Raw genomic sequence first — 144,179 nt, 5'->3', positions numbered from 1 at the left:
TCTAAGTCTAAGCTAAAACTCTAAACTAAAACTAAACTAAACTAGAACTTCAACAAAACTCTAAACTAATTCCTAAGCTAAAAACACTAAACTCTTAACTAAAACTGAACTAAACTTCAACTTTGACAAAAACTCTAAGCTAAGACTCTAAGCTAAAACTCTTAACTATAACTAAACTAAACTAGAGCTCTAACAAAAACTCTAAGCTAAGACTCTAAGGTAAAACTCTAAACTCTTAACTAAAACTAAACTAAACTAGAAATATAATTAAAACTCTAAGTCTAAGCTAAAACTTTAAACTAAACTAGAACTTCAACAAAAACACTATACTAAGACTCTAATCTAAAAACTCTAAACTATTAACTAAAACTAAATTAAACTAGAACTCTAACAAAAACTTTAAAATAAGACTCTAAGCTAAAACTCTAAACTCTTAACTAAAACTAAACTAAAACTCTAACCTAAGTCTCCAAGGTAAAAAAACAAACTCTTAACTATAACTACAATAAACTAGAACTCTAACAAAAACTCTAAGCTATGACTCTAAGCTAAAACTCTAAACTCTTAACTATTACTAAACTAAACTAGAACTCTAACACTAACTATAAGCTGAGACTCTAAGCTAAAACTCTAAACTCTTAACTAGAAGTAAACTAAACTAGAACTCTAACAGAAACTCTAAGCTAAAACTCTAAGATAAAAACTCGAGACTCTTAACTATAACTAAACTAAACTAGAACTCTAGCACAAACTATAAGCTAAGTCTCTAAGCTAAAACTCTAAACTCTTAACTAAAACTAAACTGAACTAGAACTCTAACTAAAACTCTAAGCTAAGACTCTAAGCTAAAACTCTAAACTCTTAACTATAACTTAACTAAACTATAACTTTAACTAAAACTCTAAGCTATGACTCGAAGCTAAAACTCTAAATTCTTAACTATAACTAAACTAAACTAGAACTCTAACTAAAACTCTAAGCTAAGACTCTAAGGTAAAACTCTAAACTCTTAACTAAAACTAAACTAAACTAGAACTCTAAAAAAAACTCTAAGCTAAGACTCTAAGCTAAAACTCTAAACTCTTAACTAAAACTTAACTAAAGTACAACTTTAACTAAAACTGTAATCTATGACTCTAAACTAAAACTCTAAATTCTCAACTATAACTAAACTAAACTTCAACTCTAACTAGAACTCTTAGCTAAGACTCTATCGTAAAACTCTAAACTCTTAACTAAAAATAAAATAAACTAGAAGTAGAACTAAAACTCAAATCTAATACTCTAATATAAAAACCCTAAACTCTTAACTAACACTAAACTAAACTATAACTATAACATAAACTCTAAGCTAAGACTATATGCTAAAAAAATCTAAAATCTTAACTAAAAATAAAATAAAATAAAACTCTGAGCTAAGGCTCTAATCTAAAACTCTAAACTCTTAACTATTACTAAACTAAACTTCAACTTTAACAAAAACTCTAAGCTAAGACTCTAAGCTAAAACTCTAAACTCTTAACTAGAAGTAAACTAAACTAGAACTCTAACAGAAACTCTAAGCTAAAACTCTAAGATAAAAACTCGAGACTCTTAACTATAACTAAACTAAACTAGAACTCTAGCACAAACTATAAGCTAAGTCTCTAAGCTAAAACTCTAAACTCTTAACTAAAACTAAACTAAACTAGAACTCTAACAAAAACTCTAAGCTATGACTCTAAGCTAAAACTATAAACTCTTAACTATAACTTAACGAAACTATAACTTTAACTAAAACTCTAAGCAATAACTCTAAGCTAAAACTCTAATTTCTTAATTATAACTAAACTAAACTAGAACTAACAAGAAATCTAAGCTAATACTCTAAGCTAAAACTCTAAACTCTTAACTAAAACTAAACTAAAATAGAACCCTAACAAAAACTCTTAGGTAAGACTCTAAGCTAAAACTCGAAACTCTTAACTAAAATTTAACTAAACTACAATTTTAAGTAAAACTCTAAGCTATGACTCTAAGCTAAAACTCTAATTTCTTAACTGTACCTAAACTAAACTTCAGCTCTAACTAAAACTCTAAGATAAGAATATATGGTTAAACTCTAAACTCTTAACTAAAACTAAACTAAACTATAACTATAACTAAAACTCTAAGCTAAGAATCTAAGCTAAAAACTCTAAACTCTTAACTATAACTAAACTAAACAAGAACTCTAACAAAATTTCTAAGCTAAGACTCTATGCTAAAAAACTCTAAACTCTTAAATAAAATTGAATTAAACAATAACTCTAAGATAAGTCTATAAGCTAAAACTCTAAACACTTAACTATTACTAAACTAGATTAGAACTTCAAAAAAAACTATGCTCAGACTATAAGCTATAAAATCTAACTCAGTTATAAAACTAAAAGCAACAAAAAATCTAACAAAAAAACTATGAGCTATTACTATATGCTAAAACTCTAATCTCCTTAATATTATTAAACTAAACTTCAACTTTCAATGAACCTCTATTACAAGACTCTAAGCTAAATCTTCAAGCTATTAACTAAAACTAAACTAAACTAAAACGTCAACAAAAACTCTAAGCTAAGACTCTCAGCTAAAAACTCTAAGCAAGAAACAATAACTAAACTAAACTATAACTCAAACAAAAACTATAAGCTAAGACTCTAAGCTAAAACTATAACTAAAACTTTAAGCTAAGACTCTAAGCTAAAAACTCTAAACTCTTAACTAAAACTAAAATAAACTAGAAATATAAATCAAACTATAAGATATTAAAATTTGATAAAAAACTATATGATATGTACTAAAACTAAATTAAACAAAAACTCTAAGATACTATTCTAATAAAAAACTATAAACTATCAACTAATAATAGACAAGACTTCAACTTTAATGCAAACTCTACGATAAGACTATGTGCTAGAAATCTAAGCTCTTAACTATTACTAAACTAAACTAGAACTTCAACAAAACTCTATGCTAAGACTCTAGGTTATAAACTCTAAACTCTTAACTACAACTAAACTAAACTAGAACTCTAACAAAAACTCTAAGCTAATAATATAATATAAAACTCTAAACTCTTAAATATTAAAAAAATCAACTTCAAATCTAACAAAAACTATACTATATGACTCTAAGCTAAAACAGTAAACTATTAACTAAAACTGAAATAAATTAGAAATTCACAATAAACTCTAAGCTAAGACTCTCAGCCAAAAGCTCTAAACTCTGAACTATAACTAAAATAAAATAGAACTCTAACAAAACAATCTAAGCTAAGACTCTAAGCTAGAACTATAACTAAAACTCTAAGCTAAGACTCTAAGCTAAGAACTCTAAACTCTTAACTAAAACTAAACTAAACTAGAACTCTAACAAATACTCTAATCTAAGACTCTATTCTAAAAAACTCTAAACTCTTAGCTAAAACTAAACTAAACTAAAACTCTAAGTTAAGACTATAAGCTAAAACTCTAAAATCTTTACTATTACTAAACTAAATTTCAAACTTTAACAAAAACTCTAAGCTAAGACTCTAAAATAAAACTCTAAACTCTTAACTATTACTAAACTAAACTTCAACTTTAACAAAAACTCTAAGCTAAGACTCTAAGCTAAAACTCTAAACTCTTAACTATTACTAAACTAAACTAGAAATTAAACAAAAACTATAAGATAATATTAAAATATAAAAACTCTTAACTATAAAATATCCATACAATATAATAGAACTCTAACAAAAACTCTTTTCTTTGACTACATTATAAAACTAGTAACTATTAACTATTAATAAACTATACTACATATCTAACAAAAACTAAAGGCTCTTAATAAGGTGTAAAATTCTAAACTCTTAAATATAACTCAAAAAAACTCGATATCGAAATCAAACTCTAATATAAGACTCTAAGCTAAAACTCCAAACTCTTAACTAGAACTAAAATAGACTAAAACTCTAAGCTAGGTCTCGAATTTAAAAATAAAAACGATTAACTATATTTAAACTATACTAGAGCTCTAACAAAAACTCTAAACTTATACTCAATGCTAAAACTCTAAACTCCTAACTATTACTAAACTAAAATTCAACTCTTACAAAAACTCTAAACTACAACTCTAAGCTAAAACTCTAAACTATTAACTAAAAATAAAATATAATAGAAATTAAAAAAAAAATATAAGATAAGTCTATAATCTAAAAACTATAATCTATTAACTAAATCTAAAATAATCTATAACTCTAAAAAAAATTTTAAGCTAAGACTCTAAGCTATAACTCTAAACTCTTAACTAAAACTAAACTAAACTAGAACTCTAACTAAAACTCTAAGCTAAGACTCTAAGGTACAACACCAAACTCTTAACTAAAACTAAACTAAACTAGAACTCTGACTGAAACTCAAAGGTAAAACATCAAACTCATAACTAAAGTTAAACTAAACTAGAACTCTATCAAAAAAACTCTAAGTTAAGACTCTAAGCTAAAAATCGAAACTCTTAACTAAAACTTAGTCAAACTAAAACTTTAATTAAAACTCTGAACTATGACTCTAAGAAAAAATTCTAAATTATTAACTGAAACTAAACTAAACTTCAACTCTAACTAAAACTCTAAGCTAACACTCTATGGTAAAACTCTAAACTCTTAACTAAAACTAAACTAAAATAGAACTTTAACACAAACTCTGAGCAAAGACTCTAAGCTAAAACTCTAAACTCTTAACTAAAACTTAACCAAACTATTGCTTGGTGCTGGAGCATTCAAAAAAGCAGTATAGTAAAGTTGTTGGTGAAAAGGATGGGTACTTCAATTTTTAAAATGGGTTTAGGACTGACACTAGAAAAGAACTTGTTTTGAAATGCCTTTTAAAAGTATTGCTTGGTGTTGGAACATTCAAATAGCAGCAAATTAAACTTGTTGGTGAAAAGGATGTGAACTTAAATTTTTAAAATGGGTTTAGAGATGTCACTAAGAAAAGAACTTGTTCTGAAATGCCTTTGGAAAGCATTGCCTTGTGTTGGACCATTCAAATGTCTGCAAAGTAAAGTTTTGAGTGAAAAGGATTGGTCCTTCATTTTGTAAAATGGGTTTAGGAGGGACATTAAGAAAAGAACTTGTTCTGAAATGGGCTTAAAAGTATTTGTTGGTGTTGGCGCATTCAAAAAGCTGTAAAGTAAAGTTGTGTGTGAAAAGGATGGGTACTTCAATTTGTAAAATGGGTTTAAGATTGACATTATGAAAAGAACTTGTTCTGAAATGCCTTTTGAAAAGTATTGCTTGGTGTTGAGCATTCAAAAAGCTGTAAAGTAAAGTTGTGGGTGAAAAGGATGGGTACTTCAAGTTGTAAAATGGGTTTAGGACGGTCACTAAGAAAAGAACTTGTTCTGAAATGCCTTTTGAAAAATATTGCCTGGTGTTGGAACATTGAAAAAGCTGTAAAGTAAAGTTGTGGGTGTAAAGGATGGGTACTTCAATTTTTAAAATGGGTTTAGGAGGGACATTAAGAAAAGAACTTGTTCTGAAATGGGCTTAAAAGTATTTGTTGGTGTTGGCGCATTCAAAAAGCTGTATAGTAAAGTTGTGTGTGAAAAGGATGTGTACTTCAATTTGTAAAATGGGTTTAGGATGGACATTATGAAAAGAACTTTTTCTGAAATTCCTTTTGAAAAGTATTGCCTGGTGTTGGGGCATTCAAAAGGCTGTAAAGTAAAGTTGGGGATGAAAAGGACGTGAACTTCAACTTGTAAAATGGGTTTAAGAAGGACATTAAGAAAATAACTTGTTCGGAAATGCCCTTTGAAAAGTATTGCTTGGTGTTGGGGCATTCAAAAAGCTGTAAAGTAAAGTTGTGGGTGAAAAGGATGGGAACTTCAACTTGTAAAATGGGTTTAGGAAGGACATTAAGAAAAGAAGTTGCTCTGAAATGTCTTTTGAAAAGTATTGCTTGGTGTTGGAGCATTCAAAAGGCTGTAAAGTAAAGTTGTGGGTGAAAATGATGGGTACTTCAACTTGTAAAATGGGTTTAGGATGGACATTAAGAAAATAACTTGTTCTGAAAAGATATAATAAAGCCTAAAAAAGTATTAAAAAATGGTGGCTCAGGGGACCCTTTGGGGTGCCGGGGGACCTTTGGGGACCGATGGCTTCCTTCAGGTTGGGATAGGGGGATCGGAACCCTTTGGGGTTGGGGTAGAGGACCTCACAACACTGTTCAAATACAACTTGTTTACTATAATGACCACAGAGTTTCACCCTCAAATTCTCTTCTAAAACATCTTCTAAAATCATCTTTTAAAATGTCTCTAACTGTTTCACCGAAATAATTCCCTAAAATGTCTAAAACGGTTTCGCCCAAATAATTCGTAAACGTAATTTCAGTGAGTTCCTTTTGTTTTTGGCATCCCTGTGCTCTCACATTTGAAATTACTAAGAAACCCTTTCGCGCGCTAATCTATTCATCGCTAAGATTAAAACATTCGCCAGCAAGCAATTCTCTTGGTAGAACTCCAAACACATTAATAGACATTCGCTCGGAAACAATTCTCTTTGGAAACAACAAATTAATTCCCCTTTCGTCAATCAATAATTCTCCTTAGAAACAGCAAACTAATTCCCCTTTCGTGACAAATCAATCAATCATGACATCATCTGTCAGGTATTAATAAACATTCGCCCGGAAACATTCTCTTTGGAAATACATCAAAGACATTAATTAACTTGACGTCATCTGTCAGACATTAATTAACTTCCCCGGAAACAATTCTGACAGGTGATGTCAAGATTGATTGATTATAAATCGACCTTGGAAAAAGAGGTCATTGACCCCATTAGACTCGATCAATAATCCTTGAATAAATTATGTAAAAAAGTTGTAGGTGGCAGCAGGGGCGAGGGTCAGGACTGGCACCCCCCTTTCTACTCTAGTAGCAGCAGCAGAGTTAACTTATTGCATTTACAATAAGTTGCAATAGAAATAGTAGAGGAAGTGGTATTAGTAGTAATGAATGTAGCAGTGATAGAAGTATTAACCCGTTACGGCCCACTGTCCTATTTATAAGACAACTTTCTTTTAATTTTTTTGTGGCTAAATTTACACTGAGAACAATTTTCTTTTAGTGATAAAGGTGTCCCTGGTGACCAAGCTATCTAGGTTAATTTTTCTAGGTCAGTTGATCATTCAATATCAGATCAGTGGCGTTATTTAAGTCACAATTAGCATAATTGCACAATGGTAGTTTTCAAAATTCGGTAAAAAATTGTTAGAATTCCCCTAGACAGTAGTGACTTTGATAGCAGTTAGACAACTGTATATTTAACCGTATTCCTGAATAAAAACAGTCCTGACAAGTAAGTTCATAGTTTTACGCCTTTTTACGTTGATGTCATATTTATAGGACAGTGGGCTGTAAGGGTTACTTTTTGTACGTGAAATTTCAAGGATTACGTTTTTTTGCTAATTTCACTTGAGATTAAAAAAAAAATTTTAATGAGTCTTTGGTTGATTCTTTATTGTGACAACTTGGGGAAAACTTTATCTACGCTTTTTGGTTTCAGTCATAATTCTCTCTGCAATTTTCTTCCGAGTGTTCACTTATGCGTTTAGTTTACTTGTGATATCCATGTGTGTTTTTCTTGTTTTCTCTTATTATTAATCCGTTTTTCCCAATTTGATCGGGTATAAGTAAAAGTAACAACAATAATGTGGGTTCTTTATCATCCTTCAGCTTTAGCCTATTAGTCGCCATGAAAAAAATATCTATACATTTTTCTTCGTCTTCCAGATTTCTGAAAATAAAACCCCTGCATTTCACTTAGCAAAGCTCTAGACCTCCTAGAAGACGAAGAATTTGCATGTGTAGATATTTAGGTTGTTGTCCTGCCTCCTGATCCCAATCCAGCATATGATGAACATGAAGAAAATGACAACAAAACGGTGGGTCCGATTGTAAATGCCGTCCTGGGAACTGTTGAAGTAGATTTCAGACCATGTACTCTCGAAGAAGAATAATTTGAAGACATCGACAATATCATCCTCACAGAAGAAGAAGGTACAGAAACTTCAAGAGGTGGGCACAGAAGAGGTAGTTCAAAGCAGTGAACCCGAAATGGAAGAAGCAAAAAGGAACCTTTCCTTGGCGAAACTTGGGCGAGGGAGCAGCTAAGGCGCTTGAGAAAACCTGAGAATCAATAGAAGGAAAAACATCAGTAGAGGTTTTGGTTTTGTTTCTAGACGATAAATTTTTTTACCTCATTTCTCGTGAAACGGTTAGATATGCGACATCTAAGGGAAACTTTGACTTCACTACATCAGCTAACGAAATACGTGTGATCGTGGGAATACTGATTTTTTTGGGCTATAATAGATTGTACTCCCAAAGAGCTCATTGGTCAGTCGATGAAGATCTTGAAAGTGACCTGGTCAAGCAAGCAATGTCCAGAAATTGATTTATGAAGATAAAAGAGAACATCCACATTGTGGACAACAATACAGTTCAAAGCCTCAAAGATCAGCGGGATTTCAAGGTGTAGCCACTCTTCAACATAATTAACGAAAACTTTATGCAGTTTGGAATTCTCTCTCAGCATCTATCTATCGACAAAACGATTGTGAAATCCTGCGGGGAACACAGTCTAAAGCAGTTTATCCGAGGCAAGCCCATTCTATTCGGATATAAACTATGGGCTTTAGGCACTTCGGATGGCTATTGCCTTTAGTTTCATCTGTACTCGGGGAAGGAGCCTAGTGCCCCATCTCAGACTGCTAAATAAGGCCTAGGGTCTCGAGTCGTGAAAAGACTTCTGGGAATTGTTGAAAATGCCATCAGCCACGAGGTATATTTTGACAATTTCTTTACAAGTCATCAGCTTTTGTGTGATCTGAAAGGAGCTGGCTTTCGAGCGACTGGGACGGTTAGAGAAAACCGATTGACAAGGTGCCCTTTCCCTTCCAACGAGGATTTTAAGAAGGAGCAACGTGGAGCATATGATTATCGGTTTGATGCAACCAACGATATCTTGGTCGTAAAATGGCAGGACAATAACGTTGTCTCTGTTGCATCCAACCATCTCATCATAGATCCACTAAGACCGTTTGAACGAAGAGCTAGGGGACAGAGGGAAAAGACGGCAATGCAGCAGCCACATCCACTCAGGCAATACAACCGGTAAATGAGTGGAATTGATTTAAATGACTGGCTTGTCAGCAAGTATGCTGTGTCTATTAGAGGAAAGAAATCGTTTTGAGCTCTGTTCGGGCGCCTGTTAGACATGGCTGTCGTCAATGCTTGTACACTATTAATTATGGTGGTTGACAAAGAAAAGGAAATGACTCTTGTAAATTTTAGACGGGAGGTCACACGAGCCCTTTTAAAATAAATTGCGGAAGAGGGGAACCAAAGTCTTCAATGTTAGAAGGAAGAACAGTTTCTGTGCCACCAGTCAGCACCCGATAGATAGAATAGGACACTTCCCAGTGAAGTGCAAAAATCAGTGACAATGCCAAGGCAAAAACTGCAAGAATAAACCACTGAGCTAATGTGAGAACTGTGACGTCACCCTGTGTACGGGCTTTTTGCGTCTTACCACACTAAGTTTTGATTTCTTTTGGTTTCGTGTTGCACTTAATACCGTTTTTGGCATTAAAAATATACTTGATGAAATCGTGTATACTTTGATACCACTAGAGCCCACTGTCCTATAAATAAGACAGCTTGTATCTCAGAAACCGGAAACAGGAAAAATCTATAAATGCATTTTTGGCTTACTTATGTGATAAAAAGAAACTGGTGAAAAGGACAACTAGAATCTCCGACATTTTTTTCTTGGGCCTTAACGGGTTAATAGTAGCGTGCACATTTTGCCTTTTGGTCAGATGATTTTCCCTTTTAGTATTCTCTGGAAGTTCCAACTTAATAGCAACATCAATTCTTGAGGTACGCTCTTTTAACAATGTGCACGCACATAGCGTCTTTTGATTTAGTTCAAATGTTCTCTCAATACTGTAAATGGAGTAGTGCATAAGTAGTAGCAGTAGTAGTGGTAGCAGTAGTGGTAGTGGTAGTTCTTTTAGTAGTGGTAGCATGCAAATATTCCCTTTTTGATCATCTCCCTTATCATTTCCTGAATATTCCAAATTAATATATCCATTTATTCCTGAGTTACATCCTTGTTGACAATCCGTATAAACTAGCATGTTCTGATTTAGTTCAACACTTCCCTCAGCATTCTCTGAAAGCCTCACCTGAATTTTCTTTGGATTTTGGGAAAATAAAGTTCAAACATGCATGCCATTCTGAATAACATAAACTAAATATAAACAATGAACAAATTGCCTGACTTGCAGCCATTAACCTGAGGACTGTGGGGAGGTTGACATCCCCAAAGATATCATTACTGGACCTTTCACCAATTCTGAACAAAATAGTTTTCTTAAAAATATTATTAGATGTATTTTGGGGAATGATAGGCTTGTGGAGGAGGGGCGTGTTGCCCTCTGTTCACTTTTGACTCTTAAAAAGGGCACTAGATCTTCCAAATTCCAATCAAATGAGCCATCCACTCCATAAAAACCTTATTTTCGCGGGGCATAGCTTACAAGCCTTTATCCTGGGCTCTGGAGGGTTGTGTTAACCCTGAAGGCATTGTTATATGCTCTTTGGACTATTGTGGACAAAATGGCTATCCCACAATTATGATCAGATGCGTTTGGGGAAAAGAGGGTGTCAGGGAGTGAGGCTAGTTGCCCTCTATCACTTTTGACTCTTAAAAGGGAAACTGAACCCTAAATTTCTGATCAAATGAGCCTTTTCTAAAATTCACACGAACACCCCTTCCATAACTAGCTTATATGCCCCAGGGGCATACCTTGAAACCCTTGCCCCCAGACTCTTGGGGATTGTTTCAACCCCAAAGACCTTGTTACTTGATCTTTGGACTGTTTTTGAACAAACGCCTACCTTAGAATTTCTAAAGGATGCATTCGGGAAAAATATAGGGTAAGAGGGATCATATAATTAATAATTGACAATTTTGCCAGTGGTAAACAAAAAAATAGCACCCAGGGATAGTTAAAGTTATAGAGAATTTTTAAAACACGGACGCTGGAATGTGTTTTATTGGAGGAACAAATTTAAAGGTGTAAAAATACCAGCCACTATGTAAAAATATATAGGGAAAAAAAAGTCATAAGGACCATTATGCCATGATACTAAAAATTTTTGTAATTCTTCGATAATTAAGGCTTATTTTCTATCCCCTCCTGAATGGTGCATAATTGAAAGAGGTTGAAACTATATTTGATGTATGAAGTGGGAGCGGGAAGAGGGTGCTGGTGACTGCATGCAGGGTCGCCAATCCAGTGATTAAATATTTACTAGACTTTAGCACAAAACTGAACTTAGTGGGGTACTATTTTACTAGATGCTGCAAGAATTCGCGACACACGTGAGGCCCTAAAAAAAGAGACAAGTTACCTTCATTTGTATCGACTTATTTTAACTTGGTCATTGTGTAAAGATGAAACATGGCAGCTTCATGTGTACTCGAACATGGCCAAGGGCAACTGACTTGGGGGAGGGGTCATGTGCCCCCTTATCCTAATGAAAATCCAGGAAAAGCAAAACCATGGACTAGGTAAAGAAAAAATGAAAAGGTACAGCAAATCAAAAAAGGCAAAATGGCTTCTTCTCGAGTCAATATAAGATGACTCAAAAGTCAATATAAGAGGTCTACAGATCCAATTATTCTTAGACAATCGGTTTTTTATTGCAGGTTACTCTTCCACTAAAAGTGGAGGCGTTGGAAAAAAAGAAGAAACAAGAAAATAGTTGGATCCACTGTTCCTTTTTTAACTGCCTTTCTTGAGGACCAAGTTTCAATATTTTGTTTTCAGCTAGGACACACAGCAAAATTCAGGTAGAATCAAAAACACTTAAAGACCAATCCTATGTCTGACTTCATTGAGTTTTTTTCCAAACTTAGGAGGGACTCTTACTCAAACAGTTGGACAATCATTTCTCGATGACGATACAGTTCCAAATATTTGCTATTCAAATCCTTTTAACTTATCATTTTTCTCGGCTTACGTTTAACAATTCCTCATAGCAATGTTTTTAAATCTCATAGAAGGGGAAAAAGTGTTATACTTCTATTACTTTGACATATTGCTTTCTTTAGTTTCAAAAGATCCAATCGCATTCTAGTATGGACATAGTCTGTAAGTTCAATAGAATAGGAAACGCACGCTTTCCAGGTGACTGGAATCCATCATGGCTTGTCCTCTCCTGACAGATTTTTCAAATGCAGCTCAGTATTCATCCAGAGTGTCAGGTTTTGAACTTGACAAGATTGTCAGGAGTGTATCCAGTCATAGTAATAGAGTTGTCTTTAATCTTTCCAGACGAATGAAGCTCAAAAGTAAGGGATTTTCGGAGAGTAAAACCATTTGCTCAAGGGAACATCTGAAGGAAAAGCTTTCTTCTCTCAAAAGCAAGCTTCATTATCGTCCAATCGTTGACGAATTTAGATTTCTTTCATCAGTCCCGTCCTTAACAGAGATTTGATTAGTGAACTCAGTATCAGTGTTAAAATGACAGCCTCTGGAATATTTAGGATACCTTTCTGAGATTCCCCCAATTTCAAGCGAATCCCAAAGTCTCCCCTCCAGCTGAATCACATCAGCATTTCTGTCATTGTTCAACGTTTGAGTCGTTCTGAATTTTAACTCAACAAAGTCTGATCCCTTTTCCTTTATAACGTAGAATGGAGGTATCACGGGTTCCTGTAGATACAAAGCCAAAAGCTGAGTGGCGTCATTCATACAATACGAGCTTTTCAGTACCACAGCAGCACGGATAATCGTCCACAAAAGTTTCGGTGCAGTTGAAAAATCCTGCTTAAATGATTCTCTAAAGACTTTTTCAAATGGGCGGGTGTCAGTACGATGATTCCTTAACTTCATCAGGAATTCCTTGTCGAGCCACACAAGGTTCTATCTCAAACCCTCATGAAACTTGTTAAGTTAAGAAATCAGTAGGTAACGTTGATAGCGGTCTTTTAATAAATGTGAGGCAATGCAATTTTGTCGATGGATGTAGCCATTTTTGATTTCCCCATCTCCTGGTGGCTGGTAAAAAAAATGTGTTGGCAACCTTCTGCTACTTCAATAGCTCTTCCTCGTGGAAAGAGCACTTGCTTACCCTGACCAGGACACATATAGCCAGCCCGCTGCTTCTCAGACAGTCATATAAATACAGAACATCTTTCGTAAATTTTGGGACTTGGATTAGTCAGTAATTTGACCAAAATAGAGTAAGTTCATCATCTGCTATTACCAATCACACTATAAATTATTGATCATGTTCCCTGCACAGTTTTTTTTTTCTTAAATGATGGTCTTGAAAAAGCTGTTTGGACAATGAAAATTAGATGCATTCTAAGACTGCACATATTATGCATAACGTATGACAAACAGGAAAAATATGTAATGAAAAAAATAAATAAATAACAGGGAAAACGACGGTAATATCAGCCAATGGACAATGTTCAGTTTCTGTCCTCTGGCTGATACTACCCTAGTTTTCTCGATTTTTTTTTTAATTAAATGTTTATTTTTCTTTTTGTCGTACAATAAAAATTAAACCTTACTGTTCATGGACCCTGAACAAAGGGCAATAAACTTAACTAAGGCTAAGAATCAAAGGGACCCTCTAGCCCCTCCTGTGATCATAAACGTCCCACCAGATTTTACTAGTAATGTAGGTATGTTTCCCCTTGCTTGAAGCTAAATCATACACAAAGTTTCAATTTGCGTAGCAAGAGGACCATGATAGCTCCCTGTATTCTTGATCATCCCCACTCCCCTTTAACAGACCAGTGTTATAGTAGAACGAAAGGCATGTTTAATCTTGCTTGAATGCACAATCATTCAACGATTTAACCTGTATGACTGGAGTACTGAAATACACCCATGACGCTTCTTGCGCCCCAAATTGCTCCATCAGCCCCCGAATTTTTGCAGACAGAAAGGCTTGTTTCGTCTCATAGGTTTTGTACAATAACCGCAAACAAACATTAACATTCAATCTCATACGGCACCCTCTTATGCGTGTTACCAGGTATCCTTTCCACCATTATTCGCCAGTGAAGCCACGCAGCTAGATATCCGCCAAACTTGTAGTCAAACAATTAGGCAAACTTTGTTGGGAATCGAGCGAGTTTCAAAATTCTTTTCATTTCCTGGAAGGAAATCTCGTGTATCTGCAAAAAGAGAGGGAAGTAAGAGCTAGTACCCATATTTTAATTTTGACCCGTTTGAGCACCTATGCCAACTTGATCAGGAAGAAGAGGAGGTACTTAGATTTTTCTCATCAGTATATTCATCAATTGGTGTTGTCGGAGCACAGCTTAATGAGCTGTTAGAGCTAATCTTGCTGCTGCTAGAGCTTAAAAAAAGTAGCAAAATAATAATGCCGACAATTCAGGTAAAAATTATTTTTTCTAAATATTTCTGGCAAGGGCAACTAACTGACTAGCCTATTATTCGTCAATGCCAAAAATCGTATTAAGAAAATAGAAGAAGAATGACTTTAGATTACTTTTTTCATTCAATTAGTGCAAAGTTTTCTATAAGAAAAAGAAGAGAAGCATAAAAAATAAAGAAATTAAATCTGGTTACGACGCATTCATTATCAACAATATAGCAATAAAATTCACGAGAATAGGGCTATTTACACTGTAGTCGTTTAAATGGAACCAATTAAAAATTCAAACAATGCACTGTTTTATCCTTTTGTTTATATCGACAAAGGTCTTATCTATTATTAAATGTACAGCTTAATTTTCCGATGACACGATGCTTAAGTTTAGTTCTAATATGCTTGAAGTTGTTTCACGATTGTTGATGTAATTTATTAACTGAGTTAATTTCATCAACCAGCTTCTGCCAATTCTAATTTTCTCAGTCACATTTGTCTAATTAATTAAAAGAAAAGTTGTAAACAAAGTATTTCCTCATTTAATTGTTTAAAATATGAATATAAAAAAGTTAAATTCAAGGGAAAAATTCTTAATCACAAACTAAGTTTAAACTATTAAGGGGCAGATTAGATTAAAAACAAAATAAAGGAAATAATTACTTGACAAATTACTTGAAAAAATTAGGAAAAAGAACATCGTTTTCGTTTAAATAGCCTATATTTTCATGTTTTGATGGTCGATGTAAAAAATTTCAAAGTATTCTTACTGCCTTATTTTTTAGTACCTGTAATTGTTTTAAATACGTCCAAAAGGTATTAGGATACACAATTGAGCAGTAATTCAAGTACGAAGCAATTAAAGAGTGGTAAATTATTTTTAGTATCGAAAATGGAAAAATAATTTTCACACGGTACATCGACCCAATATTTTGAGCAAGTTTAACCTTTATATGATCAATGTGATTACGAAAAGACAGCAATGGACCAAGAAAAACTCCTAAACAACGATATGACTGAACCCCACAAATTTTATTCTCACCAACCTGAAGCTCCTGACAAGAAATCAATTGTGTGGCACGTTTTGACAGACCAAAACCCATAAATTCAGTTTTAGTGAAAATTTGGTTCTAGATTATTAGATGCAAACCATAGATTAAGCGAAATAACAGTTACAATCAAATTTTCAATTAATGTAGTTGGATCACTCGCTTTAACAGATATAGTTGTGTCATCTGCAAATAGAATAGTAAGACTAATATTCTCCTACTCACTTTGCGGAAGATCAATAATATAAATAAAAAATAAGAGGGGACCTTGAAATACTGAACCTTGAGGCACACTAATATTATTAAGGTTCTTTAAATTAGCCAGTTTTCCATCGATATCTACCGCAATACTACGTCCACACAGGTATGAATTAACTAAGTCTAATCCTATCCCTCTAATCCATTTTCCATTTTGTCAGAAAGAATTTCATGGTTTAATTTGTCAAATGCTTTCTTAACATCGTAGGAAACAGTAGCAACATAGAAATCATTATCTAAACAATCATTTAATTCAAATAAAAGAGCTGCAACTGTATGTTGTGTCGAATGGCGTGCCCTAAATCCAAACTAATAAATCCAAACTAAATCCCCTAAATCCAAACTAAATCCGTTGATAATATATCTATCATATCAGCTATCTTCTTCACTCACCGTTCTAGACTCCCACCCAGGATATTTAGTAAGTTTAGTTTAATTAAAAGTAATCCAACTCGTCGGCTGGATTTAGAAGTACATAATTCACCAAGTAACAAGTATATTTTTCCCCAATGATTTTTCCAGTACACATTACTTTCTGGGTGATTTTCAGCTGGCGGTCCTGAACTGCCGTGGTCTCGTTGGTAAATTGGACAATATTTTTTCTTTTATTTCGTCTAGTGAATTGGACGTATTTGGTTTGTGCGAAACATTCTGAGTTCTATAACTAAAACGTTAGTTAGTCCTCCCGGTTTTAAGTGTGTAAGAACCGCCAGAATAATAAGCAAGGAGGACTTGGACTTTTTGTCAAGTCATCAATACCTGTTAGAACTAATAGTGATGATAAACATTTGAACGTAGAGATGCTGTTTGAAATATTAGCGGTAGAAATAAAGGTTAACCATGAGCTAATAATTTGTTGTGTGTGTTACTGTCCTCCAAGTGGAAGTGCTAAAAGGTATACTGAAATTTTACCGTAAGGTCTTGATATATTGTCGCGTAAATACCGTAAGTCTATCATTATGGGTGATTTTAATGTTGATATATCTTTACTGCATAACCGTAGTACGAGTAATTTACACACTTATAACGTAACATCGGAAATGCTGTCTAATTCTCTAGCCACCGGATGTTTCCCTGCATGCCGTATAATGACCACAGTAACCGAATCGTCCCAGTCTCTTATTGACAATATTTGTAAGAATATTCAAGTTCGAACATGTAAAGTCGTCGTAGACGACAAATCAAATCATTTTATGGCGGTGTGTGATCTAATTATCGGTATTACGCCAACTATTACCAGGCAGCAGCGAAAAGTTAGAGTTATGGATAACTAAAGGAGTTGCTGAGGGACGCCGATTTTTAACCCTGTTATGAGTCCGAAGACCCCGATGAGGCTACGAGGAGGTTTTTAGAAATCTTTAAAAATGCGCTTGACCAGGCGTGCCCTTACCGTTTTATTACAAACAGAAGACAAAAACAGCATGCAAAACCTTAGACTACATCAAGTATAGTCAAGTCTATTAATGTAAAGAATAAGCTGTATCGAAAATGCGTATCAAATTCGACTGAAGAAAATCAGTCAAATTTTAAGAATTATAAAAATACATTAACAAAATTAATTTGGGCATCGAAGCAGAGTTATTACAAACAAACATTCCTGAGGGTGGAAGTGTCGCCGAGAAAGACATGGAGACTAATTAATGATTGTCTGAACCGGATGAAACAAAATGAAATCCCCGAAGAAATGACAGCAACAGATGGGACAACTGTGAAAGGGAAAAAAAAGAAGTGATTGCACTACTTAACCGCCACTTTGCTACTATCGGTGAAATGACTTCAGCACCAACAGCTGTATTGAAACCAGCTGTAGATACTGATTTCAAGAAGTATTTACCTCCATCGAATAACCTATCCATATTTCTTTCTCCTGTATTGGCTTCAGAGTTATTGGCAATTTCCAGGCTTTGGAAAAACGGGAAGTCAGAAGAGCCGGATGGATCTAGTACAAATTCACTGAAGACGATTATCTCAGAAACAGCGGAGTGCTTAACAGATATTATTAACCTTTGTTTGAAGTACTGCAAATCCCCCGATTGCTTTAAAGCTGCTAGAATAGTCACATTACACAAGGGAGGTGATTCAAAAGATCCAAAAAATTAATGTCCAATTTCGATTTTATCAGCTTTTTCTAAACTTATTGAACGTTGTTTATATAATCGTCTGGCTTCGTTTCTCGGGAATATTAATTTCTTTCTCGAGTCACAATTCGGTTTCAGGCGAAACCATTCTGCTCAACATGCGGTTTTAGTTGTTACTCAGTTTATTCATGATGTTTTGAATAAGGGTGACATTCCAGCAACTGTGTTTTTTCAAATCAAAAAAACATTCGACACTATTTCCCATCGTATTTTGGAACATAAACTGCATCATTGTGGGATAAGAGGGCCATCCTGCTCTTTAATTAGGTCGTACTTGACCGGACACAATTCGTTGCCGGTTGTGACTCCACATCAAGAACAGTGCAGCAGTCAAACAGACTGCTCGAAGTTCTGAAAACTTCTGAGTTCTCAGTAGGGGCCTCCTCCAGGCCACTCAGCGTGTCCCCAGGTGACGAATAGGGGAGCGCCCTACAGATATGTAGGATACCTCATGGGTAGTGAGGCACGGACCAAGGGGGACCCAGTCTCTGGGGGTCTTGAAACATAGCTGGAGCACCCTCGTCTGGGGGCCTTAAATTCAGACAGAGGAGGAGGATGACCCCACTAATGTGCACTGGGCAGGACCCATCGGCGTATGGATACGTCCCGTCAGTCAAAAATCTTCCCCCAGCATTGGGTTAAAATTGCTGGTGTTGCAGGACACCAAAAGGGCGCACTATCGGTAATAGATACAGTCGGCCCCTGCTAGGGACAGAGAGGAGTGGCTTACCGCTGTCCCGAAGCCAGCCAAGAAACCCCTTCTTTAATTTTAATGATGAATATAAATAAGAGATCAAATATGAGAACCAGTGCTACCGCGTCCGGGGTAACCGACGATAATGCGTTAAGAGCTACCGCGTCCGAGGCAGCCAACGACTCGACGACCGTGAATCGCGCAAATATTTCTACGTTGCCAACTCCAACCCTGGAGGCTATTGTTTCTCCAAAAATAACTATTTCAATAGGTACCCTCAACACTAGAACCCTCGCTAAACAAAGAAAAATAGACCTACTACTAAGAAAGACAAAACGGTACAGCTGGGACGTTATTGGTCTCGCCAAAACCCATCTTCCAGTCACTTGTGAAGATAAACATTGAGATGTTACCCTTCTACCTTCGGGACGTAATGATGGGAAACATCGACAAGGTGTAGGTTTCCTACTGTCTAATAAATCCAGAAAATCCTTAATCTCCGTAACCCCTCTCACGGAACAGATCATCATGATCCGCCTGAAAGGTTCACCCACCAATCTCACAATTATCCAAGAATACGCTCTGGATTCCAGCAAAGACGACGAAGAGTCTGACAACTTCTATCTCCACGTTCAAAGTCTAGTTGATTATTTCCCTAAAAAGGACATAATCTTTGTCATTGGTGACTTCAACGCCATCGTTGGAAACAACCACACAGAACACGAAGATGTAATGGGCAAATTTGGACATGGAAAAATGAACAGAAGAGGAGAACGCCTTATCGAATTCTGCATAGACAGCGATTTAGTCATTACAAACACACTGTTCAAGCACAGACCTCGCCGTAAGAAATCCTGGACCTCACCGGATGGAAAAGCTAAGAACTTAATAGACTACATCCTCGTGTCTAGACGTTGGAAAACGTCCGTCCTAAACACTGTCACGCTAGCTGGTGGTGACTTTGACAGCGACCACTCGCTTCTCATGTCTGTGTTCAAAACAAGACTTAAAACAGCATCAAATTTGTCTAAGAAAACCCCCAAATTTCGAGTAGATCTACTGAAATACGAGAATACACGTATGACCTATATCACCATTCTATCTGAAAAAATTTCAGAGCTCACGTCAAGCTCTCCACCTATCCTGTCTAAGGAAGATATTGACAACCTGGTGACTAGCAGCACAAATATCATATGTGATGTCGCTCTTTCCACACTGGGTACCCAAAAAAACAATTAGAAACCTTGGATAACAGACGAGATCATCTCCCTCTGTGACGAAAAGCGCCAACTCACGAACAAGCAAGATAAAGAAAGTAGGGAGCGAAACAAGCAACTCAAACGAGCTGTAGAGAAAACCATCAGACGTGCTCATAGTGCTTTTATTAAAGAAATGTGTGATCAATTTTAATCGGCCTTCAAGAAAGAGACCCCCACTACATGTATAGAAGAGTGTGGGAATTGGCCAATAAGAAGGACATCAAAGCGTGTTCCCTTCTCGACGAACATGGAAACCAAATACAATCCACAGACTGAATCTGCTCTCAATGGAAAAACAATTTTCAAAATAAACTGAATCTGGACATCCCCCCAGACCCAACAATTCTCGACACTTTCCCCATAGCCTCTACAGATCCAAATCCCCCCCCCCCCTCTTCACTCTGAAATAGAAGCAGCTATCAGAGACTTGAGAACAAAAAAGCTGCCGGCCCCGATGGAATCCAACCTGAACTACTGAAAGTAAACTGCAAACCACTCCTTGACCTTTACCACAAAATTGCCACAGCTGCTTGGGAGAAATGTCACTTCCCCTCACCCTGGTGCGAAGCCACGATAATCCCCCTGCATAAGAAAGGCTCTAAAGCTGTCTGCGACAACTACTACCCAATAAGTCTTACCAGCCACGCAGCAAAATCCTCACAAGAATCATGCTCGGGCGTATACGAGCCATTTCCTCAATGGTAATTCCGGAATACCAAGCCGGCTTCCGACCTAATAGATCAACAATTTATCAGATATTCACTGTTCGGCCGATCATGGAAAAGTATAGCGAACATGGCCGCAGCATCTAACACCTTTTCATAGACTTTAAACAAGCTTTCGATTGGATATGGAGAGAAGGTCTATGGCACATCCTTCTTCACTGTGGCATCCCATCCAACCTGATCTTGCAGATCAAAGACATGTATAAGAAGTTCAGAAGCCGTGTCATGACTGGAGAAGGACCTAACGAGAGCTTCAAAACCTCTACCGGAGCCCCTTCACTCACGACCAACCCACCCAGCGCCCTTGTCGGACGAGTGGTGATAGACGAACTATCATATGCTGATGACATAGACTTAATAGCCGTGTCACTTCAAGATCTACAATCTCAGGCTAACAGCGTTCACTAGTCCACCAGCCTCTTCGGGATGGCCATCAACACCTCAAAAACGAAAGTCATGCGCTGCTCACGCAAGCTCGATTCACAGGTAAATCTCAGCCTTCAGCTGAGTGGAGATGCCATTGAGTGGGTGGAAGGCTTCACCTACCTTGGGAGTGACTTCACCTACCTTACTTACTTCTGATAATAACCAACTCAAAGACATCAAGAGACGCCTGACGTTTGCGAACTCCAGTTTTAAAGCTCTAATGCCTATCTGGAGGAATAAGAACTTAACAACAACTCTCAAAACGAGACTTTTCTACTCCCTCATTATTCCGATCGCCATCTATGCCTTTGAATCCTGGACGCTTAAAACAGCCGACCAATGCCATCTAGCTGCCTTTGAAACCAAATCCCTACGACGCATCGCTGCTATCGCCTACCAAGACAGAATCTCCAACTCCAAACTTCTCCATAATCTGAAAGTCAAATTTACAATACTGGACAAAATAAAACTACAACAACTCAAATGGCTTGGACATACCCAACGCATGGCTAGCACTCGTCTCCCGAAGATAACCTTCGATGGAAGAGTACACGGTTCTTGCCCCAGAAGTCGCCCTCCGAAGAGATGGAAAGAAAACTTCTCATGTTACAACCTGACACAACTCTGCCGCCTGGCCGACAACAGAAGCACCTACAGGAGGCATATCAATGAACTGGTTAAAGAAGAGGCCCCAAAACGACCTTCAAGGACGGATGGGACATAAGTCAAGTCAAGTAAGTCACTTGACCGGACAGAATACATTGCCGGCTGTGACTCCACATCAAGAACAGTTCAGCAGTCGAACAGCGTTGGGGTCCCTCAAGGATCTGTACTTGGTCCCTTGTTTTTTTTGGTTTTTATCAATTACTTGGGTGAGTCGTCAAAGGATCTAGGAATTACTGTGTTGTTTGCTGATGATACGGCGTATAGTGTCTCTGGACCCAATGATCTGATACTTTGGCAAAATTTGTCAGTCAATTGATAGAATTTTGTTGTGGTTTAAGTCTAATCGTCTGACAGCAAATTCTAAGAAGACGAAATTTATTATTTATTCTCGGAGTTCAACTTCTTGTTCTGGACTACAGTCAGTACAGGCTTCAAACAATGTGCGTATTGAGCGTGTTAGCTTTATACATTACTTAGGAATTATCATTGATGAAAACCATTGAAAGTCATTCAAGCACTATATTAGCCATCTTCAGTTGAAATTAAGCAGAAATATTCGAATGATGCGTCACCTGAAGTTTATTTTACCTTATAATACATTGAGGTCCATCTATTTTAGCTTAGTACATTCTTACTTTAATTATTGCCCACTTGTTTATTTCAATATATTTAGGATCCACTTACTGCTATTCCAGAGACAACAGAATAAAGGATTACGAGTACTGAAAGAATATGTTCCATCTCCTGTTTCGTTACCAAACAAATAAAGTACTCAGAGCATGTATTTTATATGAAATGTCCTTCCAGTTAACCAGTTTGTAATTTTTCAGTCGGTTCTGTTTATTGTTCAGTATCGTAAGAAGTCATTGCCTGCGTATTTTTATAAATCTGAGCTGTTACAGGTATTGGATGAGGTGGATTCATGTTGACAGTCCAGGAGCCGGTGGATGGTCTGTCAGCCGCTGGTTAAATCCGAGAGATGGCGTTTTTCACTAAGAAATAGTTTAGTTACAGTATGGAATAAGTTTGATAAAAATTGTGATCTATCTCTTCCCCTATCAACACTAAAAAATTGAATTAAGGAATGCTTAATGAAGATTTAATTTGTTATTTGTTAATAGGTATTTTTATGTGTACTTATATGTATGTGTATATTGGTATATGTGTGTGTATGTGCTTGCACATACATCTGTACACCTTCTTTTGTATGGCGTGTTTGGGGATGAGTTGGTCGTTTTCCCTTGTTGATGACTTGAATAAAGTTAGTAAATTTTTTGGATTTTTTTTTTTTTTTTGGTGGACTGTGGTGTCTGGAAAGGTGAGTTTCCTATTTTATTATTATTACAGGCTTCACGGCTCCATCACAGATGATGATTTGCCGCTAGTCCTGGTAGTTACCTTATTTTCAAACACTGAGGTACTTTTTATACCTTCTCTTGAACGCGTCAAGGGAAGGACTTTCCGGGGTTACCTCTGCCTGCAATCTATTCCGTGTGACAACCGATCAATGGGCAAAACTCGTTTTCAGATATTCTTGGCCGGGAGTACCCTGCTCAAGATAGTCCTGACGAACCGTACTTCTTCGAATTGTTCGCAAGGGCTTTGCTTTATTAGGAACGAGCTTCAATAGCTCCTCTGATGGAGGGTTATACAAGTACTTATAGTAAACCGACATGGACGCCACTTCTAAACATTCCTGGATCAGCTGTGGGGTTTAGTTTTCGTGTTACCAGAGGCTGCTGCACGCGCTGCTTTGTTTTGAATATGTTGGAGTGGCACGATGTGGCTTTTTGGTGCACCAGCGAAGAGAGGACATGCATATTCCATGACAGATCTGATGCACGAATCGAAAAATGGCAGAATAGAATCATTAGGGAGAAGAATTTTGCATCTTAGGATAACTTCTAAATTATTGTTGCGAGAGGATATAGTTGCTTCCTGTTGCAAGATGGACTGATGCTCAGTCCATTAGAGATCCGAAGAGAAATTAACTCCAAGTAGGCACAGTGTATCAATTCGCGTTATTACCTCTCCTTTGAAGACGAAATCAGGATGAGCCCTCATATTACGTGCCTTAGAAATTAGGATCTCTTTCGTTTGTATGTTTTAAAACTTACAAGCCATGCATCTGCCCAGGCCTCAATTTTCTCGGGGTCAGCCTAAAGCTCCTTGTGGGGTTCACTGGGATCTTCGTCTTTTGTGATTAATGTTTTTGTTGTTGTGTCATCCGCAAAGTGGTGAGGTTTTTTCACAAGCTTGTCTCCTAGGTCGTTTATGAACACTAAGAAAAGAATTGGCCCAAGAATACTTCCTTGTAGTACTCCTGATAAGACTGGGTGGTCTTTTAAAATGGAGTCATCGAGGATAACTTGCAACGATCATTGACGAAGAAAGTCAGCAAGCACGTTAAAAAGTCCAGCATGAATTCCATGAGGTTTTCAGTTTACAAAGAAGTCCCTCGTTTCATACACGATCAAAGGCTTTTGCGATGTCAAAGGAGAGAAGGCGAATATCGTTCCCCTGAGAAAGGACCTCAACCCACTCTTGATAATGTGCAATCAGACAGTCTAACGTAGACCGTTTTCTACGAAAACCATATTCTGTGTCTACCAACAACAGATGTGACTCAAGGTACTGACAAAGGGTAATATTAATGACGCTTTCCTAAACTTTACTTATGCAGGACCGCAGACTTATTGGACGATATGATCCTACATTAGTAAGGTCAGACTCTGCCTTTGGAACAGGGACCACTTGAGCAGTTTTCCAGGCTTTCGGGGTTAATTCCGCTGCAAAGCATTTTTTATAGAGAGAGGCGAGAGAAGCAGCAAATTCAGGGGCACATCTTTTAAGGATGAGATTGGGAATGTTGACAGGTCCTGAAGCTTTGGTGACATCCAGCTGGCTTAGTGTTCTGACCACCTTCCCAATAGTTATGTTAAAGCTGTTGATTTTTGTATCTGTTCGTGGCGAAAAGGGGGGAGGGGAGACTCCGTCCTCATTAAGTTGGGAGACCTTTGAAAAGGCTTGTGCAAGAGCATCCGCCTTTTTCTGGCCTGGCTGAATCATCGTCCCTTCAACATGAAGCGAGGGAATTGATGTTGACTTAGATGACGGTAGGGCTTCTTTGACGACCCTCCACCACCGCTTTGCAGGGGCACTTTTCAGTTTGTCTACAAACTTGTGCTTGTAATCGGCTCTAGCTTGACGCACAGCTTTAACAGACGAGTTTCGAGCGCTAATAAAAGCAGCACAGTCCTCGTTGGATTCAGTTGAATTCAGTTCCTCGTTGGATTCAGTTGAACGTCATTTCTTGTGAGCCTTTTTTCTGGCCCTGATTGCTTTTCTACAACCAGCATTGAACCATGCCTTATTTCAAGATGAGACTTTTACTGTTTTTGATGGGACGAATTGCTCAATAGCCTCTGTAATCGCTTTTACGTAAAGTGCCGCTGCTTTATGTGGGGCTTCTTGTGGAGTAAAAATTTACTCCACAGCTTTGCCGATAAGAAGTTTCGCAGAACATCCCAGTCTGTGCTGTGATACTGCCTTATGATCCACTCGTGCTTTACAGATGAAGGTATTTGAGATTCCTACGAACTGTAACTGCCATAATGTCCCTGGCAAAAGAATAACTTTCAACACTAAAGGAATCCGAATGATCAGCTAAGAAGAGATCTAGTCTGGATGATCCATGAGGGCCAATGTAAGTGTGGAATTCAACAAGTTGTTCTAGGCCGTAAGTAAGACTCAGGTCGAGCAGAGCAAAGCCATCCGCATCAGTGGTACGACTTTTCAGGCAGTGGCGATGATGAATGTTGAAGTCTCTTTGGATTATTATACTTGATTTAGGGAACTTTTGCTTCACAAATTTCAAGCGATCTTCCAGATGCTCGGTGATTTTCATCTTTGGTTGGCTATAGACTGTACCAATAACAACCAATTTGTTTGATAAGTTTACTTTAACCCAAAGGACCTCCTTATCGTTAGGAATCGAAAGTGCCAAAAAAAGGATGTTATTTTTAAGGTACATAGCAACACTACCTCCACCAAAAGTCAAGCTTCTCGGGTTTTGCGATCCAGCCTGAGCAGATTGTAACCAGGATTACTGATCATAGGCAGCGCGCTAGCGCTGCCTAAGTAAAGAACGATGTGGGCATAACTTTTTTTTCTCCATACCCGGGCACTTCGTATCGAAGGAGTTGTCGTAGAAACTTCGAAAAGGGCTTATTCGATTTGAACTTGGATTGGCTAGTGCCCTTTTTAATAGTCGAAAGTGATTGGATGGCAACTAGCCCCCCCCCCCCCGCCCATCATTCCCCCATACACATCCAATCAAAATTGTGAGATAGCCATTCTGTTCAGCGTAATTTATTTCCAGATAGAAAATATTTTTTTGAGGAGGATAATCCCCCAAAACCCTCAGGGCAAAGGTTTTAAGTTATGCCCTGAGGGCATATAAGAACGATGTTGGCACAATGTATCATTTATTATTTTTTGCCTTTAGAGCAGGGCACTTCAAATGGATGGGGTCGTCGTAGAAACTTCAAAAGGAGCTCATTCGATTAAAATTGAGACTTCTAGTGCCCTTTTTAATAGTCGAAAGTTATTGGAGGGCAACTATCCCCCCCCCAGTCCTCAAAACACATCCAATCAAAATTTTGAGATAGCCATTTTGTTCAGCGTAGTTTATTTCCAGATAAAAAATATGTTTTTGAGGACACAACCCTCAGGGCAAGGGTTTTAAGTTATGCCCTGAGGGCATATAAGGTTTTTATAGAAGGTGTTGTGGTAGAAACATCAAAAAAGGCTCATTCGATTGGAAATTCAAAGTGCTAGTGCCCTTTTTCATAGTTAAAAGAGATTGGAGGGCAACTAGCCCGCCCCCCCACGTCCATCATTCCCCCAAACACATCCAATCAAAATTTGAGATAGCCATTTTGTTCAGCGTAGTTTATTTCCAGATAGAAAATATTTTTTTCAGGAGGACTCTCCCCCACAGCCCTCAGGGCAAGGGTTTTAAGTTATGCCCTGGGGGGATATAAGGTTTTTATAGAAGTTGTTGTCGTAAAAACATCAAAAAAGGCTCATTCGATTGAAAATTTAAAGTGCTAGTGCCCTTTTTAACAGTCGAAAGTGTTTGACGGGCAACTAGCCCTCCCCCCCCCCCACGCCCATCATTACCCCAAACACATCCAATAAAAATTTTGAGATAGCCATTTTGTTCAGCGCAGTTAATTTCCAGATAGATAATATGTTTTTGAGGAGGACACTCCCCCAGTGCCCTCAGGGCAAAGGTTTTAAGTTATGCCCTGGGGGCATATGAGATTTTTAAAGAAGGCGTTGTCGTAGAAACTTCAAAAAAAGTTCATTCAATTGGAAATTCAAAGTGCTAGTGCCCTTTTTAATAGTCGAAAGTGATTGGAGGGCAACTAGTCCCCCCCCACACACACACAAATCATTCCCCCAAACACATCAAATAAAAAGTTTGAGATAGCCTTTTTGTTCAGCGGAGCTGATTTCCAGATAGAAAATATGTTTTTGAGAAGGACACTCCCCCATAACCCTCGGGGCAAGGGTTTTAAGTTATGCCCTGGGGGCATATAAGAACGATGTTGGCACAATGTATCATTTTTTTTTCCTTTAGAGCAGGGCACTTCATATGGATGGGGTCGTCGTAGAAACTTCAAAAGGAGCTCATTGGATTAAAATTGAGACTTATACTGCCCTTTTTAATAGTCGAAAGTGATTGGAGGGCAACTAGCCCCCCCCCCAGTCCCCAAAACACATCCAATCAAAATTTTGAGATAGTCATTTTGTTCAGCGTAGTTTATTTCCAGATAAAATATGTTTTTGAGGACACAACCCTCAGGGCAAGGGTTTTAATGTATGCCCTGGGGGCATATGAGGTTTTTGTAGAAGGCCTTGTCATAGAAACTTCAAAAAAGGCTCGTTCGATTGGAAATTCAAAGGGATAGTACCCTTTTTAATAGTCGAAAGTGATTGGAGGGCAACTAGCCCCCCTCCCCACCCACGCCCATCATTCCCCAAAACACATCCAATCAAAATTTTGAGATAGCCATTTTGTTCAACGTAGTTGATTTCCAGTTAGAAAATATGTTGTTCAAAATGACTCTCCCCTACAACCGTCAGGGCAAGGGTTTTAAGTTATGCCCTGAGGGCATATAAGGTTTTTATAGAAGGTGTTGTCGTAGAAACTTCAAAAAAGGCTGATTCGATTAGAAATTCCAAGTGCTAGTGCCCTTTTTAATAGTCAAAAGTGATTGGAGGGCAATTAGCCCTCCCCCCCCCCCCACGCCCATCATTCCCCCAAACACATCCAATCAAATTTTGAGACAGCCATTTTATTCAGCGTAGTTGATTTCCACATAGAAAATATGTTTTTCACGAGGACATTCCCCCACAACCCTCAGGGCAAGGGTTGTAAGTTATGCCCTGGGGGCATATATGGTTTTTATAGAACGTGTTGTCGTAGAAACTTCAAAAAAGGCTCATTAGATTGAAAATTCAAAGTGCTAGTGCCCTTTTTAATAGTCGAAAGTGATTGGAGGGCAACTAGCCCTCTCCCCCCACTCCTATCATTACCACAAACACATCCAATAAAAATTTTGAGATAGCCATTTTGTTCAGCGTAGTTTATTTCCAGATAGAAAATATGTTTTTGAGGAGGATGCTCTCGCATAACCCTCAGGGCAAGGGTTTTAACTTATGCCCTGGGGGCATATAAGGTTGTTATAAAAGACGTTGTCGTAGAAACTTCAAAAAAAGTTCAATCGATTGGAAATTTAATGGCCTAGTGGCCTTTTTAATAGTCGAACGTGATTGGAGGACAACTAGCCCCCCTCCTCCCCACACAGACACAAAGTATTCCCCCAAACACATCCAATAAAAATTTTGAGATAGCCATTTTGTTCAGCGTAGTTGATTTCTAGATGGAAAATATATTTTTGAGGAGGACACTCCCCCCCAACCTTCAGGGCAAGGATTATAAGTTATGTCCTGGGGCATATAAGGTTTTTATTAAAATCTTTGTTGTTGAAACTTGACAAAGTGCTAATTCGATTTAAAATTCAAAGAGCTATAACCCTTTTTAATAGTCAAAAGTGATTTGAGGGTAACTAACCCCCCTCTCACGCCCACCTCTTCCCCAAACACTTCCAATCAAAGTTTTTAGATAGCTATTTTATTCAATGTAGTTGAAAATTTTGGAAATTAAATCTTTAAGGATGACAACCCCTCACCCACAGCCCTCAGGGCTGTGGGTTTATATGCCTGGGGGCATATAAATTTTTTATTGAAAGCGTTATCGACTTAAAAGCGTTAGAAACTTCAAAGGGCTCATTCAATTGGAAATTCAAAGGGCTAGTGCCTTTTTTGATAGTTGAAAGTGATTGGATAGCGACTAACTCTCCATCTCACGCCCATCATTTTCCCAAACACTTCCAATCAAAATTTTGAGATATCCATTTTGTTCAAAGTAGTTGAAAGTTTTGGAAATTAGGTCTTTTAGGATGAAAACCCCCTCAGTGCCTTCAGTTCAAGGGTTGTAAGGTATGCCCTGGGGGCATATAAAGTTTTCATTGAAAGTGTTGTCGTAGAAACTTCAAAAGGGCTCATTCAATTGTAAATTGAAAGGGCTAGTGACTTTTTTAATATTTGAAAGTGATTGGATAGCAAATAACGCCCCTCTCACGCCTACCATTTTCTAAAACACATCCAATCAAAATTTTGAGATATCCATTTTGTTCAACGTATTTGAACGTTCTGGAAATTAGGTCTTTTAGGATGATAACCCCCTCAGAGCCCTCAGTGCAAGGGTTGTAAGTTATGCCCTGGGGGCATATAAGGTTTATATAGAAAGTTGTTGTATAAATCATAGGCAGCGCAATCGTGCTGCCTAAGTAAAGAACGGGGAAACTTGAGAACGAGACATGAAACGGGGACTAAGTAAAGAGGAGGACACTCCCCCACAACCCTCAGGACAAGGGTTTTAAGTTATACCCTGGGGGAATATAAGAACGATGTTGGCACAATGTGTTATTAATTAATTTTAACCTTTAAGGCAGGGCACTTCGTATCGAAGAAGTTCTCGTAAAAACTTCGAAAAGGGCTCATTCAATTGGAAATAGAGGGGCTTGTGCCCTTTTTAATAGTCGAAAGTGATTGGAAGGCGACTAACACCCCTTCCACGCCCACCATTTCCCGAAACACGTCCAATCAAAATGCTGAAACAGCCATTTTGTTCAGCGTAGTTGATTTCCAGATAGAAATTATGTTTTTGAGGACAGTCCCCCACAACCCTTAGGGCAAGGGTTGTAAGTTATGCCCTGGGGTCATATACGGTTTTTGATAGAAGGCGTTGTCGTAACAACTCCAAAAAAGGCTTATTCGATTGGAAATTCAAAGGGCTAGTGCCCTTTTTAATAGTCAAAAGTAATTAGAGGGCAACTAACCTGCCTCTCACGCCCACCTTTTCCCCAAACACATCTAATCAAGACATTGAGATAGCCATTTTATTCAATGTAGTTCTAAGTTCTGTAAATTAGGTCTTTGAGGATGACAACCCCCCCCCCCCCCTCCCCCTCAACAGCCCTCAGGGTAAGGGTTGTAAATTATGCTCTGGGGACATATAAGGTTCTTATATAAAGTGTTATTGCAGAAACTTCAAAAAAGCCTCATTCGATTAGAAATTGAAATGGCTAGTGCCCTTTTTAATAGTCAAAAGGGATTGGAAAGCAACTAACACCCCTTCCACGCCCACCATTTCCCCAAATACATCCAATAAAGATTTTGAGATAGCCATTTTGTTCCATGCAGTTCAAAGTTCAGGAAATTATACCTTTGATCGAGATACTCCCCCCACAGTCTTCAGGGCAAGGGTTATAAGTTATTCCCTGGGGGCATATAAGGTTTTTATTGAAATCTTTGTCTTAGAAACTTGAAAAACGGCTCATTCGATTGGAAATTCAAAGGGCTAGTACCCTTTCTAATAGTCGAAAGTGATTTGAGGGTAACTAACCCCCCTCTCACGCCCACCTCTTCCCCAAACACTTCCAGTCTTAATTTTCAGATAGCTATTTTATTCAACGTAGTTGAAAATTTTGGAAATTAAATCTTTAAGGATGACAACCCCTCCCCCCACAGCCCTCAGGGCAAGGGTTGTAAGTTATGCCCTGGGGGTATGTAAATTTTTTATTGAAAGCGTTATCGACTTAAAAGCGTTAGAAACTTCAAAGGGATCATTCAATTGGAAATTGAAAGGGCTAGTGCCTTTTTTAATAGTTGAAAGTGATTGGAAAGTAACTAACACCCCTTCCACCCCCACCATTTCTCCAAATACATCCAATAAAGATTTTGAGATAGCCATTTTGTTCCATGCAGTTAAAAGTTCAGGAAATTATACCTTTGATCAAGACACTCCCCCCACAGTCTTCAGGGTAAGGGTTACAAGTTATCCCCTGGGGGCATATAAGGTTTTTATTGAAATCTTTGTCTTAGAAGCTTGAAAAAGGGCTAATTCGATTGGAAATTCAAAGGGCTAGTACCCTTTTTAATAGTCGAAAGTTATTTGAGGGTAACTAACCCCCCTCTCACGCCCACCTCTTCCCCAAACACTTCCAGTCAAAATTTTTAGATAGCTATTTTATTCAACTTAGTTGAAAATTTTGGAAATTAAATGTTTAAGGATGACAACCCCTCCCCCCACAGCCCTCAGGGCAAGGGTTGTAAGTTATGCCCTGGGGACATATAAATTTTTTATTGGAAGCGTTATCGAGTTAAATGCGTTAGAAACTTCAAAGGGCTCATTCAATTGGAAATTGAAAGGGCTAGTGCCTTTTTTTATAGTTGAAAGTGATTGGATAGCGACTAACGCCCCTCTCAAGCCCACCATTTTCCCAAACACATCCAATCAAAATTTTGATATATCTATTTTGTTCAACGTAGCTGAAAGTTCTGGAAATTAGGTCTTTTAGGATGAAAACCCCCTCAGTGCCTTCAGTTCAAGGGTTGTAAGGTATGTCCTGGGGGCATATAAAGTTTTCATTGAAAGTGTTGTCGTAGAAACTTCAAAAGGGCTCATTCAATTAGAAATTGAAAGGGCTAGTGACTTTTTTAATAGTTGGAAGTGATTGGATAGCGAACGACGCCCCTCCCACGCCTACCATTTCCTAAAACCCATCCAATAAACATTTTGAGATATTCATTTTGTTCAACGTAATTGAATGTTTTGGAAAACAGGTCTTTTAGGATGATAACCACCTCAAAGCTCTCACTGCAAGGGTTGAAAATTATGCCCTGGGGCACATAAGGTTTAAATAGAAAGTTGTTGCATAAATCATAGGCAGCGCGATCGCGCTGCCTAAGTAAAGAACGGGGACACTCGAAAACGAGACAAGAAACGGGGACTAAGTAAAGAGGAGGACACTCCCCCACAACCCTCAGGGCAAGGGTTTTAAGTTATGCCCTGAGAAAATATAAGAACGATGTTGGCACATCGTTTGTTGGCAAAACTCTCAATAAAAATCATATATGCCCCCAGGGCATAACTTACAACCCTTGCCCTGAGTGCTGGGGGGGGGTGTGTCATTCTCAAAGACCTGATTTCAAGAACTTTCTACTACGTTGAACGAAATGGCTATCTGAAAGCTTTGATTGGATGTGTTTGGAGGATTGGTGGGCGTAAGAGGGGGTTAGTTACCCTCCATTCACTTTCGACTATTACAAAGGGCGCTAGCCATCTCAATTTCGAATTGAATGAGCCCCTTTTGAAATTTTACGACAACTCTATCTATAAGAACCTTATATGCCCCCAGGGCAGAACTTACAACCTTTGCCCTTGGGGTTCTGGGGGTTTTTCATCCTTAAATACTTCATTTCTAAAAAAAAAACTTTTAAAAAAAAGTTTTTTTCAAAGGGCTCATTTGATTGGAAATTGAAAGGGCTAGGGCCGTTTTTAATAGTTAAAAGTGACTGGAGAGTGCCTAACGCCCCTCTCACGCCCACCATTTCCCAAATCATATCCAATCAAAATTTTCAGATAGCGATGTTGTTCAACGTAGTAGAAAATTCTTTAAATTCGGTCTTAGAGGATTACAAGTACCCTAACAGACCTTAGGGTAAGGGTTTTAATTTATGTACCGGGGGCATATAAGGTATTTATAGAAAGTGTTTTGGTTTCAAGAGGGGATCATTTAATTTAAAATTGAAAGGTCTAGTGCCCTTTTTAATAGTCGAAAGTGATTGGAAGGCTTGACATTTTTATACTAAAGATCGATATTGCTATAATGTATTATTTTTTGTTGTTGTTGTTGTTTAGACCAGGGCACTTCGTATCAAAGGAGCTGTCGTGGGAACTTTGAAAAGGGCTTATTCAATTGAAAATAGAAAGGGTTGATGCCCTTTTTAATAGTCGAAAATAATTGGGGGTCAACTAATCCCCCTTCCACTCCCACGCCCACCCTCCCAAGCCCACCCTCCCATTTGCCCATTATGTTTAAAAACTAAATGTTGCCTTAAGATTAAATGAAAATGCACTGTGATAATGCTAATTCCCAATAAGGCATCTCAGCAGTATTCCAAGCCCAGGAACGACTGAGGGTATTATGTTCAACCTTTCGGGGCTACTTCTGCTCTTTAAAGTTAACCAAATCAAAATTACTTAAGTTTATCCAAGCTATCAAAAAAAGGAAACAGATTTCTTTGCAAATGGTATCAAGTTTTCAATTTCAGGTCAACAAGGGGAGGTATGAAATTTAATTAAACACTACTCTTTGTGTCCAGATTTTTAAAAGAATGTGTGTAGTTAAAAATTCCTGAAAATGTTTCTCCGGAATACAAATAGTAGGTCAAGCTATAAAGTCTCAAAAAACGAAAAGCTTTAAAGTGATATTTTCTTTTTCCCTGAAAAGACTATGCCAATATAAAACGAACAGAAATTAATTAAAAAAAACTTTTTCCACAAAATAGGTTTTGCAAAGAAAAGTAAAGAACTCCATTTAACAAAAAATGAGCAAAAATAAAATCAAATAATCTACCAAGAGTGAAACTACCACAAATCAGCATCGATAAATAAAACCCAAAACCCCAAAATGAAACCCAAAACGAACAGAAATTACAATAATTAACCGAGTCAAACTCAAAATGAGCAGAAATTAACTTAAGTTGGGCGCAAAACCCCTATGCCTTCCCAAGGCCAGAACAAAATTTTTACTTTACGGAAAAAATACAAATGAATGTGCATTTTCAGTTTAATATACATATACTGAAATTTAGTAATCAAAATGTTAATATTATTTGATTTATTAAAGTTATAAAAGTAAAAACATTTATATCTTTCACTGAAGTGCAAATTTTGTTGAACTTTATGCGCTTGGACATTACGAAATTGGTTCGTCATGGGGTAACCCTGCATCCTGCATTAGATTAGACGTGTCATCCGGGAACACCTTTCTGAAATCAGTGTTCGTGTCAAATGTTGATAAATCCGATGGTACTAGTATGGTCAATGGAAGGGTCATCTCTGTCAGGGCACGGATTGATTCCACCTGAAGCAACTAGATACATTTTACAAATATTAGATCCTCTAATGCAATTGTTCATTTTTTTTTCCTTAGGACTGCATTATTACATATTGATGGGTCTATTGTGCTAATTAATTTAAAAAACTATTTCCAAAATAAGTTTTTCAAAGAAAAGTACAGAAGGTAAAATTATTATGCATATTAAGTAGTAAGAATTGTTTTCCAACTTCACACTATCAAAATACTTTACCCCCCCCCCTAATGTGCAAATATATATTCCAAATTATATATTTTCCATCTATTCTGTCACTTCTCTTTGTCTTATCTCATGCTAAGCTGAAAGAAACTAACGAAAAAAACGGTTCTATAATGCGTCAATTTATTTATTTTATTCAACACAGGAGAAAGCCATAGGCTTCTCCTAGTACAAATACAGGAAACGACAACTCAAATGCAATACTGCGAAATACAAAACAAAAAATATTCTTCAGTAAAACAACTATACAACTAACTATATTACAGAAACTGTTTTTCATAGAACTCAGGTTCAACAAGAGCACTCTTAAATGATTGCACTGTTTGAGCAGAAACTACGGTATCAGGTAAAATATTCCAAATTTTGTCGTTCGGTTAATAAAGCTACATTGACCAATTTTCTTGTGCACTCGCGGCTGATCTACTTTATACAAGTTTTGTAGAGTGGCTGAATAATGACTAAGCTTGAAGAAATCAACCCAGTTCACATCATCAACACCCTTCATAATACAGAACATATTGATCAGGTCAATCCTGTTCCGTCAAAACTGCAGGGAAGGAAGTCACAAACATTTCAGTAGGCGCTGATACGGTAAATGACTCAAATATGGCAAAAACTTTGATGCTCGATGTTGAACCTTTTCATTTTGCTGCGAGTCACGTTTCCATATCGGATACCACACAGAGGAACAATATTATACCACCGGGCGTACTATTGTCTCTTATAATGTCATAAAAGTTGGAAGGTTAAATTTCCTGAAACTTTTCTTAATTCGAAGCAGACTATAATTTGCATTTCGCTAAATTATTGACACATGCTTGGGAAGCTTCAACTGGTTGTCAAAGTGAATACCTAAATCCCTTACTGAATCTGCAGATGAAACAGGTGGATCACCAAGAAAATAACGATAAGTCGAGCTTTTCGAAAAGTAATGAAGTACGAAACATTTTTGATGGTTTACGAACAAGGAGTTCGATTTACACCAATAATTTAGGGCATTCAAGTCCTCTTGAATAAGGATGGCGTCTAACGGGGAGGTGACACTTTCATGCAGTTTTACATCGTCCGCAAGCAGTTTGACAGTGGAGTGACGAATTACTTCAGGCAAATCACTGACAAACAAACAAAATAACACTGGGCCCAAACAACTGCCTTGTACCACTCAAAATTGGGCTCTCACTTGAAAGTGCACTACCGACTATAATTTGCTGGAAACGGCCTGATAAGTAATCTTTAATCCACTCTAAAGTTCTACTGCCTAGCTCATACTTTTCACATTTTCCAAACAACAAACTAACTATAACTTTGTCAAACGCTTTACTGAAGTCAATATACAAGCAATCAAACTTCAAACGGAAATCAACCATATGTTGGAAATCTTTTATAACTTGTAGCAACTGCGTCTTGCATGACCTGTTTTTTCTGAAACCATGTTGTGACAGATGCCATAATTTATTTCGCTCGAAATAATCATGTATCCAATATACAATAGTCTTTTCAAGAACTCTCGAAAATTTTTAGGTGTTTGACATTAGACGATAATTTGCAAATTGGGACTTGAGCCCCCTTTATGGAGTGGCTTTACGACCGCTTTTTTCCACGTTAAGGGGCATTTACCACTCAATAGACAACGGTTAAACGAAAACGCAAGAGGTTCAGCTAAAAACTGGGCTGTCTTCCGAAGAAAAGCGTTAGAAATACCATCTATATCTGGAGCTTTATTAACGGAAAGGTCATGGAGAATTTTTAAAACCTGCTCTGAAGAAATATCAGAGTCATCGAAAGGCACTTATCTGCTGAAACAAATTTGGTAAAATGGGGTGCACTGCGTGCTTGAACGTCATTCGGATTTACAAAAACTGACAAAAACACTTGATTAAACACAACAGCCTTTTTCTGATCATCGCTTATTAATTCACTAGTAGCTGGGTCACCAAAAATACACGAATCAGTCGAGGAATCAGCCTTGTTTCAAATAGCATACTTACAAAACTTCTTTAGACACCCTCGAATGCTAGTAATGATTGACGATTCGATTGATTTCCGATTTACGCGTAGAGATCGAGTGGCACGACTCTGAGCCCTTTTATACGCACGCCACGAGTCTTCGTTTTTTTTTTCCAACATATACCATCTCCATTGCTTATTTTTATCACTAATAGCATCAATTACAAATTCGGTCGCTTTTGCCTAGAGGTGGCAGCATCTTATGAACTACTATGTCATGTGGAGATTTCGTGATCACAAAGTCTAGTACATGGGGAGTGGAATCACTGGGTGCTGATCCAGTCGAGTGGATCAGCAACATACTTGTACAGAAAACTATCCTGTAAGGTTTGCACACGTTTAAACGCAAAACTCTGGCCCGTCCCTGAAGTAGCTTGGGATGGCCAGTCAATATAGGGCGGATTGAAGTTACCAAGAGCAAGAATTTTTGAGGAAACAGACAAAAGGTACTACAGATAACTCGGCAGGCGGTCGTCATCTTACATACTAAATTCATTTCTAGATGGGCTTCGATATATGCCCACAATCCTAACATTTTGGGATACCCCCGGCAACTCAACTTCCACACTAATTACTTCACTTAATTCACTAGTAAACGAAATATCAACTTCATTTCTAGATGGGCTTCGATATATGCCCACAATCCTAACATTTTGGGATATCCCCGGCAACTCAACTTCCACACTAATTACTTCACTTAATTCACTAGTAAACGAAATATGAAGTTCAGCATATTTCAATTCTGACGACGACAAACATAAATACAAACTCCTCTTTTCGAATTCTTGTTGTGCACGAAATAATAACCACTCAGTTGACAGAAATGTGCTTCGGGATCGAGGCAGTACTTTGGAAGCACTCAGTCACGATAACTATATCAGGTTTCTGTAAATTTACCAAAGAATACAGTTCATCAACTTTATTTGAAAGTACATCGGCATTCGTACACAGCACGGAAAGATTATTCTTTCATTTCAACCTGAGGGGCCCGCTTGTCCCTGATTTCCCTGAAAGTAACGAAAAGAGTCAACGCGAACTAGCACAGGACCAAATCTACCACATCTGATTTTCCAGCACTAACTTTCGCATTCAGTTCTTCTTTCAGCATTTCAAATTTTTTCTTTTCAGCCATCTCAATTTTTAAACGGTCAAGCACAAATCTACGCTCAGGAAATCTTGCCATTGGTGCAGGGATATTTGTGGTTAAAAACAGACAAGCAATGTCTCTCTCAATAGTTGTCTTAAATATGAGTTTCACAGGCCAGCATTTTCCCACTTGATGCTTACCTAAACGAACTGTAAAACTACATTTTGACCTACAACCTTTGAGAAAATCTTCATTAATCTGCTTCAAGTCAGATTCGTTCTGCTGCTTCCTGCTTTTTGAGTTCGGTTCTACGGCAAACCAAAAGCAATAAAAGTTTTCTGCGTTGCGACCAGGTCCAACAGAAATTCACTACAATTCGGAACCGATCCACCCTGGTTCCCTGAACCAGTAGCTCCGTCGCAAGTTTTTTAGAGAGCACCTTTTCCAAAGCACCAAATTTTTGTTCTAGAACGGCTACAGTATGCCCCGGAACCTCCGACATACAATATTTTGCTTTAAGTTTAGCTTCCATTTGCTCGACTTTTTCACGTATTAGGGTAAGCAGCTCATTAAAATTCTCAAGAATTCTGAACGAACCTTGTATTTCAGATTTGATTATGTTCTTCATTTCACAAGCGGTAAGCCCGTGACTTTGAATACTTTTGTGTTTGCACACAGGGCAGTGGCATACATACCTGAGCTGGCGGGACATCTTTGTAAAAAGCATGTACTCTGGCTTGGTCAGGTCGACGTATACTATGCAAAGCTCCGCATGAGTCGTATAGCAGTGCGAAACTATTTTCTTCCAAACTTTTGTCGCAACTGTTACAACCATCAAGCCCTTTTTTTGGAACTACTTGAAAGGTAGGGGGCTTATCACACAAGTACCGATATATATATATATATATATATATATATATATATATATATATATATATATATATATATATATATATATATATATATATATATATATATATATATATATATATATATATATATATATATATATATATATATATATATATATATATATATATATATATATATATATATATATATATATATATATATAAATAAATATATATATATATATATATATATATATATATATATATATATATATATATATATATATATATATATATATAGTAATAAGAATGAATAAGTTTTTCCCCATCTTCAGGAAGTTTGATATTTTGTTTCTTTTTTTTCTTTTTTTTTTTTACATCACGTCACCTCACGTCACCTGTGTGCCCGACATTGTTATTTAATATTTTCAACTTTTTAAAAATGCACTTAAATTTCTTTATTTAGTAAAAAGACTTTATTACGACTAGAATATTTAAATTAAAAAAAATTGGACATTAACACAACCATTGTGAAGTTAGTTTCCATGATTTACAATGCTGTTTTTTGTGATTAAAAAATAAAGGGATTATTTGTTGTATTATCTTCAGTTTTCCGTGTATAATTTGGTGCACACATGACTTTCAATATTGCTCACAAATAAATTACGTTTCGGAACAATAAGGAAATATAATTCTAATAAGCCAAGAAAGTTCGCTAACAATTTTCTGCCATTGCCTACATGTAAAATACTTAGAGAAAATATGCCAAACTACAAATTGCTTTTGAGCGAAAAAGTTGACCTAAGACTTGCGGAAAGAGAATAATATTTAATTCGAGTGCAGTGATCTAAGGTACTTGATTCACAATCTACAATGTAATAAGTCAGATAGCGTTAATTAGTACATTTATTGTTTCCTCCGACTGCGCGTGCCGTTAGAGGATACTATCTAAGTGTACCTTCGAGGTATATTTGAAATGTTACTTTCGAGAGCCTCTATGTAATTTTGTTTCCCTAATTAATAACAACATGTAGGTGCAATGAATCTAGCACAATGAATCTAGCAAACAGTAGTTGAAAATAAGTTAGTAATATCTTCTCTTCAATCGGCTGAAAATACTAACAAAAAATGCCCGTTAGAAACGAGGTTTATCATGGCTATTAGAAGAAGTTTAGGGTGTAGCAGAGAACACGGTAAAAAACTAAACACAGCAGTCTCGAAAGATTTACCCAAGGGGGCGTCTTCCCAAAGCTTCTTGTAAATTCAATTCGTTTTAAGGTAAAATTTTTTGGAACAGTCTTTTTTGCTCTGAAAAATATTGAACAAGCACCCATATAATTTTGCAATGTACAGCGTATTTTCTATCTTATTGCAAACACCTTTCAAGAGATAGCGAAAAGCTTTTTTATCCTCATCTTCCGTCGCAAGTCATTGCTTTCTTTTAGCTCTTTGGGGTTTTTAGTCTTCACAATTGTTTACTCTTGAAAAAAGAATTTTCATAAGCATTTCAGCCCTTCAGTCCGCCTCCTCCTTACAAAATGCCTTGTTTGCCTCTCATTCCAGGCAATCTAACGGCCCTATGTCAATTTTAAATTCTTGGTCAACATGCCTGAGAGAAAAGCAGGCGTGCCTTTCTAAAAACTAACAAACAAGTATGTGTCCAATAAGAGAGTCATACTTACTCCCGCCGTTTAGCCGTGCCACAGCCATTTAAACATTTGCCTCTCAATTACTTGGACTATCTATCTTGGCTTTTCTCTTTTTATCTACAATTAGCCATGTCTTGATGCAAACTACTGCAAAATGCTTGATAACGTCCGTTGATTTTGAATTGAAGTCATCAAGTATTTTGCAGTAGGTTGCATCAAGACATGGCTAATTGTAGATAGAAAAAAGCCAAGATAGATAGTCAAAAGTCCTGACCACATAGTTTTCCTGATTTTGAGTCAGGATCCCTCCCCTCCTCTCGAGAGTCGGAACTACGAGGACCCATTAATATAAATTTTCTAGTTTATTATCTTCTTTTTTTTTCTATTCCAGTTGTATGTCGATATCCGTCGTCACGTTATCCTTCTTTAGACGTTCGCTCGTGGTAGCCCAGAACAAGTTTAAATCCAATTTATGAGATTTCCCGCTGAATTAATCTGTATTTCGCAATCTTTATACTGTGTTTACCTAAATGTAATATGTTTCACGCTTAGTTAACTGTAATAATGATGGGAGTGAAATAAATCATAATTCACACTATTGAAACAGAAAACATTTCTACTCCACAAAATACGAAGAAGAAAAATGGGCACTGTGGCTAAATTAGTTGTTAATATGACTTTCTTTCGCGCACATAACTGCGTAAGGAGCACAGTTTATATAATTAGCAGTATGATCTTTCCCTATCTCACCCATTATAAACACCCGGACCGAGGTGCGAGTGCTCCAGAGAACGTATAAACATAAGCGGCATTAGATCTTTTCACGGGTAGACAAGGAATAATCACCTACGGAACAAGTACTGACAAAACCACTTGGCCGGCTCACCAATAAGTGCACACATAAGTGGGAGGAGCACTTTGTTCGCACCGAGAATGAAGAGCCAGAAATCATTTGTGGTAAACTTACTGGATAATTATATAAACTGTGGTAAGGAGCGTGTCCCCTAATTTAGCTAAAAAAATAAGAAATAAGAAATAGATATTAGACGATGCATTAACTTGTATAGAATAATGGTTCCTAAGCGACCCTCTACAATCAGCTATGTTGTAAACAATAGCCTGAAAATAATATTTGATGGGCGTTCTGGAAATCAATCATTCTTTTTAATATTTCAGTAGGCCTACATATTTGATTCCCTACAGTTAAACTTCTTTGCTAGTTCTACTCACGAATTTTCTACGTTCCCACATAAGGTTTCAAGAAAGAGAGTAAGCTTCAATGAGGTTATGTTCTCTACTGTATAATATGTAGAAGTTTCACATAACCTCTAATCTAGTTTCAAGAATTCTAAGCATGGTAAAAGAAAGAATGTGGAAAAAAAAACTATTCTAGGTTCAATATGTCAATAAAACCCGTGAAAAAATAGAATTGTAAAGTGCATCATCATAAGCAAATGATCCGCTGTAGGTTGTGCAGAGCTTGAAAAGAAAACTACTTTCTTGAAGACACGTCGCTTCAGAACAGTTGGGGGCAGTTTACCGTTTACGTCCTAACGTTCAAAAATCACCTGAGGGTTGATGAGCCTTGGAATTGGGTGTGAATATGGAAACGTTTAGCTTTAATGTTCTGTTAAATTATTATGGCTGTAATGCTACAATTAATTAATCTAATGTATTTTAGGAAAATTTATTCTGGAAAACGAAAAATCTGAAAATCCTGATTAGGATAGTCGAATTTTTGTGTTTACTGAAAAAACTGCCCGTATTGAAAAGAACTTAACTGCCTAATTAAAACTTAGTCTTCAATTTTTTCTTCCATGAACACTAAAAAGATCAAAAACTTAATATGGTATTTTTGGTAGGTGCAACAAACCGGGATTTATACTGAAATAAAAAGAATTAGGAATGAGGAATGTAGGAAAAAGTAGATTTAACATTTTCTAGAACATTTAGCAGACAACCCTACAAACTTCATTTTGGGACGAAAAACCCCTATGTGTAAATTTACCCATTATCTTGTTTTGCTTTAATTTGTTTGTATGTTTAATATATACATCTGAATCGTGATTAAATGAATAAAACTGAATCTTGAACCAGAAGTCTAAACACGTTTCGATGTCCAGGCGAGTTTTAGCATTCATACCGGATAACTAAGTAGAGTTGCCACCCTTAGGGATTTATCACTATTTCTAGTGATTTTTTTATTGCCTAAACAAAATACCACTGAATCAGCACATAAATCACTGGATTATTTAAGAAAATCACTAAATCAACCTAAAAATCACTAAAATCTAGTGAATTTTTCCCTCACCGGGTGGCATCCCTGTAATTAAGACGCTGGCTGCAAAAAAGGAACATTCTGGTGTTTTGACAGAAAATTCAAGTATTTTAACAAATGAGTATCAAAGATGGACCTACTGTTGCGTTCATCCCTTTCCTCGGTTTGGTTCATCTTCGTTGCGTCAGATTAGAAGAAGAAAAGAGGATTAAGAAAACTTTACAAATAAAATAGGGATGAAATAGAAAGGAAGACCCAGATCCATCCAGCCTACTTTTGACATTTTTTTTTTTTAGCTTAACTTTGTACGTTCTAAAGAAAATTCCTTAAAAAGACAAGTTAATACCAAAATGACCGAAAATTTTTGGACATTGAATGCTAACAAATAATTTAAAAGCCAAAAAAACCCTACTTTACCGCTATTTAAATTAAAGGGTTTATCTATTTCACATCTTAACCTGCCCCTCAAACTAGAATTCCAACTAGATCCAAGTTACTGAGAGCAATAGCAAGAATAGAAACGAGTCAAAATCTTACACAATATAGGAGAATACTGCGAAAAAAAAACCCAAGCAAATAAGGATAACAATCTGAGAGCAAATATATTACTAAAGAAGAAACAAACAGCATTTAAATGTTGAAACATGTCTTCGATATTTCATCTTATGGCGTTCAAAGTGTGCTTCCCATATCGTTTGCCAATTGATCACTTAATCGCCCTGCAAAACAAACGAATATTAGAAAAGCCAAACTAAAGCACATCATGAATTTTTCAATTGTACAAATATAAATACAATGTCACCCTTAATCTTTCCGAACCTCTCCCGGTACGGCCATCCCAGTAAAGGTAGAACAACTTCTGCTAGGTAACTCCCACCATACCTTTGTGTTCCTCTTGTGTCAGGCACGTAACTTAGCATTGTCCCCCATTCTTTGTTGTTGCACCAGGGATCACTTTAGGTTCACTCTAGCACTTTCAAAATCAATCCAAAAAGGATTTAGATTTAGACGGTGATCCTTTACAATTGTACCATGATCAAGGCCGTATCCAGCGGGGGTTAGGGGTTTGACCCCTCCCCTGCAAAAAAAAATTGTCCGACCTGTAAAAACATAACAAAAATAAATATAAACAAATTTGCGATGCGTTTTTTAAAGTTTTTACTCCCCCCCCCCCTCCTTCGAAAAAAAATCCTGTAGGCTATACGGCTCTGACCGTGATGGTAAAGTTTAAGACGATACTACCACCTGCACCTTTAAAACTGTACCATCTGTATTACCAAGCACGTGTACTATTCTCCTTTTGGATAAATTACCAAGGTGATCCCTGCTAGAGTTGAGGCAACAAAAATATGTCATTAGTAACCCCTATCATACTTGATAACCATCATCGGAAAAATTATCAGACTGAGTTAAGCGTAGGATGAGTTCATCCGACAACCTTATGGAGCGTAAAATAAAATGCCGGCATATAGATGATCCGAGAAAGTTGTCTTTTAAAACTTCTTCAAGAGGTATTTCAACTTTCTTTCCGATAGTCTTTATGATAGTGATACACCTTTACTGACTACATCGTAATGTTTGTCGTTAAAAGAAAAGAAAAGAAAGGCATCCCAGGAGCCCTAAAGCTCTCTCCAATATCCAATCCAAGACAGCTCTCTCCAATCCTAAGCTATGTCAAAATAAATAAGAAGGAAATTTTGTCAGATGTACTAAATGAATAATTAATATTCTTGCCTTTTTTATTACCACTCATCAATAATTTGCTAGTCGAACATATACATTTAAAAACAGGCCCTATGAGCAAAGAACCACTAGAGGACCGTAAGATCACGGCGGCCTATTTTCAGAATAATGTGTCAAATAGAGCCTTTGGTATGGGCACACCGATATATGTGCACATATAATTGCCACCACCCATAATTTACAATCCAATTATTTGACTTTTCCTCCGTTGGATCCAACAAATGCAATGATTTGTGTTTTATTGTATTAAACATATATAGTAATTCTTCAAGAATTTTCTTCACAACCGGTGAATTCTTTGCCCCATAGAAATTCAGCCTTTTTAAATTATTTTGGTAGTAATTACTCTAGTTTCGTATATCTTGCAATGATTTGTGTTTTATTGTAGGGTTTTTAAAATAACTAGAAGATGAAGACTTTCAGTATTATAAAGACAAAGCATAACTTCATTACATTTTCTTTTATATCGTAAAATTGCATTTTATTCGCCCACTCAAAGAAGAGTAAGACGTGCTTTCGCGTAATGATACAATTATCGAGGGGTAATATGAATTGATTCTGACATTCTGAGAAGAGACCGGGTAGTGTTCAGTACTGTCTTTTTCGAAAGCTGAAAAGCCTTTTGGAATCTATAATTCTGGAATTCGTTACTAAGAGAAACCTGGTTAGAGACATTTAGAGAGGAGTCATGGGCAGCACAATAGCGTAGTCTAAGCGATGTGGTCACAATGTAATTTTTTTAAAAAGGCACTTCGTATAGAAGAAGTTGCCGTAGAAACATCGGAAGGAGCCCATTCGATTCAAAATTGAAAATTCTAGTGCCCTTTTAAAGAGTCAAAAGTGACTGTAGGGCAATCAGCCCACCTCCCATGGCCATCTATTCACCAGACACATCCAATCAAAACCTTGAGATAGCCCTTTTGTTCAGTATAGTTGAAAAGTCCAATAACTTTTTCTCTGGAAAAGTCAACTTCTCCACAGCCCTCGGGACAAGGGCTACTACTATTAGTACTGGTACTGCTACTACTGTAACTAAAGCTAAGGGTAAAAATGCGAACATTTTTGGGAATGTTGAAACAATGTTAAACTAAATCAAAACACCACATACAGGTTGTCAAGAGGACGTATCAGTAATGCCTCCTGAACAGCTTATGGTATTAAGTTGAAACTATCAGCGTGTGTTCAGGGGAATGTTGAAAAAACCAAAGGCGCTATGTGCATGCTCCAGCTAATGCTACTACTACAGCTATTGCTACTACTGAAGCTAAAGGTATTAAGGTGAATCTTTCAAGGAATATTTAAGTGGATGCTTAAACCAAATCAAAACAAACTACGATCATATAGATAGTCAAAAGGGTGTAACAGCTATATATCAGGAACGGCTTACATTAACAAGTTGGAACTTTCAGGATATGTTGTGGCGGATTCCAAACTAACCAAAAGGCCCCATGTGTATACTACTAATACCACTGGTACAATTGTTGTAACTAATGAGGCTAAGGGTACTAAGGTGTAATTTTAGGAAACATTTAGGGGGAGTTTCAATTAAACGAAGAAAAGACTACATGTATGCAAGTTTTCAAAAGGACATATTGATGTTCAAAAAGACCAAGTGCATTGAAATAAAGCTTTGTCGAGGGGAGTGTTGAAGTAAATCAAAACATGTTATGTGCATACAGATTGTCAAAAGGGGGAACCTCAAGAATGACTGAGGGTATTAAGTTGGAGCTGTAAGCTGTCAAATGGCCATATCAACAGTATATCAAGAACGGCTAAGAGAATTGGTTTGAAACTTTCAAAGAATCCTGAACGGTATGTTGAGCTAATAAAAATGCACTTTGTGCATACTACTAGTAGTAGCAGTACTACAACTACTGTTAGTACTAATATCACTAAGGCTTATGGTATTAATGTGAAGCTTTCAGAGACTGTTGAGGGGAAGTTGGGCCAAATCAAAACACATTTTGTTCATCTCAGAAACGGTTTGCAGTATAAAGTTGCAACCACCAGGGCAAGAGGATGTTTTACTAGAACAAAAAGGTGCAATGTGAATACCATTACTGCTTAATACTAATACTACTACTGCTGTCACTAATACTAAGCTTTCAAAGAATGTTGAGGGGAGTGTTGAACTAAATCAAAACATGACAAGTGCATACAGGTTGTCAAAAGCGAGAAACTAAGGAAGGACTGAGGGTATTAAACTAGAACCTTAAGGGAATGATGAGGGGGATGATCAATTGACTAAGGGCATGTTCAACTAACCAAAAGGTACTATGTGCGTGTTACCACTATTGCTACTATTACGACTGCTACGACCATTACTTCTACTGAGGTTACGGGTATTAAGGTGAAACTTTCAGGGAATGTTTGGTAGGATTTTTAAATAAAAAATACTCTGTACAAGCAGGTTGTCAAAAGGGCGTATCACCAGTATCCCAAGATTGGACTAGGGTATTAAGTTGAAACTTTCCGAACAAGTCAAGGAGGATAGTGAAAATGCAAAATATGCATACTACTACAAATACTACCACTACTACTGCTACTACAGTTACTACTACAACTGCTGCTAATAATACTTCTGCTAGAACAACTACTTCGATGACTACTACTAGTACTACTGATGCTAAGGGTGTTACGGTGAAGCTTTTAGGTAATGTTAAAGAGGATAGTGAACTAAATTGAAACATGCTTTGTAGATACAAGTTAATAATAATCCATAACCACTATATCTAAGGAACAGCTTAGAGTATTAAGTTGAAACTTTCAGGGCATGTTAATGGGGATGTTGAACCAACCAAAAGGTACTTTATCTATACTAACCCTACTAATTATACTAGTACTACTAATACTACTATTAAGGCCAAGGGCATTAAGGAGATATTTTCATAAAAAATTGGGGGTACGTTAAACTAAATTGAATCACACTGTATGTATGCAGGATGTCAAATGGCCGTATCAACAGCAAATCAAGAATGGCTTAGAGCATTAGGTTGAAACTTTCAGAACCTTCTGAAGGGTATGTTGAGCTAATAAAACTGCTGTTAGTTAATATTACTAAGGCTAATCGTATTAATGTGAAGCTTTCAAGGAGTGTTGAGGACGGTATCGGGCTAAATCAAAACACATTAAGTGTATGCAGGCTATCAACAGAACATACCATAATTTTTTCGGAAATGGCTTAAAGTATTGAGTTACAACCACCAAGGCATGAGGAGAAGATGTTGTACAAGACCAAAAACGCACAATATGAATACCATTACTCCTTACTACTAATACTACTACTCCGATCACTAATACTACTCCTATTGCTCCTACTGTTACTTCTGCTAGGGTATGGGATATTAAGGGTATAGGGTACATCCTATATACTCGAATAGGGGACAAAGTAAAAGCTTTCACAGAAAGTTTATGTTGCTTTTTAAAACTAAATCAAAATGCACTATGTGTATGCTAGTTACCAATAAGACGTCACAGCAATATCTCAAGAATGACTGAGGGTATTAAGTTGAAACTTTCAGGGCTACTACTATTACTACTTGTTTTTTTTTACAATTGAACTAAATCAAAACAGTGTAAGTGCATCCAGGTTATCAAACTAGCATAGATATAATGTTCTGGGATGGTATTAAGTTTTATTTTTCAGGAAAACTTGAGGTGTAAAACTAAATCAAACGATAATATGTGTCTAGATTTTCAAAAGGGCGTGTCTTATTAAAAATTGCCGAAAGCTTTTCTCTAATATGTAAATAGTAAGCCAAACTATGGATTCTTAAAGAAAAAACCGAAAAAGTTTAAATATACTTTTCTTTTCCAATGGAAAAGATTATGTCAATAAAAAACGAACAAAAATCAATTGCTTTTTCCACAAAATAAGTTTTTCAAAGAAAAGTAAAGAGCTACATTAAACCAAAAATAAGCAGAATAAAGTCAAATAGCTAAGCGTAAAATTACCAAAAAATCACCATCAATAAATAAATGAAACCCAAAACGAACAGAAATTACAATAAATAACCGACTCAAACTAAAAAAGAGCAGAAACTAAGATGAGTAGGGCAGACACCCCCCCCCCCCCCATGCCTTCTAAAGACCAGAACACAATTTGCACAATACTGAAAATTAAATACATTTTAAATGTTTTCACTTTTTGCCTTTAATCAATCCAAAATCATTAAGAATTTGAGGAATAAATATCAGTATATGTATATTAAACTGTCAATCCGCATTTATTTGTTGTTTTTGTTTTTTTTTTTCAGAAGTCTTGGTTACGATGGTATTTTTTTCCGATATTATGAGAAATAGAAATATTCAGCTCAAATTTTGGATTGTTTTCCGTAAACTGCAAATTACGTTCTTCAAAAGGCATGGAGTTTGCTCCATCCCTCTTACTCATCTTAGTTTCGGTTCGTTTTGAATTTGACTCGGTTATACATTGTAATTTCGGTTCGTTTTGAGTTTCATTTATTTATTAATGGCGATTTGTAGTAGTTTTGCGCTTGGAAAATTATTTGTATTTATTTCTTTCCATTTTTGTTTAATGTAGCTTTTTACTTTTCTTCAAAAAATCATTTTGTGGAAAAAGTGGAGACTAATTGTTATTTTTTTTAATCCATTTTTTTTTTTTTTACTTTGTAGGCAGGTAAGGAATAGCAGTTTAACTTTTTAAAGTGTTAAAGGAGAAAATTGTGTCATTTTAATGGATCTAGAGGCCAAAGTGCAAAGTGGTATGTAAATCTTTGTCCTTTTATTTTTTTGGCATGCTCCACGATTTTGACCAAAATTTAACAAAAGTGTCATGTGGGAAGCGATTAATTAACCTATACAAAACATACAACACTATACAACACCGATCTCACACCTAAACTAGGTATTCAGCTGATTCTGTACAATATGGTTATCTTAGGAAGTCCAGAAATCCCTAAGTGTGTCACATGCGACTGTTACTTTCGGACAGCTGAGGAGTGTTTAAGGAATTTGAGACCTTTTGCAATCCATAAGGCAATAAGAACTTGCTATAGCATTGATTTATACATACTGAGTGTATTTGATTTTCATACATGCATAACGTACATGTTCTGGCGTTTGCTGCTTTGGTCAATAAAGCTTCTTATCTTATGACAAGTTATTATTATTAACTCCACTATTATTATTATTATTAACCCCAGCTAGCAAGATCGCCAGTAGATTTGTATGTTATAAGCACCCTGCAATTAAAACAGATGGATACATTCCATCACATAAATTATTCCTCAGGTTTTTAAAAGGTGTAATTTGAGAGAAAAATTTCATTTTACATATCTATGATTTATCTAAAACCTAGATTTTTAAAACTATAACAGATTATAAAATACCTCAGTATCTAGAATTGATCGTGCTCTTCTTATTTATTCTTCTTGGTATTATTTTTGTTTATTGATTTATTTGAATTTACTATTTATTTATATGTATTTCTTTTTTCACTTATTTTGTTTTTCTTTTACTTCTAGTGATAATTTTCTTGAGTCCATTCACGAGTTTATTCCCAGTCCTAGAAGCTATTTATTCTCTGTTAGGAGAATTTATTTTAAAAAGGAATAATCATTTGTCAACCAATTTTTCTTATCCATATTCCATCAATTAAAGCACAAATATATATAGATGGCGTTTTAGAAACAACGGAAGGTTCTATCTTCATTAGGTTTTATGACCTGTTGTTTTGACTAAAACTGCTAAAATATAGTAATAGTTTGTAGATAGTTCAGTTACCTCTTCTAGAACGTTCTTTCTTGTCCTTTTTCATCCTCAACTTGTTAAGTTTTGACAGCTTTTGGTTTCCTGGCAATAATGATTCAGGATCAATTTTGACTTTTTTCTGGCGAAAATTACTTTTTGTCAAGGTTAGATTGCTTTCAGCTTTATCTTCAATTTCTGGCTTGCTGATAGTGAAGGATGCAAGCTACAAAAAAATTACATTAAGAATATGTAATAATGATTCAATTTAGAACCAAATTGGGTAGTTTTCAAATAAAATTTTATTTCTAATAATAACAAATAAAATGTTGTTTCTAACAATAAAATAATAACGTTTATCAATGTACCATCTTTGCCTTTTTTTTTTCTTTTTCTTTTTTGCATTCCTTAATGTTTTATACGGCAATCTATTTTGGTATGGGCTGGAGCAGAAAATCTTTCCAAGCAGAAGAAAATGGAGAATGGGATGCGTTGAAACTAAAAATCCCCCTCTATCCCAATTAAACCCTAAGGGTGACGGCTTTGTGGACAAGGCTTACAAAATTAATTCAAAACAAGCTTCGAGAGCAGTTGCGACCAAAAGCTCTGTATCATGACGACACCAATCCACACGGCGGACCACAATTGAGAAATCTTGGTTGATTTTATCGAAGTGTTTAAGCATCCCCAGTGGAGTCCAGCTCTTGGACCGAACAACTAATGTTTCTTGTCGCTCATCTAGATGTTACTCTCGGTTCTTGAAGCATAGTGGGACGACCACACCCTCATATGCAGGATAATTTAGGTTCGTGCTTTGTGCAGTATTCTACTTTCATATGGCTGTTTCAGGCTTATTTATTTACTTAATTTCTGTTCGTTTGTAATATCATTAAATGATTCAACCCAAATATGAGGGGGTTTTTCAGTCATTCAGGTATATAACCCCCGATCTCCTGGATTTTTTTTTCGATTCTTTAATAAGTAAAAAAAGATATACACTTTAAAAATATATCCAAATGGTTACAAACTGAAACTTTAAGTAACACTAAACCATGTGAATTGACATCAGCAGAGTCTTCTTCGACGGTTCTAACAAAGTTTTGAGCAGCTAAAACAACGTTTTAGACTTCAACGGAATGTTTTGTTGCAACCCAGCAGCTTTGCCCCTTCCAAGATTGTTTCTGTCAATCTTAAGACCAAGAAACTAGGGTCTGCTCTTGTAGTACAGTCAATCTAGCGTCAAATAGGACTCGACCGCAAACAAATTGCAACAGAAATGATTTTTACACCATCTTGTAGAGAAAAAAAAACTGTACAACATATCAAGGGTTGAGAAACCCAGCGGGGTGCAAAATAAGTGTTTTTTAGCGTTTTCCGTTTTTTTTTTGTTGTTTTTAGCGGAAATTTTCCGTTATCCTAGAGCTTAGCATTTACTTCATGGGAGACATGTTTCTGAACTAGTTTTGTGTGCTGAATTCGAATATCACATCAAATTCAAGTTATGTCCCACCGTCAGTGTTTCACATTCATCACCAAACAAGAAATTCGTATTTCGTGGCCATATTTCCCTTTTTTCGTCCTTTGGGGCGAATGAAGTCAGGAATAACGTCGCCCTATCGACTGAATACTATATTTTTGGAAACTTCCGTACATTCTAAAATTGTTGTTGTTGAACCCTTGGTCCCATTTTTGTCAGATAAATGTCCCTCGCAGATTCATTTCTTTGGGCCCCTTAATTATTTTCCTTCCTTTTGTAATAAATGTTAATTTTCCTATTATTTTTTGACGCCATTTTGGGTCCTCTTAACTGCGTACATGTTTAATTCACCACGAGGGAAAAAGTGCGCAGTTAGGGAGATTGGCCAGTATATTAAGAGCCCTGGGATTGGCTGGAAAGATTCATTTACCACCCCTAGTAACCCCCACCACGTGCTACGGTTAGCGGGCTGGGAGAATTTGTTCTTTTTCAGTTTAGTTCTTTTTATACTTGAAACTGTATATAGTAAGAATTTTCCTATGTACATATTTTACTTTTCAGCTTAGGCCAAGACTAAAAGGTTAACTAGAAAATCTTATCGGTAAACTTTGGCTTTAAATGTGGCCAGAGACCACCCGATCACGTTAGTATAAAGGAACCGTTGGAGTAACCGCGGAAATCCCTCTAATTTGGGGCCAAAGAGGGACCGTCCCCCCTCCAGTAAGTGGCATAGCAACTCTTTTTTGCGCCATTTTTGCCTTCAAAAGTGGTGACCCCGCACATACACCCCAATAAGTGGTGCCAGCGGTAATTAGCACTACGAACATTGGTGGCAGCAAGAACAGGAATTATTGACGGAGTTGATAATAAAAGAATTTTGCGCTTACGAAGAGACAAGGAATTTAGCCTACAAAAATAGCCTATTGTGGTTACAGAGGCTATATATAAAAAAAAATCGCAAAGAGAAATTTTTATCTGAGCTGTGCTTAGTCGGATAATAATAAGTAATAAAATTTACGAATCAATATATCATGCAACTAATTAGTATTCAAAATATAAGGTTAAAATTGCTGCGTATCAAAACAAATTTCCGCGAGAGAACCGGAAGTTGAATGGATAAAAGAATTTTCATTTAGACTGAAGATGTAATTTGAAGTTATCAGAATCTTTAAATTATGTCGGACAGAGATGAGATTAATTCAACACTGATAAGGGCGAGTGAAGCCCAGAGAAAAATTAGGAAAATAAAAAGAAAGGCTAATATGAAGGCCTTATTAGAACGGAAAAGATCTCACGCCATAGACCATCCGATCACGTTAGTATAAAGGAACCGTTGGAGAAACCGCGGAAATCCCACTAATTTGGGGCCAAAGAGGGACCGTCCCCCCTCCAGTAAGTGGCATAGCAACTCTTTGCGCCATTTTTGCCTTTAAAAGTGGTGACCCCGCACAAAGAACCTCCAATAGTCGTCATTAAGGTTTAACAGCATATACGGGCATCTAGCGGAAAATTTCGTAGCGTATTTCGCTAAGGTCGGTATGACCGGCAGAATAGCATCTTGTGAATTTGAGAGTACAGCGTAGGTGAGTAAATTTCCTACTTGCAATGTAGAACAGCCTACTACTGATAGTAAGAAACAACTAATAAAACTGAAGCCAATTTCTATTACAATAAAAGGTTACAGACATTTTCTTATTTTTTTTTTGTACAGCGTCATCTTCTGAGTAAAGATTAATAAGATGATCAGACGACGAGATGGCCCTTTGCAAACATAGGTTTAAACCTCTGTCTGTATTTCTATTCTAGGTCTATGACGACTGAAAACGAGCGCTGTTTGATATGTCTCAAAGAGATTGACGAAGAAGCTGAGTATACTCCACTCACAGAGACTGGGGCTGCCGCTATCAATGGGACCAGTCGCTTGCGGAAAACCACCCTCGTTGCAAATGCTGGAGAAAAAGCCCACATCGTTTGCAGACGGAATTACAACCACCGATTCTACATCGAAAGGGACAACAAAAATCGTAAAGAAGAGTGGCTTGCACAGATCTCGTCCAAAAAGTGTGCTCTAAGATCTGACACTTCCACATTCATGTTTAAGGACTGCTGCTTTTTTGTGGGACGGTAATCGACTTTCCGGCCACACACAGGAAAAACCGTGAGATCTTTTCCGTCCAAACAGTCGACTTCGATGAAAAACTAAAAGAAATCTGTGAAATGAGAAGTGACGAATGGGCAGTCGAAGTGTTTCGCAGAATATGCACAGTGTCAGATCTCCATGCAGCTGATGCAGTTTACCATCAGATCTGCAGTACAAATTTTCGAACAATGCGTGCTCGTCCGAGCAAATTCGATGCAAGTGGCAACGAGCCTGAGCGTAAGAAAAGGAGATCTGGCAGGCCAGAAGATGTTGTCAAAACAAAAGCATTTTTAAAGGCTATGGTGTACTTAGAAGTGAATGATGAGGAGCAAATAACGATTAGTGACTTAGTTGAAAAGATGCGCGAGAATCTGTATGGAGATCTGGAACCTTACAGTAAGGTTTACATGAAGAAGGTCGTCGAACACTTTGGATCTCGAATTGTCTTTTCAACTGTAAACGGCAAACCAGATGCTGTTACTCTTAGAGAAAATGCGGCAGATATTCTGCAACAGTATTATGCCAAGTCGAAATCTGGAGATTTGAAGGGGCAAAAAGAACAAATTCTGATTGCTGCAGCCAAGCTGATGAAAAGCAACGTAAAAGATATTCCGACGAACAAAGAAAGTTATGACCTTTTGGAAAGGGTGTCGTCAGTTTCTGATGCTCTAGAATTTGTACCTGACAGTCTCAGAATTGTGCTTCGTGAACTTTTTGTTGGGAATAGCTTAGATCTGAAAATTGCTACGATCGGTCATGCCATTGTCCAAGCAATTCGACCGCGAGTGCTGATCGCACCATTGCAATTGGGTCTTCGTGTCCAAATGCACCACCATTTTTCATCGCGATACCTCATTGACAATTTAAACTCACTTGGGCTTTGTTCTTCATACTCAGAAGTAACGATGTTTGAAAGAAGTTCAGCGGTCCATGCAGTAACTGACCTGGATGGAATGATGTCTCAGGGATTCATCCACCACATCGCTGACAACGTTGACCAAGACATTTGCACCATTGACGGCAGGAACACCTTCCTTGGCATGGGGATCATCGCCTCAATAACCCCCGCGCCCAAATATTTGCCGAGGAAAATTCCCCGAACAAGTCCGTCAGCGGCACACATAAGAGACGCATACAAAATCTTTGTGCTTCATGTCAGATGTGACGACAGTGTTCTTTCAAAAATCAGATACGTTCGTATTCCTGACTTCACTGCACTAGATCCCAGTGCTAGTCTCGATACTCTCTGGCTTTCGTCGTGGTATCTGAAGACTCCAAGGCCGGGATGGAATGGGAGAACATCAGACTGTCATGGTTGGAAACCATCCGGGGAAAGCGTCTGTAATATTTCTCCCGATGATTGATCTGTCTGCCAGTGATGACACCTGTGTGTACTCTACCTTGATGTTCATCGCAGACCAAGCTAAACACCATGGATTCGCCCCAGTCGTGACCGTCGATCAGCCATTGTGGTGGAAAGCTATGAAAATGGTTGAGGCTTCTGAACCAGGAAGTGAGCTCTCAGCAGTAGTTCTGAATCTCGGTGGGTTTCACACAACCATAAGCTTTATTGGATGCATAGGATACACAATGGAAGGATCCGGTCTCCGCGAAGTCCTGGAACTTGCATATGCCCCAAACACTGTTCCCCATCTCCTAAGTGGAAAGGCTATTTCACGAGCTGTTCGAGGTCTCTTGCTAGTTGATAGTGCTCTACATGCCGTGCTGCTCTCCGAGTTATTTGACGATGATCCCTGTTCAGAACCTGAAACAAAGTTAGGCACCAAAGAAGTTGCAGACCTTAAAACACTATACAGCAAGCTAATGAATGGAGAGGCAACAATGACGGAGGTTGAAGAAAATCCTGCACTCAAGCGGATCAAAGGTTTCTGTCGACCAGAAGATACTTGATCTGTTTCAGCACAGAACTTCAAAGCTGTGGTTTCAGCTTATGAATATGGTTGGGATACTTCGTTCTTTCATCAAAGCTGAGCGGATGGGGCTTTGGGACTTACACCTAAAGTCTGTGTCTGAAATGCTACCTTTTCTTGCGGCCTGTGGTCACAAAAACTATGCCAAATCGTGACGAATATACCTTCAGAAGATGGTGAAGCTTGAAGAAACCCATCCTACTGTTCATAGTTCATTCCAACAAGGAATGCACGTCGTCAGACGATCTGATCACGAATGGGCTGGCTTGTCAATCGATCTAGTTATTGAAAAAGAGCTTAAGCATTTGTTGGAAACAGCAGGTGGACTGACTAGGGGTATGGGCATGACCGAAACTCCGAGGTCACTGTGGGTTTTAGCACGCCCAACCTGCTCTGCTGTTAACCTCCTAATGTATGATCTGACGCATAGTCTCTATGGGACAAGCGAGCAGCAAAAGGAGAACGCAGGCCCCAGACCAGAACAAGACTTCAAGGATACGCAGGCGATGGTCACGTACTTTGAAAATGGCTCACCATTTAGAGGGGATACCCAGCTTAGAAGCATTGCTACCGGTTTTACTGCATATGAATCTGCAAAAGTTGACTCTGCGAAGTCTTTTAGGATAAAATTCTTTGATGCTTTGACCAGAAAGGTGGCTATGGATTTTTTATGATGATTAATGGACCCGGAAGTCAATATACAACCAAAGCAAACTGGGGGAGGATTTCACAAGCGACTGGATCCGTCTTTGCTATTCCAACATTTCATTACGTTATCCAAAAAAGCAAGACTTCCTGAATCAGAGTGCATCCGGTATAAACTTTGTTCGTACCCCGCTGCTCTGTTTGACAGCTCATTTATGCCGAGAGTGCCGAACAAGGCCGAATTCGCCAAGGCCATTGCACTTGCATGCAAACTCGAAGAAATTTCGTGTGTGTTGAACGACGAGACACACTACGTACTTGACGGTGGATCTCTATTGCACCGAGTCCCATGGATAAAAATGACACGTATGCGGGTATCATACAGAGCTATTCTCTGTATATTTCGCGGAAGTACCCTGGTGCAACTGTTGTTTTCAATAGGTATGATAGTGGACCTTTCATCAAAGATATGGCCCATTCGTATCGTAATCGAACGATTGGTCACGAGGTTTTCTTCACGAATGACATGCGTCTGAAAGTTAAGAAAGAAGAATTTCTCGGGAACATGAAAAACAAGTCAAGATTAATTAGTGCGCTTGCAGTTCATCTCCGGCAAAAAGGCTATTTTGTAGTCCAAGCCCCCAGTGATGCAGACGTGCCTATTGTAAAAGCTGCTATCGAATCAGCTAAACAGAAGGTAACTGCCGTTATTGGAGAAGATACGGATCTTCTGGTCCTTCTCTGCTACCACTGTGATGTCTCCACTAACAAGGTGTACTTCGCCCCAGAAACAAAGAAAAATAAAGAGCGAAGGTGCTGGGATGTTCATGAAATGAAAAAAAGATTAGGCCAAGAAGTATGTGGTCTGATCCTCTTTGCCCATGCATTTCTTGGGTGTGATTCTACATCACGTGTCCACAACATCGGAAAAGGTCTTACCCTGAAAAAAGTGATAGAAGGCGAAAGTTTTCGAGAATCTGCCAAGGTCTTTATGAAGAAGGCAGCAACAAAAATCGAAGTCAAGGAAGCCGGAGAAGACGCACTTCTTATAATATATGGTGGAAAGAAGGGGGAAATCTGAACGAGCTTCGAAAGCAGCTCTTCGAAAGAAAGCTCGTCACAGCAACGGCTTTTGTTCACCCAGAGCAGCTACCTCCCACATCCAACTCTGCAGCATTTCACAGCTATAGAGTTTAATTTCAGGTACACGCCTGGAATGACGACCGTAATCTAGAATTGGACCCTCAAGAGTGGGGCTGGAAGGACCGAAACGGTACATTATACCCTGTGATGACGGACCTACCCCCAGCACCTCCCCAACTTCTTAAGATTGTTAAGTGTTCCTGCCGTTCAAACTGCACCTCTGCTCGGTGCACTTGCGTAAAAAACGGCATGTCATGCACTCTCGTGTGCAAAACTTGTCAGAGAGCATAATGTGATAATTCTCCCAAATCAGAAGATCTCATCGACGATCTAGACGACGAAGTTTCAAACTACACTGCCAGTGATTAATGTCGCAAGTCATTTGAAAAGTTGCCTGCCTTTTACCAATGTGATTTTTGTTACCTGTGATTTTAGTCAGTTAATACATTATGAGATGATTGATTATTTTGAAAAAACCTTTTGGTGATGAACGTGAAACACTGTCAGTTGAACATATCCTTGATCTGATGTGATATTCGAGTTCATCGCATAAAACTACTCAAGAAATGTGGTCAAACGACTATGTTATAATAGAATCGCGAACTTCGTGAATGGTGATGAATGTGAAACACTTTTGGTTCACCGTATCTTAAATCTGATGTAATATTCGAGTTTAGCGCATAAAACTACATCTGAAATGTGTTTCCCATGAAGTAAACTCTAAGCCTTGAGAAAATCGAAAATTTAGGCTTAAACACGAAAAATAAAACACAAAACGCTAAAAAATACAAATTTTGCACCCCGCTAGGTTTCTCAACTTTTGATATGTTGTACAGTTTTTTTTTTCTCTACAAGATGGTGTAAAAATCATTTCTGTTGCAATTTGTTTGCGGTCAAACCTTATATTGACTGTACTATTGGGTCATGTGAGAATATTCTACCCAAGCCAGACACTTGGAACTAAAAGTTTGAGCTTCGACACAGCAAATAAAAAAAATTTCAATTACAGAAAGGTCTTCTGTGTCCTGTGTCTTCTTTTAGGGAGTGCGACTCTACCCTTTCCCCAAATATTTCTCCTCAAGAAATACAGGCGACATTACCTGGAAGTGCTGCTGCTCCCAGAAAAAGCTTTTAGTCCATAGGAACATTGACGTTTACCTAAATAAAGCCATATATATTTTGGAGAAAAGAAAACTCGTCATTTAGACTTTTGTAGACACTTACTGTACAGAATTTAACAAAACCTCTCGGTCGACTTTGTGTACCTACCGTGCATATCAATTTTTTGCTTCTTTACGGGTGACGAAAAAAAAAATCCAGACAAAGATACAACTTGTTGGTTCTGGGTGTATCGTCGTCCGCAGGGGACGGACTAACTGTCTCAAGATTATGAGCTCTAACTCAATGTTATTAGAGACCATACAAAATCCAAGGGATAATATTATTTGGTAGCCCGCTCTTCTTCTGAACCAAAATCCTGGATACCGTCCAGCTCTATCACCGTTAGTGTTATTGGGTAAACGGTCAATTTAATAACGACAATTGTTTTATAGAAAGAATCTGTGTTTAGGGATGAGTATTCCACCACACACCAGTATAGCCTGTAGAACTAGGAGGCCAAGTATATCTCCTTTCGACATTTCTAAGTCGATTGGCTATCCCGGATATTATGTTCCATAGTATTTTGTCCCTATTTGGGAAAAATGAGCAGAATCAGACACCCTGATGCCGTGAAGCGTCTATTGTTACTTAACAAGGTCAGTAAAACTTTAAAACTTCAAAGTTCCACTTTAACGGCCCTCCACAAGTAATCCACGACCACAAGTTCAACGCAACGATCCATGGGAAAAATTGTTTTCTTAAAACCACATTTTTGTTGATAATTACTTAGGACTTCTCAGACATGTTGGATTTTACAGTACAATTTTCCTCAAGTTTAAACCCCATTTTAGGGGTGTTTAGCTGTATCTCTCAAATTGATAAGATGTTCCTACGCTGATAGCTTTCGGTGAGGAAATTTAAAGCAAATAATTTTTCCTTTTTAAAATCAGCTTAAAATGTGGTTTCTGTTCATGCATATATCGTAGTCCAGATTTTGCTTTATATATCCTAGTCGAATTGCAGTTTGTATTCACAAGGGTTGTTTTTTGCTTACAGTCTGTTACGCGAACTGTTTGATCCACGGCTCGAGCATACAACCCAACCACCGTTGCGGATTTTCAAGTTTATTTTTTATATCGAAATTTCAAAAATGAAAATCACTCCTGAAAAGTCCACCGCTTTAAACATTTTTTGTTGTGTGGGGGGAAGAGGGCTAAAATACCAAAATGGCTTTTGGAGGTCATTCGTTTCTTTTCTCCAAATGTGTTCTTCAGAGAAATTTTGTTTTTAGGAGAAATGCCTTCTTCCCACACCCCCTTTAGTGCAGGCATGTACAGATACCTAAAAATAATAATAGTAATAATAATAAATTAATTATAAGCCAAAAATTGTACATTATGGACTTAGTCCAACGAAAGCCCGTAGATTGAAGGAAGATTTTGTGTGGCATCAGAATGCACTTTCTGAGGCTTCAGCCCATTCTCCTGCCTGAGAAAGATCTACTGATTCTCATCGTTAATTGCTGGTGCACAATAATACAGCCCCAATGTGCAAATTAGTGAAGCTTCAAAGGAATCAATTCAGTCCAATAATCACCTATAATAACTCTCTGTTTTGCACTACATATCTTTAGGAAGAAATGCACGACCATGAGGCAATATAACATGGCCTCTGAAACTGGGAAAAAAAAGATAAATTTATTTTGATAGTTCAAATAGATTGGCTGTCACGGATTTTCACGCGACAGCATTTTGGCCTTAATCTCGCCAAAATTATTTTGTACCGCAAAATGGCGTAAATTTCACTTTTTTGTGGTCCGATCTCTTTTGCAACTTCAAAGCAACACTAGGATATTTAAGTTCCGCTTAAACGAGCCAGTTTCCATACATCATATGACCGCTGATGCAATAAAATTACCTCTGGGAAAGAAACAAACAAATAAGTATATCCGTGACCATCCTTTTCGTGATCAGTAGAAATTTCACAATTTTGTACATAGGGACTTAAAACACCTTATCAGGTAATACCACCTTATCAGGTAAATTAAATCAACAAAAAAAAACTTTAGACAAAAAAATAAAGAGCGATTCTAATTTTAAACGAGCACAAATTATCGAATATTGCAGAAGGCCTGACACTCCTTCAGCCAACCAATAAATGTAACATGAATGACAAGCCAGTCTAAACGCCATATTTTCTTCTTTTTTTTTAATTAGGCACTCCTATGCTAGGTAAATTTTTCGTTTGCGACACACTATCATATGGAGGTGTTGCATGCAGTGGCTTCATGTGTATTGTAAAGTAGTCAAACTCTATAATAAGTCTGCTTAAAACTTAATTGTGAGAAGAATAGCCTACATTGTTTAATTTTTTCTTGTTTTTTGTCTTCTAATTTAGTGTTTTGAGTGAAGGACGAGCCCTGTCACATTCCGCGGTAGGCTGATAATTCGAATGTAATAATGACACAATACAGAAAACTAGCAAACCAGGTCCAATTTGCAGACCTTTTGGCAAGTAAAACCCCAGATTCCCGAGGTTTTGCCACCTCTCTCCAGTCCCACGGGTCGACAGCTCTCACATATCAACCTCACTTTTATATGATCGGTGATCGAGCATTCGGCCCTCACAGCTGGCAATGGGACAGGCAGCCCGACACTGCATAAATCCAAAAAGATTTTAAACACCGAAAGTTACTAACTAAATACTGTGTGGCTTTAACCTCTGCCACATGCCGGTACAATCACTTTTATCGTTTCTCTTCTTACTTCTAAGTTAAAGACAGTGATTAAGTAATATCTATTCATTCAACAGAAGATGGCAGATTATACGTAAGGAAAAAACTTTGGAAATGAGCATTTGCAAATAGAATTCCCATCTTTCTTTAGTCGAATTCCTTATAGATCTGCGCGCATATTCTAGACAAATATTGATTTTCACCCCAAAAATGCCATTTTTACCAAAAAAGGAATATATTCTCACCAGATGCACTTTTTATATCGACGAGAGAAAGGGCTAACAACGAGCTCGGGCCTACAACCCTGAAATTGAGTCTGATATTCTACCAACTGGGCAAGATGGGCTAATTTTGTGTCTTACACATTTCTAGCATTTATCATGGCTGCAGCAGCAGCTGCAATATAGTAAAGAACGAACCACTACCCATAATGGGTTAATTTTAAAAGACAGGTTTTTTAAGGAACTGTCCAATGAAAAATATTTTCTAATGGAAACAATCTTGGAAACATTTATATTCATTCAAATTTTACTGAAGAACAATTGTCAATTGTCAATTACGGAAAGGGATTTTTGAGATCTTCAAATAATAGCCTGAAACTCTATAAAATTTATGTCAAATTGAAAAGAAAACACCATTGAAATCGCCGTCGTTGAAAAGCCTATACAAGAGATTTACAGATCTCGCCTTGTACAACGAGTAAAAATCACATTTTTGCATGAGTAGCACTAATGTGCATCTCTCTCTTTTTCCCTGTTTTTTATTTCGGGGTGATCGTACCGAACTGGCAGACATAGAATACCGATACGGGGCTCATTTGAGCACAACTCACAATATCTACTCTCCTCTTTAAGCAAAAGAGAGATCACCCAAAAGCAGGATCACGCAACAGTAATTTGACATTATGGGCCACAAAACCCAATTTTTACCCAAACAGGGTCAAAATACCAAATGCAAATTCCAAGACAGCCATATTTGTTATGGTTTAAAACCCTCAACTGTTGGATTAAAATTCCTCACCGTTGAAAATCGAGGAAAATCCCGTTTTAGCATGGACATTTGGCTTTTGCTCTCTTCTCATTTTTTTTTTTTTTTTTTTTTTTTTTTTTTTTGCTAGAGGTGATTAGCCTACACAGAATCAGAGGTCGTAGATAATCATGAAGGGGCTCATTTGAGTTAAAATTAGCAGCCTAGCTAACTTTGATAATTACTGTTGAAATACAAGACACAATATAATATTTCACAAACTCGAAAAATCTAATTTGTTCATCCTAGACTGCCAAGATAACACACTGTGCGGCGGTTCGATAAAATGGAAAAAAAAGTAACGTAAACCAAGAGCGTTTGGATTAGAGGAAAGGAAATTCAATGTTTTAATATTTGAGATAGAGCGTTCAAAGGTCAAATTTAAGGTTCTCTGACACTGATATGAGAACTTAATATGGCCTTGACAAAAAACCTAGCATTCAGCAACTAAGCCATATTTTATTATGTTAAGGCATTAGTCATTTTGCAAAGGGATTTGTTTTCCTGAATTGAAAAGATATACTAGACAATCAAGTGCTTTAGCAGTAAAACCTAAAAAAAAATCGTCCAACCAACTTAGTTTTCGAAAAGGTAATATAGCCTTTAGAATCAATGATAGGTTATTCTCAGCATAATTACCCCTATAGGGCAACATAGTAAAGAACGAGCCCCACCCTTTCAGCAGCTTATCTTTTTTCTTCCACCCCTAGTGGGGCACTGGAACGCCGTAGAGAGCTTGTTAAGGGCCCACTTCAAAGCTTTGAGATCACCCAAAACAGCTAGTATCTACGTATCTACGTGCTCGTATCTACGTATCTACTTATCTAGTGCTAGTATCTACGTACTATTTTATAAATTCATTTAGATTGAAAAGTTGATTCTCTAGGGAATTATGTCACCTTTCAATGACACCGTTGCCTCATTCCTTGAAATTAGATAAAAAAACAAGTTTTTCAACTGAAACTAAGGAGCAACATTAAAACTTAAAACGAACAGAAATTGTTATGTACATAAGGGGGGTTACTCCTCCACAACACCTCACTCTTTACGCTAAAGTTTTTAAGTACTTTTAAAAAAGGCTTCTTATTGTTCTAGTTAAATGAATTTGGCATTTCAGGAGTCATTCTTGAAGAATTGGGACAGAACTCAAACTTTAGCGTAAAGAGCGAGGTGTTTTGAAGGAGTTACTCCCTTCATATACGTAACGATTTCTGTTCATTTTAAGTTTTAATGTTTCTCCTTAATTCCAGTTTGAAAAACTTGTGTTTTTTTTCTTTAATTTCTGATCGGTTTTTAAATAATGCCAGGAAATGTGGCTACTATTCCACGGAAAAATCCTTCCTCCCCAAGGATTTATTCTCTACACAATTCAATCCTCGTGACAATTTACCCCGGACAATTACGGTTAACATCTCCACACGTAAAATTGAGTAGGCAATGAGAAAGCAAGACATAAGAAAAATTTCGTAAAGGAATTCTAGCAAACTTCCCTAGTGTAAAATTTCCCCAGAAAAATTCACCCCTGGAAACTTCTCTCCCCCAGAAAAACTATCCCCTTGGAAAATCCCTTCCCCCCCCCCGAAAAATGTATGCATACTTCCCAATAATAAATACAATACGTTAACAATTGGCATATTTTTTAACTTAAAGACCTTTCCCCAGGGGCCCTCGGAGGGTCATGATATCTCAAAGACATAGTTAAGCGGCCTTTCAACTATTCTGAATAAAATAGTTATCTCAAAATTTTGATCGAAAGATTTTGAGAAAAAAGGGGCGTGAGAGGCGCCCCAGTTGCCCTCCCATTTTTTTGGTCGCTTAAAAAGGGCACTGTAACTTTTAACTTCTTTTAACTTCTGTGAATGAGCCCTATCACGATATTCTAGGACCACGGGTCGACACGATCACCTCTGAAAAAAAAAACAAATAAACACGTATCCGTAACCTTTCTTCTGGCATAAAATACAAGATTCCACATCTTTTAAGATAGGTACTTGAAACGTCAAGAGTAGGGTTCTCTCAACGCTGAATCTGATGGCGTGATTTTCATTATGATTCTATGATTTTTAATGGTGTTTCCCCCTTTTTTCCAAAATCAGACAAATTTTCACACGTAACCTTTGATGGGTAAGATTTAACTTAATGAAACTTATATATGTGAAAGCAGCATAAAACTCCAATTCTTTTGATATGTCTAATGGTATCAAAATTCCGTTTTTTATAGTTTCGGTTACTTTTCAGTCGGGTCGCTCCTTACTTACAGTTCGGTGCGTTTGATATCGTCATATCTGTTTTCAGATAGTTAATTGAATCGGTACTTGTTTTAGAATCCGGGTAACATGTGAGAAAGACCGCATCGAAATCTAGAAGATGCTATATGAAAAACAGGTTTTCATTGCCTAATGAGGTATTGCCGACTCCGTGACAAAAATTTAAACTTTAGTTTTTTTGGGGTTGAAGGGGCAAAGAAAGGTACCTAGGTTAAGTTAGGTTACGTATTTAATATATGCTATGCTTTTGCCCGTCCCCCCCTAATGTACATATATATATAGCCCAAATTTGTTTCTGAACTATTATATTTTCATCCTATTTTGTTTTATTCCATTAGCATCAACGAAACTTCACTTCTCGCGTGTTGCCCGGATTCTAAACAAGTACCTTCAATCTATTCATAAATAAAACTAATTTGCTTTTGACCGGATCATTTAACATTTGGGGAATCACTAGAGTCTACCCTAGTTACGAGGAAAGTAAATTGTTAGAACCTCACAGATGTGGCAATTACTAATGCGGAAAATTACTTGTTATGTTTGTGGACTGTTAAAGTAAGATTACGGAAATAAAACAGTATTTAGCCAAGTATTTATGACATGATACTTACATTTTGATAGTTAAGTGCGGTAGTTATGATCTTCAAACCCATCGTATCAATAAATTAATAAAGCATTTCAAATATTTTTTCAATTAGATTTCACTTGGATCACATTTTCATCTTTTTTCGAACAATAATTTTCACGAAAATGGGAATCTAAAAATCGATAAAAGGACCCGGCAAAGCATGGTAATTGAAACAAATACACCATCAAATATATTCTGAAGGTGGCCAGCGTTTACCTCTCCGCCTGGAAAATACTCCCCCGCGGAAAATACCCCCGGCGGAAAATCTTTAAATAAGTTTTTAAAGTTTCTTTTAAACCAAACCCCTGAACCCCCAACAAAAATCCTGGTTAGTCATGGGGATCATGCATCAATTTCTACCTCCTCCCTCCCCTCGTCTCTCCCTTAGAACTAATTCTGTACTTATTTGATGCCTCAGTGAGAGCTGGGATGTTTTGGTACTAAAATGTACCCTTTGAGGTATCCCCCTCCCTCCTAATTTACAAAACAATCAGAGAAACCCATTGTAGAAGTTTTTTTTTAATTTGTCCACTGCTTACAGAAACTATTTATTATTGGAAAACATACGGAAATTTTTCCAGGGGAGGTTTTCTGCAGGTGGGGGGGATTATCTGAGGGAATATTATGTGGGGAGTAAATTTTTGGGAATAAATTCTTTTCAGTGAGGATTTATTTTCTGGAGCGGGGGATATTTTCCGGGATGTGTTTTTCACGGGGGGGGGGGGGGTCCGAGGGGGCATTTTCCGGAGGGTAAACGACTAGAACCATTCTGAATAGCATGAGTGACTCCTCAATGAAAAAAACTAGCCCCTTATTGGACCCCATTTTTGGGGGGCCCTTGCCTCCAAGCAACATTTTTCTTGTGTACATTATGTTCCTTTTGGCCCAAGAACATAGGCTGCGAGTACCCAACTGATCCTGGACAACAAGCTTTTTATCCTATTCCCAAGTCCCCTAGCAGAGTCTTGAGACACCCAGTTTCAAAATCGAATAAGCCCATACCAAATTTCTATGACCATACCATTCTACACGAAATAACCAGTGAATAATACAAATAAAGAATGCATTGAAGGCACGTAACTCGTTATTAAGGCAGTGTTAGAGCATTACCTCTGACTGGGGAAAAAGTGAATTTCTATCTTTCTATGGGAAAATTTAAAGGAGTAACAATGGGGGTTGTTGTTAAGGCAGAACAAGGGAGACCGAGGGAGTAAATTTGTTCAGGGGCTATGGAAGCCACAATTGGCAGAATATAAGGATATCTCTTTTTTCTTTCCTGAGGAATTTTAGCTCTACGAACAAGGGAGAAATAACGGATTTAACCCTCATTAAAGATCTCCTGGGAATCTTTTTGGGTTTTCTCTAATCCACCCGACAATTCCTATACCGTAGATCTACTGCGTGTAAAGCAAACGCAATAACTACTGGGCTTCGGAGCAAAGTAAATACATATTGTATAAAATTCAATTTCGAGTATGCTAATATTCCCTCCAGTCCCTTCCCCTCCAACATATCGTTGCCTGCCTTTTGATCTTCTTCTGCATATAAAGAAACCTTGGGGTACTTAAAGATAGTAATATCAGGTGCCAAGCACATAAAAGATTGGAAATGAATTTTTGAGCTCCCCTTCGCCCGGTTACAAAAACTCAGTTTTCTAGGTATTTCAGCTTAGACATCTTAATGAGTAAATTCATCCTATTTCCTAGCATAAAAAAAAATCACACTTCACGAAGCAACAATTAAGAATTGCTAACACAGAAGAGAAATATTTAGGCGATCTAGTGTGGCTTCTTTGAAATGCTCATTACCACGGTTAAAGCTTCTTCACACAAGCCTTCTAGACATAACAGGTCAAAATACAAGAAAAATTAAATTCAAGGACACAAAAAAAAGCTTTTCTAGAAGCTTTTTTCTCTCATAAAAAATTGTTCCTGCTTCCTCTTCAAAACAAATTCCAAAATATCTTTGATTAACTAGGCTATGATTTTCCATATTTACACATATTTTTTTAGGTAAAAATTTTGACGCTACAAAACCCCTATTTACTTAAGATAAAGAATAAAGAATAAAAGATGGCAAACTAATTATTATCTTTCAGTTTCTAATCATGTCAGTAACATCTTTGTGCCTAATCTTTTCAATTGCAGTCGCCGCCTTATCAGGTAAATATAAAAATAGCGAATTGAATGTGCAAAATAGAATCTCGAAATGATTAGCAGGACTAAATAAAAATAAAACCAAAAGGACAATTTTTTTTCTCATTTAGGCCTATTCCCCTGGCAGATCAGATTCTTGAAACAGGATTTAGCTTTAAGAGTCAGTTAATAAGATTCATTCTTGTAATAAGATATCAGTAGAACAACGATATTCATAAAATCATTTTTTTTGTTATTGCAAACTGTGGAAGAGCGAAATTTCTAAAACCGAAATCCAAAATCCCCGAACCGGCAAAGTTGTCAAGTTGTCAAATTCACAATCCAGAATATGATTATGTTCCACAATTGTCAGTAGAACAGTGTAATTGGAATCCAGTTTGTAAGTAGACTTAGGAATTTGACTAATAGCAATAAAAAAAGTTATTAGGAGATCAAACGATTGCTTCATCTTAAAAGACCATGTACCGTGCTGGAATCATATGATTCATATTCGAAACACATTAATTTTTGACACATATTTTACACAAATTTCTAAGATTTAGGGTAGTGTGAGTGACAATCCATCCTTCCCTCCAGTCATTGACTCAAAGAGCTTATCTTATAGGCAAATGTTTGGAAACCATTAGTTAATCTTCTACTCTACAATTTTGTATATTTTTAGATTTTAAAGCAAAAAATCTTAGAGAGCGGTTACCTAAAACCAAGAAACATTAAGAAAGCAGCTGAAGCACTTATAAATAGCGGCTAGAATTCCTGCGTTACAAAAAGAAACTATGTGTCATAGTTGATATAACTTGTTCAACAGGATTAGACACTTGTTTCCAAAGGAGTGGGTGGGTTAAAACCAGTCCCCTTCCCAGAAATTTCATTCTTTCCAAACTGTTCAACAGTTTCAATGAAATTTGCAAATTTTGTGGGTTTGAAAAACTTTGGCTTCTCTTTAAATATAACCCCCCCCCCTCTCCTCCAAAAATACCCTAAGCAAGTGCATCATCAGAATTAATACTTGTTTGTCCTAGATCATGAGCAAATGATAGGTCAATAAAACTGAACTTGAATGAAAATAGGGCTTTCCCTTGAAAAAGTTTTAATTCAAGTAGTTTTTAAAAAAGTCCACCTCAAAATAAGCCCCAAGATCCCAAAGTAATTTGGAAGATAAGGAATGTGGATTATGAGAAATAAAAAAAAAAAAATCAAATTTGGAAAGGATTTCTCTATTCCTGGCCTATATGATAGCCCTGGTCGATTTATGGGTAATGAATTGCCAGTAAAATTGCGATTTTACAGACGCGAAGATAAATTATAACCAAAATTAAACACCTTAAAACTCAAATGACACTTGCTTCTAGTTGCAGAGTCACTACCTTATCAGACTGAGGCCCTCCTGAAGACGCATACAAGACCCTAGCTGCTAGAACCTACTCCACTTAATTGTGTTTCAAAAGTAACATGTCCCTCACAAGCAGTGTCCTGTTTGAGAGAGAGAGAGAGAGAGAGAGAGAGAGAGAGAGAGAGAGAGAGAGAGAGATAGAGAGAGAGAGAGAGAGAGAGAGAGAGAGAGAGAGCGCTGATGATAGACCTGATACCGTCCCAAATGCGATACAGACAAACAAAGAGAAAGATTGTGAGTTTGAGCACAGAGAGATATTTTAGATTTCGCGTGAGTCCTTTAGAAACTTTTACTTACGATGATAGAGTCCTAGAGAGAGTGTCCTACTAAACCTACATAGACCAGAAACACCATTTTGTCCCCTTTATAGTTAGCGAGTAGAAAAAGAGTAGATAAATAGAGAAAGAGACGAGCGAGTCCATGTTTGTTCATAGAGAGAGAAAGAGAGATTTAGAGAGAGACGTAGAGACTCGATGCATAACAAAACAGAGAGCTGCTTCTAGTCTTTTCTTTTGATCCATAAAGAAAATTATTTTGTGGACATCCAAAATCGGTGTGCAAGATGCAAGCTTGTTTTTTTGTAGATAATATTTAAGGTAGTGCTAACTCTAACCTGCTAAGCATCGAGTTGGGATGAAAATGGATTTCAATAAAAACAAAACCGGCCCTCCTTATTTGTATGTTCCAAATGAAGTATATTATATATATATATATATATATATATATATATATATATATATATATATAATATATATATATATATATATATATATATATATATATATATATATATATATATATATATATATATATATATTTACATATACATTTGAGTGTGTATATATGTTTGAGTGTGTTTTAGTATTAACTTTGTCAAACCAATTAGGGATTTTCGTTCTTTTCTTTTGAGTCTAGAACTTCAAGGTCATCCCCGTACTTTGACAGTAAAAGGTAGAGTTTGAATTTAAAAGGTAGGGTCAAATCCATTTGGCTTCCGAATGGCTCATAAAATTTTTGGATGTAACTCAAAATAAGCTACTCTGGAAGTAAATCATATTTCTTAGAAGCTAGGCTAATTATACAGAAATTAAACTATTTTAATTTCACATATGCGGCGATTGCAAATGCAAGAGCAGACAATTCCTTAGCAGATAAACAGCAAAAAGCCACATGTCCAAGCGGATACACACACGCCTGTTTTCAGGATGGATGCTACTGCTACGGCATCAAAGAGCCTGTTTATTGGGCAAGGGCAATTTCAAGGTGCAGACAAGATGGTACAGACATCGTTTCCATTCACTCTGCTGAAGAGCATCAATTTTTGAATGAGTTTATTCCGGGTGATGCATGGCTTGGAGTCTTATTCAAAGATACACACTGGGCAGATGGTACACTTGTTGACTATAATACTTGGAACTGGTATGAAAACCAACGTTATTATCGTCACTACTTAGATGCTGAAACGGGTTACTGGTATCTATCATCCACTTTGAGTGACGAAAAATATGTTGTCTGTAAGGTGCCTGCAGTCAATGCAAACTGAAACCACGTTCTTTCTCATATATAGAAAAATTATTGTTTTGCGTGCTAACTGTAAAAATGTGACCATAAAAATAAAACGGGAGATTAAGTTATAAAGAAGTCTTCATTGTTCCAAATTAGGTCTATTCCTATCTAGTTTGGTAAATTATAACTCTTAGCTCTCATAACAGATTAAAGAGCTTAAGAAGACCTAGCGCCTTCTAAGTAGCTACCTTAAAAATTCTTAGTGCACCAATTTTGATCTGTAACTCCGGAAACTCAATTTATTGACACCCAGCTCCAAGACTTGTAAAAGACTTTGACTGTAGGGTTAAAAATGACTAATAAAGATTGAAAAGGAAAACCGACGAAAAACTGAAGGTTCAAAGAGCCACCTCTTGAACTTTTATTCCTCTTTTCTCAAACTACTGTTTTAAACTATTATGCGCCATTGGTATATTTATATCGGATTGGGAAGCTCTTACGTCTCCCGTTAAAAATTTTTTCTCTAATAACGATTGGTCCCCCTTCTAAGGGAACCGTGTCTAGATTATCATGCTGAAATAATTTCTCAGGCCTAGGAGACTTTACTTGGTCTCCACTGGACATCCACCAACCTCAAGTTGATCAAATCGCTTTAAATTTTAACTATCTTTTGTATGTTTCAAAGCCGACACCCAAGTACCCAACCTGTATGAACTTATCAATGCTTCGATTATCCAAAATCAAAAGACATAAGCTCTATTACCATCTTTCAGGAAGAGCTATTTACAGTATGGAAAGCTCCAAAATGGCACGTTGCTTAGGCGTAAAAATATATGAATATGCATATTTATGGATAGTCTTTGGCATATTATTATGGAGGCCTTCAACCCCCCCCCCCCCAACTCAGAAAAAAAAACTCAAAATCGGGATGATTATTCCTTCCATTTCAAACTTAGCAATATTTTTAGTACACTGAGTATTTGATTAAACTGGGATTCATTACTTCCAGGTGGAACGACGAAGAGAATTTCAGTTTCACAATAAAACTTCAAACAATCCAAATTATTATAAAAATAAAAATAATAGCAATTGTTCTTTTATGATTATGTACACAGTTTAAAAGGTTAACATCGCATTGTTAAAATCTAGCTTGCCTTGCAAACTTAGAAACAATCCAAACTCTAAGATAGAGAACAGTGATAATTTTAGTTTACAGTGATGACATCCATCACAAAAATATCTTCTTTTTAGCATTGGAGGAAATCAGTGATTATAACCCCAAGATCATTCTAGATGAGCATTTTGCTACAAATACTAAAGAAATACAGCCACTTTGATGCCGAATCAGATTTTTTTTTTTCAGAAAAAATCTGGAGAATAGTTTACTAAACTCTAAAACAAAACACCCAAAAATCTGTTACCAAGAAATGTCCCAAAATCACACTTAAAGGCTCAAATTTTAGACCAAAACTGGAACAGTAATGCTTTTGCTTTGAATGGGGTCTCAAGGCTCTCTTGTTGTGTAATTGGAACGGTTGAGAACGAAATCAAGCTTTAAAGTTCCTTTAGACTTTAGTTTCACCTAAAAACCATTGAAGCCAAACACAGGGAAAAGCCCGAAAATTTGCTTTTCTTCAAGAATATTTTGGAATGTCATTTTAATACTTGTCTTACCAGCTGCATTATACAACGTTTAGCCACTAAAAACCTTACAACCTCAAATTCACGTATCTAATACTTCTTAGGCAGCCCAAAATTGAGCCAAAAGTCCAAAATGTATTTCTTTTGAACAAAAATAGGAAAATTGTTTCCCATTAAACTGGACATGTCAGACAAGAAAATTTAGTGCAAATAGTCGGGAAATCTAATTTCAACGAAATAATCAGCCTTTAGTTATTCTTAAAAAAAAGTAATGGTATGATCTACCCCTCCTGTTGGTCACCTAGAGCTCAGAAATAATAGTTTAGAAAAAAGTAGTACTTGGATGGTAAAAACCACTGTATATAAATATAATAAAGTATGATCATTACCTATCTCAACCATTATGCAAAGCCGGGCCGAGATGCAAGTGCTCCGGAGAACATTTAAACAAGTATAAACATAAGCGACATTCGATTTTTTCACGTGTAGACAAGTCAGATTTCTCTTGAACACGAAACTTGGCTTCACTAAATTTTAAAGAATCTAATTTTTAAATTAATTTATTCCAATAGATATATGAAAATCGGTAACCAGTAGTATAACGATATTGTTAGTTGTTCTTAGGAATTACAAGCTGGTTCTGAAGTCTTGAGTTGGCTTCAAAGGGATTTAGAGAAAACTTTTGCGAAAATACGTGGTCAGGGTAATATACACTGAACCGCTGATGACAGATTAATGGGAGGAGCTGTTTGTACGCGCCGAGGATGTAGTAGCCCAAAATCGCTAATCTGTGATCTTACTGTTATTTTATTTGTATACAGCGGTAAAAACTTACAAAAATCATATAAAAGGTAAGAAACAAATCTGATTAAAACTGATTAGTATAACATTCTTAATTAGTATCAGAGCATTGATTTATTCACTTCGACTCTACATTAAAGGTCTGTTACACCTTCACGTTCGTCTTGATTCTGCTGGTCCTCAACTACGTTCGTGTAGTTCTCGTTTAAGCATTCTGAAAAGGCAGGAGTGCATCTCAACCCAGGTCTTCAACGAGAACATCTTGCTCTTTGACAACCCGACTTGCAACTGCACTAGATGAAACTAAGCAGCCGCTCTGGCGCGGGTCTCGTATCCGTCATAACTAACAAGAATTCATCATCTTGAAGGCAATAACCTCAAAAAATAAGTTCAGACTGGAAGGATTTCCATTCCACTTAGATGGCTGAAAGAAGACGCGATAGAAGCGACATCGACCAGCTAAGGGTTTGGGTGGAAGTCTTTCAAGGCTGACAAAGGATATAGACGTCGACAGTTGGCTGACAAAAAGCCTATGTTGTAGGGAACGGACCGTATCACCAGTTTTAACTTTATAAAGTCTGAACAGCGGCTGCTCTCCAGCTTTCACCAGTTCATCCCTCGATTGAGTGTCTTGATTTAACACTTAAGTAGCTTCGTAAAATTACTAGTCACGTTTCAATAAGTGGGACTCTGACGAGCTTACGGGTACCGTGCAGTCTTAATGTAGTGTCGAAGTGTCCAATCCAAAGAAGGCATGCAAGAACAAAAGGACAGCTGCAGCATCCCTGAGGCTCTCCTTAACTGTTAAAATAATGAAATGCACACTAGGCTTGCCTTCAACATAACAGAGAAGGCAGTTGATATTTTCTTTTGAGTGACCGACCAGTAGAACCAACGAATCTGTATCACCAGCGACATAAAACTTCCGTCGTAGACGCAATCACAATAAGAATGTTGGCACCACTGATGGCACGATTATCGTTAATTTCCTTCTCTAAAAGCCGGAGCGCAAACAGCAAGATAAACGATTGCTTATTCACTTTGTTTGTAAGAAATCCTTCCTTCTTAACCGAAAGAGGAACAGAGGGTGTGAGGTGATGTCAAAACCAGAGATCCCCTTTTCCCTTTTTCCCAGTTGCCCTCCCATATTTTTGATCGCTTAAAAAGGGCACTATAACTTTTAACTTCTGTGAATGAGCCCTATCACGATATTCTATGACCACTGGGTCGACACGATCACCCCTGAAAAAAAAAACAAATAAACAAGTATCCGTGATCTTTCTTCTGGCAAAAATACAAAATTCCACATCTTTTCAGATAGGTACTTGAAACGTCAAGAGTAGGGTTCTCTCAACGCTGAATCTGATGGCGTGATTTTCATTATGATTCTATGATTTTTAATGGTGTTTCCCCCTTTTTTCCAAAATCAGACAAATTTTCACACGTAACCTTTGATGGGTAAGATTTAAGTTAATGAAACTTATATATGTGAAAGCAGCATAAAACTCCAATTCTTTTGATATGTCTAATGGTATCAAAATTCCTTTTTTTATAGTTTCGGTTACTTTTCAGTCGGGTCGCTCCTTACTTACAGTTCGGTGCGTTTGATATCGTCATATCTGTTTTCAGATAGTTAATTGAATCGGTACTTGTTTAGAATCCGGGTAACATGCGAGAAACACCGCATCGAAATCTCAAAGATGCTATATGAAAAACAGGTTTTCGTTGCCTACTGTGGTATTGCCGACTCCTTGACAAAGATTTAAACTTTAGTTTTTTGAGGTTGAAGGGGCAAAAAAAGGTACTTAGGTTAGGCCTTGTTACGTATTTAATACATATTATGCTTTTGGCCCCCCCCCCCCTAATTTGCATACATATAGCCCAGATTTATTTCTGAACTATTATATTTTCATCCTATTTTGTTTTATTCCATTAGCATCAAAGAAACTTCACTTCTCGCGTGTTGCCCGGATTCTAAACAAGTACCTTGAATCTATTCATAAATAAAACTAATTTGCTTTTGACCGGATCACTTGTTATGTTTGTGGACTGTTAAAGTAAGATTACGGAAATAAAACAGTATTTAGCCAAGTATTTATGACATGATACTTACATTTTGATAGTTAAGTGCGGTAGTTATGATCTTCAAACCCATCGTATCAATAAATTAATAAAGCATTTCAAATATTTTTTCAATTAGATTTCACTTGGATCACATTTTCATCTTTTTTCGAACAATAATTTTCACGAAAATGGGAATCTAAAAATCGATAAAAGGACCCGGCAAAGCATGGTAATTGAAACAAATACACCATCAAATATATTCTGAAGGTGGCCAGCGTTTACCTCTCCGCCTGGAAAATACTCCCCCGCGGAAAATACCCCCGGCGGAAAATCTTTAAATAAGTTTTTAAAGTTTCTTTTAAACCAAACCCCTGAACCCCCAACAAAAATTCTGGTTAGTCATGGGGATCATGCATCAATTTCTACCTCCTCCCTCCCCTCGTCTCTCCCTTAGAACTAATTCTGTACTTATTTGATGGCTCAGTGAGAGCTGGGATGTTTTGGTACTAAAATGTACCCTTTGAGGTATCCCCCTCCCTCCTAATTTACAAAACAATCAGAGAAACCCATTGTAGAAGTTTTTTTTTAATTTGTCCACTGCTTACAGAAACTATTTATTATTGGAAAACATACGGAAATTTTTCCAGGGGAGTTTTTCTGCAGGTGGGGGGAGGATTATCTGGGGGAATATTAAGTGGGGAGTAAATTTTTGGGAATAAATTCTTTTCAGTGAGGAATTATTTTCTGGAGCGGGGGATATTTTCTGGGATGTTTTTCACAGGGGGGGGGGGTCCGAGGGGGCATTTTCCGGAGGGTAAACGACTAGAACCATTCTGAATAGCATGAGTGACTCCTCAATGAAAAAAACTAGCCCCTTATTGGACCCCATTTTGGGGGGCCCTTGCCTCCAAGAAACATTTTTCTTGTGTACATTATGTTCCTTTTGGCCCAAGAACATAGGCTGCGAGTACCCAACTGATCCTGGACAACAAGTTTTTTTATCCTATTCCCAAGTCCCCTAGCAGAGTCTTGAGACACCCAGTTTCAAAATCGAATAAGCCCATACCAAATTTCTATGACCATACCATTCTACACGAAATAACCAGTGAATAATACAAATAAAGAATGCATTGAAGGCACGTAACTCGTTATTAAGGCAGTGTTAGAGCATTACCTCTGACTGGGGAAAAAGTGAATTTCTATCTTTCTATGGGAAAATTTACAGGAGTAACAATGGGGGTTGTTGTTAAGGCAGAACAAGGGAGACCGAGGGAGTAAATTTGTTCAGGGGCTATGGAAGCCACAATTGGCGGAATATAAGGATATCCTTTTTTTCTTTCCTGAGGAATTTTAGCTCTACGAACAAGGGAGAAATAACGGATTTAACCCTCATTAAAGATCTCCTGGGAATCTTTTTGGGTTTTCTCTAATCCACCCGACAATTCCTATACCGTAGATCTACTGCGTGTAAAGCAAACGCAATAACTACTGGGCTTCGGAGCAAAGTAAATACATATTGTATAAAATTCAATTTCGAGTATGCTAATATTCCCTCCAGTCCCTTCCCCTCCAACATATCATTGCCTGACTTTTGATCTTCTTCTGCATATAAAGAAACCTTGGGGTACTTAAAGATAGTAATATCAGGTGCCAAGCACATAAAAGATTGGAAATGAATTTTTGAGCTCCCCTTCGCCCGGTTACAAAAACTCAGTTTTCTAGGTATTTCAGCTTAGACATCTTAATGAGTAAATTCATCCTATTTCCTAGCATAAAAAAAATCAAACTTCACGAAGCAACAATTAAGAATTGCTAACACAGAAGAGAAATATTTAGGAGATCTAGTGTGGCTTCATTGAAATGCTCATTACCACGGTTAAAGCTTCTTCATACAAGCCTTCTAGACATAACAGGTCAAAATGCAAGAAAAGTTAAATTCAGGGACACAAAAAAAAATGAAGCTTTTTCTAGAAGCTTTATTCTCTCATAAAATATTGTTCCTGCTTCCTCTTAAAAACAAATTCCAAAATATCTTTGATTAACTAGGCTATGATTTTCCATATTTACACATATTTTTTTAGGTAAAATTTTGACGCTACAAAACCCCTATTTACTTAAGATAAAGAATAAAAGATGGCAAACTAATTATTATCTTTCAGTTTCTAATCATGTCAGTAACAACTTTGTGCCTAATCTCTTCAATTGCAGTCGCCGGCTTATCAAGTAAATATAAAAATAGCGAATTGAATGTGCAAAATAGAATCTCGGAATGATTAGCAGGACTAAATAAAAATAAAACCAAAAGGACAATTTTTTTTCTCATTTAGGCCTCTTCCCCTGGCAGATCAGATTCTTGAAACAAGATTTAGCTTTAAGAGTCAGTTAATAAGATTCATTCTTGTAATAAGATATCAGTAGAACAACGATGTTCATAAAATCATTTTTTTTTTATTGCAAACTGTGGAAGAGCGAAATTTCTAAAACCGAAATCCAAAATCCCCGAACCGGCAAAGTTGTCAAGTTGTCAAATTCACAATCCAGAATATGATTATGTTCCACAATTGTCAGTAGAACAGTGTAATTGGAATCCAGTTTGTAAGTAGACTTAGGAATTTGACTAATAGCAATAAAAAAAAGTTATTAGGAGATCAAAAGATTGCTTCTTCTTAAAAGACCATGTACCGTGCTGGAATCATATGATTCATATTCGAAACACATTAATTTTTGACACATATTTTACACAAATTTCTAAGATTTAGGGGAGTGTGAGTGATAATCCTCCCTTCCCTCCAGTCATTGACTCAAAGAGCTTATCTTATAGGCAAATGTTTGGAAACCATTAGTTAATCTTCTACTCTACAATTTTGTAAATTTTTAGATTTTAAAGCAAGAAATCTTAGAGAGCGGTTACCTAAAACCAAGAAACATCGAGAAAGCAGCTGAAGCACTTATAAATAGCGGCTAGAATTCCTGCGTTACAAAAAAAAAATATGTGTCATAGTTGATATAACTTGTTCAACAGGATTAGACACTTGTTTCCAAAGGAGTGGGTGGGTTAAAACCAGTCCCCTTCCCAGAAATTTCATTCTTTCCAAACTGTTCAACAGTTTCAATGAAATTTGCAAATTTTGTGGGTTTGAAAAACTTTGGCTTCTCTTTAAATATGACCCCCCCCTCTCCTCCAAAAATACCCTAAGCAAGTGCATCATCAGAATTAATACTTGTTTGTCCTAGGTCAGAACAAATGATAGGTCAATAAAACTGAACTTGAATGAAAATAGGGCTTTCCCTTGAAAAAGTTTTAATTCAAATAGTTTTTAAAAAAGTCCACCTCAAAATAAGCCCCAAGATCCCAAAGTAATTTGGAAGGTAAGGAATGTGGATTATGAGAAATAAAAAAAAAAAAATCGAATTTGGAAAGGATTTATCTATTCCTAGCCTATATGATAGCCCTGGTCGATTTATGGGTAATGAATTGCCAGTAAAATTGCGGTTTTACAGACGCGAAGATGAATTATAACCAAAATTAAACACCTTAAAACTCAAATGGCACTTGCTTCTAGTAGCAAAGAGTCACTACCTTATCAGACTGAGGCCCTCCTGAAGTCGCATACAAAACCCTAGCTGCTAGAACCTATCCCACTTAATTGTGTTTCAAAAGTAACACGCCCCTCACAAACAGTGTCCTGCTTGTGTGAGAGAGAGAGAGAGAGAGAGAGAGAGTGAGAGATAGAGAGAGAGAGAGAGAGATAGAGAGAGAGGGAGAGAGAGCGAGAGAGAGAGAGAGAGAGAGATATATAGAGATAGAGAGAGAGAGAGACTACTACTACTAATAACTCACCGCAGCACCAAGCCACCTGAGGCCAACACAGCTACGCACGATCCTCCTCCACCCCAATCTATTCAAAGCCTCCCTTTTTACACCCGCCCACGAAGTTCCCATTTCCCTTATATCTTTCTTTATGACGTCCTCTCACCTCAGACGGGGACGACCTGCTTTCCGTTTAGCCCTAGATGGTTGGCCGAAAAGAACAATCTTCGGCAAACCGTCATACTTAATCCGTACAACGTGCCCTAGCCCCCTCAACCTTTCTTTCATTATAGCCCTAGGAAAGCAGTATTGAACCACATTTTTCGTATAGCCTATTGTTTAAAATACGGTCAGTCAGCCGGGTACCCAGAACAATCCTTAAGCAATTTCTCTGGAAAATATCTAGCAAATCTTCATCCGCTTTTCGGAGCGTCCATGCTTCAGAGCCATATTTGACCACTGTTATCACTGTAGCTTCTAATATTCCAATCTTGGTTTGCAGACTTATCTTCCTATTCTTCCAGACTTTTTTTAACTGTGAAAAAACACCCTGAGCCTTGGCTATTCTATTTTTAACATCTTCACTGCTCCCACCATCTTTACTAATAATACTACCAAGGTAAGTAAAGCTGCCCAACAGATCAATATTTTCCTTACCCAAGGTCACCTTTCCATCTGCACTTAGTCCTAGCCTTAACGATTTAATCCAACTAACCTTAATTTTCAAGCCAATTCTAGCGCCCTCATCTCGCAAAACTTTTAAAACTTAATTCATTTTGTTCACATTTTCATCTAGGATGCTTAAATCATCAGCATAATCCAAGTCCAGGAGACTTTTCCCTTTGATTCCGTGGTCTCCCATTGCCTTTCCTGTGCTCCTTAAAACAAATTCCATCAAAATAATCCATACAAAGGGGGATAGAACACAGCCCTGCGTAACTCCTGATTTAATACAAAACCAGCTGCTAAACTCATTTCCTACCTTAGCCACAGTAGGGTTATTCTCGTACATAACACTAATCACTTTAATTTATTTGTCTGGTAAACCATTCAAGAGTAAAACCTTTGCTAAAGCTCTTCCATCAACGGAATCGAACGCTTGCTCGTAATCTACAAAACTGAGGACCAAAGGTGTTTGAAAACTCAGGCACTTCTCAATTATTAGCCTAAGAGTGAAAATTTTGCCGACACATCCTCTACCTTTTCTAAAACCGCACTGATCTTCTCTTAAAACTTTGTCTACTGCATCTCTCAGTCTAAAAAGTATCATATTACTAAGTAATTTACTACCTACAGAGACCAGACTAATGCCTCGATAATTACCACAATCACTTTTATCACCTTTTTTATAAAGTGGCTTAATTAAGGTTTTCCTAAAATCGTTAGGTACCTCCCCTTTTTCAAAAATCATATTCATAATCTTCAATAACTTATTTCTGGCCTCAGAGCCACCATATTTAAGAAACTCATTTACCACCCTATCAGCACCTGGAGCCTTATTATTTTTTTATCCTTTTAGTACTGTCGCTAATTCCTCCTCACAAAACAAATCTTCCTTCACATCCAAGGTATCACAAACTTTTTCTTTTTCCTCTATAACTTTTCCCGCAACTCTATCTCGGTTTAGCACATTTTCAAAATGTTCGGCCCATGTCTCCTTAGTTTTTTCCTTGTCGCTAACTGCAACCCCATTCCTATCTTTAACTGGGCCAAGTTCGGATTGACTACTCCCTCTCAATTTGTTAACGTGCCAGTACAATATTTTACTATTATGCCATCTAGCTGCATCTTCCAACACCTTAAAACTCAAATGACACTTGCTTCTAGTAGCAAAGAGTCACTACCTTATCAGACTGAGGCCCTCCTGAAGACGCATACAAAACCCTAGCTGCTAGAACCTATCCCACTTAATTGTGTTTCAAAAGTAACACGTCCCTCACAAACAGTGTCCTGTTTGTGTGTGAGAAAGAGAGAGAGAGAAAGAGAGAGAGAGAGAGAGAGAGAGAGAGAGAGAGAGAGAGAGAGAGAGAGAGAGAGAGAGAACGCTGATGATAACCTGATACCGTCCCAAATGCGATACAACAAACAAAGAAAAATTGTGATTTGGCACAAAATATTTTAATTTCCTTGGTTCTTTAAAGCTTTTACTTACGATGTAAGTCTTATTAACTTTGTCAAACCAATTAGGGGTTTTCGCTCTTTTCTTTTAAGAGTCTAGAAATTCAAGGTCATCCCAATACTTTGACAGTAAAAGGCAGAATTTGAATTTAAAAGGTAGGGTCAAATCCTTTTTAGCTTCCGAATAGCTCATACAATTTTTGGATGTAACTCAAAATAAGCTACTCTGGACGTAAATCATATTTCTTAGAAGCTAGGCTAATTATACAGAAATTAAACTATTTTAATTTCACATATGCGGCGATTGCAAATGCAAGAGCAGACAATTCCTTAGCAGATAAACAGCAAAAAGCCACATGTCCAAGCGGATACACACACGCCTGTTTTCAGGATGGATGCTACTGCTACGGCATCAAAGAGCCTGTTTATTGGGCAAGGGCAATTTCAAGGTGCAGACAAGATGGTACAGACATCGTTTCCATTCACTCTGCTGAAGAGCATCAATTTTTGAATGAGTTTATTCCGGGTGATGCATGGCTTGGAGTCTTATTCAAAGATACACACTGGGCAGATGGTACACTTGTTGACTATAATACTTGGAACTGGTATGAAAACCAACGTTATTATCGTCACTACTTAGATGCTGAAACGGGTTACTGGTATCTATCATCCACTTTGAGTGACGAAAAATATGTTGTCTGTAAGGTGCCTGCAGTCAATGCAAACTGAAACCACGTTCTTTCTCATATATAGAAAAATTATTGATTTGCGTGCTAACTGTTAAAATGTGACTATGAAAATAAAACGGGAGATTATGTTATAAAGAAGTCTTCATTGTTCCAAATTAGGTCTATTCCTATCTATAGTTTGGTAAATTAATACTCTTAGCTCACATAACAGATTAAAGAGCTTTAGAAGACCTAGCGCCTTCTAAGTAGCTACCTTAAAAATTCTTAGTGCACCAATTTTGATCTGTAACTCCAGAAACTCAATTTATTGACACCCAGCTCCAAAACTTATAAAAGACTTTGACTGTAGAATTAAAAATGACTAATAAAGATTGAAAAGGAAAACCGACGAAAAACTGAAGGTTCAAAGAGCCACGTCTTGAACTTTTATTCCTTTTTTCTCTAACTACTGTTTTAAACTATTATGCGCCATTGGTGTATTTATATCGGATACTCTTACGTTTCCCCTTAAAATTTTTATCTCTAATAACGATTGGCCCCCCTTCTAAGGGAACCCTCTCTATATTATCATGCTGAAAGAATTTCTCAGGCCAAGGAGACTTTACTTGGTCTCCACTGGACATCCACCAACCTCAAGCTGATCAAATCGCTTAAAATTTTAACTATCTTTTGTATGTTTTAAAGCCAACACCCAAATACCCAACCTGTATAAACTTATCAATGCTTCAATTGTCCAAATCAAAAGACTTAAGCTCTATTGCCTTCTTTTAGGGAGAGCCATTTACAATATGGAAAGCTCCAAAATGGCACGTTGCTTAGGTGTAAAAATATATGAATATGCATATTTATGGAAAGTCTTTGGCACATTATTATGGAGGCCTTCAACTTCCCCAACCCCCAACACCGACAAAAAAACTCAAAATCGGAATGATTATTCCTTCCATTTCAAACTTAGCAATATTTTTAGTACACTGAGTATTTGATTAAACTGGGATTCATCACTTCCAAGTGGAACGACAAAGAGAATTTCAGTTTCACAATAGAACTTCAAACAATCCAAATTATTATAAAAATAAAAATAATAGCAATTGTTCTTTTATGATTATTTAAACAGTTTAAAAGGTTAGCTTAATCGTATTATTAAAATCTAGCTTGCCTATGCAAACTTAGAAACAATCAGATGAATTTGAGGCATGGATGCCACCGACGAACTCTAAGATGGAGAACAGTGATAATTTTAGTTTACAGGGATGACATCCATCACAAAAATACCTTCTTCTTAACATTGGAGGAAATCAGTGAATATAACCCCAAGATCATTCTAGATGAGCCTTTTACTACAAATACTAAAGAAATGCAGCCACTTTGATGCCGAATCAGATTTTTTTAATTCGGAAAAATCTGAAGAATAGTTTAATAAACTTAAAAAAAAAAAAAACACCCAAGAATCTGTAAGCAGGAAATGTCCCAAAATCACACTTAAAGGCTCAAATTTTAGACCAAAACTGGAACAGTAATGCTTTTGCTTTGAATGGGGTCTCAAGGCTCTCTTGCTGTGTAATTGGAACGGTTGAGAACAAAATCAAGCTTTAAAGTTCCTTTAGACTTTAGTTTCACCTAAAAACCATTGAAGCCAAACACAGGGAAAAGCCCGAAAATTTGCTTTTCTTCAAGAATATTTTGGAATGTCATTTTAATACTTGTCTTACCAGCTGAATTATACACCGTTTAGGCACTAAAAACCTTACGACCTCAAATTCACGTATCCAAAACTTCTTAGGCAGCCCGAAATTGAGCCGAAAGTCCAAAAGTATATCTCTTTTGAACAAAAATCGGAGAATTGTTTCCCACAAAGTTGGACATGTCAGACAAGAAAATTTAGTGCAAATAGTCGGGGAATCTAATTTAAACGAAATAATCAGCCTTTAGTCAGTCTTAAAAAGTAATGGTATGATCTACCCCTTGTGTTGGTCACCTAGAGCTCAGAAATAATAGTTTAGAAGAAAGCAGTACTTGGATGGTAAAAACCACTGAATATAAATATAACACAGTATGATCATTCCCTATCTCAACCATTACACAAAGCCGGACCGAGATGCAAGTGCTCCGGAGAACATTTAAACAAGTATAAACATAAGCGACATTCGATTTTTCGAGGGTAGACAAGTCAGATTTCTCTTGAACGCGAAACTTGGCTTCACCTTTGTAACACTAAATTTTAAAGAATCTAATTTTAAGTTGATTTATTCCAATGCATATATACAAATCGGTAATTAGCAGTGCAATGTTATTACTAGATGTTTTTTAGGAATTACAAGTAGGTTTCGAAGTTTCGAGTTGATTTGAAAGGCATTTTGAGAAAGTTTCTTCCAAAATACGCCTTCCAGTGTAATATATACTGGACCGCTGATGCCAGATTAAATGGGAGGAGCTGTTTGTATGCGCCGAGAATGTAGTTGCCAAAAAACACAGCTGTGATCTTACTGTTATATTATTTATATACAGTGGTAAAAACTTACAAAAATCATATAAAAGGTAAGAAACAAATTTGATTAAAACTGATTGGTACAACATTCTTAATTAGTAGCACAGCATTGATTTATTGGCTTCGACTCTACACTAACGGTCTTTTACAGCTTTACACTCGTCTTGGTTCTGCTGGTCCTCAACTACATTCGTGTAGTTCTCGTTTAAGCATTCTGAAAAGGCAGGAGTGCATCTCAACGCAGATCTTCAACAAGAACATCTTGCTGTTTGACAACCCGACTTGCAACTGCACTTGATGAAACTAAGCAGCCGCTCTGGCGCGGGTCTCGTATCCGTCATAACTAACAAGAATTCATCATCTTGAAGTCAATAACCTCAAGAAGTAGAGTTCAGACTGGAAGGATTCCCATTCCACTTAGATGGCTGAAAGAAGACGCGATAGAAGCGACATCGACCACCTAAGGGTTTGGGTGGAAGTCTTTCAAGGCTGACAAAGGATATAGACGTCGACAGTTGGCTGACAAAAAGCCTATGTTGTAGGGAACGGACCGTGTCACCAGTGTTAATTTTATAAAGTCTGAACAGCGCCTGCTCTCCAGCTTTCACCAGTTCATCCCTCGATGCAGTGCCTTGTTTTAACACTGAAGTAGCTTCGTAAAATTACTAGTCACGTTTCAATAAGTGGAAGTCTGACGAGCTTACCGGTACCGTGCAATCTTGATGTAGTCTCGAAGTGTCACATCCAAAGAAGGCATGCAAGAACAAAAGGACAGCTGCAGCATCCCTGAGGCTCTCCTTAACTGTTAAAATAATGAAATGCACACTAGGCTTGCCTTCAACATAACAGAGAAGGCAGTTGATATTTTCTTTTGAGTGACCGACCAGTAGAACCAACGAATCTGTATCACCAGCGACATAAAACTTCCGTCGTAGACGCAATCACAATAAGAATGTTGGCACCACTGATGGCACGATTATCGTTAATTTCCTTCCCTTAAGGCCGGAGCGCATGCAGCAAGATAAACGCTTTCTTTTTCACTCTGTTTGTAAGAAATCCTTCTTCTTAACCGAAAGGGGAACAAAGGGTATGAGGTGATGTCAAAACCAGAGATCCTCTTTTCTCTTTTTCGATGAGCGCAGTTTTTGGTGTAAGGTTCACAGCTTTTATACGCCAAAGACAACATCTGCGATTTTAAAAAGCTGCTTCAAGTAAGCCACATAGTTATCATGAACAGCCCAATAGGATAGCTAAACTTGCCATGGTGGTATCCTGGGCTGGGGGACACCGGATCAAACTTTGAGTCTTGAGTCAAACCTTACCAAGACATCTCATAACTTAAAAAGCTAATAAAGTTGTTTTTTTCTAATTTGTAATATTTCCTAATGCGTAGACATAATGCGTAAGTATTCTTAGCGTAGCTTCAAACGCTGAAATAAACCATACTTTTGGACATATACCTCAGTTTTTGGCTGGCAAAGAAGTTTTGACTGCGAAATGTTTGGGGTGTAAGGTCTTTTTTGCCTAAATTTTGTATAATTCATCAGGTCTGACAGGGTTTAAATTGACATTCTTAAACTTTTCAGAAGAAAAGTAAATGTGCGGGCTTTTCCCATGAAATTTGGCTATAGTATTTCTTTGTGTGAGTGCTGAAACTGAACTCTAAAGTAAATCTAAAGTAACATTTGTTCGTAGGAGGTTTGAATACATAAAGTCTATTTTATTAATAAAGTCTCATTTCAATTTATTCCTCGCTTTCTAAGTTTTATAAGGAATGAGTTAGTTTTTTTTTTTTTTTTTCTTTTTTTTTTTGAGGAGTCTGGAAAGGTGAGTTACCTATTGTTTTGTATTTTATTTTTAAGGGTAGTTTGAAATAGCAAATTGAAGATTTTGGTTTAAATCTACATAAGTGGAATAATAGTAGAGGTACGATTAATTTAAATTTATGTGTTAAGTATTTTTTGTTCCCGACTCTGATGAGTTTTCTCTCTGTCGGGAATTTAATATGTTGTGTAAATTCGGTATTAATAATAAAACCTTCAACCTTGAACTTTTAACTAATTAAAATGGAAGAGGCCAACCTTTCTTGTTTTATTAAGGAATGAAACAGAATGATTCCTTCCCTGTCTGGCCAAGTTACGGAATGATAAAAACTTGCTACAGTAGCAAATTCTTATCATTTCTCAGCTTGGATAGACAGGAAAGGAATCATTCCTTAATAAAACAGGAAAATTGCCAATTCCTTTTTAGTTAACCAAAGTTATCACAATTCCTTAATAAATCGTAAAAAGTTAGGAATGAGCTGGAATGAGGCTTTCTTAATAAAATAGGACTACAGTCAGAGATCCAAAACCCATTAGGAACCAAAGCATTTATTTCTAATTTTTAGGCTGAAATTTCAGGCCTTTAAATAAAATTTTGATACATTTCCTGGTTTTGGATTTTTGTAGAGTTATTCTGCAGATTCTAAACACCGTTTGTTTCAACTTGTTACAGGCTTGGTCATTTTTTCACGTAGAATGACTAGCCTATATTGTGTAACGCCAAAAGCGCTTAAGTCATATTTATTGGCAAAATAGAGTCATTGACATTTTCTTATGCAAAATTTCAAGGCAGATCATCGGATGGACACAATCATATTTCTTTTGCTCTACAAATACTACCATTCCAAACCATATCTCAACCGTTTTAAACATCAAATTATGCCACATTTACAAGTATTATTCTAATTTCATGCTCAAGAACGAGACTCACTAGTTTTCCCTTACCAGAAAAATACACATACTCATGAATTCTTTAAAAATGATACTTGAAACGAAACCGTTTAGGTGCAAAATTTTGACAAAACCTGGACATACAATGTAATTTGAAAGGGGAATGGAGACATTAAATCATTTAGTTTGTCAACCATGGCCTAAATGCATTTCTCATTTCAAACTTGCAATCCAAAGCCCCAACTTTTCACCTAGGATCGTTTAGCAGTATAATAAAACCAATTTCAGCTCCAAAGTCATAGCAAACTAATAACCAGGAAATAGTTACCAAGAGCTTACCCTATATTGATATTAAAAATATAATAATATTTTGAGCATTTCAGATGCCCAATTTCACTAATTTATTTATCAATTTCACAAATTAAAGCCACAAAAAATACTAATACCAACCCGATACAAGGTTTAGCCGCGCATGGAGAGCATGTTACATCTTTCATCCCACTGTTCAATCATCTTGGATACCTCCGAAGAAAACCCTAAAAAACACTGTCGTCACCGATACCATAGAGTTGACCTCATTTGGATATATTTGCTCTTCCATACAAATTTGAGCGAAAATTCTCCATAAGCCAGATCACAAACAGCAAACAATGGCAAACTTTAGACTAAAATTTTTCAAATTAGTAAAGAATGTTCGATTTTAGTGATAGCTACATATCCAGCTAATTTTTATAGCCATAAGAGGTGGGTCAATAAAACATATCAAAACAACAAAATCAAATAGATTTGGGCTTTTCATACACCAAAATCTTGCAGGCAGCGTTTTTTTGTTTGAGTCACACTTAATTATTTACTTTTATTTCTTGCTGCTTTCCTGTTTGAAAAATAATTATGTCTTACCCTTTTTCTGTCGTTAAAACTTGGAAACTAAAAAAGCTAGAATATCATTTTTGGCTGAAATCCCTAAAAGCTACATACTAGTATTTACTGTATGCAATAATGTCAGATACCTAAGATGTAAAATTACTAATTTTTTGTTGTCCCAACTAAAGCCAGTTTTGGCTATACTTTGTTATTAACTGCCAGTATTTCTTTCGAGAACTTAACTATGTTCCAAATTTGATTTGCAAAAAAAAATCCCAACATCTTAAATAGAAATAATACATACGTTAGACAGGGTTTTTTGGTGATAATGTTTAATCTTTGTACTTTTCTCAAGCTCAGGGCTGAAATTTCAAGGTCTTCCCAGGTGGGGAAAATCCCAGGTAGCGAGAGCCCTGGTACACACACACCTCTGCAAATGTAAGCAATCTGCAAAGTAGCCATTTTTTATTTCTAGCTGATTTATTGGGAGGTATGCCCTTTCGATTCGGTACGTTTCTGTCTCGGTGTTGTACCATTGTTAATCTGCGATGATAACGTATTCACGTTGATACTAAAATCATTAGGTTACAAGTTATATGAGACAGCAGACATTGTGAAATTTTGTTGCAACAAGTTGGTTTGACAAGAATAAAATATAAATTGCTTCAAATTGGCTGGTTAAAGCTGTACCTAAGAGTATAGAGAAAACAAAACTTACTATATCGTCACTGTCATCATCATGATCATCATCCAACTCTTCGTCTGTGTCTCCTTCTTTCACATTATCAACTATTCCATTGCTTTCAACCCTGACAGTTTGCGAGGGTCTCACTTGAGGCAAAGCTTCCAAATCTTCCGTCTCCATAGCGTTGAATTCAGAGTCGTCTAATGAAAACTCTTTGGCCATTGTCTGAACAACTTCAGCTGATACATGTGACATCAGCTCAGGTGGATGTGTGTAGTACTTTAGCCTTCCCCTGAAAAGCATGTCAAGTTCAATGCTGCGACAAAACAAGAAAACATGACTTCCTTGTCGAACGACACTATCATTATTATTGCCATACGTTAGACAGAGTTCTCACTTTTTCTTGAAATGGTTTTCCAGGATATTTTAAAGACATTTTCCGCTGCTAGTCGGCCACAATATAAGTCAAGCTATTACAACTAAGACTGGTCGATATGTCGATATCAATGGCATAAATTTCTATTCTAAATTATTCTGATTTATCATATCTTTGTAACAGTTATTTTGCTGCAAGTGTGCTGAAATTTTTGCTGAAATTTTGCTCAAAGTTTACTAAACGAGTACGACGTTTAATCATGCATAAGGAATTTATTTCAGAGTTAAGAGAGTTTAGTTTTCCTTCTTGTTCAAGCTATTTAGTAAGCTAGGAAAAAAAATTCTATAATTCTTAGAAGATTACTGAAAATTTTGCAAACTTTTTCACGATCCCAGCAACGAAAAATATTCCGGACATCAATCTCTTACTGCTGACGAGCTACAAAGACCGCTGATCATGAAAAAAGAAAATAGTTGCTGGTCATTTTTAAATGGTTATTACTGAAAAATTGTTCAGCTTCACGTACCAACAAAAGTCATTTCCAGTCAGAGCAAAAATTTTTCCGTAACAAGTATTTATTATTTAATGTAAAAAAAAAATGTGCGCAGTTCGTTTTTTTTTTTTTATATAATTGAACAGCCTGTGTCAACCCCGATGGTTCCAACATGATTTCTATATTTGTCCCCAATTTTTTAACCTGAATAGTTTTCCTATTTATTCAACATGGAATGACAGGCACAGGCAGACACTTTAAATCATATGCATAAGCAAGAATTTAGTAAAACGCGTTAGTTACCAACGCAGGATTTTTGTTTTAAAGCGGGGCTTAGTTTTGATATAAAGAAATCAAAACAACAAAACAGACGGTTTTTCTGAGAATTAAGGAAGAACAGTAAACCAAATTTTGGGAAACAAAGCTCTGATACCCCCTCCTCTCGCGAAGTGTCAACTAAACTTGAATTTAACTACTTTTTCCTTTATGTTTGATTGAAAAATTTTTGAGCTTTAAGTTGTTATGCGTATTATTTCAATACTCTTTTTTAAACATTAAACGTCTCAATATTCTATTGTAAACATTAATACCCAAAAAAGGTGACAATTCTTTCATGTTTTCAATTATACTGATCAAACTCACATTTTCAAAAACATATAACTGAGATTCTGGTCCCGATGGTATTAATTGATTAAGCCCCAGGATCCGTCAAAAAATTAATGGACAGAATAATATGAAAGATATGGCAGAATAATATTCAGCTCACTTAATGTCAGATATCTACAAAAAAAAATTATTTTATTTCTGTCTTAACTACGGGAGACCTTTAGGTAATAGTAACACCATTCAGAGACAAGGTGGCCACAAAGTAAAGGAAAATTTTCAGGTGTTTTTAGTTTTTGTTTTCTGCCTGAAGATGCTTGTCCTACTTGGCGTTGCTTTTCATTTTTTATGTATTAAGATGACACTTCAAATTTTCTTCTCCCTTTGGTAGGGTTGAAATTTTGCTTCGATTATGTTTCATTACGGAATTTTTCATGTTTTATACTATAAAAATTTCAAATTCCGAATCCGATTTTCTAAAATTTCAACACTTGGGGAAAATTCTTCTCCTTTCGTCAGTATGATTCTGCGTATCCTAGAGGTTGTTTATTTAGTAAAACTCAAATAATAAATAGAAGACTTTTCTCGACTTCAGACCAAAGTTTTAGTTTGACAGGTATGGAACTACATGAGACGAGACCAGGCAGTTTTATAAGAGGCAAGGGAGAGCCTGAAGTTTAACTTTAAAAACAACATATTTTTCATGCCAAAACACTCATAAGAGGCATTTCGTGAATATTTTTCTAATCCAATGGTAGGACCCTTGGCATATATTTAATTAGTAAAAACAAGGCCAGATAACCTTTCCGGGTGATATAATTTTTGTTATTTATATAATTTACCTCTCCCCTAGGGTCATCTATAGCATGCGTCACTTTTTCCAGTAAATTTTCCCTTATTGAACCTTTGATATTGCCACTTTCTTTTCATGTTACAAGTTAAAATACTGCTAGTGCACGGCTATAAAAATAAGGCCACTGCCCCCCTTTTTTAGTTTCAAATTTAAATAGATTCAAATACCAACCTACAGAATTAAAGACAGATTTTTGAATGCATCAATAGATCATTCCACTGAAATCGGCAGGGAAGCAGAAACTATGCACTGAAAAGGGGTCATTTTTGCACCCGTTGGTACCAAGTGTCTGGTTGATGGTCTAAGTAGGTCTCTAATGCTGAGTTTTTCAGAACGAGTGTCTGCTGATTTATTACTAAAATGGATGGCAAGAATTTGGATACATAACGAAAAATAATCTACTCACGTGTTCCAATCCTGAAGAACACGCCGCGCAGCAGCTTCGCAATCAGGAATACCTCCTTTCTTGAGCTTGCCAATTCGTTTGGCCAAGAGGCACAAAAAATCTTTAGTTGTATCATAGTCTTCTAATATATATTGCAGCATCATCTTAAGACACAAAATAATGAAATTAGTCAGAGGGAAAATTAACAGTTTAAATGCTTTAGAAGTCCAATCGCATGAACAAACAATTTACGAAGAAACTTAGTCTTAAGACACAATTTAAACGATTTGGGCAAAAGACAAAGACACTTGCATCCAAAACAATAACGATGGCAACTATTAGGCAACGATGGTACAAACTACGTCTAGTCGCTCTCTTACTTCGTCTCGATTCATAATTTATTCATTTAAGAATTCTAGTTTATTTCCAAGGCAATTCTAAGGGGGATGGGGAAAATCGTAGACGTGCAACAAATATCGCAATTGTCGAAAAAATATCCAAGCGAAAACAACCAGTAGCTTTAGTTTTCGATAACTGAATATTTAGAGGTTCCTTGGGAGGTATACACCAGAGAGCCTTTATGTATATCCTTTTTCAAGAAGGAATACTTGTCTGTGAAGTTTATTCAAAAATAAAAGGGCATTGCCGAAAGAGAAAAATATTAATAAATTAACTAAATTATACAGCTACTTAAATAATGATATAATAACGAAATAAATTAGTGATTTGTTTTAAACTTACATATTATTGCCAGAAAAACTCAAGTATCACCTTATTACTCAATTTGAGAATAAAACCTTACACTAGATTAAAGTACCCACACACATTTCACCGTAAAGCATACTTACAGAGGACTTTTTTCCTCAAGTTTCAAATCTTAAGTGCTGAGCGAGTGGCAAGGAAGCTTCTAAAATGTGTTGGTTGCAAAGTTACAGCTAAATTACTGAAGACGATGAATGTAATTTTGAAAAAGGGGAGGAAAGCGCTCACCAATTTCACCAAAATTTTGATTAAACCTCTCTATAAGAGAGGTGATAAGAGTGGCTGTCGTAATTATGGAAAAATAACATATATTTCTGTAGGAAGCGAATTACTAGGCGTAATGTTACTTTTAAAGAGATATGGCAGATAAAGTTTTAAGAAAAGAACAATGTGCTTTTAGGAATGAGAGAGGATGAGTTGACCAAACATTCCTTCTTAGATTAGTAATTAAAAAGTGTCTGAATCATTATTTATTCTCCATTTTCCGATTATGTACAAGCAATTTATTTAGCTAATAAAAAAAGCTATATTGAAGGTCATATCCTTGAATAGTATACCAGATAATACATTAAACTGAATAGTGTTAGGTAGCAAGTGACGGTCGATGCTCCAGTGTGGAGTTAGGAGTTAAGCCGGGCTGCTTCATATCCCTGTTTATATGGTTTATTGTGATGTACTTCGTCTTAAGGAATAAGGCGAAGACTATAAGAGCACATAATATAAGCTGGAAAGCTAAACTGTCTAGATTTAGATTATATTGGTAGCAAATCGATCAACCGGATAGCTTCATATATCCGAGTAATATTACTAGGAAACACAGATTAAAAAGTAGAAAAGCCAAAACGAAGGTTTTTTTTGTAATTAAAATAGTCTAAGATTTGTCGAATGTTTTCCAGAGTAATGGTCTAGTACAGTTTTATGTACTCGTTTCACTAAGTCATATCAAACAGTAAGTTGTACGAAAATGTGATTCGATTCCACTTTCTGGGGCTATAATGAAAGATAGGTTAAGATAGCTAGGCCATGTTTTCCGCATGGCGGATGAAAGATTGCCAAAGATTTCCCTTTTTGGTCATCCATCGGAGACCAAACAAAGATCAGGTCGTCCCGAAAAGGCTGGGAGAAGGTTATAAGAAGGATTTAAGGAAGATCAGAATAGCATGGAAGGGGAAAAAAGGGATAGGGTTTTAAATAGACAGAGGTGGAAGAGGTGCGTGCGCATTTATTGGTTTCCGCCGGATTGGTGTTGCACCAAGTTCTTAGTAACAGCAGTACTATCAATATACCAGCGGCTCCAAAAAAAATAAAATAAAAAAAAAATAAACTAAACAAGCGACGCGAAGACATAGTTTTAAATATTAAACGTTTTACCGAGTCACTCTACTGCACCAACTAATGAATGCATGAGGATTAAATAAAAATAAAGTTAGGAGCGACTAAAATATACGAAATAAACCTCTATTAGGCGTAGCAAAATCAAGCTAGTTCAAAGCTCCTCTAAATATTGCTAGGATATACATAGGTGCACACAGGTCTAGCCTCGGAGGGGAGTAGTCGGAGCATTTTTCGTCGATAACGATTAAAAGTTAAAGGGAATAAATTTTAGGTCTATTTTTCCCATAGAATGGTCCCAGATGAACCTCGGGTGAACAGAATTCCCCTTCTATTTCCCATTGTCTGTGCTCAGGTATATGGAAATATATGAAAGCGACATATGATAAGTGTACAACAGAAGGAGGTTCTATTTGAGTTATAATTACCGTAAGTCAGAGTTTCTTGCGTTACCTCTTTTAGGATCACAGAGACAGTATATCCAATAATGGATATAAAACAGAGTTGCCATAGTTTGACTAACACCCGTGTTGGTTATTCGAAGCTTCACAAACATATGCAATCTAAATATTGAGATTAGTCTGCAAGACTCAGAATGGCCAAATTATGCAGCCTGAGGGTTTCAGCATTGTAAGGATTGTTTATAGGACGAGACCCATCTTCGTGGATTCAATCTACAATAGAGCAAAGAGAGCAAAATCTTGAACAGTAAATACCTTAGAAGTTTTATACTTGATATATTAAATATAAAAAACTGGGAACATCTTGAATATAGGGGGTAAACTTTTAGTAATACATGAATAAAATTGCATATGTAGAGGTTACCCTACTTAGAATTATTTTTTTCTTATTTGTTTTGCTAATGTCAAGGAAGAGCTTTTTGTCATTTTGAGGAGCTCTGTGCCAAGTGAATGACGAAACCTGAAAAAAAAAAGATCTAATTTGGCTTAGAGGGTACTTTTCTTTGACAGTTACACATGATTTGAGCTACATTCTCAGCCAAATTTGTGTTTTTTCTTCTTTTTTTGTCGCAAAGGATTTTTCAAGCCCTAAAAAAAGCGAAAGCTGTGGATGAAGGAATTCTACAACAGCCTTTCAGCTCCTAATTTGAGCTTTATATTCGTTTAAGGGATTTATATCTAATCAGCAATAAAATATTGATCGAGTTCATAAAAATTCGGATTGTAGTCGAGAAGGAGAATGCTTAAAAAACATTCCCGTGCATTGATTTAAGCTGTAGATCAATTCCTGAAAATTTCGTTTCCACAGCAAAATAACTCTCCATGGTATAAAAAGTGTCCCAGCTAGACAATTACCTTTGTCTTTTCTTCAATTTTGTTGCTGAAATTAGTGCTGAGTTCTTTAAACGTGACTAATTTAAAGCTATTTTCTTTCTCTTTTTCCAAGTCTTCGCTATCCTGTCCTTAAAGCTACTTACGTATTCCTTGTTAGTTCGTCTTAAAATAGCTTCCACGGGTGTGATTGGATCAGTCAGGGATTCCACTTTGATGGCGTTACGAAGTGCCACCGATGAATCAGACATTTTACCTGCAGCCAATACCATACCAGGACTATCAAGCAATATAATCTTAGAATCTAGGGCGACCTCTTGCATCGACTTGGTAATGCCAGGGGTGGCACCTACGAGACATGCTTTACTTCTTTTTAAGCTGTTTATAATGCTGCTTTTGCCAACATTTGGAAGCCCTAAAATGAAACTAAATGCAGTTAAAACGCAGATGAAACATATCAAATTCAACTCAAAACACCAAAAAAGACGCAAGATAAGTGGACTATCATTCATTTTAACGCCATTTTCAACCCAGAAATAGACTTTTCTTTGATTCTAAGCCTAAGCCTTTAAAACTGTACACAGTACCCACATATCTTATTTCTGGAAAGTCACAGTTTATATCTGTGACAACAGTTTCCTTTTGCTTTGTCATATGATTAACTTTTCATTAGTACCCTTAATATGAGTTCATGTATAATTTCGTCCATCAGGATCGCTTACATTTTTAAAAGCCTTTGGTTCAGCTCAGTTTCATGTCCTTTTTATAGTTCCACTTGTTTTATAACCTCTATAGGGTAGTCAGAAAAAGGAGTTTTTTTTTTTTTTTTTTTTTTTTTTTTTTTTTTTTTTTTTTAAATCAAAAGAGGAAAAAGTGAAATTTATTTCACTGTCTTCTGTTAGAACCTAGCTTTCTAAGATGTAAGAAAAAGACGACTGTTCCCACATAGAAAAAATATTTCAAATGTACTAACAGCTTCTATTGAACTCTTGGCTCTTCTTCGTCAAAAAATAAAAAAATAAACAACGTTTTTATTTGTATGACAGCTTTCAATGTGCATTAGGAAGAAAATGCGCCAACGACATTCAGACTTTTGTTAATGAGTTTATACATGCTGTCTCTATCAGGTCTAAATGCTATATCTGTTATATTCAGGCACAGTTTATATAATTAGCAGTATGATCTTTCCCTATCTCACCCATTATAAAAACCCGGACCGAGGTGCGAGTGCTCCAGAGAACGTATAAACATAAGCGGCATTAGATCTTTTCACGGGTAGACAAAGAATAATCACCTACGGAACAAGTACTAACAAAACCACTTAGCCGGCTCACCAATAAGTGGACAATAAGTGCACAAATAAGTGGGAGGAGCTTTTTGTTCGCACCAAGAATGAAGAGCCAGAAATCATCTGCGGTAAACTTACTGGATAATTATATAAACTGTATATTCAGGCTTCTCAGACAATTGCTAAAAAAAAAAAAAAAAAGAACGTTTGCTAAACTGTCCTCAAAGGAAGGATCAGTAGGGTAATGAGGACCAGGAGGATTAAAGTGATTGAACACTCATAGCCCTACTGATCCTTCCCAGAAAAACATCTCAGCAAACAGTTTTTGACAATTCTGTCAGAAGGGGAAAATGTCAGATACAACTTTTCAGGAGAAACAGCCTGTAGAACAGCATGTAGAAATATACAGTTGAAGAGAAAATAAACATACAATATGAAGAAACGAAATAAGTTTCTAATTAATTTTCCATCTTACCAACTACACCAACACGAATCTGCGTCCTAATCCCTCTATTTTGACAATAATTTCCAAGGAGTTTCATTAGAGTATCAGCACCAAGACATTTAGAGGACTGGAGCTCAGAGTCAGTAACCCATGTGATTTTCTTATTATTTCGTCCTAATCTGTTAGCCTGAGACTGCGTCGATGCTTTGAAGGCAATTGTGGGAAATTCGTTGCGAAGATATTTCAGCCATTGCTGGAGATTCTCCTTTGGTACTAAATCTGCAAGTACAACAAACAAAATTTAACAAATAAGATAAATCACGTGCACTACCCAGCTATCAATGCTTATCCTTTTGGATTGTTCTGCCCCCCCCCCCCACCCACAAAAAAAAAAAAAAAAGAGAGAAATCAACTATGGTTGCACAGTAAGCATATGGAATATTAGAAAATAATCTTCTTTCTACTTAAACAATTTTAAGGAAGTATTTTAGCTATGGTTCTTTTTTTAGAACTCTCAGGAAAGAGTTTACAGTGAACCTCTCAATGAATTTTTCTACAGAGCTCAACCACCCCCTGCAAATTACTACGTTGCAGAGGTAGTAATTTACAAGGGTATACTACCATACTCCCTACTAACAAAACAGGTCAAACCAATTTCAAAGAGCTCATACGGTCCGGCTCCCAAAGGATGAGTCATCCAAATCACATCCATTTCAAAGAGACGAAGCACACGGTAAATATAAATAAATAGTTTATAAGGGCAATCTACCCTTATATACTATAATATAAGGTGTGAATTATAAACTTGGTGGAAGTGATGAAAAACTTGAGAGCCATGGCTAATTAAAATAAAGCCCAGACAGCTAGTCACTCTGAGAGGCAAAGCTGCCATAACTTTTTCGGAGTTGTATAAAAATGATTCTTTTCACTTCTTGATGATCACGTCAATCGAGGGCGCCGGCAGAAAATTTTCCAGGGGGGGGAGCCAAACAGCAAAATATCAGTAGTGGTTGGGTGACAGGGAATATATTTCAGGATTTTTTTCGTAGGATTAAGTTTATTTTTAGACACTTTTAGGAAAAAACTCAAATAAAAAGAGCAATTAAATTGAATACAAAGTCAAACAAAATACACCCCCCCCCCCAAAAAAAAAGCAGGCGATCTCATTGAAAATCTCTTTATTAGATGCATCATATCAGAGAACCCTACGGTAGAGGTTTCAAGCACCAATCTTCCAAATGTGGAATTTCGCTTCTTTTTTTTTTCAGAAAAAACATCGTCTACGCATGTTTGTTTGTTTTGTTGTTATTTGTTTTGTTGATTGAATCAAACTGAAAGTCTAATATAATTGAGAGGGAGCTCATTCAAACGTAAATTTAAAGCTCTTTTTTAAGTGACCATACAGATTGGAGCAGGGAAAAATCTTATTTTCTTGCTATTTTAGTGCACAAAACTACGACTTTACCCCGAATAGGAAGAATTTGCAATCAATTTAAAATTCTGAGAAACTAATTGATATAAAAGTATAAAAAATTACATTTTAGGCTTTTCAGTTGTAAAAAAAGTAATGCCATATGGGGGTAGTACTTGATTCGACCAAGTTGATTCGCTTTATTTATAATGAAATTAGGCAATGTTTGGCGATGTGTTATTGCGTATCAGCTATAATGAGGGAGGGATGAGTCATTGTTTAGATGGGGGTTGGGTAGATTCCTAAAAAATACACTTTGATGGACAAACTGCTTACTCTTCACGAGGCTTCAGATAAATGTTGAAAGAGGTAGGGGGGAGTAGGAATTAATTAAATTGTTTCTCTATACAGCCAAAATGTTACATTCCGATTTCTACCAGCACAGAGGTGGAAAAGGCAAGGTTAGGTCATCATCAGCCCCGCCAAGAAATTTCTTTGGAGTGGCAAATACTGCAAGGAACTTAGTTCTCAGCAATTTTAAATGGTGTTATTTTCTTTTTCTATTTATATGAACTTGCCTCGTATTAAGTTGTTTTCCTTGTGTTTTCTTTAACTATACGAACTTTCTTGTGTACTAATAACTGCACTAATTACATATAAACAAATAAATATTAAGGATCACCATAAACAGTTGATTTTTTTATCAGATTTTATCAACAGTTAGATTCTTACACTTTCGTTCATCAGTCCAAATCTATCGGGAGGCTGTCAACGATGGGGCAATACACATTTTTTCAATGGTTTTTCCATATTCTGCTTTTTCTTTTGGTTCCCTTATAATTACTTTGTAATCCCAAATTTCCTGGGGGGCCACGCCCCCCCCCCTGCCGGCGCCCATGACGTCAATGATCCATCCTGGGGCAGAACTAAGGTTAGGTATAAAGTAACGGTTATTCAAATAGTCTACCAGTTCTCTGAGTTATTTGAAAACAGTTGGAGACTAAAAAATGATTCAAAGATTTATGACTGACCATGTCCACAGGACTTGCAGGCAAGTCGGCGAAAGAGATTGTTCATATAATAGGAGATTTGCCTACTGGGAAAGCCCAATGGAAGTGCAATGGTAGTGAGTATTTCGTGTACTATATGGAATCATATAGCAACAAAGACGGTCAATCCAGTGGAAATAAGCGAAGCTTACCACTTCCAAGAAAAAATTACTTGTCTTTCTTGTAAAATATATTCATAGATTTGCTGATTCAATTTTAGAATTTAAGTAAATCTATGAATTTAAATGTGTCTACTGTAGCATTTAATTTAGGAATTATATCTATTTTTCAGAAATTCCAGACTAGAGACATTTGAACCAACAAAATTTAAGCAAGTGGTCTTCAAGCACAATTTAATTATCAGAAACAAGAATGAACTTTTTAGTTCCATTATCCTAATCAGGGCATATCTTTTGGGAATCTGTTAAATTCTCAGTGGCAGCACTGGAACGCATTCAATTTGACATGGCTACATTTAAATAAGAAAAGTTTCACAAAAAAAAAAACTGAATTAGTTTTAGCAAAATGCGAGATTTCTAGTGCGCCAAGTAGCCAGAGCAAATATTTTTCGAGAATAGAGGGGGGGGGGGGTTCAATCGGCCCGTCATAAATACACTTAAAGAGAAAGTTAGCTAGTGATTAATTGATTGTCATATTAAAAAAATATATATTTCAAATGGTATATTTAACACCTCTATTTTCAGCAAATCATGTAATAAAACAAATATTCAAAGAAATAACTGTTGCTAGAAGGTCAGCTGGCCTGTGTGCAATGATTTGACTAGTGAAATCAGTAATTTAAACGTAAGAAAAAGAAGAAAAAACAAGAGAAAATCTCAGTAGAAGAAAAAAAAAAGTAAAATGTGTGAGCTCAGCATGAACAAACTGGGCCATGTAGGCCATGTATTGGACCATGTAGGACCAGGGGGCCAGCTCCCATCTCTTTTAAAATAAAATATCGTTAATAACTTTTACGTTAGGGGGGAGAGGATCGGATATATAATTATATATCCGGGAAATATACAAGGGGAGGATTAGACATATAATGGTATTAGTTGTTGAAAGATCATCAGTTCAAGATTTTGTTTCACTGTCATTTATATTTTCATCTTCAATGGTGTAATAACTGGCAAAGAAAATATTGGGCCAGGAATGACCAGGGGCCAGCTCCCATCATTTTGACTAAAGTACATATCAGTTAGAATTATTTAATTATCTTAAGAAAAGGTTGCGTACAATTGAAGTAATAATGAAAAATATAGTTGTAATATTTGAAAGCCCGTTCTTTTGCATCTATCAAAGCAATTATCAAAATCAGTGAGTTACATCTCATAAACCGTGAATTGGCGTAAGCTTTAAGCAACGGCTTCTTGCAATAGCAAAAAGTGCATATTCGTTCTCTTACTTTTAGACAAATTCGAAAGAACATTTTAAAAGAGAGATCAAGATTTTTTTCCACTTCGAGATGTTTACAGCAAAAGGTTCTTGAACTGACTTTGAAAGGGATTCTCCACCCAAACAACCCCACCCCACTTGGTACCAGGAGGCAGTTTAACCTTTCATAACCAACATACATTATGGCTTTTTGCGTGGTCTTAGGTTAGCTGTACCATATGTCGAAATTGGTACAACCATACAGATTGTTAAGAAATGATGAGATCCTAAATATCTCCATTTCAGTTTGTCCTGATTCCAAGCGGCTTTTTTAAACCTACCAGCTTTATTCAAAACCAAAACTAGTCTCTTGTTTGGTCCTGACTCGACAACTGCCTTTTCAACGACACTGGAACGAGTTCCAAGAGGATCTCGGGCATCTAAAATCTCAAGAATTACATCCGCTGCTTCAACAACCTGTCAAAATTACAAAATATTAAAAGAAATAAAATAATAACCCCACAAACTAACAACAAATGTCAACAACAAAACGATATACCAGATGGCACTTCAAAGAAGATCCATACAGGTTGCCATCTCATTATAACCAAGTGAAAACCATGGACCTTACTAACTTCACAAATATTAACAATAATATCATCATGTTTTTAGCGCGAGAAAGCATCATAAACATGTAAGACATGACATTGCACAGACACTATAGGTAGGGCGACTCTTAGATACAATATTTTAAGTCTAAAAAGTATCTCCCACTCCCAACTAATAAAATTTGTTATTTATTCTGAAACGCTTCAAACTTTGATATTTAAAGTTAAATAGATCAAACAATATGAAAACCACTAAACTGTATAGTTCAGAAGAGACTGAAATTAACTGATGAGCCGTTTATAACACTGAATTTCTTTTTTGATGGAAATCGATCCAGCAAAAAATAGAAACACGATCATTATCAAAAAAGGACAACAATGTCTTCCGCTGGATTCAATAAAACTTGTGTACCTTAGAGAAAAGAGCGACATGATCCAAGCTCATATAATTCTTAAGGCCCATAGTCCCCTCCCCCTTTCTTGACCAGTTTTATTTTTTTAACTCTTTTATTGACTTACTGTAGTTAAATTATTGACACTTTCTTAGTGTCCCTTTTAATTTATATGTATTTATGTCTCGCTCTTCTTTTTTGTGTATATTCGCTTATCCCCCCCTTTTTTTTATGTCCGTTCTAGTTCTTTTTCTGATTTGTATTTGTGTAAGTTTATATTAACCAGTTTTTATCTTTTTAACTTTTTCATTGACTTTTTATAGTTTTAATTATTGACTTTTAAATGATTATTGATTATGATTTTTCTATTTCGTTGTTGTTTTTTGCATTTTTGCCAGTTTTAGTGCAACCATTTATATTGTCGACTCCAAAGTCCAAATTTGGCCCTTTGTGGGCTTGTGATAGCCCACAAAGGGCTATCACTTTTTTTGATCTTTTTTAAATAAATATATTATCTTATCTACAGTAAAACTATACTAAAACCAACATTTCACTAGCGCTAATTTGAGCGAATCCAGAGTATCCCAAAGAATTTTTCAGCCAAAGTCCCCAGAAAAATCGGATTGGCTCAAATTACCACTAGCTAAATCTCAATATTAGTAAAATCTCATTGCGATTGGGCCTTTAAGAGTCTACAAAAAATAGCTGATTCCCGGAGCAAAATAAGCAAGACATAACTTTTTTAAAGCAGCTAATAAAATATCCCTGTTGCTGCTGATTCTGTAGTGACAATGGAGTCATTGGGACAGAGACAGGGGCGATAAGCCGTGGAAACACTATTGTGAGGCACCTGGGTTCACCACAGGTGTTCCGAATTCAATCTGACTTTGGAGTAGTCAATTGAACTAATATAAAATCCCTACTTTACTTCGAGTCAGGGTAGAATTACAAGCTAAATCTATAAATTAGATTTTGTTCCAAGGAAGATTAAAGTTGCGACATAGCGCAAATTTGTTCTTCCGGCCCAAAAAAATGAAATTAAGAAAATTGATTTTGTACATCTGTTATTTAGGAAACAAACATTACTGAGGTACCCAGTTTGCCACACTCCAACAGAAGAACACACCCTACAAATTATCCTGCATACTAGCGTTCTCTACGTTTAGAGGAGAATTAGGCTGTAGCTGCTTAAAGTCTCAAAATTTCACTAAAAGACATGCTTCTTTCATTTTTAACTTTCCATTTTTCACGAAGGGAAACGGCTCCATTTTGACGCCAATTCCAAATACATACGGTTTTTGAACTTGTCATTCAAACAAAACTTGCATTACAAACGTTTGTTGGTGAATTCTTTCCTTCACAGATATTTCTTAAGACAAGTCTTTTTCTACTTAAATTTCTAGATTCAGCAGAAAAATTCAATCTTTTTAATAGTAAACAAAAAATTTAAACAGGTTCTTTCTATTGAACTAATTTTCATATGATAGATAAAAAAAACATGTTTACAATACCTACAGGGATCTGCCTTCGGGCATTTTAATTTTAACTAGTCTTTTTTAATTAACTAATTTTAATATTCTTTATTTTAAAGAAAATTATTTCAAAGGCACAAAAACTGGATGCACAGCAGACTAGAACGATTTTGACATTGAATTCATCAAGTTTTGATGTCTCGAAAAGATTTTTTCTGTATAAAAATAGGCGAAAAAAAAAAACAAAGACAGGTTCCAGCCTGTTATACATTACCTTTGGATGTCTAAACATATTTTCGCTGTATAGAAAAACAACACTTAGTTCTTTTTTTTTGGGGGGGGGGAGGAAACCGTCTCAAAGAAACGAAATACTTCAGATGCTTATGGATATCTCATTAAAGAAACAAAAAGATCAAAAATTATTATTTGATCATTCTGATCAAAAATAAAAATCTGATCAAAGAAACGAAATACATCAAATATTTGAAATGAACAAAGACGTCACGTCCGATATATTAAGATTTTTCTTCTTTTTTCACAGCCACTGAATAACCTACGTTTTCCTAAGTATCTTTCATTTTCTTGTTTCGTAGCGTCCCAGACTATTCTGGGATGGGATCATTAAAAAGACTTTAAATCTTTGCCAGTTTTTAGGGAGGATTTCAAAACAAACAGACACAAAACTGTTATATACAGACACGAAGGCACAAAGCTCGGTCCAATTATCCTAAGACTGGCAAACCAAGAACAGAGTACTTGAAGAACAGTTTCATCTGACGTTACACTTCGATCTGGAATGATCTTCCTGGGGCAGTTATCCCAAAAGTCTGTTGACTATTTCACAGCAAGATTCAATAGTCATCTAAAAACCTCGATAAAAGACTAGCGGCAAACTAGATACTTAATTACACCTGGCGCCGTGAATTTAGGAATAAAATAAAGCAAAGACTTTAAACAGGAGAGGTAGGAAGAGGAATGGTTGCCCGTTTACCAGTCAGGAACTTTAGCGCTGCAGCGAGTTTATAAAACTAATAAAACCTGATTAGTGACTGGTAAGATATGCCTACTTTTAATATAGATACTGCATGATAAATTTTATAACGTTATTACTTCTTTTACTTTATATTTTAGCCTTCCAGGTAACTTTAATTCAATCTTCAGGACTAGAACTATTGTCAGCCTTCACAACTTGTCAAGGATCAGTAACTAAGCAAATAAAATACTTGTAGGATATTTAGTCTGCTCAACTCACAGATAATTCAGACTAATAGGATTACCAACTTTCACTTGCCCCGCCATTGGTATTGAAAACATAAGATAGGTGCTTCAAACGATCCTGCAAGATACTATGGGCAATGTTTTCCAATTCTTTTGCTTATCCGTCACCAAGGCTGGATTAAGACTTGACTAATCGTATATAGGGTCTTCTTAGACAGGGAATCATTGAAATATCAGAGTTTGCATCGAAGTGACCCCCTAATTGAGACTTTGTGCCGAAATATTCAACTCCAGGTTAACAGTCTTACCTCTAAGAACTGATCTCATATAAGAAACTGAATCTGAGGCCACGTTTTCTGTTGGATATCAATATTTAGGTTTTGTTTTCATCTTCAGAATTTTTTTTTGCTGAAAGTAGTCTCATTCTAGGCATTCTGTAGGGAAAACTTTCAAAAATCTATAAATTATAATTAATCTGTCCAACACATACTAATCCGTCAAAAAGTTCGTAGTAACTTGACTTACTTGACTTAAGGCTCCTGCTGGTGGTCCAGCATAGAGATGTGACTCTTTGCCTCCATTCCGAATGGTCCTGTACAAGCGTAACTGCTTATTGGAGATCAGTACCGATCATGGAGAAGTACCGTACTGGGTAGGGCTGTCCCTCCATCTGAACCGGGGTCTTACACGGGGGCGCTTCCAGCCATGTTGAGGGGGATCAAAATTGAAAAGTATGCTGGCATGCGAATTAAGTGGCCAAGCCATCGTAGAGTTCTTATGGCGAGCTGCAGAGGGTTCGGGGTGTGATCCGTTAATTTCAGCAATCGGTTGCTCGAGACAACATTACACCTCTTGGCCCTTTCGATTCCTCTTAGTAAGTTTTTCTGGACCGTAAGTGTGATATATCGAGCAGAAGGAGATACCGACAGAGGTTTAGAACCGTAGAAAAGGATATGTGATTTGGGCGTGTTACGAATCTACATTTTCATTTTTCGGCTAATGTTGGGCTTTGACCACAAGGAACGGCATAATCGAGTCATAATAGACGCAGCTTTCGCGATGTGCGACTTGACTTCCATTTCAATTGAGCCGTTATCCGAGACGACAGATCCAAGGTAAGTAAAAGAATTGACAACTTCAACAGTGTGTCCTATAAAATTAAAAGCTGGTGGGTTGGCGAAATTACTCCACAGGTTGGCAATCGTTATTTTTGTTTTCTGCCAGCTACTGTGTAAAGCGACTTTCAGGGCCTTCTCTGACAGCATGTTTAGGGTTGCCTCGAATTTAACTTACGAAGCGAATGCCAGGGCAGTTTTGTTTGAAAAATCACAATCTGTTTAGACTCTATCGCCATATTTCATTCCTAATTGGAGCCAATTCGTGGTTCGATCCATGACATAATCAATCACCGCGTTGAAAAGTTCAAGAGCAGCAACACAGCCTTGCCTTACACCAGTGTATCTATTTCGAATAGTGGGCTTCGACGACCATTAATCTGGATGGAGCTTTTTGTACGACTGTAGAGCGCCTTTAACAGGGGGCAATATTTATCAGGGAGTCCCATTTGTTTTAGCATCAGCCAAAGGAACTCGCGGTTGATCGAGTCTAAAGCTGCTTTAAAGTCAACAAATGCAATATATGCTGTGCGCTGGAGTTCGCGGGCTTTCTCAATGACCTGCCGAATAGTGTATATCTGCTCGGTCGTGGATCTGTCGGGCATGAAACCTGCTTGCTGAATCCGGCGGCATTTACGAATGAACTGGATACTCTTAACAAGCAACGTCATGGTGAATAGTTTGCCAGGCACTGACAGGAGGGTGATTACACTGTAATTCGAGCAATCGCTACGGCTACCTTTCCGCTTCCATACAGGAAGGATTATCCCTTCCTTCCATTCTTCAGGTATAAATTCGGTTGACCAGACGAGGGAGAACAGCATGTGCAGCCGAAGAAGCATTGTCAGTCCTCCGAACTTTAGCAGCTCGACGGTGATCCTGCAGGTTCCTGGTGCCTTGTTGTTCTTCCTCCTCCGCAGGGCATTTTGTATGTCTTCTACCGAGGGAGGATCAGGCTCTGCTAGATATTTATATGTTGTTTGCTGAACGGATGTAGTTAGGTTGGGGTCAACGACGATTCTTTCGGCGTTTAGAATAGAGTAGGATTTTATTTTTTAAATTTCTTTCACAGCATTTGCCGAATTTGAATTTTACGTCAAAAAACATAAAACAATAAAAAAAAAACAAAAAAACAAAAAAAACTATATATATATCTCACACAGAAATATAAAAATGTCACTAGAAATATAAAATGTCATGTTCTTTTGATTCTTTTGATTACGTGACATGAACGTCACGTTCTTTTGATGATATATATATATATATATATATATATATATATATATATATATATATATATATATATATATATATATATATATATATATATATATATATATATATATATATATATATATATATATATCATCAAAAAGAACGTGACGTTCATGTCACGCTCTTTTGATACACATAATTCATTGTAAAAAAAATATATGAAAAAGATCAACACTTAATTAAAAGTCAAAAATAAAACAAAATAGAAAACAATAAAATTAATGAAAATACATAAAAAAAAATATGATGAGTCAAAAATTTAATTAAAAAGTCAAAAAGAAAAAAAAATAGATAACAATAAATTAAGGACAAATTTTTCTGGCTGTTGTATAAATTAACAAAACTGGGAACATAACTCTTCCAATATATTTCAGTTTTAGTGGGGATGGGAGTCAGTTTGGGGATTTTATACGGGACGGTCTGTTGCGGGCGGGAAGGTAGGGTTCGGGGATGATGGAACGTAAACGAGGAACAGCCAGGGTCTTGGTACCGAAGCGAAGGCATAGGAGGTTCCTTCTCTCGGCCAACGTGGTGAGCTTGAACTTACCAAGAAGATAATGATATGGAACCTTCCCTTCACCATTTATGATTCTAAGTGCTCGTTTTTGCACATCTTCAATCTTATAAATATGCTCTGAAGAAAGACTGAAATGCCACACTGGACAAGCAATAAAAGAACAATAAAGTTTGAGAAGATCCTTAGGGGGGCAAGAAAATTTTAACAAAAGTTTTAGAAGGGAAACCGAAGGGGAAGCTTGTTTTAGGAAATTTTGAACATGGGCGTCCCACTTCAAGTCAGCAGTTATTGTCACCCCAAGTAGTTTAATGCGTGTGACAGAGATTTTGGGAGGAACGGGGTTTGTGAAAGAAGAGGGTGATTTTAAAAATCAACTATCATAACTGACGATTAATTAGCATTAACTTTCAGCTTCGACAAAGAAGCCTCCTGGGTGACATCGTCAAGTAATGTCATAATCGAGCTTTTAATATTTCGTCAACAAACCCCAAGTGCAGACAGGTCGTCCACATACTTCCATCGCTCTGTGTGATCAGTCATGAGGCTATTAATCATTATAAGAAATAAAATGGAACCTATCAGAGTTCCTTGGGGCACTCCACAAAAGATAGGAAGGGGATCGGAATAAACATTTTTATATTTAAGCACTTGAAAACGATTGGTTAAAAAGGAGTTTAATAGCTTTGCGAAGTGCTCCATCTATCGATCAAGTTGCGCGTTTTCATCTTCTAGCATTTCGCCAGAGACGGTTTTAACTGCGCCTATCTTTGGTGGTTTCCCATCGCTAAGATCTCTGACAAGCTTAAAAAGTGGCATGACGTCACCTTTTCGTGCCACATCTTCTAGCTCTTCAGCTGTTTTTATCAACAAATTGTTGTTTATCACGGTGAATAATATTGTTTCTAATCCCGTTTAGCCGTCTGTAAGAGGGCATATCTCTGGCCAACCGCGCTTTCCGGAGCTGTTCTATGATTTGCAGTGCTTCTTACAATAGCCAGGGCTTCTTTGCATACATGATGCTACCGTCGGTATTAGTGATAAGCTCTAGCACATCCTTTTCATAAGTCTGCCAGAACGTGTCCGGGTCAACAAGTGTATCCAGGCATTCAAACCTATTCTGAATTTCAACTGAATACTTTTGGTAGAATGCCTCAATTTTTAGTTTCTGTGTTTTTAATTTTGGCTGGTGCCGTTCTGAACGTTAGGATTTAAAACGCGGGCGGAAATTTATGGAAACTTATCGATGGTCTGTATTCCCTATCTCAGCACCACGATATCTTCTACAATTCGTAACTGATGAGCGCCATCTTTGGTTGACTAAGATATAGTCAATCATCTTCCGCGTTCGCCCATCGTTGCTATACCATGTTGGCTTATTGATGTCTTTCCTCTGAAATAGGGGGTAGCGCAAATCTGGAGGAGTCGGGTCCCAATTTCATTCAACGAGTCAGGGGTAACCGGTCCAACTACAGATTTAAAAGCTCCGCTGGGGTTTGATACAGTTGCATTGAAATCGCCCACCACGGCCCAAACATCGTGAGGGGAAATCCGGGATAAAGCAGATGTTAGAGCTGAGTAGAAATTATCTTATTCGACCTCTGGAAAGACATTCGTTGGTGCGTAGCACAAAGTAACGGACATATTCCCATGCTTGTGGTTGAAGCGAGCACTGAGTAGTCTATCCGATATTAGATTGTGGGATATGAGGCATTTCTTTGCCTTCTTACTTAGGAGCAGGCCTACACCGCTGCTTCTATTGGAGGTTTACCCTGGCCAAATCATCCTGTGACCTGTACTGGCGATTTCTTCATCGCCTGTTCACGTCAAATGTGTTTCTGTCATTCCAAGTATGTCGATCCCACATCTTAACACTTCTAACCCTACAAGGTCATTGGATCCCGGCTTATTCATCGTTAAAACATTCCAGGTGGCTATTCTCAACCCACCTTGGTCAGCAAAGGTTCAAAGGATGTCCAGGGGTGTGCCGAGGTCGTAATAAATTAATTTTCCACGGAGGGGGATAATAAATTAAAACTCCAGAAATTTTTCCACGGAGGGGGAATTTTTGGCATGATTTGAAAAGCGATAAGAGATTAAAGTCTTTTTTCAAATGAAAGTACGCTAAGGATAGTTTTTCAGGCAGAATCGAACGCAAGAAAATTTTCGGTGGAAATTTTCATCGAGGATGGAATTGCCCAATGAAAATTTTCCATTGAGGGGAAGCTGGTGTTCCCGACATTTTTTGAAAAACTATCAGATGTGAAATAAAAAAAAAAGTTTTTTCAACTGAAAGTAAGGAGCAACATTAAACTTAAAACGAACTGATCCCGTGAGGGGAGTTGGCCCCTCCTCAATACCTAGCTCTTTACACTAAGGTTTAAATTTTCGTCCCAATTCTTAAAGAACAACTCCTGAAACACAAGGGCCGTTTGATTAGAATAAGACGCTTTTTAAAAGTACTAACGAAACTTTAATGTGAAGAGCGAGGAATTGAGGAGGGGGCAAAAATCAAGAACGATTCTTTTTTCTTTCTTTTTTTATTTACGTAAAATATTATGCACCGCTAAATTCTTTCTAAATTAGCAATTATGCATATGAACACACGAGTTTTTTTGTTAACAAAATTTAAGAGTCGGCTATCCCAAATAAAATGTATATGGCGGTATTCTGTGGAGATGTATATAGTGTTAGATGTAAGCTTACCCACAAAACGTATCTTGTATTCTAACCAGTTCACGTGTATAAAATATTTTAGGGCTGATTTAAGTAAAATATTTTAGGGCTGATTCTTGTTTCATGTCGGGATTACAAATTTTTATTTCATTATTTTTACTAAATAGTACTAAAAAGTATTGTTCCCTCATGGGAGGGAACTGGTTCAACCCCTCCCCCTCTTCAAAAACAAGATTAATTACACAGAAATGCATGCTTTCCATTTATATAATAGCTATATCTTTTCCATAGTTGACTCCTACCCGAAACATTAATTCTGGATATTCCCTTCCGAAATAAAAAGCTAAAATCAGAACAAATTATAATAATGATAAAAAAGAGATAGAAGGAGATAATCCCAAATAATTTTACCTTCCGAAATTCCTTGTAGTATGCTTTGGCTGAATTATCGGCTAATTCTCCTTTGTCTTGGGATTTCGGATGGATTGAACCACTTTTAGCTTCAAATACAGTGTCCCTACTCTCTGCACTTTTAACTAAATCTTCCAATCCTAAAAAAAAAGAAAAAGAAGAAAGAAGGTATAGCCTTATAATAACTAGAAATCCAAAGAAAAGAGAGGGCATTTAAAAAAATTGTCTGTGTATCTTTCTTTATATATATAAAACCGAACGCATGTCTGAGTGTGTCCTAAATGGACACACATTATTAAACAGTTCATCCAATCGCCAAGAGACAAAGAATTTTTCAAGTACAACCTTGCAAAGGTTTTTGGTATAACTCCCCCCCCTCCATCTCTCAAGGCCTTCGTATTACTTTTGATGATGAATGAAATTAGAGATACTTCAACACAAATAACGGATTTTCCAGGGTAGAATTTTCCGCGGGAATTTTTCAAATACTCTTAAATTTAAAATACGATTGCTGTCAATACATGGGGAGATTTTTTCACGGAGGGAGTTTTCCGCATGAGGAAGTTCTCCACAGGGGAGAATTTTCCGGATGAAAGGAGATTTTCCTTGAGTTTTATTTCTTTTAAGATTGGAGCAATGCGCAATAGGTAAGCTAGTGTCATATAAAATTGATCATCCAACAATATAATCCTTCTTTAAGTTTGTTTCATATTTAATTCATCAGCCGCGCAATTTGGTAGTGTTTATGTGAATCAAAGATATAAAGCAGCCAATCCAGATAAAGTTTTTACTAAAGTAAAGGTAAGCGCCGCTATAAACTAAATGGAATCGATTTTCGGTTCCGCTTTTATCTCTTTTTTTCTTGACTAGGTTTATATTTATATGAAGTTGTATCTAGTAGCCTACTAGCTAATAATTTTGCTTCTTTTTCTTCATAAGCTCCTCCATCAATCATGGACCTAGCTAAACCTACATACAGGTTGGAATGGCGGCAGTCACAAAAGAAACTAAAAATTGCATTCTTCTTATCCCCAACCAAAAAAAAAAAGATTCTCCAAAAACGTTATTCTCTCATCTTAATTATTGGGAGCAGAGACTGAATCTTACCAGTTTTGAAAAAAACACGACAAGTTGTCCAAAGCCAAATTTCCTTTGAGATTAAAGGCTGAACCGTCATGATACATGAACTTGTGGCAAGAAAAACATGGAATATAGAGCAAAACATTATAAGTGAGCTCGGTGTAACAGGCCATGTGCAGTATTAAAAGAAAAATTAGCCCTTTAAAACACTGTTTTGATACCACTGCATAAAAAAAAAAAGTTTTCACATAGTCTTCATTCAGTCTTCGAAGCGAAAACGCCTGTTTTTGGATATTTAAAACACTTCGGAATGTCATTATTTCACTGCCATGAACTTTAATTAAATCAGGAATTATAGAAGTTTCACAATAAGTGAAATAGTAAACTTCAACAGATTAGTGGAAGTGATAAGATCGCTGTGGGTGATTAAGACTTGATTATTTTCTGTCGAAAGAAGTGTGCAAAAAAGTGTGATTTATGGATATTTGAACAGTAAACCAGCCTGAGAAACAGTAAACGTGCAAACAGGATTCACAAATATACCCCCCATGCAAGTAAGTTTCTGTTTTTTGCTTATTTATTAGGCTACTAAATAACTGAAGCTATTTCAGCATTGATTAAGGAAGTATTGGAAAAGTAATAAGTTATGCATTTGAAGCTGACTAGCGTATAAAAGGTTGAGAAATTAACAAATGGGGCAATAAAACATTTTCCCAATGAATTAGGAGTTAAAAAAACGGTAGAAAAATCAGGAAATTATCTACAGTAAAAACTAGAGTCCAAAACGCAGAGAAACTAAGTACACTCAAGGACACTCCTATACTAAGTCTCGAGAAAGAAGATCAAAAAAATAATTTAGTGACTTATGGGTTGCCGGAAAGCGAAGCTGATATTTCTTTTAAAAAAGAGTTAGCGCATTATCTTGCAAGAAGGGTTCCCCAAAGTAATATGCGGCCTCACGATTTACATGATGTCTTCAGATTGCAATCAAAATCGGGACCATGTTCTATACTTAATCAGTTTTGAAATGCATATCGAAGAGACATTGTTTTGCGTAATGGTAGAGTTTTTTGGACAGGAAAGAGTATTTGTGACTCGATATTATTCACCTGAAGAATGAGAGATTAGAAACAAATTGAAACCAATACATTAAGAGGCCCGCACCAAGAACCTGAAAACTAAGTGGAAGGGAATGAAGTTAAAAGTTAATGAAACCACTTACGAGAATAATAGAGAAACTGGTACTTTACGGTCATATAATCGACATACTCAAGTTGAAGTCGCAAACAGTCCTACAGAGGGAACGAGCTCCCAAACTCGCAGGGAAAGAAAAAGCAGTTTCCGGTCTCAATCAGGAGAAACAAGAATAAGATCCTTGTCAATAGAGAATGATTTGTCAGAGTTTGGATCAGATTTTGGGAGTGAGGTCGAAGATAACGACGACCAAAAATCAAATAAACGAGATCTAAGCCTCAATAGTAGTGTAGAACAAGAGCCAAGTAAAGCAGCAAGAATGGAGAATGAGAGAAAAAACAGTGAAAAATAGGAACTCGCGGCCCATGGGTAACAATTTATACGTTAGAGACGTGGAAAAATGTGGAGGAAAGTGTAAATATTGAGGGATATGAAGAGTTTAAAGCATGCAGGAAAAAAAAAGTAGAAATAGTAGAACGAACGGGGTTCTATCTGTGTTCTTGAAAGAAAGAACGTTTGCTTCAGTTAAAAGGCTACCTAGTAAAACTGAGAATGTTGTGTGGATTATGCTTCGTTTACAGTGCTCAATACTGAATGTTATGTTATGCTCCATATATTAACTACATCAATCTAGCTCACATTCCGTCGAACATACTTAGAAATTGCTGTCTGAGGAAATGGTTACACTACATTTGAAGTACCCGCGCATGGGATTTATATTGATGGGGGATTATAATGCGTACACGGCCGATTTTTTAGAACAACGTAAAATTTTTGATGGTTTTTATTAGGGTGTAAAGTACGGGGTCACCACTTATTGGTGCAAAAATGGCGCAAAAAGGTTGCTATGCCACTTACTCGAGGCGGAGAACCCCTTGTCGCCCCAAATGTTAGTGGGATTCCCGCGCTTATCCCAACGGTTCCGTGTCTATCAGGTAACGTCTGTGCCTGATTTACAATATACCCTGCCTTAGGGTACTATAGCGTGATCGAATGGTCCCAGGGGCCACTTTAAGGCCAAGGGTTACCGGTAATATTTCTAACTATCTCCTTGGACTCGACCTAGGCTAGAAAGTCAAAGATTATATAGTATAAAAAATCTTACTGTGATCAGTCACGCTACAAAAAAGGAACTAACTAAATCACACTTCCAATTCTCCAACTTGCTCAGCCGGCCGCGTGCCTGCGAAGGGGTGATGGGGTGGTGGGTGAATTTTTCCAACCAATCCAAGGGCTTACTAATTACTGGTCAATCATCCCCAACTGCACACTTAATACCTCGTGGTCTGTGTAACCAACTACGCAATTAACGAAGGACAGAAAATGGCACCACCAAAATAAAAGGAAAATTAATAGTTATTACTTGGGGAAAAGAATAATTAAGGGACCAAAAGAAAAGAATCTGGGAAGGACATTTATCTGAACAAACTGGGACCAAGGGTTCCAACAGTTTTAATTTTGCAGATCCTTCAATTCAACAAGAACAAAGTTTGGAGAATTTAAGACGAAGGCATAAAAAGGACAAGGAAGGGGGAGAAAACACTTAGGGAAGTGGGCTTTTGTGGTTTTGTGGGGATTACAGATTGAGTATGGTTAATCGGAGGGTTGGAAGTGATAAGGGGAGAAGAGAGTTTCCGTTTTTGTCGGGTAAGAACCAAAGTTTAATTGATTATATCTTAGTTGATGGTTGTCTTTTGTCGTGCTGTACGGATTTTGAGGTTCTGGAAATAGTTGGCTCCGACCATTTGTCATTGCTGTTAGAGATCAGAGTAGAAGATCGTCGACGGAAAAATAAGGTTATAGAAAAGGTTTTGGAGAATAGTGTACTAGATTTAAGGACAAATATAAATATAGAGAGAGCAGTATATATTTATGATGAAGAGTTATTTAAGACTAATATAGAAAACGAAAATTTAGAGAAAGAGATGGAGAAGATTATTGAGTTAGTTGAAGTGGGCAAAGTAAGTGAAGCAGTATACAATTTAGAAGAATCGCTAAGGTAGATATGCGAACTAGGAAAAGAGAAGAAATTGACGAAAAAATATTTTTAATACGACTGTGAGAGTCTTCGACTCATTGTACAAGAGAGCCTTAGGAAAGTATGCTCATCCTAAACGCAAGGAATAGAGAATAATTAAAAAAATTACAGAGAGAATAGAAAGCGATATAAGAAGATGATAAGAGAGAATAAACAATGCGAAGCAGCGAAGAAAAAGAACTTATTAAACAATTCAGGGAAAAGAACACAAATCAATTAGGGAAAGCTGTACATAGGTCGCTGAAGGGAGAGGCACACGAGACATGTTCTTTGGAACCTGAAGAGTGGGAACAGCACCTCAGGGCACAATCGGTAAAAGGAAACGAATGAAAGAAGATCTCCAAAATATTTTACCAGAAATTATACCTTTTGGACCCATGACAGAAGGAGACACAAAATTGATAGCACTAATTTCGGAACAGGATCAGCTAAAGAAAAAGCTACAGGTAGAGAAGGAATTCCACTACGAGTATGGAAAAAGGCAAAAGAAGTATTCATACCCGTTTTAACTGTCGTTTTCAGACACATATTCTTATTGTGCAGCTTGCCAATAGAATGGACAACATCTATAGCTGTACCATTAGATAAAAAAGGAAACTGCAAAGAATTCTCGAATTACCGACTGATCCAGATTTCTCCCATAGCAATATTTTTTTGTAAGATAGTAGATAGTCGGCTAAGAAAAGGGCTAGAAGAATTAGGGAAATTAATAGAGGATCAGGGCGGGTTTAGGAAAGAAGGGGGTACAATAGAGCAGGTTTTTATTTTGCATAGTACAGTTAGAAAAGGAATCATGAAAAGAGGGGTTGGATTTACGTAGCGTTCCTAGACGTAAGAGGGATTTTTTATAATGTGATCACTTTGGATATGAAAGGATTACAATTAAATAATAAGAAAACGGTAATTGTAGTTTTTAGGAAAGGTGGAAAATTAATAAAAGATGATGAATTTAGACTTAAAGGTGATTTTATGGAGATTAAAAAAGAATTCGTGTACTTGGGAGTCAAATTTTTTTTGGAATGGTAAGTATGCACAGGAGGTTCAGCATAGAGTACAAAAGAAAAAAGTGAGGTTGGAAAGATTAGGGGCTTAACAATGTATAAATATTTATTTAAGACAAAACTCCTCCCGGTTATGCATTACAGGTGTGAGCTTTGGGGTTTTAGAGAAAGTGAGGATTTGGAGAGAATGCTAAGAAATTATTTTAAGCGAGTTTTTAGGGCCCATAAATCCACTCACAGTATTTTACTGGAGGGGAATTTAGGACTAAGTAGGTTAAGAAAAGATAGGTTAATAAGAATGGTGAAGTTTTGGATAAAAATTTTAAGAAGTAAAAATATTCTAGCGAAAGAAGCGTATTTTAGATTGTTGGAGGATAAGATAGAGGTAGGGTGGCCAAAAGAAATTAAGAAAATTTTAGATGAAGTAGGATATTCGTATTTTTGGAATGAAGGTCAGGGATAAAATTCGGATACAGCAGTTGATAAGGTAAAAGAAAGGTTACACAAGCAAGGAATACAGCAGTGGCAGGCTCGGAAGGAGGCCTCAGGATCTCTGAGTCTGTATAGTACGGTGAAAGACACGTGGGGGGAAGAAGTTTATTTTAAGTCGGAGTTGAAAGGTGAAGATATAAAATAGATTATTAATTTAAGAGGAGGGTTGAATGTTATTGTGGAAAGAGAGAGGAAATGTAGTGGTTATAGTCTTAACCCAGCCCTTTGTCCAATGTTAGGGGAAGATGATGAGGATATTTATCATTTTTGGGGGAATTGTAAGGAATTGGCAGATCTGAGAAATGAGTGTTTTTCGTTAGTGTTGGCAAATAGAACGTGGGTGGAAGGGATTGTAGGATCACTAGTTAAAATGACATTAAGGAATTTGGCTAAGTATGTTGATGAAGGGCTGATACATCATGAAAGATCTATCTCTTTATAAATATTTTCGTGAACCTTCATATATAAGTACGTTTTTTCTTTTTATTTTATTTGTGTTTTTTTAATTTATTTGTGTTTTTTTGTTGGTTTTGTTATGTTTATGTTCTGTTTTTTTTTTTTTTTTTTTTACTATGGCCCAATGGCTTTTTTTGGAAATACATACATACTTTGGGGACGCTCAAGGTAGTTTAGAGAGTCCCTGAAGGACCAGTAATCTTTTTCCAGGCTGGCCCCAGCATTACATCTCAGCTGCTTCAGGTGCAACGCAAGGATTTTTCGTAGTCAGGAATCATCGTTATTCAATGATTGTGTGAGCAAATAAATATGGGAGGAGGGTAATATTGTTGTGATTTCAGGGGGATGGGCACAAATTAGAAAAAAACTGGTGAATTAGATAGGAAAAGTAAAAAATTAAAGTAAGAAACTTGAGATTCAGAGGGAGAACAGGTCTAAAGCCCACGCCGTTTCCTGTGTATTTGCCTACTGAGAAAGGTACCTTTGGATGCGTCGAACTCCACTTCTTTGGCAGCTTTTCTTTCTGCTCTGTTCTGTTCCTTTCTCTGTTGCTTCTCAAGCTCTTTTTGTCGTCTTTGTTGCTCTTCTTCAATAAGAACCTTCTCTTTAAAGGGACAATCATTGGGAACTTTGTACAATTTATTCCTGTTTAGTTTTCTGACTAAAAAGAAAAACATAATAGTAAAAGGAGAGATATATGCATGAAACGGGTAACACAAAAATTTGATATTTTTTGTCTTCTCAGTACATGCAACTAATATAAGTAATTAATAAGAAAAAACTAATGAATAATGAAGACTGTAGAAGAATTTTCTTGCCTGTAAAAGAAATCGACAGTATGTAGAGAGCTCCAGAAACATCCATTGTAGTGAAAAAACTTTCTGTTTTGTCTTCATCTTTGTTTTACTTTCTTCAGTTACCTTCGTTTCTATTAGCCTAGTAGAGGTGGTTTTAGGGGGGACATAGGGGGCACTTTCCCCGGGCGCAGAAATTTTAGGGGCGCAAAATTTTAAAAAAATGATTTAACGGTTTTAACCATTTTGTAATTGTGAAATTCATTTTTATTAATTTTTTATTAATAAAGCAGAGGGCACAGTTAATAAATGAAAATAATTAGTAAATTATTAATAAATTAGTAAAACAAATAATTATTAATAAATTGAAAAGGATTTTGTTAATAAACAAAAATTTGGTCTAAAAATATTGTGGGCATAAATTAGGGCTAGAATTCAGAAAGTTTGCTGTCAAAAATCTGTATGCAACCAACCCATTTATAAATGGTCAGCAATATGCAGGTATGGTCCACAAATTGATGTTATAGAGTTATTAACATATTAACGTTAATTCCTGTTAATGTCAAAACACAAATTACTACAGAAAGGAAGCATTAATACAGAAAATAAAAATTAATCCAGCTACAGAATTTTAACTATAGTCATACCTAGAATAGAATTAATAATATACAACACTACACTTACATTTTTCTGGGTTCTTCCTCATTTCCCTTTTAAGCTTCTTTCTTGACTCTTTTGCTTTTTTTCTGATAGTTGCTCTCAACTTCAAAGGGACACGACGACTCTTTGTCCCTATAAAACATGAGTTGAAAAAACAAACCTATACCAACACACATACACATCAACATCCCTTTACAGAAAGTAAAAGGAAAATCTAAGGTAAAACGCAATTGTTTCGTGTTGGAACCCCCTATTCCTCCCAAGGCAAGTACCTGCGTGACCCTACATAGGTGGACACAAGTTTGATAAGAGGTCTGACTCGTAAAAACGTAACAAAAATGGATACAAATAAATTTTTTATGTGTTTTTTTGTGTAACCCCCCCCCCCAAAAAAAAAAAAATCCTAGATGCGGCCCTGCTCAAGATTATGGTGAATGTTGGCATTTTCTAAGGTGAAATGTGCGAAGTTACATTTGAATGTGTGAATTTACCTTAGAATTCATTTTTTCCAAGGTGAATGTCATCTGCCACAAAATATATGTTTTTAGGCTTACATTCAAATGTTTTTGATTAAATGTATATCTTTTGGCTTTCTAAGAGAACAACAAATAAATTCAAAAATACAAAAGGCATTTGGCTTTTAAATTTGGATTTTTACATGACTATCTCTGCTCCCAAAAAAGTATTTAAATAGACATTATTTTGTTTGATAGTTTTAGAGATATTTGCAACATTTGTTCAAACCTTTTTTCTCAGAACAAACATATTGCATTCCAATTTAAATATTAGGCAAAATTTGGATATACAATGAAGATTTCTGATCCACTTTAGTTTCATGCAATAATAATTAAACAGATAGATGGATAGATGTATTCAGCAAGCAATGTCATCATGTTCCCCTTTCCTGTATTCCTGGCTCTATGGCCAGGAATACAGGAAGATTAGTAAATAATCTTTATACACAAAAAAGAATTGGTGGTTGATGGCTAATGGGGAGGATTTTAAATCATAGGGATTGAAAAATCTTTGCATTATTCTGGTTCAAAGAAAGTACCAAATGCCTACCTTTCTGTTAAAATAATGTCAGTGAGGACAGCGTTGAAGGGGCCACATGCCCCATTTGGTCCTCAATTCATACAAATTGATCTTTGCATTATTCCAGCTCTAACAAGATGTGACATAACTAACCTTCTGCTACAAAGTTGGCAGTGGGATGCTGGAGGAGCCCTGGGTCCATTATATGCCAACAATAATACCAACTGAAAACCCCACACAATATATCTTCAAACAAGGTGTAAAATGACTACCTTTCTTCTAAAATGCAGCAATGTGAAGGGGCTCGTTTGAGAGGCTTCTAGGCCTACTTTGTGCCTCAAATCATACATATTGAATGTTTTTCCATGATTCTGGTTCAGTAAAGGTGTCATTTGGCTATGTTCCTACCTGGAGTCAAAAACCCCTGGAAGGGTAACAGGCCCCCTTTACATCTGTAGTTATATAATACAGTTATAAGGAGATGCAATTATAGGAGATAGTAGGTGACCACATGACAGCTTTAAGACAAGGTGCAAGGCAGCAAAGCACTTGAGACAATGGGTGGTAGATTATAGAATCGCAGACAGAATTTGGAACTTAATATTTTTATTGATTAATATGGAATTTGCATTTATGTTACTTTGCCAAAAAAGTGACTGAAGAATGAAAATGAAAGAGAATTAATTGAAAAATGTCAGCAGGAACGTACAAGAAAGGACTATCCTTAAGAAATTTTTGACTACAGACCCTTCATGTTCTGGGTCAGTTTTCATAGTTTGGAAAATCTCCATCATTTGAAACTATGAAGGCTGCTAGTGCTTCAGCTATTAAACACAGTGGTCTAAAGTTTATAAGACAATAGTGCAGCTAAGAGCTTACTAAATTTCAAATGGAATTGGGAGCTTTGGTACAAAAGGTAGTGGGACTTAGAAGTTGTATATACCACTTAAAACCTGGCAACTTGGCACAAGGTACATCCTAAATGAGCGAAATCCTAACTTGGTGCAAGAAAAATTTTAAGTGCAGACAAATGGCAAAAACTGATGTCAATTATAAGGTGAAATGGTGTCATATGCCCCCTCCTCCCAAAAAATTGTTTTGTTCCCCTCCTAGATTTTGAAAACCTGGTTCAAAATGACCACTTATTCAAAAATGATGTAAGTTAAAGCTGCAGGAATCAGTAGGCTTGGTGCAAAAGCAAGAGCAAAAGCAAGTTGTGATTTATTAGATTCAAGCCTACAATTCAAGTCTATACTCAGGCCAAAAACTAGCTATGCCTTGAATCAGTGTAAAAAAGATCTAAGTCCGGTCCTAATTTTGGTAACATGGACAGAAATGAGAAGTTCCAATTAGGTGCAAAAACAAAATAATTCATAGCAGCAAAAATAACAAACATGCTTATCTGTGGCTCGACATGAATGCACAAACAGCGAGTCTAGACCCCGGCACCACGCCGATAAGGGAAGGCCGGCGGCGGCGGGGCCAAATATAGCAGTGGCGGTGCGCTGCCTATGATTAGTTTGCACCATCGCTGGTGGGGTGTCGGCGTCGCACCACCAGCGCGATCAATGTTGACTGCAAACATTAATGCTTTCATCAGTCTTTCTCAAATCCCAGCTTGAACTTACAACAGATTTGAGCCTATTCATGAGTTAAAAACTTTGCAAATTGCTAGCTGGATGCTGGTAGAAATGAAATTCATCAAGAAAAGTAGAAATCTGGTAGAAACGAAATGGCTGTGGCGTTTCAGAGCCCTTGCATAATAATTCAAATAATAGATAATAGATTTGCCATGGCATTCAATAAGATCCAAAGAATCTAATTAAAAGCAAGCACACACAAAAGCCAAATCAGGCCAGTAGCCTATGAGAAATACAAAAACGCCCAAGACAATGAACAAGCCCCAATGAGGGGCACTGGGCCCATCAAAATATTTCTATGGTTTCCCAGGGAATTGATATCATTTTCTTTTGTCTCTGCTTTAAATGAAAAAAATGATTAGCTTTTCGGCATTCCTGCATTTAATTGGAAAAAAAAATCAGATATTATCATTTAAAAATGATAGTACCCTATCCCCTACCCCCTATAGGCAATAACATGCCAACTTACAATTCAGCTGTTGCAACAATCTGTTGACTATCAAGATTCAAAATCCAACTGAACCTGCATAGTGTATGCATTCTGTTCAACTTAAAGTAACAAACTGTAAGTAAGGAGCAACCTGGTTCAATAGTAACCAAAACTCTAAAAATGGATATTAGTTTTTATACCAATAGATACAGCAAAAGAATCTGATTTTTATGCTGATTTCAAATATATAAGTTTCATCAAGTTTGGTGTTACCCAACAAAAGTCATAAGCCAGAGAATATTTGCTCTATTTTCAAAAAAGGGGGAAAACACCCCCAAAAAGTCATAGAATCTTTTCACACCATCAGATTTAGCTTATAAGATAACCCTATTGTAGAGATTTAAAACTCCTATATGGAAAAATGTGGAATTTTGTAGTATTTTTTTGTCAGAAGAAAGATCACAGATGTGTGTTTATTTGTTGTTTTTTTTTCTTCCCAGAGGTGATTGTATCAACTCAGTGGTCCTGAAATATCGCGAGAGGGCTTGTTCAAACGGAAATCAAAAGTTCTAGTGTCCTTTTTAAGTGACCAAAAAAAATTGGAGGGCACCTAGGCCCCCTCCCACAATCACATGTTTCCCAAAGTCACCAGATCAAAATTTCGAGATAGGCGTTTTATTCAGCTTAGTCAAAAAATCTTATAGCTGTCTTTAGGTATAAAATGACCCGCCACAGTCCCTGGGGGAAGGGCTGCATGTTGTGAACTTTGCCCATTGTTTACATATAGTATTTGTTACTGGGAAGTCTACAGCCATTTTTATTTTTATTTTGGATGGGGACAGGGTTGGGCTTGGGGTGGATTTCTAAGGGGAGAATCTTCCTTTGGGATGGAAATTTTTGATGAGTGAATATTCTAGGAGAAATGTTACACTGAAGGGGGGGGGGGTAGACAGAATCACTATACAAAATTCTTTTTAATTGTCTTACATTCTCTTTGCTAAATTTTTTATATGGAGATGTCCTGGGGAATTATCTGGGGGCTTTTTTCTGCGCGTTTTGTTTCCTGGGAAATAATTTCCATGGAAGGGGGCGTTTCTGATGTGATCAAGAAACTGATTAGAGATTACAGTTTTATTCCAATGATCAAATGCCAAGGAGAATGTTTCAGGGTGAATTATTTACAAGCAATTTTATAGAGAGGTGGGGATTCTCAGCAAGGAAGGAACTGTCATGAGGAAATTTGACAGGGGGGGGGGAGTCACTTTACGTTGGATGAAATTTCCAGGGAGGAGTTTTCCATGAGAGAGTTTCACTTGTACATAATCTATTAAACTGATAACTAAAGCTGTTAAAATGAATAGACTTGGGAGGAGGGCTGCTTGCCCTTCAATCACTTTTAACTCTTACAAGCAACAAAGCCCATACCAGCTTTGCAAGACAAGCCATATGAGGAACACCTTGTGTCCCTCAAACTCCTACCCTAGTCTATTGAAGGAAGAGAGGAGATGCAATCACTAATTGCAAACTGCTCAAAAACAACCTCTCAAGTCAAGTTTTCTCCTCACTCCTTGCAAGTACAAGAAGAGGTCACACAAAGAAGCTGTAAGTTCCCTGTTGCCATCAACATGAGTGACAATAAGACAATAAGCCTACTCAATTTTACCAAGAACAAATTTACCAATTACAACACTGGAGTAAAGTATAGACTAGTGGAAGCACATTCAAAATATATTAACTACAACTTTTCTGCATATTATGGAGTAAAAATTGTTTTTTAACATGTTTCCTTCTCAATAGCACCCATTCTAGGCGTATAACCTAATTCATTCCTTTTTATGTTCCTTGCCATTATAAGCCTAATAGTCATTACTTTGACAATTAACATTCCTTCTCCCTTGATAGGCTAAAACATAGAGGCTAAGCTATCTTTATTGCAGTAAAATTCTAGACAAGCTGCTTTTTGCTATCTTAGAAAGTCATTAAGTTAGGAAAATAAAACAGTAGGGTGAATCAGGGAAAGTCCAACAGTGGGCAAGTCCAAAACCAACCTTCAATTTATCTATGGTCCATTGTATCTTTGGGAGACCTTCATATTTTCTTCCACATTAGTAGCAGTAGGCAACAGTGCCATCAACTTCCAGCAGAGTTAGCATGCCTTCTGTTCAGAAAGTTTTGAAGTTTTTTGGATGGCGTTTTTTTAGGAACACAGGTAACTAACTTTACTTTAACTTATGCAGGTTATAAAGTAAGAGAGATATTATAAAGTAATAAGATGGATGTTGGTCTTACCCCCAAAAAAGCCCATCAAGGGAAAGTCCAACATGTTGGACTTACCCCCTATGGGGGAAGTTTGGCAGGGGTGTCAAACTTACACCATGTTACCAAATATTGATATTTTAAATGGTAGAACAGATTCTAAGCTTTAGATAATAAGGGTTGAAGCCAGTAACCATCCTTGGATGACTCTACTAACTTAGTGAAATGTAGTGTTGTGTTGATCATTCATGTATTGCAGTTCTGTGCCTGCTTTTGTTTTATCTTTCTCCCTTGTCATTGTTTTTCCATCTTAACCTTTACTTGTGACCCACCATGCAAAAAGTGTATCAAAGTAGAAAAGCTACTTGGTTTAAATCATCAATGGATTAAATTCATTCATTCTTTCTTAATTCCTTTGTCTTTTCTAGATGCCTAGAAATTATGTTCAGAAAACACTATGCCAGGTTGGAGGAACATGTGATGCAAGTCAGCTACAAAACACACTAGCAGAGATATCTTCAAAGAAAATGTCTATGCTACAGGCTTCCAAAGTGTTTCAGACACCACGCACTACCATCTTATGGAGATACCGTGCACTACCATCTTATGAAGAAGACAAAAGTCAAAAACCAGTTTGTGGTGGAGGGAGGAGCCAAGAAATTCCAGCTGAAATAGAAAAAGATAAGGCTCAGGATCTCCAAATACTTGAAAAGTGGGGCATAGGTTTCAGCAAGCAGGAATTTCTTGACCAAGTCCAAGACTATCTCATCAAGAACAAAGTTCAAACAATATTTAAGGACAACCAACATGGTCATGACTGGTGGGTGGGGTTCAACTGCCAAAACAAAATTTCACTACAGAAACCAGAAAGGTTAGAAAACAAAAGTCTTTTGAAGCAATCTGACCCCTTCATAATGTATGGTTTTTATGAGCTGTTGCATGAAACTGCCATGGCAATTGATATTCATGACAAGCCCCAGAGCTGGTTCAATTTGGACAAGACATCTTTCTGCAGGGATCCTGGCAACACAAAAGTTACTGGAGCCAAAGACTCACCAGCCACTCATAGAACAGGTGGTAATGGACATGAAAATACAGCTGTCTTGGCTTGTATCAGTGCAAATGGAGAAAAACTCCCACCTCTAAGAGTTTTCTCTGCAAAGAATACCTAGACCTCATGGATACCTGTAGATGGAGCTTACCTTGGTGCATCTACCAAGAAAGGGTGGATGACGTCTGATCTCTTTATGAACTGGTTTGAATTCCAATTTCTTCCTCATGTACAGGGAAAGGCACTCCTCATCTTATATGGACATGGCTCACATCTTTCTCTTGCTCTTGTTAAGCTTGCAAACAAATACAGCATGACAATTTTCAAGCTACCTCCACATGCATCACACATACTTCAACCTCTTGATAAAGTGGTTTTCCAGGGAATGAAAGTGTCTTAAGATCAGAATCTCATGAAATGGCTGAGGAAGCACCCTGACAACATTCTGTCAAAGAAGGATTTTGTATGTCTCTTATCAAAGGTAGGGATACCTATCTCACTCCTAGTCTGATCAAAAAGTTGTTCAAAGCAACTGGAATCTTCGATCTGAGTGTTCCAATGAGAGTAAGCCCATCCGTAATTGACCATAACAAGTTTGAACCTGCCAAGTTGAGATGTTATGCACAAATGAAAAAGAAACAAGAGGAAAAGGCAGGCACACCTAAAGTCACAACCACTGTCAACACCGAACTAGAAAAAAATTACCGTTTCTGTTGCCGTTAGTCCAAAGAAGTTGTTTGGCAACCAATCAAAAATTTTGGAGAGATTCTTCTTGACTCAATCAAGCAGCCCAACCTACCATCAGTTTCAGGAATAGAAAAATGGAAGAAAATTGCAAGAGAGCCAGAGGTGATAACATCAAAACAACATCTAGAGGTGCTTAAGAGGGAAGAAAATCTGCAAGCAAAAGGCAAAGAGAGGAAGAAAAGTTCAGATGGGAATTCACTCTAATTGTGTGTTATACTGCAAACACTCAAGTGTTTCCTTTAATTAGACCCTGTTTCTTTGATGCTCAATTCTACTGAAATATCACAAAAAATTATGAAAATATAATACTTTAGATAAAAAATTGGGCTATATATTTGCACATGAGGGGGATGGGGGTACAGTGGGTCTGTATGCAAAATGTGTTAGGTACAATTATTCAACATATTATGAAGTAAGCATTGTTTTCTAACTTCAAACTGTCCAAATACTTTACCAACACCCCTGAACCCCCCCCCCCCCAATGTGCAAACTTGTAGCCCAAATTATATATTTCCTTTTTTTCTGTCACTTGTCTTTGTCTCATGCTAAGCTGAAAGAAACCAGTTTGTTCTTGAGTTTTACACAGCATACACTTGAGTGTTTGCCATATAATACACAAGTAAAAATAAAACTTTCAGTAATAAATCCAGGGTCAAAACATACTCCACAAAGGTGTTGTCAAGTTACTTGGTTGACCCTTTTTGATAACCACATGTTAGAAATTTGCCTACTTAACAGTTCTATACCTATTGGAACTTGGAAAAAAACATTATATCTTAATTTTCAGTTTCCTTTTCTCTGGTTTTAATTCTGAAAATGCTATTCTTGTTATTGAGTAAAATTTTAAGCCATTTCAATGGATTTTTTTTTCTCATTTTAGGATATGTATTTGCAGATCTTTGAAACCAAATAAATTAGGATTAAGCAAAGATATGAAGCTGAAAATACTTTTCTTGTGCTTCATTTGGTACAAATTTAAGACCAGTCCTGGTCATAAGGAGACATGTTAAAAAACAATTCTTACTTCATAATATGCAAAATTATTCTAGTTAACAGAATAAAGGAGCTCTCTTAGGAAAATATGTTAACTAGGATAATTTTGCATATCATGAAATAAGAGTTGTTGTTTTTAACATGTTTCCTTATGACTGGGACTGGTCCTAAGTTTATACTCTTCATTTAAGCAGGAGGTTTATTTTGCAGGGCTTCAATTTTATAAAACACAGATTTTTAAAGGTCATCAAATGTCAGTGCCCTCTAGAGGGAGGAGTAGAGGTGGGTATTCCAAAATACATTCCTAGGGCATGCTTTAGGCTGCAGATCTATCCCTGAAACTTTAATTTCCCTAACCTAAGTACTTTCTGACATGGTAAAAAGTAGCTTGTCTAGAATTTTACTTTTTATACTTCTCATTTTGCAACACATAGGCCTAGCCTAATGTCAAAATAGTGATTGAACCAATTTGTCAAAGTGCATTCTGACAAATTTTTGCAAAATTTCATTCTGAACCTAAATAAAACCAAATGAACTTTACTCTAACCCCTAAATATATCCAAATCAGGGTATATATTTGGGTCAATATATACCAAATCATATTATTGAGTTTCAAATAAAGTGAATACACCATTCCATGCCTTTTTTTTATGTTGATTACGAATATAATAAGCATTTCCATCAGAAATGAATTTCAGCCCCTCCCCCCTATATAGGCTATACCTAACCTAACCCTGAATTGGCATATATAGGGGGGGGGCTGAAATTCATTTCAGCCACCCCCGCCCCTATATAGCCTTCAGCATAAAAAAAGGCATCAAATGGTGCATTCACTTTAGTCCTAACTCAATAATATGATTTGGTATATATTAACCTATATTTGCACATCAGGGGGGTGGGGGCAAAATTCATTTGTGATGTAGGCCCTAAATGAGGGTTATATTTAGAATCAGAATGCAATTTTGGTTGTATAATTGCACATTAGGGGGTAGGGGTAGGGGTATAATTATTTTTTAATGATTGAACATGGTGAGGCAAAAATACAAAATTGACACTGCTAGGCTAGGGTAAGACACCCAGTAGTCCGCCACCTGCCTATTCTTGGACAGAATCTTTTATACTATTTTAATAGCCAATTTACAATGAGCTGTTTGTATGTCCGAGTTTAGGCAGAATTTTCACTTGTTAGTAAATTCAAAAATAGATGAAGCTGTGCAAGTGAAAGTATTTGAATTAGTAACATACTTGTTCATAAATTATTCAAAAATTTTTTGATACAAAGATTAAGTTTCTAGGGGGTATAACACAGTAATTAGAGTAGTTTAAATGTCAAAAAGTTTTTAAAGTGATTAAAGTGTCTAACTACTGGGTGTCTTACCCTATATCTATCATTTTAAAAAAGCAGAATTAACAATAACTGGGATGAATACTGTCTATAAAAAACAATTTATAGCAACAATTTCAAAAGATTTATACATTTTCGGTAAAATTCTACTTTAGTTACTTTTACCTATCTTGGAAAGGGGTGAGGTTAGGAAAATGAAACTTTCACGGATGAGTCTACAGGCTAAAATATGTCCTGGGGAGGTATTTTGAAGTACTTATCTCCTCTCCTTCTCTCTCTAGAGGATCCTGAAATTTGCCTAAATGACAGGTCTATACCTATTGAAATTTTGACAAAACAAATTTTACCTTAATTTTCTGTTATAATATTTTTTTTTCTCTGGCTTTAGTTCTGAAAATGCAATTCCTGTTATTTGAGTAGTATTTTAAGCCATACCAATGTTAATTTTCAAAATTCAGGAAATGTATTTGCATATTTTTAAAACTCTGTAAATCAGGATTGAGCAAAGCTGTGAAGCTGAAAACAATTTTGTTGGACTTTGTTTTAAGCAGAAGATCTATTTTACAAGGTTTCACTTTTAAAACACACAGATTTTTAAAGGTCATCAAAGGTCAGGACCCTCTAGAGGGAGAAGGAGTGGAAGTAGGTACTTCAAAATACCTTCCCGGGACATAATTTAGCCTGTAGATCTATCCCTGAAAATGTCATTTTCCAAACCAAACTCCTTTCCAAAATAGCCAGAAGTAGCTAAAGTAGAATTTTACCACATTTTCTTCAAAGCATGGCAAAAATTGTAAAATTATTCTTTTAAGTTGGAAAAAGAAGGAAAAAAGAGGAAAGATTTTCCTCTTGGATAGTATATTAACTAGGATCATTATACATATTCAAAAGCAAGAATTGCTGTTTTAACATGTCCTAATCAAGAGTCACAATTTTAAATTTTTACCAAAACACCAAATAGGCCTAAGCCTAGTGTGTTCAACTTGTCCCAACGTAAACAATAGAATAGTCTCAAAATTCACTATATTTTATAATAAAATTATCTATATTTAATTAGTTTGATTTTCTAAATAGGCCTAGTCATTCAGATTTAAAGAAACGGAACTTACTTAACAGTTTCTTCATGTTGTTGTTGATTATTAACGTCTCCTCTAGAAACCAGCTTCTGTTGAGAAATAAAATTATCTACAATTTTCATTAATTTGACTTTTTAAATAATCATTCAGATTTAAAGAAACGGAACTTACTTAACAGTTTCTTCATGTTATTTCACGTGATAGAAAATTTGAATTTTTTCAAGTGATAATAGCGATGAAATATCTTTTTGGAAGCACAGTTTTCACTACATATTTTTCAAAATCCCAAAAAAGCTGGTGAAGAAACCCTATGAAACTCCATTTTCGATACTAAAATTCCTTTTAAAAGATTTGGACTTCCTTCCAAATCGCTATTAAAGCTTTTTTATGCACACTCTTAAGATAAATTATTCAACTTGAATTATTTTGAAACTGGGTCTCAGTTACATGTGCCAAACTATCCTCTTATGACGCTCTATATGCGATGCTAGCCATAGCTAATCTTTGGCTCGATTGCTAGATTCCTGCACCATGCTTCGGAGTCTGGGGCCACATAACCTTAAGAACAAAGTTGCTTGAAATTTCTATATAATAATCAAAATGGCTCAAAAGAACTAATGAAAATAAACTGGGTGTTTAATGTAGAGTTAATTAAAAAAACTGTCTCCACAAAATAAGTTTTTCAAAGAAAAATAAAAAACTCCATTAAACCAAGAATGAGCAAAAATAAAATCAAATAATCTACCAAGCGTAAAACTTCCAAAAATCAGCATCGACAAACAAATGAAACCCAAAACGAACAGAAATCATAGGCAGCGCCTTAGCGCTGCCTTAGTAAAGAACAATGTGGGCACAATGTGTTTTTGTTTTTTTTCTCCACCCGGGCACTTCGTATCGAAGGAGTTGTCGGGAAACTTTAAAAGGGGCTCATTCGATTGGAAATTGGAGTAGCTAGTGCCCTTTTTAATAGTCAAAAGTGATTGAAGGGCAACTAGCCCCTCCCCCACGCCCATCATTACCTCAAACACATCCAATCAAAATTCTGAGATAGCCATTTTGTTCAGCGTAGCTGATTTCTAGATAGAAAATATTTTTTTGAGGAGGACACTCCCCCAAAACCTTCAGGGCAAGGGTTTTAAGTTATGCCCTGGGGGCATATAAGGTTTTTATAGAAGGCGTTGTCATAGAAACTTCAAAACAGGCTCATTCTAATGGAAATTCAAAGGGCTAGTACCCTGTTTAATAGTCAAAAGTGATGGGAGGGCAAATAGCCCCCCCCCCCGCCCATTATTCCCCCAAACACATCCAATCAAAATTTTGAGATAGCCATTTCGGGTATTAGCAGTCAACGGAAGATCAAAAGAAGAAGAAAGGCCTACTCTTCTACTAATAGCATAAACCATATCTTGTCTACGTGCCGAAACTGTTACCTATGTAAAAATAATGCTGTTGTAGACAGTGAAATTGCCGGAAAAATAAAAAAGGTATTGGTAGAAAATATCACTAAGGAATATAAAGATGAATCAACTGAAAAACAAATTGCCAGCAAACGTTACTACCATTGATCAAACCTTCAATGAACCAAATAATACCAAAGACGAAACGCATATTGAACTTGTCGGTTACACACCAGTAAAAATTGTGTATGATTCAAAATGGAATAATGATTATTATGCTGATTACGAGCTAAGAGAAGAAAATAGCTACAATATCAAGAGAGAACATGGTGAACTATTTTATGGAACAGATTCAAAATGTCCAAAGTTGATCATTGATATTAATAACGTATCGTAATATATTGTATTTATCATCATCCAGTTGTTGGATATGTCATTATGAAAAAATTGTAAATAAGTAAGTAAGTATCAAACTCTTTCTTGAATTCACCTCTTGGATACATAATACAGAAATTTAATTCAAGAAATTATGAAAACAATTAACAAATTCTTTATTAACATTCTTTATCGATCCTTTGACGGATATGTCGGCTAAAATGCACACAATCTGTGTGTTAGAGTGATTAATATTTTTTATCAGCATCATTATCGGATACAACGGATAAAATTGAGAAAATATAAGCATCAGAGTGAATAAATTTTTTATCTGTGTCATCTGACAAATATGTTTGATAGCACTGACAAAAGTTAAGTATCATGGTGAATAAATTCTTTATTAACTACCCTTGTCGCTACATCATAAAACATTCACAAAATGTAAGTATCAGAGTGAATAAATTTTTTATCATCATCCTTTTTCAGATATGCATGATAAAAATGACTAAATTAAGTATCAGAGTTAATAAATTCTTTATCAATGTCTCTTGACAGATACGTTTGATAGCACAGACAAAATTTAAGTATCAAAGCGAACAAACTATTCATCAACATTCTTTATCGATATCATTTGTCGGGAAATGTTGGATAATACTGCCGAAATCTGTGTATTAGAATGAATAAATTCCTTATCTTCATCCTTTGTCGTTTACATCGAGTAAAATCTATACATTCTAAGTATCAGCGTGAATAAAATCGGATAAGTCAGTTAACAATGTCAAAACCTAAGTGTCAGAGTAACCAAATTCTGTATCAACATCAATTGTCAGATACATCGAATATAATTGACAAAATCTAAGTATCAGAGTGAATAAATGCTTTATCAGCATCCTTTGTCGAATATATCGGATAAAATTGACGAAATCTATGTACCAGAGTGAATAAATGCATTATCAACATCATTTGTTGGATGTTTCGGATAAAATTGACATGTCGGATAAAATTGACAAAATCTAAGTGTAAGAGTGAATAAATTTTTTTATCAACATCTTTTGTCAGATAGATCGAATATAATTGAAAAAATCTAAAATATCAGAGTGAATAAATGCTTTATCAGCATCCTTTGTCGGATATGATGGATAAAATAGACAAAATCTAAGTATCGGAGTGAATAAATTCATTATCAACATCCTTTGTCGGATATGTCGGATAAAATTGACAAAATCTAAGTATCAGAGTGATTAAAATTCTATATCGACATCCCTTTTTCGGATACATGGGATATTATTGACAAATCTAAGTGTCAGAGTGAATAAATTTTTTTTATATCAACATCTTTTATCAGATACAACGAATATAATTGACATAAATATAAATATCAGAGTGAGTAAATGCTTTATCATTATCCTTTGTCGGATATGTTGGATAAAATTGAGAAAATCTAAGTGTCAGAGTGAATAAATGCTTTATCAGCATCCTTTGTCAGTTATGTTGGATAAAATTGATATAATCTAAGTGTTAGAGTGAATAGTTTTTTTTATCAACATCCTCTGTCAGATACATCGGTTAAAATTGACAAAATCTAAGTATCGGAATGAATAAATACCTTATCAATATCATTTGTCGGATATATCGCATAAAATAGACAAAATCTAAGGATCAGAGTGAATAAATTCATTATCAACATCCTTTGTCGGACATGTCAAATAAAATTGACAAAATCTAAGTATCAGAGTGATTAAATTCTATATCGACATCTCTTTCTCCGATACATGGGATAAATTTGACAACTGTTAAGGGTCAGAGTGAATAAACTTTTTTCTATCAACATCTTTTATCAGATATAACGAATACAATTGACAAAATCAAAATTTCAGAGTGAATAAATACTTTATCAGCACTCTTTGTCAGCACTCAATTTTATCCCAAATGTCAATTTTATCTGACATATCCGACAAATGATGTTGATAATGGATTCATTCACTCTGGTACTTAGATTTTGTCAATTTTATCGATATATTCGACAAAGGATGCTGATAAAGCATTTATTCACTCTGATGCTTAGATTTTGTCAATTATATTCGATGTAACTGACAATAGATGTTGATAAAAAAATTTATTAACTCTGAAACATAGATTTTGTCAATTTTATCCGATATACCCGACAAATGATGTTGATAATGCATTTAGAGGATGTTGATAAAGCATTTATTCACTCTGATACTTCGATTTTATCAATTTTATCCCATGTATCCGAGAAAGGGATGTTGATATGTAATTTAATCAATCTGATACTTAGATTTTGTCAATTTTATCCGAGATATCAGACAAGGGATGTTGATAATGAATTTATTAACTCTGGTACTTAGATTTTGTCAATTTTATCCGAAATATCCGACAAATGATGTTGATAAAGCATTTATTCAATCTGAAACTAAGATTTTGTCAATTTTATCCGATATACCCGACAAATGATGTTGATAATGCATTTAGAGGATGTTGATAACGCATTTATTCATTCTGATACTTAGATTTTGTCAATGATATTCGTTGTATCTGATAAAATATGTTGATAGAAAAAACTTTATTCACTCTGACACTTAGATTTATCAATTTTACCCCATGTATCCGAGAAAGAGATGTCGATATAGAATTTAATCACTCTGATACTTAGGTTTTGTCAATTTTATTCGACATGTCCGACAAAGGATGTTGATAATGAATATACTCACTCTGATACTTAGATTTTGTCTATTTTATCAGATATATCCGACAAATGATGTTGATAAGGCATTTATTTACTCTGATACTTAGATTTTGTCAATTTTATCCGATGTCTCTGACAGAGGATGTTGATAAAAAAATATTCACTCTAACACTTAGATTATGTCAATTTTATCCGACATAACCGACAAAGGATGCTGATAAAGCATTTATTCACTCTGACACTTAGATTTTCTCAATTTTATCCAACATATCCGACAAAGGATGCTGATAAAGCATTTATTCACTCTGATATTTATATTTTTATCAATTATATTCGTTGTATCTGATAAAAGATGTTGATATAAAAAAATTTATTCACTCTGACACTTAGATTTGTCAATAATATCCCATGTATCCGAGAAAGGGGTGTCAATGTAGAATTTACTCACTCTGATACTTAGATTTTGTCAATATTATCCTATGTATCTTACAGAGGATGTTGATAAAAAAATGTATTCACTCTAACGCTTAGATTTTGTCAATTTTATCCGACATATCTCAGAAAGGATGCTGATAAAGAATTTATTAACTCTGATACTTAGATTTTGTCAATTATATTTGATGTTTCTGATAAAGGATGTTGATAAAAAACATTATTCACTCGGACACTTAGATTCTGTCAAATTTATCCATCATATCCGACAAAGGATGCTGACAAAGCATTTATTCACTCTGATACTTTAGATTTTGTCAATTTTATCGGATATGTCAATTTTATCCGACATATCCAACAAATGATGTTGATAATGCATTTATTTACTCTGGCACTTAGATTTTATCAATTTTGTCCGATATATTTGACAAAGGATGCTGATAAAGCATTTATTCACTCTGATACTTAGATTTTGTCAATTATATTCGATATATGTGACAATTGATGTTGATACAGAATTTGATCACGCTGACACTTTGATAATGTTAACCGACATATCCGACTTTATTCACTCTGATACTTAGAATTTCTTAATTTTACCTTACGTAACCGACAAAGGATGATGATAAGGCATTTATTCATTCTAATACACAGATTTTGTCAATGTTATCCAACGTTTCCTGACAAATGATATTGATAAAGAATGTTGATGAATAATTTGTTCACTATGATACTTAATTTTTGTCAGTGCTATCAAACGTATCTGTCAAGAGACATTGACAAAGAATTTATTAACTCTGATACTTAGATTTAGTCAATTTTATCATGCATATCTGACAAAGGATGATGATAAAGAATTTATTCACTCTGATACTTAGATTTTGTGAATGTTACCTGATGTAGCCGACAAGGGTAGTTGATAAAGAATTTATTCACTATGATACTTAAATTTTGTCAGTGCTATCAAACATATCTGTCAGATGACACAGATATAAAATTTATTCCCTCTGATGCTTAAATTTTCTCAATTTTATCCATTGTATCTAATAAAGATGCTGATAAAAAAATATTATTCACTCTAACACTTAGATTGTGTGAATTTTATCCAACATATCCGTGAAAGGATCGATAAAGAATGTTAATAAAGAATTTGTTAATTTTTTTTCATAATTTCTTGAATTAAATTTCTGTATTATGTATCCAAGAGATGAATTCAAGAAAGAGTTTGTTACTTACTTACTTACTTACAATTTTTCATGATGACTTATCCAACAACTGGATGATGATAAAGAATTTATTCATTCTAATACATATATTTTGTCAATGTCATCCGACGTATCTGACAAATGATATCGATAATGAATTTTAATAAAGAATTTTTTCAATTCGATATTTAAATCATTTCAGTGTTATCAAACGTATCTGACAAAACATGTTGATAAAGAATTTATTCACTTTGATACTTAGATTTTCTCAATTTCATCCAGCACATCTGACAAAGCATGTTGATAAAGAATTTATTCACTCTGTTGTGTACCAGGAGTACAAGGTGATATATTTAAAAATACAGGATCCTTTCCTTCTAAAGATGATTCGGGCAGAAATCAAACGTCCCCTAATTGAGTTCAAAAACCGCTTCCAAGAGTCTAAATTCTTAATCAGCAAAAAGAGAAATTGCATTTCTAGCTTCAGTCAGACAACGACGCTAGTCGTTCGAATTTTGCTAAGATAATTGTAGCAAAAAAATGCTATGCAAAACATTTCTAAGAAAGCTTAAATGGCCAAAAAACCGTGTGAATGCTTGAATCATCAAAAAACATTTAAAAGAGACTATTGGACGAAAGATTTACATCCTTGGCCCTCTTGGGTCAACGGAGGACAGTCCTTACAGTGCAAGACGAAAGAACTGCGTTTGAGAGTGGGGTAAATGTGTTTTTTAATTTGAATCTTAAGTCAGATCTGAAACGATTATTACATCAAACCTAGAGAGATTCAGACGAAATTATTGTATTTTGGTCACCGTTATTGTCATTGAAGTGACCCGTTTCTGTGCAACTAAGCATGTAAGTTCAATAAATCTATTGTCTTTTTTATCTGTGTTTATTTCATTTATATGTCTGCGTCTAGTCCAATAATTGGTAATTAGTGTTTGAGTTTTCAAGGTAAATGCTCCCAAAGGAATCTGATCTCCAGATAGCTCAAGAAAGAAGAGGCCACATTTATATGTCTACATATTCGATCCTCTCCCATTAATTGAGAGCGGCGCTAGCCTAGTTGAAACAATCTCCAGTACTATAAGTGGCGCTATCGCAGAAATTCCTGTTGCCACAAGTAGCAAATCTTTTATCGCTAAAAATGGTGCGTGTCGGAAATTAGAGAAAAACTGCGAACTAATTAGGCTATTAAAACTTTGTAATTTAAATTTTATTATTGGAAAGATTCAGACATATAAGAAAAATGATTAGGCCTATAACCGCTAAGCTACGATAGGAAACCCCTTATATCTCATAGGAGATAATAGAGTCCCCCAAAATAGGTTAAGTAAAAAAAAAATTTAAGTTGATATAAACGCAAAAAAATGGAAGAACTCAGTGAGTTATTAATACTGCAAAAGTTAGTCGCAAAAAATATAGAGATTGCAAAATCTATACTAGAGTACAATGGTCAGTCAGATATTGACGAATTTAATATCCAATTGACCCAGTTTGTACAGCTAACAAAAACAGATGTTGGAGCGTTAAAAGACATGCTCCTACTACGATTAAGAGGCCATGCCTTAACTTTTCTAAAACAGGTCGAACATTCCATAGGCAATAACGCCAACTTGTCAATAAATATGATTGATGACTTGTTAAAAGCATTCAAAGAGAGATTTATAGAAACCAGTTCAATAAATAAATTAAAACACGGAGTAGTGAACTTTGATTTTTCACAGAATATAATGGAATATCTTGATAACATTCGCATTTCTGTAGAAGCAAAATACGGAAGTGGTTCCGGACAACTGTATGAAAAAGTCGTACTAAATATTTTTTTGCAAGGGATACTCCCAAAACTATATAGAGTATTAATTTCTAAAAATATTCAGGCGTTGGATCTTGCCGTCCAAGAGGTAGAGCGATTAATCGAAGTTGATAAAATGGTTGCTAATCATAGTAATGCAAAAAAAATAGCCTAGGCGACTCAAACTCGAACCTAATCTTCAAGGGCGATCAGGGATCCCCCAATTTCTTTTCAAAGGATAATTCCCCAGTGGCACGAAGAAATAAAACTCCATAGCCCACTAGGCAGAAAACAGTACGTTTTCAGCCCATTAACCCTACAATAAGAAGGTGCTATAACTGCAATAGTGTTGGCCACATAGCAAGAGAGTGCTACTATGTCCCCAATCCCATACCAAGAAATGCTGTCGGTAATACGCAAAATTACGGTAACCATTTGTTCAGAACAACAAATTTTAGCACCGGTCGTGCAATAGGCTATAGCCAAGGGGGATTGCGCCAATCAGTACCTTATAATGCGTACCAACCAAATTTGAATAACCCTCCCCCAACAGGCAAATTAATTATCGGTTTGAAAACCCAAATTCTCGCCAAGGCCAATATAATGCGAGAATGGAAAATAGAAATCATGAAAATTTTCCAATGAGAAATGAAAATTTTACAAGCCAATGGCACTGGCAGTCAGCGCCAGCAAACGGCACTGACACGAGACACCACGTTACCATAATAATACATGGCGAAGACAGGCAGACGTAAATCATTTAAATATGCCTACGGAACCCAATACGTCTAAATATCTATTACGAGCACCAACATATGAAATACACCCACAGGGAGACGTTTTAGGCCCCATAGAAACAACAATTGGACCCAGAGGGTTAAAGAACCAGTTAATAGATACAAGGAAGTACGTGTGACTTCCTGTAATGATATTTTTTGCAAATTACCTATATTTAAAGATTTTGTGTAGAAAATGTTCTCTTTACGGCTATAGTTGACAGTGGAACTACTGTAAATATCATAAACTCTTGCATATTTAATATCTTGCCTCCGCACATTAGGCGACAAAGGAACCCTAATAATCCCAATTTAACAAGTGTGACAGGTCATAAATTAAATGCAAAAGGGTCAATTTGCTTAAACATAAAAAGATACAATAGAACGTTTATGACAAATTTTATTATATGTGATAATTCCCATATGAAGCTATTATAGGGGCAAATTTTCAAAGATCTAATAGAGTACTATTAGACGTAGCCAACGAGAAGCTTGTCTACCCAGCTAAGGTAGGGGAAGAAATTTCTACCTTAAGAAATCGTAACAGAGGTTACGAAGACAACATAACAGTAAACAAAAGTTCTAGTGGTATAATGTCGAAGTATTTTGAAACTCATGTCTCGCAAAGACATGGCATAATTTTTTGTTCATTGAAATTTGTGTGAAATTTGTTCAATTATCCTGAGAGATTTTGCAGAAATGAATTAAATTTAAATAATAACAGTATTGAAGCTGCGAAAATAAAAATAGGAAATATGCGACAGTACAGATCAAATGAAATTAAGAAAATAGCGGAATTATGGAAAAACATTGTAAAACCCAACGTGACGCCACAAGATTCCGCAATGGCGCAGCATAGCGCCAGTATGAATCTAATAAACAATGAAAATGAAGAGAAATATTACGGATTTGCGATAAGGAAAACAAAAATCCCTCCCAAAACGATGCAAAAAATCCAAATATCACAGATGACTGAGCCAGTAATTAGCAAATCAGAAATATGGTTTGCGACACCGTCTGAAATACCCGATAACCTGTTATGCGAGGAACAGATTATATCTGATGACAAAGGGGAAGGTTTTATTTGGGTAACCAATAACCACGAAAACGATAATATTACAGTTAAAAAGGGGACGTGTCTAGTTCAAATCCAGGTTTTAACGGAGAATGATTTAAATAAATGGGAGAATTCTAAAAGAAACCTAGTTAACTGCATTAAAGCTTCAAATAACGAATATCCCTTGGGTGGATTACAATTTTTATACGACCTCAATATTGTTCATTGGACGGGAATGGACCAAAAGAAAAAAATTATGTGAATCATTATGTAATTTCCAAGTTGTTGTTTTTGCATTTTAAGATAACAGCGAGTAACAACCTTTATGTGAATAGTAAATTTTGACGATCGGTAATCACATAGAAAAACAACCATACCGTGTGCCATACAAGCACAAAGAGTGGTTAATAAATAAATCCATGAATTAGAAAAAAACGAAATTATACGCCCAAGTATAAGTCCATATAGCGCACCAGTGATCTTAGTACCAAAAAAGAATGGAGATATTAGAGTCGTAGTAGATTATAGGGCTCTCAACAAACAAGTAGTTAGCGATAAATTCCCTTTACCAAGAATAGACGAAATTCTTGACTCACTTTCAAGCAAAACAAAATTTTTACCTCTTTGGACCTTACCCAAGGCTACCACCAAGTGAAAATAGCCGAAAAAGATGTCCATAAAACTGATATTATATGCGTGGGGGAAAACACTGAGCAACACTTAGCAACATTAGCTAAGGTGTTCGAGAAGTTCAGGCAAGGCAATTTATAATTCCGGCCTGAGAAAGTAAATTTATTTCAATATAAAATTAAATTCTTGGGAGTAGTAGTAACCCAGGGAGAGATATCCCCGGACCCTGATAAAATAAAATTTGTTGAAAACCTCAAATCCCCCAAAACTATGAAAGAATTAAGGGAAATTTAGGCCTTACTGGCTACTTTAGAAAATTCGTACGCAATTATGCCCAAATTGCGAAACCCCTCACGGAATTAACCAATGGAAACTCCCATAATGTTACCTGGTCCCAGGAAGCTCAAACTTCCCTAGACCGTCTTAAAAAGGCGCTCACTTCTGAACCAATTTTATCACTCCTTGATTTCGAAAACGGAAAATTCATGGTTACCACTGATGCTAGTTCCAAAGACATAGGCGCAATTCGCTTGCAAGTAATGCCAGTGGAAGATCCTAACCCACTCCAAGAAACACAACAACAAAGATAAAAAGTCCCTCTCTTTTGAGATAAAAGTTTATTAAAACGCAAAAGCATTTAGTCCACAACGCACTTAGAAGTGCCGACCATTTTATGTAACCGTGACAAAAATGGACATTATGTTATTTGTCGAAAATGTATACTACGGTCGGATAATTAAAGCTTGCAGTACCTGCACATATTTAAAAATGCCACGGCCATTCTAGCTAGATGGATTATGAAAATCCAATACCTAGACTATGAATTTGAACATTTAAAGGGAAAACAAAACACAGCTTGCGACTTTTTGAGTAGATATCCAGAAAATAGTCCGTCGGAAACTGAAGAAAATGAAGTTAATGCTATTAATGCTAAAAGCAAACATGGATGTAAGAAAAACAAAGTGAAAGACGCAGTAAAAGAAAATAAGATTAACTATTGTCCCTTGTCTTTGGAAAATATAAAAAGAAAGCAAAAAAAAGGACGAAGTGTGTGTAGCACTAGTTGATTATTTTGTGAATGATAAAGCGTTACCGGATAAATTCAAAACTCTTAGAAAAGAGATAGATAATTTTTACTACGACCTTGATGAAGAAATACTGTGTAGAATTGTGACTGCTGAGACAAACTAAAACCAAACCACGATAATACCTATGCTACCAAAAAACATGAGAGGGCCCGCGCTCGAATAGTATTATGCAGGCACGGGCGAAAATTCAGGAATTATGAAAGCGTTCAAGAAGTTAAAACAATACTTTTATTTACAATTTGAACTTAAAATGTATAAAGACTTCGTAAGTGAATGAAAAGAATGCAACTTGAGAAAAATCCCCCCAGCTTACCCAAATCTCCCAATGGGAAGGGTCCCGGTAGCAAAGTACCCCTTCGATATTATCTCATTTGACCTATACGGTACAAGTGGAGGCTTACCTGTTTCTAGCAGAGGTAATACTTGTATTCTTTCGGTTATAGATAATTTTTCAGGATTTACTTTTGCAAAAGCATTAAAAAATCAAGGTGCTTATGCCACAAGTAAGGCATTAGCAAAATTATTTTTACAATTTGGCATTCCTAATAAAATTTTGAGCGACAACGGGAGCAATTTTGTTGCAAAAGTAACAAAAGATTTAATGAGTTTCATTAATATAGAGAAAATGGTGACAGCGCCGTACGATCCACAAGCTAATGGAAAAATAGAAAACCGAAATAAAATATTCTCGAACGTACAATTTGTGTATATAAAATAATCCCGCAGTAAGGGTTATCAATTCCGGCACTACTTAACCAACGTAGTCAAAACTGTAAATACTAAAGCAAAAAAAAAACACCAATTTTATTTACTGCACATTCACGATGTCGAAACTTCAAATAGTGAAGTTATCGAGATCTAAAGATGTTATAACAGCTCTGAAGATTACAAACAAGAATTTATAAATAGGATGAGGAAAACTTATAAAATAGTTAGGCAAGAGTTGGAAAAATGTAAAATAAACCAAGAACTAAGAAACCAACCCAAAGTTAAGGGGAATATAGATTTCAAAGTAGGAGACTTCGTTTACCTAAAGAACGAGGCAAAAACGGAAGAAAAAAACTTTCCAACAAATATTCTGGACCGTACAGAATAGTCAAAAAGTACGATAAAAAATATAATTTTAAAATGGAAAACCCCGATAGTGGAAGGACTTACAAGGCGCATGTTAGCCGAATAAAAAGAGCCAAATTTCCAGAGAGATGGATATCACAGCCCTCGTCTACTAATTGACAGGACTTAGAAAACTGGCCCCCTAAGTCCAGATTAGCAGAGATAAAACCATTTAATTTCCTGCATGGCCACTTTGAGAATGAAAGTGACCAATAAAACTATGAAGGATTTTTAGCAATAGAAGATATTGTTATTCCAGAGAAAATATCCCTAACACCAGTAAGAATAAGAACGCCAAAAAGCCCAAAAAGTTATTCATCGGCGGGTGCAGGAGATTTAGATTATACAATATCTCCTAAAACCCAATTTTTCCCAGATAGAATTTCGACCCCATGTCCCCCCAAAAGATTTCCAGAGGAAATGGTTTCCCCTGCAACACCAATAGAAAGGACCCTGTCTTTACAGGAAGAATTAAACAGAGATGTAGAAACCCCCGGTATTACCTTAAAGAAAACGCCTCTCAAAGAGTTAATTAAAACAAACCTGCGAGAAGCTATGGATTTAATTAATTTCCCCATAAAAAGATTCAAAGTACATTAACCGAGAATAAAACTCCCAAGGATGACCAGCAAGGTCAACGTCATGATATAACTGTGTCCAAAGTCAAACCTAAAAAGTGGACTTCACGGAGGGAAACCTTTGTGCAAAGAATGCCCCATCCCCCTGAAGACATGGCCTTCAAACAATGGAGGAACCCCGCAAAAACTATTGATTCCTCCCAAAGCTCTCAAGAATCTTTCAAATCCCCCGAGTTGAGAACTCAAAACGAGGACTTAGGGAATAAACCTTCTACTTCCAAGCATGGGTGCCCATAAGCTGAATTCCAGGGGGGCAAACTGCGTCTAATTGCTACTTTTAATGCTATATAATAGAAATCTCAAAACCAAAATATAAAAATAAGGCAGCATCATTCAGCCAGGGGGGCAAGAGCCCCCCACCCCTGCCCCCCCCCCCATATGAGTGCCCATGCTTACAAGGGAGTAGAAATTTACGAAGGAATGGCAGGAGATACCACAAAAAGTGCCACCTCTAAAAGTTCCAATCCAGATTCGTCGGAAACTAGTTCCGAAGAGTCTGATGGTGAATCAGACCATATAGTAGCTAAAGAAATAGGGAAATCAAGGCCGACCTCAGCAGCCACACACGAGAAACAAACGAAATTAAAAGGGCAAGAATTTTTGAAAAAAACAATAAAAAAAAGTTTGACCTTATTTCGCTAGACAAACCGAAAAAGAAAAAAACACAAGAAACAGAGGAGAAATAACGACACAGTCAGGTAGAACGGTTAAAAAACCTGACAGATGGAAATATCCCTAATTAATGTAAAGACAAATTTCAAAGATAATAAATTTAACACAATAATAAATTTAACAGTGTGCTAGTAAAGTTAACCAAGTAAGGATTTGATTAAGTTTTAGATGTCTTATTTTTTAGTGTTATTTCTATGCCCTTTCAAAGGATAATAGAAAGGTTGGAACAGAAAATAACCAAAGGTAGGAAGCTCGTGGTCGACTGAGAACGACAAGTGGCGTTGGACCACGTCTTGTGGGGGACCTCGTCTTGTTGGACCACGTCTTGTGGACCACGTCTTGTTGGACCACGTCTTGAGTTCCGGGGAGGAACTCAAGGCCCATGACTGTTTTTTGTAATTTTTTTAAACGACCGTAGGAAGGGATATTTCTCAGTCCTTCAAGTGTAAGAAATTAGTATTTTTTATGCCAATCAGGGCCATTCAAAGCAATACTTAAAGGTTGAAGAGAAACTTCAGTGAGCTAAGTTTTCGTTTTTGGATCTGAATGCTTTGAAAGAGAAACAGAGAGTTTAGTTTCTTATAGCTCCGAGGCGAAAAAAAAGAAATGCTTTTTAATTTCATTATATTATATCTATGACGTATGCTGTCCTACAGCTCTGTGTTAAACATTACTTTCAGGGAGAAACAAAGGCATTAATGTCTTTAGCTCCTTGACGAAAAAATTTAATTTTATTAGTTTATATGTATGATGTATACAATAACAGAGAAATCATTGTTCTATCGTTCTGTGACAAAAATGTGCTTTAATTTCATTGGTTTATCTATGACATATCTTGTGCTCTAATTTTTGTGACATATTTTCGCAAGTCAGTCACGATTATATCTTACCTATACTGACTCAGGTCTCCTCGGATTTTCTATGAAAAATCTACCCATGTCCTAACTAAGATGGATATTATCCAAAACAAGAAATTACCAGTACAGAAGCGTCTAATTATATGAAATATTTTATCTTAGTGCAGATTATAATTATTTTAGGCGTACACTTTGCTCATTCATGTGTTTCTTACTCGAGCAATATATGTACCAATAGCCAACTATTGGTAACTATAACCAAACAACCTATTGATACGTTTATATGTAGAATTTCACGGCGGATGTGAAATTATATCTCAATAATAATATGTAAAATTTTAAAACCATTTGATCATGATACATGGATTTAAACCCTGTGTATGTCCAATGGCGACTAAGTAAAACCCACAAGAAATTCCCCATTAATGTGAAGGTGTTTCTCGCTTAACGGATTCTAATAAGACTTTAATATAATATTTATTTATTTAGTGCTGAAGGATTTGCTCAAACAAAAGCCTTCTAAAAAGATATTGATGTCAGTTCTTCATTAAGCTTATGTTCTTTGCCAAGCATCAACTGGAATATACGCGGGCATGCTTGGAACCCCGCATTTAATTACCTTATTCAAAAAGCGAATATGAGGCACCAATGTTGACTTGCAATTACGGAAAAATCCTGAGACTAAGAGCCTCTGCATTTCAGCCGTTAAACCGGGAGCCCCATGAGAACGTATAAGCCAAGAAATAGGGAAGACAACAGAAAACGAGTGGTTATAGAGGTCTCCACTCGTCCTTGTTATGTCTTGTTCCCTCATTGTAGTACTGTTTGCGTAAAACCGTGTGGTTATGGCGCTGCAACATACATTTCTTATACAGCACGCGCTTGCTTGAACAATGCAGGCATGAAAAATATTTTAAAAATAGTCCTCAAATTTAATAATTTAGTGTAAATTCTATTTATTTAATAACGATATGTTCATTCTCAAAACAAATTTGAAGGCATTTCTATTTTAGATTTTCATTGTGAGTACTAATATTAGTGTATTTATTTAATTCTGTCTCATAGCTTTGAAATTAATGTACCCAATTAATACGTGACTTATTTGTACTATGAGTGATTACTTTAAAGAACGTGTGATTCTGCCTCGCTATTTTTATTACAGGAAGTAAATGGCAAATTGGTTATTGATCATTACCAAAAGCTTCCCAGTACAGAAACGACCCATTAACATTTATTTTCATAATATATAAACCGACAACGAATCTTAAACCGGCCTTCAGGCAGTTTTCATGCTAACAATGTCGACGAGAACAACAGTAACAGGTGTCCATAGTTTATGCGACTGTGAAAAACAGGAAATATAAGGTAACACCATGTTTTAAACCCTGTTTAAGGTTTTTTAACGAGCAATATAATCACATAAAATCTAGTAGCTCCGTTGAGCAACACAAGACAAACAATGTTTAACAATATTTGAAATTAAAAGATACTTAAAAACATTTGAAGATATTTGAAGCTGAAATTAGAGATACTTAGAAGTTTTACTCTTAGCACCCCGTAGATCATAAAAAGATAAACGATATTTAATAACATTTGAAGATAAATAATACAAAGACATTTGAAGATATTTGAAGCTGAAGTTAGAGAGGATTTGAAGTTTAATTCTGAGAACCCCATCGATCAGAACAAGATAAACGATACTTGAAGTCAAATGATATTTGAAGATGTTTGAAGTTGAATTTAAAGACAATATTTTAAAAGAGTCACTAAAGAGTCACCCGTTTCAAAAGGAACAAATGAACAATTTTACGCGAGAATACATTCTCTATGTGCCTCAAAAATCCTAAAAAATGATATGCTGCGAAGAAAAACACCAACACCTGTAGTGAGAAGAATCATTTCTCAGTTGACTATTTGAACGATATCTAACGGTCATTTCCCAGTTGACTATTAGGAAAACTTACC

The 144,179-nt window shown here is 36.4% G+C and overlaps 4 protein-coding genes across 5 annotated transcripts in view; 3 read left to right on the top strand and 1 right to left on the bottom strand.

The window, feature by feature from the left end:
• Nucleotides 1-8,021, top strand: part of LOC148954007 (parathyroid hormone/parathyroid hormone-related peptide receptor-like) — a 405,761-nt gene extending 397,740 nt beyond the window's left edge. The window contains exon 10 of the mRNA XM_089086079.1: nt 7,881-8,021. Within this exon, the coding sequence (XP_088942205.1) occupies nt 7,881-8,021 (141 nt within the window). The remainder of the gene's footprint in view (nt 1-7,880) is intronic.
• Nucleotides 8,022-19,151: 11,130 nt separating this feature from the next.
• Nucleotides 19,152-21,015, top strand: LOC148954006 (protein CFDP2-like). Its single transcript, XM_089086078.1, has 2 exons — nt 19,152-19,793; nt 20,797-21,015. The coding sequence occupies exons 1-2, from the start codon at nt 19,152-19,154 to the stop codon at nt 21,013-21,015; spliced, it is 861 nt and encodes a 286-aa protein (XP_088942204.1).
• Nucleotides 21,016-42,946: 21,931 nt separating this feature from the next.
• LOC148954004 (guanine nucleotide-binding protein-like 3 homolog) lies at nt 42,947-127,760 on the bottom strand. 2 transcript variants are annotated; one of them, XM_089085738.1, is made up of 11 exons: nt 127,641-127,760; nt 116,921-117,028; nt 115,924-116,103; nt 109,182-109,321; nt 99,842-99,977; nt 95,697-95,945; nt 94,080-94,348; nt 90,569-90,711; nt 87,871-88,129; nt 49,858-50,047; nt 42,947-43,088 (listed from the first exon to the last, which is right to left on the bottom strand). In XM_089085738.1, exons 1-11 carry the CDS (start codon nt 127,654-127,656, stop codon nt 43,042-43,044), a joined length of 1,737 nt encoding a protein of 578 aa, XP_088941864.1. In that variant the 5' UTR covers nt 127,657-127,760; the 3' UTR covers nt 42,947-43,041. The 2 variants fall into 2 exon arrangements, with proteins under 2 accessions (XP_088941864.1, XP_088941863.1); XM_089085737.1 differs by lacking the exon at nt 127,641-127,760 and adding an exon at nt 127,503-127,607.
• On the top strand, nt 67,021-70,094 carry LOC148954005 (dromaiocalcin-2-like). Its single transcript, XM_089085739.1, has 2 exons — nt 67,021-67,075; nt 69,569-70,094. Exons 1-2 carry the CDS (start codon nt 67,021-67,023, stop codon nt 70,000-70,002), a joined length of 489 nt encoding a protein of 162 aa, XP_088941865.1. The 3' UTR covers nt 70,003-70,094.
• Nucleotides 127,761-144,179: the final 16,419 nt, after the last annotated feature.

This window comes from Artemia sp. Qi Xiang Cuo, chromosome 3 (genome assembly GCF_049724085.1).
Source record: "Artemia sp. Qi Xiang Cuo chromosome 3, ASM4972408v1, whole genome shotgun sequence".
Lineage (NCBI taxonomy): Eukaryota > Metazoa > Arthropoda > Branchiopoda > Anostraca > Artemiidae > Artemia > Artemia sp. Qi Xiang Cuo.
This window is presented reverse-complemented; position numbering and strand designations above follow the sequence as displayed.

What these genes read in the sequence shown, in the direction of transcription:
- LOC148954006 (XM_089086078.1), top strand. Translation starts at nt 19,152, where the DNA reads ATGATCCGCCTGAAAGGTTCACCCACCAATCTCACAATTATCCAAGAA. An exon ending in AGGAAGATATTGACAACCTG is followed by an intron (nt 19,794 to 20,796) that starts GTGACTAGCAGC and finishes CTGATCTTGCAG; the next exon opens with ATCAAAGACATGTATAAGAA.
- LOC148954005 (XM_089085739.1), top strand. Translation starts at nt 67,021, where the DNA reads ATGTCAGTAACATCTTTGTGCCTAATCTTTTCAATTGCAGTCGCCGCC. An exon ending in TGCAGTCGCCGCCTTATCAG is followed by an intron (nt 67,076 to 69,568) that starts GTAAATATAAAA and finishes TTAATTTCACAT; the next exon opens with ATGCGGCGATTGCAAATGCA.
- LOC148954004 (XM_089085738.1), bottom strand. An exon ending in GATTCGTGTTGGTGTAGTTG is followed by an intron (nt 94,349 to 95,696) that starts GTAAGATGGAAA and finishes GTTTCATTTTAG; the next exon opens with GGCTTCCAAATGTTGGCAAA. An exon ending in GAAAGAACGTTCTAGAAGAG is followed by an intron (nt 43,089 to 49,857) that starts GTAACTGAACTA and finishes TTTGTTTTGCAG; the next exon opens with GGCGATTAAGTGATCAATTG.